Genomic DNA, 144,179 nt, shown 5'->3' with positions numbered 1-144,179 from the left:
CGATTACTTCACCCACCCCAGGCAACTTTTTAGTTTTTATGTTAACTCCTCAAGGTCTGCAAATAAATTGTACATACATGCACTTGCTTGTATGCAAGGAGCGACACACACAGACAGTGTCTGGAAGGCATTTATGTTCACACACTTACAGTTTGGATAATGAGCATGTCGAAAGTACTTTTTGGATGAGAGTATCACAGGACAAGTACAGTCCTGTACTTAATTACGCAGGTAATGTAAATACACCCATGCACAGTGTGTTTGTGTGCTTATAAGAGTGTGCGCAGGCATGTGTGGTAGCGCTTTGAGTGGGAGAAGGTGTGCGATTGATGTGTGCATTGGGCCTGTACAGTGGGGGATTTACACTGGTTGTGTGAAAGGCCATGGAGGTCATGGTGACCTAACTTGATCCTTTTGTAATATGACTTTAATGCAATGTAACGTGTATTAAGTCGTGGCCTTGTGTTTAAATTCCCTGCAGTCAGATGTGGCTTTATGGACGGTTCAGATGAGTGGCTGAATGTTTAATTAGCATGCCATGGAAGATCTGTGGTAACAAGCAACATGCAGCGCTTAAAAACACACACGAACACACACGTGCACACTCACACAATGAAGCTCTCAATATTGTAATCAGTATCCTCTTCTGTACTCTGTTCTGTGACTCATTCAATCACAATACATTTTTTGTGAACATACAGTCTTCTATATTTATTTAGTATGTGTGTTAAATGTAATTTTTAATTTGTGCTGGATCCTGCTGGGACCTCTCAGTTTTTGACTGACTATTTTCCAGTACCTATTTGCGTGGATCCGGTGTCTCAGGGGTATAAAAACCAAAATAATAACATATAATAGAATTTAATTAATTTACAAACCAATTTTTAACCAAGTGTCATTATCTATGAGATGAGTTATTCTCAAAAAGTTGGGAAATCTAAATGTTGGAGCAAGCAAGTCCACTAAGCAAAAAGCTCCCTGGGTAAAGAAAAATTGCCAAAACCTGCTGCAGTCAGAAAACTGAAGCAGAGAGGATCAGAAGTGTGCAGCTACAAGGTAAAAGTGTCAAAGAGACCGTTACATTTGCTATCCTTTTTCAAATGAAAAGTTGCATGATGCTTCTAAATGAGTCGGGATGGTGATGACAACACACAGAGCAGTTGCAGAGGTAATGCTAGCGAGCAGGACCAGCCAGAGGGGAATTGAGGGGAACCACTTTGTTTAAGAACTTGGAGGACCCTATGCCAGATAAAACTGGATATAACAGGTTTATTGAGGAGTTGCACATGCTTTACGCAAAGTACTGACCTGAGGATATGGAGCTTTTTCCCCTATCTTTGCTCAAGAGCGTGTTCTTTGAATTTGAGGGGCATGATTAATTAGTTTTATGTTCTGATTTTTTAAGATTTTCCCTCAAACCCTGCCCTCACACTCAAATGACCCCTGCTTGTGCAACAGTCCTTTCAAAATTCCCCAACCAATAACAGGCCAAGTGTAATGTTGACCAATGAAATGATCCCTGACTCCTTGTGGGTGCGTTCTCTTTACGGACTGTACAGGCAGTTACTCTTACACTGGGTTCATCCACTCCCGCCCTCCAGGGCTTTATTAAATGTACTTCCCTTGCTTTCTTTACGACTTTTGGAATAAAAGGACAGTTAATATATAAACCAGTTCCTGTACTTTTTTACTATAGTAGTTAAATATAATAGTAGCCGTATTGCAGACCAGCCTCCTGGTGGTGTGCTAGAGGAGAAAACGACATCACTTCATGATTCAGGTTTTTGGTGTCTAGTGGAGTCAAGGACCTCAAATAGGTTTTTTATTTTAATTGTTTATATTTGTGTCTCAAGAATATGTCCATTGATAATATGTCTGCCTTTCAAATATTGTATCTGCTTTATTTGTTTTCCGTATGAATTCTGCGAAGACCTGCCCCTACTCTGCGTCTGATTGACAGAGATTTGCTAAGTGGTTGGTTATGCGGGATTTGGAAGTGTAGGCTATATTAATTTGTAATGAACTAATTAACTAGGTAGTTTTAATTACAGGATCATGGATACACATTGATTGGATTGATTTGTTCAGTGTGCAACAAAGAAAACCCCCCACAAGTTTAGTTGCCACATCACATTAACTACAATGAGGTATTTATTTTAGCCATTGTTAAAGAGATTCTTCTAATTGTTTTTCCACTGGTCTATGTGGTTGTGTTCTTTGTTGGAAGGCCACGTAGCCACGCAAAGAGAAAAATAAAAGACCAGCCACGTAAAAATAGAGATGAGTAGTGTGATGGTGTGATGCCCCCGTGGGTGTGTGCAGCTTCCTTTGACAGACGTGTTGCACCGCCTCCATGCTTGGTACATTTACCCTAACCCTAACCACGTCATTCCTCATCTCACTTAACTTCCGTAATCAGCGAAAGCAACAAGTACTAGCCAATCAGAGGCACAGTAGCGTAACTATATAGAACGTTCATTAAATGACACTTATTAACAGTGTATTGCATCTAGGTAGCTCTGTGTATTTTGGCCATCAACATGCACCGTAAAATGTAGAAGGGAGCCAGCTGCTGGTGGCTAGCTGTTTCTTAAAAAAGTACTTTTTGGAGGCCACTTAGCAACTGTTTTCTCCTTACAATTATCACCATACTATCATAGCAATCCATGTACGTTTCGCTTATATAAAATAATCATCCAATCTGGCAATATTTCTTGGGTGTAAAAATGTTCCGCTTTGGCAGCAATCTGTCCTCAGATGATAAGACATTATTTGAATCAGGTCTTGAATCAACTTGCCAAGTTGCGATGTGCAGCAGCAACCAGGTAGCAGCTTTATAAGGAGGGTCTGCAGCTCCTTTTGATAAGTTATCAGTTCAGGTCTGTCATCCTTGATCATTTACAGCTTATGTTTTGACTATTGGATATTAAAGCTCAATGTCATAATGTTTGATAATAATCAACTAAAAGAAGTTAGTGAAACATCATGCAATGAAGTTTTAGAATTTTTTTGGGACAAGTGCTTTTGCTCCATCTTCCACTCAGTGCACTGTTAGATGTTTCTTTTGCCAAAATTCAGTATTGACATCTTCGCCTGCCTGCTGTGTGTGTGTGTGTGTGTGTGTGTGTGTGTGTGTGTATGTGTGTCTGTTTTAACTGCTCCAAGAACATCCAGTTTGAGTGTTTCTCCTCCAATGCTCTTTCCGGTTGAGGAACAGTAGTTTTTCTGTCGATGGGGTTTATGGATTGGCACATTCAGCGTCCCTGCCCCCACTCACTCACCCACACATGCAAACACAGGAACAAACTAGATTCAGACTGTATTGTATTGGTCCGATGACAGGAGAGGGACTTGAGTTAGACCATACATAAGTAATACTATAAAAACTGGACAATGTTGCTGTATCAATCAATGTATAAATCATGTAGTTGTGTTGTTGCTGGTTTGTGCATTGTAGAGATCTAAAGGATAGATAGAGGGCCCTTTCACATTAACCATGAATCATTGCACATCAAGGTCTCACATGTTCTAGGTACTTGTTTGAGTGTTTTTTGTTAACAAGAGACACAACTTAAGGCCTCGCCGATGCTTTACCTTAAACCTTAAACAACAATTCAACAATTCTCCACTATTGTGGACAAGAAGAACTTGCAGTCTCTTCAGAAACCTTGTCAATACTGACACCAAACACTTTCAGTGATACGATAAGAGGAGTTTTTGTGTTTGTACCTTTTGTAGAAATTAGTTTGTGCTCTGAGTTGCACTTTCAGTCATCAATTTATCCTGTGACAGTTACTGAAATTGTGAGGTATTCTTTGCTAAATCCACACATGAATGCACTGTCATAAACTTGATTTACTGGTATTTTATCATTTTGGGATTGTTGTTGATTATTTTAATGTCATCTCACAGTGGTTGAAGGATTAAATGATTTTCTTTGGGTTGAGAAGCATCTACAACATCCATGCCTGTAAAACTGCTTTTTATTATAGTTACATACATTGAATGAAAGAGGAGGCTAAAAATGGGATAAGACACTTAAATTAAATACATCAAATATTTCACTTATAAGTGAAAAATGTAATTCATAAGTAATAAAACACACCCATGATAACTTCAGGGGTTTCCCACTACAGCTTCAAATGGTTTGTACTGAATTTTTGTCAGTAATGTTAGCTAATGTCATCAAACTCTAGATATTGAGTCAGTTTACTGATATATGACTTTTCTCGACTTGTGCCATTGTTACACTATGTTTCAGCATGTTACTTGTGGCCACAGTGGCCACAGTTACATAAGTTTGCTTGATCCTGTTCGTGATTGCAGAGTACTGCCACCTGTTCAAGCTTGCACGGGTGAGAAGCAGAAGCGTTTATCCTGGACAGTAAATAATGCCTAAATTCATGTCATTTCAGAGTTGTCATGATTACCAGTTTTCCTACTTGTGAACCTTCTGACTTGTCAAAACATTGAGTAGATTTATTAAATAGACCGAATAGTTTTGGTCAACCAACCTTCATCAGGCATTTCTCCATAAATGTCTATTTTTGGTTTTGCACCACTGGTTTCTCTTCTATGCACCTGTCGGTTTATAGGTGTGCAAAGACTTCTTTTTCATAAAAGGGACACTTTGTTTTTGCTGAAAGCTATATTTCCAACATGGTGCTTAATAATATGGATTCTTAAAACCTTACAAATATGTATATTGCACATCAAAGTCTGTTCTTAAAGGAAATTAAACCAAATTTAATGGATATTACCAATGCACAGCACTTTTAACCCTAAAAAAAACAACAATGCTGTAATCATTGAACTGTTTTGAATCACCTGATGTCTTGGACACTTGCAAATCGAATGGGAATCTTTCTCATCTCTACCATTCATCCCATATGATGTGAGCACCGCAAGGGTTAACACACATACATAGCTATTTGGACATACACGTTTCCACCTACAGGCAATTATGAGACTCCAGTTTACCTGCTAACTGCATGTCTTCTTACACAATGCTGCTTTCTTATCCCAAGTTGAATACACCTGAGTTATGTAATCCTGGCAATGGGAACACATTTTTAAGGTTCAGGGTTTTTGGGTGGGGGGCTGTCCCACACAGCAGGCTCTAGCCTCACCTCAAGACTCAAGTCTTAATTCTGCAGCAGAGTTAGCTTGTCCGGTTGGATCCTGCCAGGTAAATTAATCTTTTCCTCTCTGTGTCTTTCTTCTTACTCAGTGTCGTCATTCTTGTGTTTGCTGATGGAATCTTCGTTTGGGGTTACCGTGGCAGCAGGAAAAAGCCAGTCATCGGGTCACAATGGTGACCGGACAACTGTCTTAGAGAGTGACGTCACACGCACGTCTTACTTACCAGGGGCTTTACTGTACACACCAGACACATGGTAAGCCGGGGAAACCCTCACATACACACACACACACACACACACACACACACACACACATAGCCACACTCACTAATCCAATTAGAACATTAGTTAGTAGCAGCCTGGCCTCATCGGACACAGGCTGATCCAATTATTAGTGGATGGATGGGCTGGGCAATCCCCAGTGTTTCCCAGTTCTAAGGTGCTTAAGTGGCACTGTGCCACCGCATCAGGAGGACACCTACATACGCACAAAGGATCCCCCTGCTATTTCTGTGTACATACATGCTGCCTGACCGATGAGTCAACAAAGACGAGGAAGAAGCCAAGAGTGACTTCCACTCTGTCAGCAGAGTTGCAGAGAGTGAACCGGAAACCCAGAGCTTAACCAGGGAAAGAGACTTTCCCCTACGCACGGTCCTGTCTACACAAAACTCCTAATCACATGCCAGGAATAGTCACAGACATATACACTCTGGAAATTATTAACAGGAATGCAGAACAATCAATGGATGGAAGACCTTGGGATGCTGCTTTCATCCACCAAACATGCACTTGTTTTCCATGTGCAAAAAACCATTGATACCATTTGTCGAGTGTGTGTGTGTGTTTGTGTGGATGTGTGTATTTCCTGAGAGGCTCTTCATTAAACAACACACCAGAATGAGGCCCACTCCAAACAAGGCCACAAGTCCATACAGAGGCTCTTATCTAACACTCACTGTGTAGTGAAGCTCTGCAGGGCTGTTATATTCTCTTTTATTCCCTTCTACACACACATACACATCCTGCATACCGTATCAACAGTTAGCTCAGGCAGCGTGGCTGACTACAATGGCCTATCCTCTTTTCATATGATGAACTGTGCTGTGTATGTCGAAGTCACACACTCCCATCAGCACAACGCACACACACAAACAAACAGCAAACGCATGCTGCAGGCAGGAAAGAGACAGGTGACAGAGTAAAAGAGAGTTAGTCGTGTCTGTCATGTGTCATGTCAGGCCCTCCCTTATGCTAATGTACCATTCATCTGTGTCATAGAATGATAATGACTCTCAATGCAGAGAGCGGTGCTGAAGCACTCAGACACAGAGTAAAGCTAAACTGTCCACTCCACAGTCAGCCTCTCTGTCTGTACGCCTCCAAGTCTCTATTTGTCTCTTTCCGTTTTCTATTTGTCTGTCTCTGATTCCACACTTCCCTGTCTCTGTCTGTCCTTTTGTATTTGTGCGTCTGCCTCCTTCTTTGCGTGTCCTGTCCTTTTGTCTGTTTCTCTGTTTTTTGTTTCTCATTGTGTGCCACTGTCTCTGGTGTCTGTCTCATCCCCTTTTTCTGTTTCGGTGCTAATATTTTAATTAGCTCTACCAGTTAGATTTTACTGACTTGCAAAGAATTTTTAATTTATACTGTATACACAACAATTTTTTCTGTTACTTTACACCAAACTTTATTGTCATTTCCTTGAAAACTGATAATTATATGCAATTGTGGTTTGATTCGATTAAAATACTCAAAACAGATCTGGGTATTTATCTGCATTTATATTACTTTATTTAAAACTGCGAAGTTGGATTATAAATATCAGTCAGATGATAAAATTCACAAGAGAATTCCTGATTTGTTTGATCATTTATTCTTTTTCTCACTTTCTTAAGGGGAGTCTGGTACATACTCAGCAACTCCTTTGTGTTTTCTTTGCATTTTTCTTTCTCTTTAATTTCCATAACTGGAAGATGTTCAAAGTTGCGCTCGTCGCAAGGGGAAATTGTTTATTGCAAACTGTGGCGATCAGTATCTTCTGGCAGCAGGCAACACAACAACTGGAGGCCATAAAAACTGAGTGATAATGTTTAAACATATTTCATTTCATTGAAAAAGTAACAAACAAAAAGAGAGAGTCTTATGCACACTGTAGTTTGTCTATGGTGAAAGTGTGTGTGTGTGTGTGTGTGTGTGTGTGTGTGTGTGTATGTGTGTGTGTGTGTGTGTGTGTGTGTGTGTGTGTGTGTGTGTGTGTGTGTAGCTTCTCATCTAGACTTGAATGGCTCCCTGTGTATCCCAGGCGAGCAGCATATGCTAGCAGTTGTCCAGTGTGAGCGAACGGCCTGTCTGACATGGAAAGCGAAGGGAGGAGAGAAGCAGAGGTTTCAGCTTGAGGGGACGTGGGGGGATAGCACATAGCCCTGGGGAGGTTTGACGATGTACAATGCAAGTGTGTGTGTGTGTGTGTGTGTGTGTGTGTGTGTGTGTGTGTGTGTGTGTGTGTGTGTGTGTGTGTGTGTGTGTGTGTGTGTGTGCGTCTGCCCGAGGTGAACTAGGGGATATTGACGCTGATGTGTTCTGATGGACTCACACACAGACACAGACTCTGCCTTTGACTCACAGACGAGACGCATGTATCCCCTCTGGGACGGCCCGAGGAACACACACGCACACACACACACACACACACACACACACACACACACACACACACACACACACACACACACACACACACACACACACACACACACACACACACACACACACACACACACACAGGCATACATATGCTTGCCAGGTTAGATATCTTCCTCAGCCACTCATGGATCTTGTTCTAGCAGGAGAGAGGGATTTGAGCGGGGAGGGGAGTGTTGGATTGTCGTGATGTTTGACTGCAGTTCCTCTGAGACTGAAGTTGCTTTTGAAGCATCTCATTGTGTCTGTGTGAATTTTTTTTCCTGCAGCGAGCTTCACTGTGAAATCGGATTGGGGCTTCTTGGGGTTTGTTGCTCACCTCTGGCTCACCCTTCCATTGGCATAAATGTGTGTAAGCACAATGTTCAGTTGTGTTGCTGTCTATAGTGTCAGCCATGAATAGTCCTTATTGAGCAGCTGTTGGAGTCTGAGGGAGTTTTCTGGGTACATGGCTGACTTCTCTCAGGGCATTGACCACAGAAGTTTAGGACAGCGACTGAAGGGTGCAGGGCTTGATAAAGATGGATGATGAGGCTGGATGAGGAGAGCGAGCAGGCTCTCAAGCCTTAGCTCTGAGCCAAATACTTTGCCTCATTCTCTCCCTGACTCACTGCACATAATAAGACATTAAGACTTGAGTGAAACACTTACATTAGCCATCGCTTCGCTGTGGATGAGGACGCTCACACGCATGCATAAACACACAAGTGCGTGCACATTCACAAAGATTGAGACAAAGATGTAGACACACAATGATGCAAGAGCCAACGGGTTAATATGAGCTGTGTGTGACGCCAACCGCATGCTCGTTATAATAGTGCTGGGAGCCTTCAAGTGACAGATATCACACACACACACACACACACACACACACACACACACACACACACACACACACACACACACACACACACACACACTCTCTCTCTCTCTCACTCTCTCTCTCTCACACACACACACGATGGATGATCAGTAGGTCATTTTGAGATCAAAGTATTCATAACAATTGACTGCCCATGTATTAAAAAAAGCAGAAAATGACCTCTATTAGTGTAGTTCTGTCGGTCAGCTTCTCTGCAGACTTGAATGTATTGAGCTCTTTGAGTCTCTGAAGTTAAGTTGTCAGTGCTAAAGAAGGTGGTGTTTAGTGAAATGACGAAGCATCACAGTGTGAACTTCCTCAGTAGAGAGATAGCTGGACAGAATTGGACAGTTTTTTGCTGTGCGCACAGTTTAGTCTCTGGCTGGGTCAAAAATGACCTTGATAGTTGGATGCGGTTTTAAAGTTAAACAGAATGGTTTAGGAGTATCCTTTCACCCTGTTCACAAGTATTGCCAGCTATTCATATGTGAATGCATCTATTGTCCCTCACGGGCCACTGTAGGTGAGCTGTGGGAACTGGTGACGAGAGGGATTCTTTCCAGTGCATTCTGGGTGTGAAACATTTATTGAACAGTGTGTTTCTGAGACAACTGAGTATGCAGCCCGAAGGAGAATAGCAGAATATGTTGGCACCACAAAGCCAGCAGTAGGAGAAAATGGCAAAAAGTGCGTCAAAAACAAAACTATTCTTTTCTGCTGCAAGTTTCCAGTAGTGGGAAACTACTGGATGTGTGTTAAAACAGATCAGAGTGGGACAAATTGACTGCATACTGCACTGACTGTGCATATGTATTGTGTCTTTGTTCAGACTCAGACATTGTACAGATAAATGGTTATGTGTGTGCTCATGTCTGTATATGTATGTGTATTTGAGGTGGAGCAGCCGTCCCTCAGCCACAGCAAGATGAGGAATGCCCACAAGTGCACATCTTGGTTAATCTCCCACGAGCCCTGTGTGTGTTTGAGAGAGAAATGTAAGATATGTGTGTCTAACGTGTCCCACAAGGTGTATCTCTGTTACGTGCTGATTCTGGCATCATTTTAAGTCCCCCACCTGGCTGGTGAACCTGATCCCTGTCCATTGTCTCAGCTGCTTAGATGGACGGATATGCACTGATGAACAGATAATAAAACAGGAGTAAAATTGATTCACACCATGTGTAAAATGTAATTTCTTCTTTGCAATATTTCTTTATGGCCACACACACACACACACACACACACACACACACACACACACACACACACACACACACACACATACATACATCTGTCCAGACACATGTGGAAGCATGCACAATTTAAGTTAGTTTGCCAGTATTCCTGTCTGCTGTAATACAATTGTACTCACCCAAGTCAACAGCTGAGATTGGGGAACAGAATGACATTGCTATAGATGAACATTACATTCATCATCAAATTATTTCATTGTAAACAAACATCATGGGTTACAGACCAATTTCCTGGCTCATATTTTGACTAACCAAACCTGTCATCATAATCTGTGAGTTACATCGGCTAATCTGTTGGGTTGTTTAACTTGTTTTACTGTCTGAATGTCTGACAACTACATTTCTTGCATCATTTAACTTGGATTATTTTGATAATCAAATAGGTACACAAGCACACACCAGGATGATAGAATTGACACTATTTTATTAAGGGATTACATTAAAAAACAAAAGGAGCACTTCTTTTGTTATTAATGTAATCCCTTAATAAAATAGTGTCATTGCCCTGCGTCAGCTGGCACCCAGGAAAAAGATACTGCTGTGCATAGGGTAGCACCAGGTATCCTCAGTTTTTTGATTTTAAGTGATGTTGCCATGTTTGATAATGCTTTTATACTTTTATAATTGATAGAAATTATGACCACAGTTGCAAAAATGAGACAGAAATAGGAGGTTTTAATAAATATGAATCATCCTTTAAAGCAGTTTCCTTTGTTAGCATTTGTCTCTGATGTCAGCGTTCTGTAAATGGATGTTGATCTAATAGCTGTGATGCTACTGAACAGGGATGAAGACAGCCTGTGAGTATTGCTAATGTGTCACTAGTCTGACAAACCCAGCCTCTGTCCCTCTCTAAACTTTTCCTCTGCATTCCTTTCATCTATGAATCTGTTTCTTTTTTCCTCTGCATGACTTCAGTACAATGGCGTATCATAGATTTTTGTTTTATTGCACTCTGGACTTCTATTAGGTAATTGTCTGCAGCACTCATCTATAGCGAGGAGTAAACCTGACCACTTAGGTATCTGAGGAATCTACTGCATGATCACATTCTGGCCTGATAACACTGGAACGGCCTGATTTCTATCACCTGGGATGGAGTAACTGTCTCTGTGGATGTGTGTGTGTGTGTGTGTTTGTGTGAGTGTGTGTGTGTGTTTGTGTCTGTCTGTCTGTGTGTTTTAGGGAGTGTGGGAGTGAGATGTGTTGTGTCCTCATACCATATTAGGCTTCTCCAAATAACTGTCCCATAATTCTAGTCTCGTGAGTAGATGCAGCCGGCTCTGGCCTCAAAAGGAAGCGAGAGAGCGGCATATAGTTGCTGTAACTCTCACTTTCACTCTCTGTTTCAAACACACATACACAGGTTGGACTCTAATTCACCCTCTATGTCAGACAGGAAGGTTTCCGGAAGGAATTCCAAGCATCCCGGGAACTATCTTCCTGATTCCTAAAGGCTTAGTATTATGCTCATCCTGTCTAGATCCTCCGCCAAGAAACACACTAGCACACTCACAATCCAACAAGCCCAGAAATCCACTTGGACAAGCTGAATTTACGCCGTGACTGAGCAGCAGGGAATGCTTCTGTAATCCCGGCCGTGCTGAACAGCAAGTGATGGATTCCAGAGATGATGCTGCGCTGGCACACACACACACACCACACGTGGGAAATACCACAGAGGCAAGAGAATATGCACAATATGTTCATTAGGGATGAGAGGAAGAAAGACAGAAGGAGAGAGAAACAAGGAGAGAAAAGAGAGATAAAGATAGATAAGCTGTTGAAAGATGCCGTCTGACTTAACTCAAATACGTGCTTTGGAGATGAGAGCTGGGCTTTCACCACAGCTCCTCTTACACTCACGCTGCTCTCATGCCGATCCAGGTTGGACCCACAGGCTCTCAGGTTCATTTTTCCACAGTAAGGGTAAAGTGAGGGTCTGCACTCCACCGTGTTTAGACAACACAGAGCAAGCTGGTGAAGACACAAGGAACTCCATAGGTTTTTCTTTCAATAGGGGTGCACAGGTACATATAGCCTAAAGTATGTTGAGCATATACGTTCTAAAAGCACGGGCAGTAATATGCTGCAATAACAGCTTCTGCTTTTCTAGGAAGGCCAGATTTTGGAACCTGGCTGCCACAAGAACATCAAGCCCCATTTACACCTGGTGTTAACATGTGATCATTATATGGATGCATCATCTGGATAATGATGATCATGGATCTTTGCATATACACAGGTGTAATATTAAAATTCATTCCTGTTTTCTCAATTTTGCCCCCATTGTGATCAGATCTCGCTCTTGGCGGAGCTGACAGACTTGTCAAAGACATGGTTAAGGAGACTGCTGCTGTCGCTAATGAGGGGGGTGGGTTGGGTGTGTGTGTGGGTGGGGGTGGGGTGGGGGGATTCTTGCTCCGGTGCCCCAGTCTTGCCTTACCCTTCATTGCTGTATAAATGTAATGCTAATTATTATAATGGTTATTTTTACATTACATTATATTGTATTGTATATAATGATGATAATGATTATCTAATTATACTGTATAATTATCATATTATATTTCTATTATATTATTGTTATAATGATGTTTCATAATTTATTATCGCTATCGTTTTTTTTTCTGTCTGCCACACGTCATACTCTCCACACACCAACCTGTCCATGATCACTAAACATATACATTTGATATGTCACAGCCTCTTATACAAAAATCCAAACATGTACAGACACACTTCTCACATATACCCTACCTAATCTAATCTCTACTCCTTCTCATATCGTCACATTCATTTTTGCAACCACTTTATGTTGTCTGTCTGTCTATTATGTTTATCTTATTTATCTTCTCTTACTCTTTTTTTGTCACACTAAAAAATAAATACATTTTGAGAGCATTTACACTTTGCATTAACATACATTTTTCTTTATCCAGATAATGTATCCAGATACAGATCACATTTTAATGTCAGGTGCTAAATGGGGTATTAGTGAGGTGTCAGGTAGTGAAGAGGCCTGACTTGATTGTGTTCCAGCTTATCTCAAACGTGTTGAATGGTGTTGAGGTCAAGACTCTGCAGGCAGGTCAAGCTCTTCAATAACAAGTGTAGGAAACCTTCCTTGGGCCTCTGCTTTGCGCACTGGTTCATAATCATATTGAAACAGCAAAGGGCTTTCCTCAAATGGTTGCTACAAACCAGGGGTACAGACAATTCTGTATAGGAAAAGGAAAAAAAAAAGTACATTTGCGCACTCATGTCAGAGACTGCTGACTAAAAATAGGAAAAGCCTGACATAGTGAAGAAACATAACTGAAAACAACGCTGCATTACAAGCAATGGGGGGGGGGGGGGGGGGGGGGGGGGGGCATTTAGTATGGGCGTTGGTGAGATGAGTTATAGATCTGGTAGACTAAAGGCTTTTCAGAAATAAACCATTAAGTGATTTAAAATACTATGAGACACGATTACAATTACGATTTCAATTGTGGAAAGCTATTATAGTGACAATCATATCATTGTCTTTCTTACAGATCGCAAGGTAAACATGAGATGTTCATGTCACAAAGTAAGCCATAAGACAAGTGTCTTATATATACTTAATTTAACAATGCTGTGCATTGCCAGATGATATCACATTGAGTTGCAACAAAAGGTTAAACTTATTTGCTAAAGCTTGCTGTACCAATGCAGTGGTCTCATTGAAATAAAGGAGGCGGCTGCATTTTTCAACATTTTTCTTATGTCTGTCTGAACACAGCTTTAGATAGCGCTCTCCATCACCACTATCAAAAAACCTAGAGTTAGAGGACTGTTAGAGATTCTATGCATTGGATCTGTTCTGGAGGTTTGTGGTAGCTAGACACCTTAAGAAGAGACTTTGTTAGTTTTTCCATTAATTTGTTACCCATCTGTAGGTGTATTCTGAGCATTTTTTGGTGTGCTCATCCTGTTGTGGCAGCTAAGTTTTAACATTTTGAATGTGAGCCATCTGAATATAATCCGAAATATTTCACACTCATCGCCAATTTCCACTTGCTCGTTCACTCAAATTAGAGATCTGGCACTCCATAGTGGACGACGGGTGAGTGAGTGCTTTGGAGTGTGTGTGAGTGTGCAGCCGCTGGAGTGCTGTGTCCATGAAAGACTCTTCTTCCACCACTCGTCGGGAAGAGAAGAGTGGTGCTGCCGTGGAATTGAGAACCCTCATCCTCTTCACTACAGTGGGTGAAAGCCACCGGGTCCGCACTAAGTGCTGCTGGGCACTATTACTGTGAAAAGGACTCCTCTCTAGGGTGTCCTTTCAAGTGTCTGCTGAACGGGACACTACTGAGAGCCACGGCCAACTAGTGTGTGTGTTTGCATGTGTGGGCCAGTGTACTCGCTTGTATAATGTGTTGCCGGGAAGGTTTGTGCAGCTGAAACCAGATCAGGTATGTGTGACAGCCACCGCGTGAGTGTGCATTTATAGAGCAGTGCGTGTGTGTGCCAGGTTACAGTATTAATAGACAGCCGTGTGTTTGTACAGGCCACTAATAGCCACATGGCTGATATTAGTGGATCAGTTTCCATCACACTCTGTGGCGTAGAAGCGCCTGATTCAGCAGGTGTCCCCCCTGAATGTCCTCGCTGTTCTCTGGCTCCCTGGAAGGTGTCCGAGTGTCCTGAGGAGGGTTTGCCTTGTGATGTGGCCTGACCACTGACCTGCCTGGGGTCATGCACCCACCTAACATGTCAATATGGCACAGGAGGGGAATAATGGGGTATTAGAGTGAGGTGTCACTAATAGCCTTGAAAATGCTTCTAAAGCAATTTATTAATTGACATTTCTTCTGATTATTATATCAATGTATAGATCAATTAGAAAAGGGATCTAAACAATCAATAAATTGATTAAAATGTGTAATCTGTCAATGTAGAAGTTTTTAAGATGGAATTACATACCTATATTTGCATACTACTTTAAAAAAGGATATTTGCCTGAAAAACAGGAGAAGCCCCCCCAAACTGGGTCAACAAGAAATAAGAACAGAAAATGAAGAAGTAAAAATACATATACACAGATTGTTCTCTCTGTTTTCATTTTTACGCATTGGTTCCCTGTTTAATTCTACATTTGCCACTTCTATTATCATATATGCTGAACTTTAGGGCCTTGTTGTTGCAAACCTTTGCTAATACACTTTGGGATGTAACAAGAGCTCTCACTGGGTATCATCTGTGCTTGTTGGCAGAGCGCACCCTTGAAACCTTCAGGATGGCATTGATTCATTTGTGGCTGGGGTGTTTTTGGAGTAGAAGCTAATGGAGAAGAGAGGGGACTTGGGGTTATTAGACAAAGCTAATGAAGTGTATCTTGAATTATGCGTACAATGTTTATTAATCGGTAAAACACGGCACTTGAATCCCAGTGTGGGCATCCATGCTGAAAATATGAGTAATTGAGGTACTTTAAGAATAATTTGAATGGTTCGGGTAAAAAATTGCCAGAAGGCGAATCAGTGCTGTCGAGTGAAGACCTGCTGTTTATCGCTCAAGTCAAAAGCTTGTCTTTCAACTATTCTAAAGGGAACTTGGGCAGCTTGATGTTTTCTGAAGATGGTTATTTCATCATAATTCTTTACAGCTGAAGGGGGAGAACAACATGTTTTACCTTGTTAGGCCTACATTAGCATCAGTGTGGACCTCTTACTGGTGCATTAGTGCTGCCAGATTTCTATGTGCAGTGGATTTAGACAACAGCCCTGCCTTGTGTTTCAGCTTGATCTTCCTGCATTTTTGTGTTTATCTAATTGGATATGAAAAAAATAAAAGTGTGAAGGACAAGGTCAAAAATTTAAAACAACAAATAAAAACATTCAGGTGCCCAAATGAACACTGAAACATGTTAAGCTTGCTGTAGTCACTCCTCCTGTTCATACTGACGGTTGAAAGATCCCTTCAATAAGTGCTTTCAATGTAAGTGACAAAATCCTCAGTCCTTACTCTGTGAAAAAATGTATTTAGATTTTTGTCTGAAGTTAATATGAAACTTCAGTAGTCTGAATTAGTCAAATCAAGTGAATATCTTCCAGAGTTACAGACTTTAAAGTGTGAATTTTCCTCTTTTTGTTACTATCATCCATTGCAGCTCACCAGGAAAACACTTCATTTGACTTACTCAGACCGATACAATGTCATATTGGCTTCAGATAAACGTTTACATATGTTTTTGCATACCTAGTATGGACAGGTGATATGATTATAGCAGACAAAACCCATTTCAGTTTTCATACATACATATAACGAAATAAACTGTAAATCTATCCTTTAATGTCGTAAAATTTAGAAGCATTTAGTTAAGTTTTGATAAAACAAAAAATGTTATAATGTCACATTAATAAGTTACAAGTTATTATAATCATAATATCGCTGACAGTAATGACATGTTAGTGATTGGAGTTATGGTAAAACTGGAAAATCCTGATCTGGTACTTTCAGACACTGATCCGTGAGTGTTGGGGAGAGTCATAAAGTAACACTGTAAGAACAACGTCTTTGCAACTTATGAGGCGTTATGAAGAGTTGGACGAGTTTAATCTGGGTCCTGTAATTTGCGGAGGATCAAGTTTCTGTGCACAACAGTAAAATGGCAGGTGATCATGTTCGTGTGTGTGCTCATATAGACATGGGTGTTACACAAGCCCATAATTACACTGGCAGGAGGAGACTGAGTGGAATAATACACACATATATTGGAGAACACATACTGTATGCGAACACACACACACACACACACACACACACACACACACACACACACACACACACACACACACACACACACACACACACACACACACACACACACACACACACACACAGACACAGACACACTTTACTTAAACAGCATCATGAGTTGGCAGTGGGCTCCTTTTCCACCTCGGGTCAGGCTTAGTTCATGCACAAAGAGTGAGTGAGGGTGTGCATGTGTGTGTGAGAAAGTATGTGTGTGTACGTGTGTGTGTGTGTGTGTGTGTGTGTGTGTGTGTGGTAACCCTGCTCTCGTTTTATTTTTAAAGTGAGCTCAGACAAAGGACTCCAGTCAGACTGCTCTGAGAACAGGACCTTGGGAACATGACCAGTGGCTGTTGCGTCACGTAGTGTGTGTCTGAGTGTGTATATGTGTGTGCATGTCCGTGTCTGTGTGTGAGAGAAAGAGAGAGAGAGAGGGAGTGTGTGTGTATCTGACTTTTTTCTTGCAAAGAGTCGCTTGTTCAAGCTGAAAAGGAACAAAGAGGAAAAAGCTCTTGAAAATCCTTGCCAGATGTGCAAGAGCACAACCGCACACACACACACAATCACACATACACACACACTTACGCTGCCCTTGAAAGCTGGCTTAGTGGACATTTGAATGTCAGTGGACGTCATTGTGTGATGTCATAGGAACGATTTTATATGCCATAGGAGCAAGTCACACACACACACACGCACGCACGCACGCACGCACACACACACACACACGCACATGCACACACACACGCACATGCACACACACACACACACACACACACACACACACACACACACACACACACACACACACACACACACACACACACACACACACACACACACACACACAAAGTGAGAGAGGAAAAGAAGAGAGGAGAGGAGTAAGAAGATGGGAGATAAAAAGGAGAGGTGAACAGAGAAGATGAGACAAAAGGAGAGGAGAATCACCTCCCTCGCACTACTTCTCCTCTCTTCAATTGTACTTTGGAGGCTTCCCAAACCTGCAGACACTGGAGGACTCGGGGAAGCCTGGCCTCAGTTACATTACATCACTCACACACACACACACACACACACACACACACACACACACACACACACACACACACACACACACACACACACACACACACACACACTCACAACTTGAGCGTAATCTGTCCCATAACTACACCGCTGCCAACCCCCCGTCTTTCCTTTCTTTCTTTCTCCCTTTCTTCCTGTGTTTTTCATTTCTTTTCCTTTCCAGCGCTCATGACGCACTCTGGCATAATGAAACCGTTAAAAGGAGTCCGGCAGAGGCTGGGGCTGAGACCAAGAGGGGGTGTAGGAGGAGGAGGAGGGTGGTGGGGGGGTGGGTTGGTAGGGGTGTAAAGTGACACTACACCAGGGCACTATATTTACAATGCGCCTCTTTAACACACGGCCTATTTATAGCTGCCAGATCTTTTCTCAGCGTCTGCCGCACACTGTTGCACCGTCACAAACACAGGCATCAGATGGCACCGGTGGATTTACACTGCACTGCGCTGCCAAAGGGAACACGCCTTATCCTCTAGCATGTTCCTGTGCAAACCCAGCCTCACCTCCCTCCATCTGCCGTTCACCCTTCATACAAGCACATTCAGGACATTCCCTTCCTCACCTCTCTATGCTTTCCATCTTTTCTTTCATTATCTTCTGTAGCCTAGATCTAAAGTTGAAAGGAGAGAAGAGGCACTTAAATCCTGTTTCTGTCGTGGCTTGACTCTGACAGAATGACAGAAAATACAGGTGAGATAAGTGGAGGTGTTTAAAGGTGATTAAGAATTACACACATTCATGTGCACACATTTTGTACTTGCACATATAAACATGCACACCTCAGGTAGTATGTGGATTAAGTATTCATGTTATTTACTAATATAAAAGTAGAAATGCTATGATATAAAAATACTCTGTTTTAATTGTTGAATTATTAGTGATGCATTAATGTGTAAGGAACATTTTTCTGCCGTAGTTGGTCAAGGTGGAGCTAATTTAAAATACTTCATGTACTATTCGCTAATTCAGTCTATGTTAACGCATCACAACATAATTAGTGGATTAGAAGTAAAAAGTAGTATATCATCCTGTTCCTGTCATGGCTTGATCTTGCTATTAGACAAGACAGGAAAAATATGAGATAAAAGGAAGGGTTTAAATGGAGTTAAGGATTTTTGTACTTGCACACACACACACACAAGAATGCACACCTGACTCTCAGGTTTCTGCTACGAAGGAGGAAATAATTTATAGTATCTTGACTGCCCCCTCTGGACTGTCCCAACATTTTCCTATTTCTGTCTGTTATTGAACTCAGTTGCACAAACATCCCTAACGCACACAGAAGTTCTCCGATTTTTTCAGAACAAACGCAATCACACATCTAATTCTCTCAGGCTCCTGGTAGGATGACGTCCCTGAGCTCTCTGTTTTGATCAGCTGGCAGCCTCAGGGGGAATCTCAAATTTAAGGTTCTTTCACACCACTACATAATCCCATGCCCCCCTTCGTGTGAGGATACTTAACATTTTGTCCTCCAAGTAAAATATATATTTTTCCCTCAATGGGCTGTTTTTCATTACATCCTTTGTTATCTCAATGCCTACGGCTCACGGCAGTTCATTTTTTGTAACTGGAACACCGGCTCTGTTTTGGAGTTTGTTGTGTGTTTGTGTGACTATAAGAGAGAATAAATATGGTGAATATATGCTTTGTATATTGAATGGGATAGATTAGATTATTAAAGGCCCTTTCTCATCTAGAGTGATAAGCATAAAGATAACCAGAGCTGCAACAGAAAGAAAGTCTGTGTTCTTACTTGTCTAGTGATAGCTGTAAGATAGACAAAAAGACCTAAGGATGATTTACATGCTCAGATATTCAAACAGTGTCAATCATTTAAATAGTTGAAGAGTTCGACACATGAACAACATGGCAGAATGGGCAGACTCCCAGTGGAAACTAAAAACCAAGGTTCACTGTATGTCAGTTGTCCTCAAAGCAGCAGTGAAACACAGTTAAATTCTGAATAAAATATCAAATCTTAAAATATTTAGAATTTGGGTCCCACCTCATGCCACCTATTCAGAGCGACCCCATGTTTTAATTTGGCCATGGCTTTCATTGTTTTCTTAACATAATTATATAATTAACATTATAGGCCTTGAATGCGAGAGAAGAAAAATGAGAGGCAGTGATATTTTTTTTCATGTGACCTGTGTCTCTCTGTTTCTTTCCCTGCGGGGCATGACACTGAGCTGTGTTGACAACTGGAGGAAAGTAAACCATAATACAGGTATGTGATGTTGTGTTTAGTGGCTGTATGTGTGGGAGAGCTGTAGTGAAGCAGCCCTGAACCCTGAACTGGCGCTGTTTGTTGGGCCTGTCGCAGTAAAACCAGACGGCTATAGACACGGCTGGGGTGCTTGTAGGCATCTGAGTGTACAGGGGCCGCTCTATGTCACTGCTGTGGTGTGAGTTAAGGTGTGTGTTTACTCAACAGGGTGTTAACGTCAGTCAAGGAAATCGATGTTTATCCTCACATGTGTCAAGAGAGAAGCATGTGTGTACCCCCCTTTGCTTTGCCATCATGTCTCTATTGTCCCCAAACACACACAGACACACACTTACAGAGACTAATGTGTCCTGACTCAGCCTTTATTGAGCCAGTGTTGGAGAATACATACCACCAGCTGGCTAGTACAACCATAGGAGAGCTCTATGGTATTTTTCCATGTGTGTTTGAGGGCAGAAATTGGGGGTGGGAGTATTGGATGCAGTTGCTCAGTAGCTTAGGCTTTCCATTGTAATATCTACGGTGGGCGGTGTAAGAGCATCACCACTGCTTCCTCTGTGTAATACTACACACACACACACACACACACACATACACACACATACAATTATATGGCACAAAATGATTTTAGTGACTATACAACAAAGTGGCAAAGAGAGAGAGGGAACAGCATCACAATACATCTACTAATAACATGCTGCAGCGATGGGCGTCCCATATCTGTCTGTTGGTGAGTCCTCCGGGGCAGCTTTGTGGCCAGTTTCCCAGCGCTCTCCTGGGAGTCATTTCCAGCTGCTGCAGCTCCATGCGGTCCCAAACCTCAACTGGCCACGGCCGCAGCCTGTGTGCTTACATCACTGCCCAGGCGTCCACGCACAGGCGTACGCGCCGCAGCTCAGACCAGAACGTACGCATCTCCTCCTGAGACGTCACAGGCAAGACGACTGACACGCAGATACACTGTCTGTTGTAGAAGTTGTAGTTCCCAGGGTCTTTAAGTTGTAGTTCTCAGGAGTGAGACATTTTAGATGCAGGAATTTAAAAATATTTCTGAGTCGCTATGAAACAGAGCACACAGAGCGACACACAGGAAGAAAAGATATCTCTGGATAAGTCTGCAAACATTTTCATTTTAGAGTGAAAAAGTAGGGCGTGATGTAGTGAGAAGAAAATGTAAACATGTGCACAGAATGTGTCATTAGTAGCATTTTAATTTTCATGTTTTATAGCATGTGTGGCACACATGGTTTGGGCTGATAAGAAATATACATTGATGTACAATACAAGAAAAGAACTGGATGTTCAACTTTTATACTGTACTGGCAGAAATGTGTATATATAGCAGAGAGTCATGCACCATCAAATGCTTGGTCACATTTTTTGCATTTGCTTATTTAAAAAAAAAAAATCTAAATCGGAAAACCAGGAAACTTATCTCATTATTCAGGCATTAAGTATTTTTTTTACTGCTTGTTATTAAAGTCCATGGTCTACCCAAACAGGTGTTTTCACATACTTGCCCTAATTACACCCTCTTCTTAAGACTGTCTGGGCATGCACACACTGCATTTGAGCGACATCTCCCTCCTGTTAATTTTGTGGCACTTTTACCATTCTTAGAAGGCCTTACACAGAAGACATTTTGACATGTGACAATAGGAAAAGCACAGGTGTAAATCATAAAAATCTAAATGGCTGAATTCCATTTAGATGCTTCAGTTTCAGGGTCCTGGCTGGTACTCTACTTTTTGGCACACTGTCATGGCTGACTGGAACCATTGTTAATATTATTAGTAACATCTGTGCTTTTCCTGCTTTGACAAGTCAAAATGTCTGCTGTGAAAAAAAGTCTTGGATTGTAATTCCAGGGTTTGTGTGTGGTCCTGTATATATACAGATTATGGTTGTTGTGCTGTAAAGAGTGCATATTTGATGCACCTGGAGGCATCAAGCAGCATGCATGAATAGTCCCTCCTTTCCTTGCCGCTTCAGCTCCCAGCATACCAGTCATGTTTTTCACATGGAAGAATACAAATGTGTATATTTGCGTATTTGTGTAGGTGTACATGTTGCATGTTAAGAGGTGGTGTGGAAAGAGTTATCAGGATTGACTCATATTCCTATTTTTTTCCCCTTGCATATGAATGACTGTACTCTTTTTTTTTCTTCTTCTCTTGTTGGACATTTCACCTGAATGCATTCTGACTGTTGTTCTGGTACAATTCAAGGACTATAATTAACATCAGCTCTGTTAAAAATCACTTCCCAGTTTTTACCTAGGGAACTATATTTACTCTTGCCATTTTAATCTGTAAATGTTCATTAGGTATAATATTTATGCACTACATACAGTGCAGTAGTCTAATCAAAAAGCATCAGTTTTCAATCATGTTACACCTCATCTGTCAGTGGAGATGCAAAAAGAGGGAAATTAATAGGTGTCCCAAGCCTTGATTTACTGATCACCATGGAGTACTCTGTTAAGTGTTCATTACAAAGGGAATTGTGAATGAGTGACAGAGAGAGAGAGAGAGAGAGAGAGAGAGAGAGAGAGAGAGAGAGAGAGAGAGAGAGAGAGAGAGAGAGAGAGAGAGAGAGAGAGAGAGAGAGAGAAAGAGAGGGAGAGATTTATTTTAGACACAAGGAATTGTGAGAAATGTAGCACAAGTTCACAGCTCCCTGGTCATTTGTTGGGTGTCTGACACCCACCCACCGTTACGCCCCTACATTCTATCACCTTGTTTGCCTCTCATTTCTTACACCTTTTCCCCTTCTCCTCTCCCATTTCTCCTCAGGCTTTACAGCCCTGGCAGTCGAGGTGTACACCTCGCTGTCTCTCACTGGCTGCCATCCCTTGAGGTGAACACTCTCACTTTTCATGTTCACAACTCTCACAACTCAATCTCAGCAGAAAAGAGTAAGTTGAAGGGAAAATAATCTCCTGTGAAATATCACAGAGGAAGAACGGCAATATGGACAGAAAGAGCCTGAGGGTGGCAGGTTGTCCTGCATCAGGCCTGGCTGAATCTAAGCATTGATCTCATGAATAATAGAGCTTCAGTGGCCATTGGATGATATTAAACATGACATGTGACAACAAGCTGGATCCACCATCCCACAGAACCACGCACACACACTTCTGTGTGTAACCTTGTTAATCTGTGACTAATCCAGTCTAAAGTGTGTAACCGTGAAAGCATTTTAATTGAAAGTAATCCGAAAAGGTCATTGTTTTGTTCCCAAAATGTGAAGTTGAATCAAAGTTATTTGTTCAGTTACAAATCAGTGACTCACAAAAGAGTCATTAATATGAAACACCTCATAAAAGAATTACAAGTTGCCTGCTAAACAGACAAGCTCCTGTGTTTCCTTGTATTTCTCAGCTTCTTAATAATACATAGAGAAACAGCTAAAGTCCAATGCTCAAAAGATAAAACACACACACACACGCTCCAACTGTCATATTTACTTGTGTTTACTGTCTGTCCCCGCTCATCAGTCATTCACCGTGACAAATCTCTATGAGAAAAATTTTGCAATTCTGCATTTTTCTCCCCCAGCAGATTATGTCTTTGGGTATGTTTTACCTATTCGTCCTGTCATCCATTTATTCATGGGAGCAACTGGTGAGTGTTTGGAGAGAAATAGGAGCCCAGAGCTGGTGAAGTGAAAAGACAAGGAAGAAGACACCAGTGTGTTACATTTAGTCAAGCACTGCATTCTATGGTGTGTATGTAAAAGTATGATTTTGAGGTCCTTGTTCTGTACTTTACTGAGTTTTTTTTAAGATTTATTTTTGGGCATTTTTGCCTTTATTTGACAGTAGATGGCAGATGGCATAGAGGACGACAGGAAACGGAGAGAGAGAGGGGAATGACTTGCAGCAAAGGTCCCTTGCCAGAATTGAACCAAGGACGCTGCCATTAAGTGGCATGCGCAGTAACCACATGGCTACCAATGCGCTACCAAAGTATTTCTAGTTAATGTTACTTTATAGTTCTTTCATTTACTTCAGAGAGAAATAATTCGAATTTTACTATGTTGTGTTTACTGTATGTGAAAGCTGTAGTTACTGGTTTCTTTTCAGTTAAAGTTTTTATGTGGGGTCTTGGTGGAATATCTGCATGTTTTAAAGTTCAAAAACCTCCTTTATGCAGCCCCTCAGTTCAGCCTCTGTGTGAAGCAGGCCGTTTTAGCTCATCTCTCTTTAAAGCCCCCTCCTGAGGAGCTCACTCTCTTCTGATTAGCCATCTCTTAGAAAGTGTATATAGGCATATACAATGAGCTGACATCAAATAGTCATTGCCTTAAAGCTGTAAATCCAGGATTCAGTGTTTCACAAAAAATGTAGTAGCAGTATTGAGTAGTCATAAAACTGAATACTCATTTGTATTGCAAAACTTTCTTACTGTTCTCAAACTTACTTTTCTTCTCTTCTCTTTTACATTAATCATCTTGTCTGGTGACCCTTACAGTAGGTTGGGAACTATAGACCAAACTACTTAACAACATATAAAATAATTCAAACTAGTTCTTACCAGCTACCAGTGTCAGTAACAATCTAATAATGTCATATATAATACTATATCAGTTACAGGGGCCACATTTCTGCATAAAGAGTACTCTTACTTTTGATACATTTGTACATTTGCTGAAAATACTTCTGAACCTTATATAAGTACAGTTTTGATTTGTGAGTGTTTAACAAATCTGTCAGTACCTGAATACTGAATACAGAAGAAAGGGAGCGAGGAGAGCTATGGAGAAAGCAAGGAGGAAGGGAGAGGGTTAAGATAGGTCAAAATAACACACACAAGCACACGTGCACACACCTCACCCTGAGGCTATCGGAGAATTATGACTTGAGGACTGACCTGTCACTATGTTATTATTCTGTCGCTTTGGGCTTTGACGTGTATGATCACACCCACCCTGACACACATGCACAAATTCACAAGTCCGACAAAAAAAATAATATCCTGATTAACAAACCAGGGGGATTCCCCTTGCTCAGACCTGTAGCAGTTAGGCAGCTGGGAGAGGGAGAGAGAGAGAGAGAGAGAGAGAGAGAGAGAGAGAGAGAGAGAGAGAGAGAGAGAGAGAGAGAGATGGAGGGTGAGAGGGAGGGAGGGAGATGGAGACACCTCCCACGAGGGTAGTGTGCCCATTCATAAGACAAAATGGCACCAATATGCAAATTCTCGTATTCCGTAAGCAGAGAGATGAGCTTACGTAATAATGTTGGAGGGTTTGTAAGGGCAGTGTGTCAGGACTGCAGCTGCTGCATGCCAGGTCACAGCAACACACTGGGTCAGAGGTTAGATGAGCACTCACTAAATGAGAATATATATTAAAGTATGTTTTGAACAAACATTCCTCACATCCACATACATTAGTCTGACCCCAGGCTCACAAAAAAATACATAAATGCACGAAGCACTTGTGGAAGCACATCTATTACATGTAAAAAGATGCAAGCACAGGAGCTATAAAATCAAGAGATTCATCCACAAACAGCTCTGTTGGCTGGAATTGGTATCTTAAGCTGGGGGTATGCCCAATATGTGAAACCATCCCCACTCCTTGAACACTTCCACTCCCTGAACACAAGATTGAGTAATACGCCTTCACTTGGCTCGACTACAAACACATGCAATAACCTGCCCTGGCAGACCTGTTGAGAAGGAATGAACATGCAGAAAGAGCAGATACAATATGCAAATCAGGCAGTCCCTATATGCAAAACAAGTGGGCTGAAAGAAATTAAGGAGGCTTTCTCGTATGTTTCAGTATGTTTGGAATAAGGCCAAAGAAGTTTTTGTGAGTATAATATATGGAATTTATACGTGAGGTACATATGCACAATAAGGATGATTACTGTTGGCATTAGAGAAGAATAAAATGAACCTGACTTGGCCCAACTCTTTTAACTTCAAATCATCTCTTGTCAGTATTATCACTTGATTATATAACTCCTGTCAATTCTTTGAAGATTTAAGGGACTTAAAGCTCAGTGTTATCTTTACTATACTGTTTTGGTTGACTCTCACCGCTCTCATCTGCCTTGTTTTTGGGCTGCAGCAGGCACACTTTGCACGCTTTGCACAACTTGCAAGCATCAAAAAAACCTGATTAAAAAAAACAAATCATACAAAGTAAGCGACTAGCTGGTGAGCATACATAATACATACAGAAGAGGAAATAGACTGTATCCCATAGATGTCACTCACTGGTTTGCATTGGAGCCAGTTTGAGGCCCAGAGTTGCTGTTCATGGTGAGTGCCATCTTCTCGTTTGGACGCCCACATGGAACACGTGGAAATCAAAACCTACAATAAGACAGAGCAATAACTTCCAGAAAGATCTCTGGCACTCTTATTAAAGGCTTGAATTAAGCGTTTGAGACCATAATTACTTTAACAAATTGAAAAAAAAGGTTAACGTTGTATTTTCACAGAGAAGAAGACGCTTTTTGAATGGGAGAAAGTTGCAACCAGAATCTAGCAGCAGTCGGTTGCATTGTATTTTAAGATTTTTTTTGCTGTATGTGTGAAACCTTTGGCAACAACTTGGCTGTATCAGCTTTATAAAGTGATAATATGTCAATGTTGTGTTCCCAACTTGTTTCTGTTGGTCCTGAGTGGCCAAAAAATCAAGTATTTAAATCAAAAGGAAGCTCACTGAGTGTTGAATTACAACCCTCTAGGTAACTTGAATGGTAAGCACAGCAGCTGAGGTAGAAGGTGATAAATCATTTATAACTTTATTCAGTAGTCAACAGTGAGAGATGTTATTAATCAGTTTATTTATTTTTTAAAAGCATCATGTTCTCTGTCTGTCTAGCAGGCATTTGACTGAAGGCTGCGCTCACTGTACTCTATGTGAGGGCCTTCATTCATCAGCACTGCAGCTCTGCAGCTCATCATGTGGAAGGCTTGCGAAATCATAAACCACAAAACCGCCACCTCTGTAGTCTACATGCCGATTGGCCCAGTGCCGAGACACACACACACACACACACACGCACGCACGCACGCACACACACACACACACACACACACACACACACACACACACACATGCGCACACACACACACACACACACACACACACACACACACACACACATGCGCGCGCGCACACACACACACACACACACACACACACACACACACACACACACACACACACACACACACACACACACACACACACACACACACACACACACAGTAGTTCCAGCAGGTAAACTAAACATTTAAACTGAAAGAAAAAATGTTCTCACCACACAGACTATATTCTGCATCTCTTCAGCTATTAAGCTATTATATAGTCAAATCTAAAAATATTTTGGTTTTTTTCTTTCTTTTTTTTCTTTTCTTTTTTACATTTTAGCAGCACCTGAGTTAGACCAGTAATTACAGATAATTTTGCCCTTTGACATCCACAATATTGTTTTATCTGATTTTTCATATAATTCAGGAAGTTGTAGATTTAGGAGTGTGGCACACATGCACAAGTTAATGTAAAACCATTTGTCTTTATATTTAATAAAACCATAAAAAGAGAGACCGTTTATATACGTCATTATTTGGACTGTTAATGCTGTTAATGTGGGCTTAGCTGTACAATATTTTTGACTGAGGAAGAAAGGCCAGCTCTAATGTAGGAATGTAATAAATATTGTACTATTTATTATAATGTGTTATATCATCATATCATGTGCCTTGTAACCTATTTGTAGAGAAGTACATGATGATGTAAACTGAGAGCAAATTCCATTCATATATTTTAATCAGGAACACAATTTAAAAAGAGCCAGGTGATTCCCAGATTCACTGTACAAATCCCCCCTTGCCTCCCTCCCTCCCTCCCTCCCTCCCTCCCTCCCTCCCTCCCTCCCTCCCTCCCTCCCTCCCTCCCTCCCTCCCTCCTTCCTTCCTTCCCTCCGTCTGCCTCACCTCTCCTCTCTGTCACTGCCCTGGAGCGCTGCACAAGGAGTGGAAAATACAGTCACCTAAAAATACACTACACATAAACAACACACACTTACAAACACATGGGCACACACACCCATCCAGGCCAAGTGTCTTTAATATTAGAAAGCACAAGGCTGACACCTGAGACACTCAGCACGGCGGTGTCGCCCTCCTCACCCTCCACCTCCTAAATTAGTCCAGCCGTGGCCAATGTGTCCCTGATGGTCCAGTCTGATCCGCTCTGCTGCAGGCTGGCAGAGGGGGTGGGGCGTGTTAGCTGGTGAAGTGGGGGACACACATGGTTATGACATCACAGCCCAGTTGGCCCTGCATGCCTGCGGCAGTCACACGGGGCATCACCAGGCCTGACGTGGCACTGATGGGAGGGGAGATGTATGTGTGGGAAAAGGTCACAGAGACTAATGTGGCCTCCATACCGGGATTCTCCTTATCGTAGCCCCCCACTCCATCCCCACCACACACACACACACACACACACACACACACACACACACACACACACACACACACACACACACACACACACACACACACACACACACACACACACACACACACACACACACACACACAAACACACACACACACACACACAAAGGTTAGGTTAGACATGCACAGTATATTTTTCTACACATGTGACATATTCTGTTTTTTGTGTTTTTTAACGGATCCTCTGCCCCGTCTTTTAATCAACAAGATAAATCAATCAAGATAAATTGTGCGTCTTTTGTATATCAGTTTCTCTTTCTGCTCCTTTAAGTTTTGTTCAGCTCTCCTTTGTGTCTTTAGTTGAGCCTCCACATTGTTCCATTCTGTTAAAGTCTGCACACGTGTCACTAACAGACCCGTTCAATTTCTTCTGGTTTTCTCCCACCATCGACCGTCTCCACTTGTTTCCATCTTCCTGTAGTTATTCATAGCTTTCTCTCTCCAGTGCCTTCTGTTCTTTTTACTTTCTACTCCTCTCTTTTATTTCCCTTTTGCTCTGAAGTCTTTCAACTCCTCTCATTATGTTTTCTTTTCTTTTGTCTTTTTAAAATAAACCGTTGCAGCCTTACCTTCTTTAATTTCCGTTTCTATTTTTAACAACTCTATCTGTTTTTGGTTTTTTTATACTTTAATCTTTTACTTCCTGTCTGTTTGGATGTTTATTTTTCTTTTACATGGCTAATCTGATCATATCTATTATCAATTTTTGTATCTAGAGCTGGAACAATTAGTTGATTAATAGAATTGAGAACTATTTTGATAATCAATCATTATGGTAATTTTTTAAGCAAATATGCTAAAACTTTTGGGGGTTATAGCTTCTCAGATGTGATGATGATGGTGAATATCTTTGGTTTTGCATTGTTGTACGGACAAAATCCAACATTTGAACAGGAATTTTCAGTAGTTTATATTTTCTTTTCTGAAGATTAATCAATAATGAAAATAGTTAGGCCCTCTTCAGCTGAATATTTTTCTAAAGGATTAGTATTGGAATATATACCAGATGCATACAATAGAGCTAGATGGAAATATACACTCTTACTAACCCTATCATAATAACGGCTCTTTGCAGGGTCAGCAGGGTTCATTCTGCTTGTCTTTCATACATGAAGCATGAGATGAGTGAGTGTCACACAGAGGATTTGAGATACGATGTACGGATTGATGCAGACTTAGCCTTGGCTCTGACTCTGACTCTCTTATTTCTGTCTGAGGGAGAATCCAATCCCAGAAACAGCATGAAGGCTACACACAAACACACATTCACAAATTCCCTGTCTAAGGCCCTCCCACTGGCCCACATAAAGCACACATGACTGGGGCCGTGTTACCTAGATGGCAGAAAATGGAATCGTATTATTTTACAGTGAACAAGCTTTCACCTCTCAGCAGACCCGGCTGTGCAACTGATCACTGGACATTTACAACATAGTGTCACACCAATTGGCTGTTCTTCTACTGAGTAATCACTGCCCGATCACTGGTCTCATGATCACAGCGACCAAAACAACATTCATGGAACACATTAATCATTTAAACATGAATAATAATCAAGGGTGAGGTGGGAAATAAACGTATATCTAAGTAGATTTAATTATAAGTGTACTTTGGCAGATTTTTTTAGTGATGGGTTTAAACAACAATAATAATAATAATATACAAAGATAATTTATAGAGCACTTTTTAAGCAAGTGGTACAAAGTGCTCCAGAGTTAGGAAGCTAAACACAGTGAGCTGACAGTGACAGTGACAGGACTTAAGCAGTTTTACAGGTAAAAGTGCAGTAAAATCAGAGACCTTTTGATTATTACTACATTTATCTGTGAGCTGCAGTCACTTTTATCTTTGCAGGTTAAGATTTTACATGAAAAACATTCAATAAACTCACAAAACACAATTCATGCCCTTATAGATTAAGATTCCCAACAGTATACTGGCCAGTCTCAGTACCACCTCAAACACTGTGATTACTAAAATGCTTCTTGAACCTTAGTGCAGCAGTAACGTGATGCTCTGACTAGGATCATTGAGTACTTCCATTTTGAGACTATTAAAGAAGGTGATGTGTACTTAAATAGGTAAAAGATGTGAATTTGGTTGCTGGATATCGTTAACATTAATGGACCTTTCTGTGTTATGGTAGTGGGATAATTTCTTAAATACCTGAATAATGTTTTTTTCCATCTGTTTGTGGCTATACATGTTAGTAGATTATCAACACAGGTTATCATTATATTTGAAACTTAATAACAGATGTATTTCTAATTCATAACAGATGCATACAATAGAGCTAGATGGAAATGTTAATGCTTTTTTCCCCCCTATCATAATTACGGCTCTTTGCTGGGTCAGCAGACATGAAGCATGAGGTGAGTGAGTGTCACACAGAGGATTTGAGATACGATGTACTGATTGATGCAGACTTAGCCTTGGCTCTGACTCTGACAATCTTATTTCTGTCTGGGGGAGAATCCAAGTCCAGAAACAGCAGGAAGGCTACACACAAACACACAAACACACATTCACAAATTCTTTCTCAGGCCCTCCCATTGGCCCACATAAAACACACATGACTGGGGCCGTGTTACCTAGATGGCAGAAAATGGAATCGTATTATTTTACAGTGAACAAGCTTTCACCTCTCAGCAGACCAGACTGTGCAACCGATCACTGGACATTTACAACATAGTGTCACACCAATTGGCTGTTCTTCTACTGAGTAATCACTACCTGATCCAGGGGCGATTTTAGACCCTTTTTAGGGGGGCTCTAGCACCCCTAAATTTGATCTCAGCACCCCTAAAAATGAATAAATTCCTATTGTATTTTTAAAAATACTTGCAGGGCATTGTATGTCAAATTCTCATTAGGAGCTGAGCCCCCCCTAAAGGTCTGATCCTACAATCGCCCCTGGCCTGATCACTGGTCTCATGATCACAGCGACCAAAACAACATGAGCACACATTCATGGAAAACATAAATCATTTAAACATAAATAATAATGAATATTCTGATACTTAAAGGTGGGAAATAACAGTTAATCTATGTATTTAATTATTTATTTATTTATTATTTATTGGTATAAATAATAATAATATGTTTATTCATAGAGCACTTCTTAAACTGGATTTATGGAACAGCTAAAAAGCCTGACCTGGCAGCCTTTTGTGACAGTAAGGAATTAAAAATTCACCAATATTTTAAAAAGCATTATGTTAATGCTAATTGGTGAAGCCAAAGATCCATTTTTACAATGTTGGTAATAATGTTCCTAACTAACTAACTAACTAATGATCTCTGGTGCTTTGTAGTTATGACTCATACCATTTCACACTGAAGCTCCTGTCACCTGTCCCCACATCAACTCTACCAGCTATCAATTTTTGGGACATCCCTCAAGATTCACTTGGTCAGCGAGCATGAATCGATTTCACCCGCCTGTCCATTTCACGCTTTGCCAACCTTGTGATCTGTTCAAAAATATAAGCGCACATACTTGGCACATGTGCATGAATGACTTGCTGCTCAGCTGGCTTTTGTTGACCATATAAGACATCTATGCAAAAACCTCTTTTCTACCAACTCAAAAACATTTCTAAACAGTCAGAGAAACTTGTCCATGCCTGTGTCTCCTCAATACTGTGCTACTGCCATGCAGCTCTTCACAGGGATCCCTGGCAGGAGGATCCAAAAGCTCCAGTACCTTCCGAACAGCACTGCCAGGATCCTGATGAGAGTGAAAAAACATGTTACACCAATTCTGTTGTCATTACACAGGCTCCCCATCTGCTTCAGGACTAACTACAAAGTCCTGCAACTCACATACAAACCCATCAACGGACGTGCACCTCCCCACTTACAGGAACTGATCATACCGCAAACCTCCACCTGCACCCATTGACCTGCCAGCAGCTTGCTCTTCTGGACCCCCAGTACAAAGCTATGCAACATGGGGGATCGAGTGTTCTGCTCTGCTGCACCACGCTTGTGAAACTGCCTTCATAACCAACTGAGGGCCGCACAGACCCTAGACCCTAGACCCTTTTTACAAAAAGGCTTAAAAGCCTTTCTATTCAGGAAGGCTTTTTCATCTTAACTCAGTGTTATTAATACTGTAGCACTTTGAGTTCAACTATGAATGAAAAGTGTGTTACAAATGAAATATATTATTAAATGTATTTATTATCTAAAGAAGGAATATTCTGCATAGTCTCTGAAAGGAAAGCAGGTGCTTTACTGCACCTGATAGCTGTGTTTACCTGCAAGATGGAACATCTCTGGGCATAAAAATGTGTGTGATGGATGAGTGAGAGAGTGCCATAGCAATAGAAAGAGAGACTTAAACAGTCTCTCCTACCTCCATGTTAAACAGGGCTGCGTGTGTCATATAGAACAGAAAATACATGTGACCTATTTTACAGGTCCCCTCCAGTGTGTGTGTGTGTGTGTGTGTGTGTGTGTGTGTGTGTGTGTGTGTGTGTGTGTGTGTGTGTGTGTGTGTGTGCGTGCTTATCTCTATGTAAGGGGCCATCCCTTGTAAAAGCGTGAGGTTTCTGCACAGGATATGGGTTTCTGATGAAAAAGACACAGAGAGGAAGTGCTCTAAAGAAAGCTTCTCTTCCTTTCTTTCTCTCTCCTCTTATCTTTCTCTCCTCTCTTTCTTTTCCACAAGACACACATTTCCATTTGCATGTTCAGGATTATTTCTGTGCTGTAGGCTTAAGATGCACGCTGATTATATCTCTTTTGAAACAAATATGTATTCAGACACTTATGGCTAATGGCTGTCGTGCAGAGGAAATAAATCACTCTTGTCAATTCAAGTTTAAACAAAGACAAACTGTTCATGAACCAGCTTCAACATCAGGTTGCAGTTTTAATGGATGCACACAGTTAACCTCCTGTGCTTTTTTAATGTCTTATTTGATTTTTTTTTTTTAAATAAGTAATTTAATGTTAGAGATGTTTTAACTATACATGACAGCCATGATTTCTCTGTATCACCTTGTATGACAAATATTAATAGAATGATTGCTTAGGAAATGAAGGAATAAACACACACACTGATGTATTTTAGTGAGGTACTGGCTCACATCAAAGAAACTGCGCTCATAATTCTGATGCAGTCATTTATTACACCTTCTAAAGATCAACTTTTGTGCAATCTGCCTTCTTCAGGATCAAACCTACCAGTCACATGACTAACTTTTAAACTAACTAGAACAGGAGCTCCCAGGACTTAAAGGACTTGGAGTCCCTGAAGAAGCCAATCTTTTCCAAGGTGGGCCTGTAACAAAAACATTTCCATATATCTAAAAACCAACAAATGCAAATTAGAGTATAAATCCAATTTAAAATAATTTTAGTGCTCATACACTGATTGATAGTTAACTGCTCAGAGCACAGTTGATGTGTCTCTCTGTCCAAAACACAAGAACATAGGATATAATAATTCTACCTCATTTTTAGCCGCTGATGAAACATTGAGCTGACTTGTATAGACGGTGTCAAGAAGAGTTTAGAACTACAGGTTGCAGCAGTATGGACGGTCACAGCGCTGCACATGCTGCCTGGGCCTGTTTGAGCTCTGAGCACTGAGGGACAGCTTCGCCACGGCTCCTTCATATTTAATTGTTGTGTTGAATTATTCTGGCTCACTGCCGTGTTGTGCCACCGTGAATTGGGCCGTGAGTGTATCTGAGTGTGAGTGTGTTTGTGTGTGTTTGTGTGTAGGACAGGGACAAGAGGGAAGGGAGAGTGATGTGGCAGTAGTGCCTGAGTTTGCCACGAACACTGGAAGCCTTTGGGAAAGCAGAGCCATAGCAACAGAATGAATTAATGATCAGGACCCAAATGCTGCGTTTATCACAACCAACACACATACACACACGCATGCACACACACATACAAAAGCACAAGCCATGACAGCTGGTGGTTTCATATTCAACACTGATAACCTGGTGATGCAGGTTCGGCCTGAACTACTTTTACAACTACAAAACATGCATCTCACAGCAGCAGTCAACATACTGAACATTATATCATTCGTTCTTCTAAAGTTTCCTGTTTAGCTGAAAATTTCTCAGCATTTACTTTTATCTTAGTTGCTGTCTAAAAAGAAAATGAGTTCAATATCATGAAGTGTCGTTACAAAACACGTGAGTATCAACCAGTTTATCACATGAGATCATTATATGAGAATGATTATATAAACATGTCACACCACATATTAATATAATTACTTAAGTAGGTATAAAAAAAAAAATTAGTCACCACACACCTTCATACCATTCCTCAGTTGAGGATAGGTTCATATCTTAAGATCTTCTGAGCCAGTGATATTCAGAAAATAGTCTGCAGTGCCCCCCTCAGGAGAAGAAAGAAAAAAACCTGGGCAAGATTCACGAGGAACATTTAAGAGTGATGATAAGAGGAAAACCTAAAAATTCATAATATAAATTGTATTATGCAAATTACAATTCATTTTTCTGTCACATTTGACTCTGATTTTAACAAAAACTATTATTGTGCTTTCTTAAAACCTGTTGAAAGTCTGTCAAACACAGGTTCAGTATTGGGGTCATTACCAGACAAAATCATAATACTTTATGATATTGTGTGTTTTTTTACGTCTTTTGGTGTTACTCGGACAATGTTGAGTTACTTTTCAAAAACAGTCTCCTGTGCAGGAGAAAAAAAAGTTTCAGAGATGACAAAACCCTGAGGCACACTGTTGCCTCTGAACCCCTACAAAGGTATGCGTACTGAAAAGCTTTCATCTAGTCAAAGTAGCTGGTATAGATACTGTATGTATAGACAAGTCTGGGCTTTTCTGCACATCCTGGTAAGACACTATTCATGTGTGCGCGCGCTGTGTAATCTTGTTGAGGCCAACATGCAGAGAAATAGCATGACATGATTACATTAGACAGTTGTTGTGGCCAACTATTAGGTGTCATTCCTGGTCCTTGAATACATTTACAAAGCTGAGGATTAATGAGTGATTTATGGCCAAAATCTTCAGATAAGTTGCTAAGAGTTGTCATTTGTTTTTACCCTCATGGACAGCTCAGATATCTTCAGGTGAACTATCAATCACACTGAAACCTCGACCATCAAAAACAAAATTGTCAGGACTAAGATTTATAAATACCTCTCGGTAGTCCTGTAGTGGTTACAGAAGGTTAAAATTGACTATCACTCCACTATTTCACTTTTCACTAAAAAGATATGAGTGAAAAATATGTGAACACTGACTCCAAACTACAAAATCTTAACAGGAAAACGTTCTGATCCTTTTAGACCTGACAAGGATCTGACTACAATCGAAACACATCGAAATTTTGTGGCTTAATAAGTGTGTGGGCGTTACTGCACCTACACAATACGTGGATAATTATTCTCATTCAACTGAGAAAATTTGAACACACAAAAAAGACCGGTTAAACTTGAAATGTATAAAAACAACAGTCATTACTTACTGAGAATGAGGTACATTTCAAAACGCACACACAGTTTGGTTTTTACTCTTTTTATTGTACAATATTACAATTAGATTTTGTACAAATGCCGTTAACAAAAAACAAAAAAAAAGAAATTCAGGCAATAAGGATAAATGTTTGCTGGGGGCCTGAAAACAACAATGTCCTTGAGCACTGCACTGAACCTTCAGGCAGCAGTGAGGTGAACACATGCTGCTTCTGCTTGGAGGGACGGCCACAGATGCGCACACAGACATCGCATCTGAGGTGGGCTAGCAAGACCTCCTCCCTGTTCCCCCTTCACCGCATCAGATCTTAAAAACACAGGATGGGCACAAGCAAGTAGGTGGATAACCAACATCAGTACGGATGAAGATCATGTAAGGAAAAGATCTTTCATAAAAATCCAGTTTGTGTGTTGTAGTGATGTGGGAGGGGGGGAAAATTGGGGGGTAAGGTTGTTCATTTGTTGTTTGGTCCAGGTCCAATATTTTAAGAAGCCGAGGCGCAGGGTCAGAGGTCATCAGGCAGGGCTTAAGAACGAGTGTACTTCCCCCAGATGTGCAGCATGAAGACCGAAGCAATGAAGAGCAAACTCATCACCAGCACTGGCACCGGGCCGCTGTCACAAAAGAGACACTGATTAACATCCAAAAACACACACACAAAATCCCATCATTTGCTGCAACCCCAACCATAGCAAGAGTCTTAGCGGAGTGGCTGATTTTATTGATGAGCTTCGGAAAGAAGGAGGGGCTCTCATCTCTCAAGGAGGGACTGAGTAGGGTGGGTTGGGGTGGAGGGACGCATCTCTAGTAGCAGCATTGCCATGCCAACCATCTCCTCCGCTGCCCCCTCCTCCTCCTCCTGTCAGAAGGCTGTAATTGAGTTGACCTTTCAGAGTGGATCCTTTAATGAAGCTTTGAGGCCGGCATCTAACACAGGAACAAACATGCACTCGATATACAGCACTGTATAGCGAGTCTGCCCTCCTTCGACTGGAGAGACACACTCAATAACCACCACAGCACCATCGATCAACCACGGCCTGCTACGGCCAGGAGACAGGACGCTTTCTCTAATATTAGGGGGGGGAGGTTGTAGCAGAATAGAAGTTTGAGGTTGAAAGTTTTCTAAGCGCGTGGTCACGTAATGTGTGTGTGTGTGCATGCGTGCGCGCAAAGACACACACTCAAATCAAGCAGATATTATTTGTTGGACCACAGAAGCACGTCTGCCTAATTTCCTGCCTTTAAACATTCCTCCCATTTTATCTCATAAACAACACTAATGTGATAAAGTGTCGGAAATCCTGAGAATTAAGTGTTTATTTATGAGAGGATGCGAGTTTAAATGTCAAAGGCTAAATGTGTTTATATTCACCGGTGAGTGTGCATTTTCGAGTGTGTCTGTGTGTGAAAAACAGCTTGACAGGGGCTGCTTTTATAAACTACACTTACACTTTGAGGCCTGGCGAGTCCTCAGTGTAGAAGCGCCACATGCCCCCTGTACCCGCCGATCCTGTGGTCCTGCCACCACTGCGTGTACCGCTGCTGGTGGCTTTCCTGTGCAACACACAAAACACAAGAATATGTAGACCCTGCCGAATAACACTGTTTATACCAACATAATATTTGGATTAAGAAATGTCTCATTATCAATACCTTTCTGTGGCAACTTTTTTTTAGCCTCATACTGTCAAATTCCACTTTATGATATACTTTTTTTTTTTTTTATTTATTTATTAAAGAGCAATTGCTTAAAATATACTTTATGGGGAAAAAAGTTAATGAACCTAAAACAAAGACAATTTAAAGAAGCACACCCCAAATTTGTGAAAAAATATTTTTTTCTCAATTACAAACTGAAGCATTTAAACCCATTTAATAGAAGCTTGAAACCATTTAAGTTACATTTGAGTGAAGCATTTAGAACACATCCCAGTGAAGGAAAAAATAAATCTATCTTATTATATTAACACTGTAACTCCAACTACAGTATCCGGTGATGAAAGAGCAAAATGTTTCATGGCTGCCTCTCATCATGTGATGAGATTAAACAGAGGTTAATGAGGTAATGAAGAGGGTGATAGTAATGGGTAATAATGAGTAATAATGAGCGAGGTAACAGCGAGCCTCTGATTACACACTGATTAAGCCCAGAGCACAACATCTATCTGCCGCTCTAATCTATGGAGGGCACACAAAAATGCAGAGAAGGTTTTATCTGAAAGTCATCAATCACTCTTCACAGTGTGATGACATGAAGAGGGGGGGACAAAATCGTGGGTGTCTGAAATAAATTTAAAAAATATCATATGGAGGTGTGTGCAGGCCAAGGGGGCTGCAGAGAGTTTCTTTCATGTTTAACGTAAAGATTGAATCAATAGCTACCTTTTCATATTAGTGGCAACTATACATATGTGACAAATTGAACAAAGTTTTGGACTGCCACAAGCTGACAGAACAGTTTCTTGGTAAAGAGTCTCTTGACTCTGGTGAGGGATTCTTACAAAATATATCCTCTCATTTAGTTTTTTGATGTTAGTGGTGGAGAGCAACATCTAAACCTGCATTTCTTTGTTTAGGATCCTTTTGTCTTCTTGCCGTTTGTCGATCTTTTCTTATTTTGTGTTAGTTAACTACTTTCTGGTTAGAATATTCAGTATGAATTGTAACTGTTCTATGATTTCTTACTATTTGTTACCTGTATTTGTATTGTTTTGGAGGAGTCTGAGGGGAGAGTTGGTGAGGTTGGTGTTTAGGGGAAAATGTGATACGATTTGGGCTGCACTGTTCTTATTTTCCTTTTACAATTCCTTTTTTTGTCCCATGTCTATTTATGTTTAAAAAAAAACTAAGTGTATGACTGGGTTGGGATCTGTTGAATGCAAAACCCATAAAATGATTTTAATCATTTTCACTCTTATCGAATCATTCAGTGCCCTGTTTGGAAATATCAATTTCTCCGATCTCTTATTCAGTCGTCTCCTTTTCTTTGCCACCAGTCTGTGAGCAGTGTTTACCTGTGGAAAGTTTAGAGAATTTAAAGTTTAGTGGTCAGATTGTGAGTATGTGTACCTCTGTCTGACTGTGGAGCCTGCTGCACGGGGAGCCACTGTCTTGCTGGGGGAACGGCTAGACGCCCCCACATTGGTTGCACTTGCTGCTGGTCCAGGCTGAAAGAAAGAGACCAGATTAAAAGAAATACGTGCACAGTATTCAAATCCGTTACTCCTTTTTTGTCTGTCTGAATGAGACTCTCTCTTACACACACACACACACACACACACACACACACACACACACACACACACACACACACACACACACACACACACACACACACACACACACACAAAAATATGATTACAACTGAAACTAAGTTAACCTATAACACTGAAATAAAGAAGCTTTTATAATTCTTGAACAGCCAACTTACATTTAAAGCTGAACTGTACAGTGTATGTCAGACAGTGAAGGCCTTTATTGTATATTGATTGCTTTTAACTTCCAGTGGTAACTGACACGGAGAGTCTCAACCAAATGTTGCAAGCATGTATATAAGTCGTTACTTGAGTGCTGGAGCAGTTTAAAACATTAATTTTGGAGGATTAGAGCTTTTAAAAAAAACCAGCCACGTCCACATATGACAAGCTAACATTAGCACGCCTGCTAACACATAGCAAAACGATAGCTAGCTCTTTTAATCCAACATGGCTCGTTTCAGCTTTAACATGACACTTTTAGAGGTAGCTAATGAATCTTACCATTTTGTTTTTCTTTGTCCCGATGCAAGGTGAATCCCTGAGCCTCTCTTGTAGCCGGTGTCCACGTCAAATGGGCAACAGCAGACAGTAGGTGTGTGAAGTGGTCAACACTTGAGTAGAGATGACGCTTGTCTAAAAAGGACACGACTGCAAAACGCAGGACCAGCGTAGGAGACCGAGCAGAAGCCTGACCGGCTAATCGCATTCAACATAAAAAGAATGAAATACAAATCACATGTTAGGATAATATTTTCATACTACACCATCAAAACTTATTTTTAAAACAGTATTCTGTAATTCTTGTACTGAATTAGGATATTATTTTGTATTTTATTTCAAAGGCAATTTAAAGATCGTCCTTGACTCGCAAGAAGACGTGTCTGTTCTACTGCGGGGAAACTGGTGCCATTGTGGCTCAAACTACAATGCAAGCTGCCTGATTCACGAGTAGAAGTTGAGCCAACATGGCGTCCCAGTGGTAGAGTTTCATGATAGCATTCAGCCATTGGTGGCAGCTAGACGAGCATAATCACAGGTTTCCAAACTTGGATAAGGTCGACGTCAAAAGGTAAACATAAGTGTAGTTAATTGAATTATACGGTGATGCTGTTGTAGAGTTTAGTCACAGCTGTCCACTAAATTAATCTAAAACGGGTTGTAATTTTTGTAGTAACTATAACATTAGTATCTATCATCCTGTCACTGTAGCTAAATACATTTACCTATACTAAAGCAGACAGGTATCGAGCTAAAATAAGTCTAATTTGTCTTCTAGCTGTCAGTTTGACTTCTTACTCAAAACCCAACACTTTTAGAGTATTTGGGGACACTGACAGCAGTGGTGGTTTTCAGTAGACGTAGGCACATTTTCTGTCAAACAAACATGACATTAAACACCTTAAGAGGAAAAAAATTGATTTAACTATTAAACTACAAACCCCACAAGGACAGATTCTTCACGTTTGTCAACAATGCTGCTCTGAAAAGTTTTTCTTTGTGGCATAAAGCGAATAGATTAATTAGTCTGTGTGAGGATGTTGTGTGTTTCCACCAACACGTTTTCTCTGTGATGTATCTCACACAGGTTAAAGCAATCATTCTTATAAACTTTAACAATGTTGAGAATATAAGTTTATGTGTATTTATTTGTAGAGCACACTTCATATAGTAGTTGTAACTCAAAGTGCTTTACACATATGAAAAAATACTTAAAATACACTCCACATTATAGAACATTAAGATATATAAGAAAGAAATAAGAGAATAAAAAAATGAAAATACATTTTAAAAATACATAAAATAAGCCTTGTATGTTTGATTTTGTGATTATTTACACTGTCAGTTTATTTTATATATTTCTACTAAGACTGCAACTCAAAGTATTTTCATTATTGATTAACCTTTCTCAATCAATCGATCAGCTGTTTGGACAATGAAATGTTGATCATGAATTGACGATTAAATTTAGTAGTTGGCAACTAATCGATTAATCATTGCAGCTTTACATACTACATGATAATGTGTCATGAGTTGTTACTGTTTTTCAGACTGCTGTTCTCTCATTTGGAAATATTTGCAGAGACAGTTTGTACTTATTTCAGCTCTGTTGGGGTGTGTCCAGGATGGCACGGGTGGTGTTTCTCCATCCAGATTTGGGCATAGGTGGAGCCGAGCGCCTGGTGGTCGATGCTGCTGTCGCTCTGAAATCTCGGGGGTGTAGCGTCCAGATATGGACGGCCCATTACGACTCAACACACTGCTTCTCTGAGACCCTGAACCCAGACCTGCCTGTGGTGCGTGAACATACACACATACACTATCCTATATATTGCCCTTCAAAGATACACAAAAAAAAACGGACAACGGGGTATGTAAAATGCAGTTTATTAGGAACACATGCATGATTTGACTTTGCTTTGCTTTTTTACAGATATGTGTGGGTGACTGGCTACCCACCAGTGTGTTTGGCTACCTGCACGCACTATGTGCTTATCTGAGGATGATTTTTGTTGCCCTCTACCTGGTCTTTCTCAGCGGGGTGGAGTATGACGTCGTCTTCTGTGATCAGGTGAATTGTGTCGGGCGGTAACTGTTATTCTATTTGTTTGATCATCTCAGTTGAGTTTGTCTATTTGGTGTGACTGACTCAGAGAATAGCTTCATTGTTAACACTTACCTGTCTTTGTGTCTCTGTTTCCTGCCACACCCTTTTTCTATACCTTGTCGCAAAGCACACACACCTTTCCTTATTTTTTTTTATATCTTTCACACAAATACACACAGATATGACTGTTCTCATTCACACATCACTAATGTGACACTAGAATAAGCCTTACATGCTAAATCACATAACGTTTGTGCAATACTTGTCTTGTTGTGTAAGTGGTGAAGTACATTGTTTAGCATTAACATAGTGTTTGTTTTATATTTAGTGTTTGTTTCTATTGTTGTACTCCGTCGCCATATGCATAAAGGGTGCTCGATATTAATGTGGCATCTTCAAATTTACACTGATTGTTGTATGAGGAGCATTATTTCATATGCCAAAACAAGCTGCCATATTTGTCTCTGATTAGTCAGGAGGGAGGAAAGTCTTTTAGGGAAGACCTGAATACTATTGCCTTTGCTTGCCAGTTGCAGACAGGGTTTTAGTTATTTGTTTGCTTTTTAGTTGTTTTTCTTTCTTTCAGCAGCCTAGGCGTATAGTGTAGAAAAGTTAGCGGGGTACGGGCTGTTTTTTTTTATATTTGTAAAATCCTGGTTGCAGTTCTTAGTTGCGATTTTGTTGCATGCAGAGTCTTTGTTCTTTGTATGAGTGCATTCAATCCCTTTTGTGTTATGTGCCCTGTACCTTTATCAAACTACGTGGGAAGAAACAATTAAAAAAAAAAAAAGTTGGTCACCAAAAATGAATACTATACCTCGCATTCCTCCTCAGGTATCCGTGTGTATCCCGGTGCTGAGATTGTCTCGTTATAGAAAGAAGGTTTTGTTCTACTGTCACTTTCCCGACCAGCTGTTGACACAGAGAAAATCAGCCCTGAAGAAGCTTTACCGCGCTCCCATCGACTTGCTGGAGGAACGCACCACTGGTATGGCTGATATGGTACGTAACCGCTTAGGGTTGTAGGCTCGATTACACATGTTGCGATGATCTGATTACAGAACAAGACTGTGTCAATGGGCTTATTTTATAAAAAAAAACCTTTTATAGCATGGTGGAAAGAATGCTCTTCAATCTGTTAAAAAAACACATAAGTTCAGTACCAAAATGCCAGACATTTATTAAGATCATGTTTAAAATGAACAAAAATAATTGTAAGTATTTTCAAAATATGCTTATGATGCTTATCAGAGTACCTCAGGTGGAGCATGATCAAACATTTTCTGATAGAAAATGTGGAGTGGTCTTAGGCAGAGAGGGAGTAGCCAGAAAGTCTTACCTGAGGATTTCAGGAGAGCAAGTGGCTAAAACTAAAAATGTCTTCCAATATTAACCTGATAATCTAAATTAATAATGTGATTTAGTTCCTCCGTTTGAAAGTTTCTCAATTTTTTCACAGGAGAGTGATTTGTGGCTTAAACAGTAATAATAGTAAACTAGAATATTGAATTTTCTGAAGATGTATACATTGAGAGACGAATAAAAAGTTATCCTCAGTAGGGCCCGACTAATACTGGATTTTTGGGGCCAATGCCGATATCAATATTGGGAATAAAACATTTCTGATATTGACATAACTACCATGTCCTTTTATAAGCAGTTTCTGAAAAGAACAGAAAAACTCAGAAACATTTTTTGTTCGCTTTTTCACTGCCCAGGAGTTGAAACTTTGACATTCTTTATGCAAGTTATGCACGTGGCATCAGATATTCCCCAAATAATGTCTCAGTGTTTTTGTACACCTCCTTTGCATCAATCTGTTCATGGAAACCTGTAATTAATAACCTGTTGTCATCTGAAATTGTTTGCAAACAAATTAGAAATGAATTAAATAGTGCTCCTTTTGAAACAGAGTTGATTTCAGTGTGGCTCTTCAAGACCACCTTGCCACCCAGCCATGGTTTAAAACTGTATTGAAATGGAATAAATCAAAATACAGGGAATATTATTTTGACTTAAACTGCCAAAGTGATTATTTAAAAACCAAAGTGATTATTTAAAATGTGATATGGCATGATCTCTACAGGCAAGCTGTTGTAAAAGCTCAGGGCCCTGATAGAAATGAAATGACATTTGGATTTCAGTCTAGACTTCAGGAAAATCAAGGACCTCAGGCTGCCATCCAACTCATAGAGAATTCCGACGCCTGTGATATATGTGAGATCCTTATGAACTAATCTTTCTGTACTTGCTCTTAGATTCTGGTAAACAGCCAGTTCACCGCGGGCATCTTCAGGGACACCTTTCATAGTCTAAGAGGACTCCAGACAGATGTCCTCTATCCCTCCCTCAACATGCGTAGCTTTGACCAGCCATCTACTGAAGCACAAGGCCTGGAAGGGCTGCTCCCTGAGGGAACCTCCTGCCTGTTTCTCTCTCTGAACCGATATGAGCGAAAGAAGAATCTGGGCCTGGCTCTGGAGGCTCTGGCAGCCCTGAGGAGCAGCCTCCCTCCAGGCCAAAGAGCGGGCATTCACCTGGTGGTGGCGGGGGGCTACGATGACCGCGTAACTGAGAATGTTGAACATTATGCTGAACTGAAAGAGCTAACAGCGCAGCTCCACTTGGACGACTGTGTCACTTTCCTGCGTTCCCCCTCTGATTCACTAAAGGTGGCGCTGCTGCGGGACAGCGCCGCGGTGCTGTACACCCCGAGCAGAGAGCATTTTGGTATAGTTCCCGTAGAGGCCATGTACTGCTGCTGTCCTGTTATCGCGGTGAACTCCGGGGGCCCCCTGGAGAGCGTGGCAGACGGGGAGACGGGGTTTCTATGCGAGCCCACGGCGGAGGCCTTCTCTAAGGCAATGGAGAGGCTTGTCAGGGAACGGCAGCTCCGCAGGGACATGGGGCAAGCTGGGAGGAGGAGGGTACAAGATAAGTTCTCTCTTCAGGCCTTCTCAGACCAGCTGTATGGGTACATTGTCAGGCTGAGCCAATGATGTGAAAACTGGGTAAAAGCAAAAGAAAGCCAGAGGAATAGCAGGAACAACATTTTCTTACCAAACTATGAAACTGATGGTGGATGGGGGTCTGCAGAGTGGAAGTCTTCTATCAGAGAATGTATGTGTATATGTGCAGAGAGGTGGGGGTGGAGGGGGGGACTTAAGAGGACAATTAATCAGCATTCCCCTGGAGGGGTTGCTGAGAGGAAAAACAGGGCGGAATTTCTATACCAATTAAGAAAAGAGTAACGAGTTTACCTACCCTATCTCTGAAAAAATACCACCTCTGCAAGTGTGTATGTGCTTGTGTGTAAGCGTGCGTGTGTAGCGGCACAGCAACCAAGAGCCTAGGAAATGAGCATACCAAAAGGATTGATTGTTAGAATGAAATGTTTTGCACTGTGTATGTTTTTCATGTCCTCTCTACAGTAGTCTTTGTCTTTGTGTGTTTGAGGCTGAAGAAGAAGAATGTAGTTACCACCATGTGCCATCAGGCAGTGCACAGTCCCAGATCGATAAACAGGATGCTTTCCGCTACTTCCTGTCCGCTCAGAGCTTTGTTCCCCTTCTAGCATTCAGAAGACGCTGGCCTGTCCATGACTCTTGCTGCCACGTGGAGGTTATTAGCAGATGATAGAGAGTGTTTGGCTTCATTAGAAGGTCTGGCTGATGGGCAGTGTGCCTGTGTCTGGGTCATTATCAACAAGGAGAATAGCTGAAGGTCAGTGTGTCTGCGTACTGGCCTCCTCAGCCCTCCTACTGTATAGAAATGCTCTTATTGACATTCCTGAAGTCTTAATAAACAAGAGGACACATAGTTTCCTGACTCTTATAGGGTTTGCTTTGTTGTTAAGTTTTTTTGGCCTTTAATAGAGTTTGCTAAGAACTTTGTGTGGGAGCGTAGAGGCACAGAAACATTGTTAATGTTGTTCAGTCTTTTTTTTCTCCTTTACATTGAACAGATGTGATGCGTTGAGATGTTAAATGAAACATTCTCGAGACTCTTCTGCAGTGAAACATTTTTATTTTGCTCATTAACAAAGTTTTTGTGACAGATGTACATAGGAGATACTACAGAAGATCTCAAGTTTCTGTCTCCATCCGTTGCTGTACTGTCATTTGCAGAATTGTGTCCTTGTGGGCTTCATTTTTTTTATTGAAATCTAAAAAAAATAAAGAAATAATAATTGCAATATTAAATTACAAACTGATTGTTTTCAGACCTAATATTTACCACATCACTCAATCAGTCATTCACCCAAATGTTGTTTAACCCACCTGGTTTTACACAGCTTGGCCATATCTAACGAACGTGGCGAAGTGCTCACTGTTGAAGTTCATATACATAGTCGTATTTGCACCCCTGGTGCAGAAAAGTGTCATAGCGATGTCTCATCACCTCCTGTGGAGACAGAACCAGATTGTGCTTGTTGTTGTTGACCCTGAGGCAAGAAATCAGGAAATTAGTCAAACTGCAGCATTAATGAAGATCTTACCTCATGTTGGAAATAACACATAGTTGAGGTTTTCTTAGCTCCAAAATTACTAATCACAAATGTTTATACTTGTACAATTCTTAAAAGTTAAGCCAGTAAACATAAATATGCACAAATCCCACCAGGCAGGTATACTGCTGCATCAAGATAAAACATTTTTCAGAATATTAATAAAAGCTCACCTGTCGGCATATCATCTCGGAGAGACTGCTGTTCCAGTTTCTTAAAAGATCCGTTGTTTCTACGAGCTGAAGTCAACAGATGAACTAAATTGTTATTGGAAATTATTAGGACGCTGGTTATGTAAAAGCTAAGACGCTTTCATTTGTGGCAGATAGCCTTGACTGTAACTGTTTCAAGATGATAGGCAGCCTGATATGTTACTAATTATTAAACTATTATTATTCTAATACATGCTCTATTATTCTACCAAGTTCAGACAGACACTGTGAATCATAGCCTTTTAAAAAATATTTTATTCTGTTTTTTGTTTCATATAGTTTAAAATGTGTGGTCCACCTACTTTGAGTTCTCAATTCCCACACCTCGTATTGATCACATGTCTTCAGAGTCAATTTCAAACGCTGAAACGCAAAGAAACCAACAGCAATACCTCTTGTTTTTCAGAACTGCAAATTATTTGTCCCAGTTGGTCCAATTAGTGCCTGTAGCCTTGGTTTAATTTAAAATAAATATTGAGGTCTAGCATTTGAAATATCACAGCGATATGTCTCAGTCAATTTATGTATGTGATCTTGTGAGTAACATTTTTGTCATTAATGTCAGTCCTGCATATTAAAACATTTGGTTAGAAACTGTTGAAAAATGTTAGAAAATACAAACAGTAATAATGTAATCATTTAATATTCAGAATCGGTCTAGAAAAAATGTCTCAAGAGCTGTAGACATTAAATAAAAGAGATTAATTGTTAACATTCTATCATATATTATATGAGTTTAAAAATGTGATAGTTTATTGCCATTTTAAGGTAATCTATAAGAATTTGCTTTGGTGAGCACATATAAAATCAAACCTGGGGACATAATCCTGTTTAAGACATAAAACACAGTAAAAACCTAAAATTGACATTGTGAAACAGTAAAATACTTGCGGCAAAAACCTATTTTGATGTTATATACAAGGGTAACATTAGTAATTTAGTTGTTATGACCGAGCTCTGAGGTCATACAGTTAATTAAAAACAGCAAAAGCACCAAATTTGGTGTTTCCTTCATGCTTTAATGGGATCCACATTGCCATTGTGTGAAACTGGTAAGGCCAATTTTCGTATTCAAACTTGGTTTTAAAAGTTATTGGATTACATGAGTCTTTATGGTTGAGAAATCCAACTGAGCTTTTGGCGTCGGATTAATTAAAAAATACATGTTGCTCAGATTAAAACAAGCTGTTTCCGATGTACAAAATACACAGAGTATACATTTCTTGAATATAAATAAGGCACACAAAATGTTTATAGACATTTTCAGGGACGCAAAATACTGGTAGAAAACAAGAAGCAAGAATCAAAGAGCAGATGTGTGTTTGTGTGTGTGTCTGTGTTTTCCACATGCAGAGATCTTAAGAGTAGATGATGAGGAGGGTGTTGCAGCAGTGATTTAGGGGCCCTGCTAGGCCAGATGATAAAAAGGCCCCGTGGAGCCTGTAAGGGAGGCAAAGACACATAAACAAAAACATGCAGCAGTAAACACTCATCACGCTCTGCTGTATTGGCTCAGTGTAAAGGTGTCCCACTTTACTCCCTGCACAGAAAGATGATGTCTGAAGTCTCTTTTCTGTCTCTTCCTGTTTAAAAAAACTGTCTTTACCTCAAAGTTGTGAAAGAAGAATCAATGTCCCTTCCCTCCACCTTTGCCTCCCCTCTCCTGTGCCCTGTGGTGGGTTGGTTATTGAGATCACGGTGTGTCTGAGTGGCAGTGATAACCAGTACCCAGGTGCCACTGGCACATGGTGTTTAATTAATTAATGAGACCGCGGGGTTGGTTTTCTAATTCCACCTAGCCAGCACCGGGGTGAGGGGGAGATAGCCGTGAAATGTTTAGGTGTGTGTTTTCAGGCGAGGAAAGGAGAGATGTATGTGGGAGTGTGTGCGGGTTACGGGTGTATATCTATTTTGTTGGCAGTTTGGGAGCTGGTTTCCTTGTTAGTGGAGTATTAAATATGTATGGAATATTTTTACTCCGACTTTTAATCACATGTTACGATTGGGTGTTAATCATGGGCTAAATGAAGCTGATGAGAGAAATACAGTGTTAATACATCAATCTGAACTCTCTCCTCCTGCACACTAACCAGGTCATGGGCTCGTTGCCCTGAAAACCAAGAATCGAGATGTAAACACAATACAAAGACTGGATGGTGTACAGAGCAGCACATGATGTGTGTTATTAAGGTTTACGGATAATGAATGAGTCCTTGTTTTTATTTTTTATATAAACAAAATGGGAACAAAATAATCTCTAATAATTCAATCATGTGCCAAAAATTGGGGCGCAGTTGTAACATCAAAAATAAATAAATATAGTTCTATGATTTAAACAAAAGGTTGCTGTCTTCTCTGATTCTCCATTCAACTTAAAGGTTAAAACAGGAAGTTCAAGAAAATCCCTATGTATAAAAACTGATAACATAGAAATGATAACATTTTACAATAAGAGTCTGTTGTGCAGAAAAATGTATGACATGTGACACTATACCATAAGAGTGTGGGTGTGTTTTGTAGTTTTTATAGTACAATTTACAATTTAAAAAAAAGTATACTCAAACCAACTTAAAGGTTCTATATGTATTCTGTGATGCAATTTACATGTGTGAATCATTTTTTATTGCCAACAAGTGAACTGGTTGTAACGGAACTTAAAAAGTGAGACCTTTCCTGACTTTAGCTGTAACAGCTTGTGGACTAATTTGTAAGTGAACGACCATGGCTAAATTTTCCAGGAAAATCCAAAGGATACAATGTTTTTACGTGCTCCCAAGTGCCTTGCCTTTCTCCCGCTGATGTCGACAAACGACCGGCATAATCACACAATACAACAACACAACAAAAACAGTGCTGTCTGAGCAAAAATATCTGCAGTACAAACCCTGCAGATATTAGCTCTCCAGTTAATGAGTCAGCTAGCTGCCTCCGTTGACCACAACACATTGTAACAAACAAAACACCCCCACAATGACAAGTCGCCCACTGCTGAGCACACAAACTGAAAATAACATTATTTCCTCCACAAAGGAGCAGAAAACAAGCTCCAGAGCAACAGCAGAACATAGTTTACCCCTTTTGTTTCTTCTGCTGGTAGTCCAAAGACGTTGCTCCCCGGCCACAGCCTGTTGAGCTGAGTTTTATAAACACAGTTGGTAAAAAAATAATAAAAAAAGTTGGTGGTTTGTGGGTCGAGTCAAGTTTGGGTGGTTGATTAATGCATTTTTGGGGGTTGACTGATTGGGAGTGAGAGATGCTTTGCTGAAACACGGAAAACATTAGAGATGTCTTTGTAAGTATAAAGTGTAAGTGAGGAAAAAGGCAGAACCCGCAATAGTCTTGCACCGCTACTTGCTGCATGGGGGAGACATATTATTTGTCCTTACTTGAAATATTTTCACTTTCTGTACAATTGACAGGAGGAGTTTTACTGTTAGTGATGGTACAGAGAAAGAGAAAGAGAGAGAGAAAAAAAGAGCGTCTCTGGTCACGAATGTGCTTAAACAATAGAGAATCTGCATTTGTATTCACAGCTCATCTTTAAGAGCCGTTTTACATGGTACATGGTAGCAAATTATGTATTTTACACTTTACTGCTTCCATAAACTATTCAAATATATTAGCTTATACCTCATAAATGTTAACACTGCACAACTCTTACAGTCTTAGAAGCTGATATAACGGAGGAAAAGAATGATTTACTGAAGCTACATAAAACTCTACTCTCTGTGGGAGATCACAATAAAACTTCTATAATCTCTGATAGTGGAATATTATAGATAGCCTCTATAAAAATAGCTTTATGGCTCAGGAAAGAGAAGCATTACGACTTGTTCTACCCTGTGTGTTATGGATTAAGTTACCTTATAGCTTAAAGATAAACTCGTCCATAGATTTCACACACCAGACATCATCTAATTCACTGTAGGTTTATAAATAAAAATGTTGGCAGTCTTGTTTCAGAAGTTATGAGGAAATGTCCACCAACATTGATGGAGTGCAGTCAGATATGAAACAATACAAGATAACAAGATGGAAAAAACAAAAGAAATATAAATATCTAACTCACTGATTAGATTAAATAGTCAATAATGTTTGCAGAGCAAAGATATGCTTCCAATGTTTATTGTAAAAGCTTAATTTAAACTGAGACTGCACACATACAGATTTTTTTATGTTTAAGCCAGATCCCTTGCATACAAAAACACAGTTTTTCATTTAACTTTAAAGGGTAAATAAGAGACTGGAGGGGGGAAACAAGCTATTACTTGGCAAGCACACAGCCAGGAGCAGTGACTTCATGTAGTTGTGTTGTATCAGTGAGGTTGAAATGCTTCACAGAAGTTGTTGCGGTTGATAAATTGAGTTCATTAAGAAATAGTTCAAGCACATAATTCCCCCTAAATCCAGGTTGTCATTTATATATTTCCGTTCATGTATTGATTAAACAAACACAATACAGTGTATTAATTATGAAGCTTTAGAGGTGTTGAACTGCAGAAAGCGCCAAGCTAGCTGTTTTCACCTGCTTCCAGTCGTTATGCTGAGCTAAGCTTAACTAGCACGGCTACAGACCTCAAATCGCTTCTCGAATTTTAGATTTACTCAGATAGGTCTAGTGTTGTGCCAGATAATGTCTGTTTACGCTGGTTGGAGAAACAATCAACTTATCAGAACTTTGTAGGTGAAATTATAAATAATATTACTACATAGAGCAAGCTTCTTGAAAAAAAGAGGCAAGCATGGATGACATTTTACTGCAAGCCACTGCTACTAAAACCTCCATGTCAACTGAAAATGACAGATTTGTCACTCGCTACTGATTAGTTAGACCAAAACAAAACAGAATACCCCACCCAACAAGTAATGGGCTAACATGTGAGACATAATCACAATTCATTCAGACTGTTAGGCTAAAGCTAATTGCCTCCTGCCTCCAATATTCATATTTAACTCTAGGGACGAATGTGAATAAGCTGTTGAACTATTCCTTTTAGACAGGCCAATAGGCTATATGGCATTGAGTTCAATCAACAATGGGACTGTAGTAGTGAACAACGGTACATTTTGGACTCATTTGAATATTCTTTCATTTATGTGCGACTGTATGTTAAGTGTCTTAACACACACATATACCGACATGCATGCACACACAGATATCCTGTCTCCCTGGTTTCTCTTCCTGGAGAAGCAGGATGATGCAGGATGAGGAGGGGGAGAAGAGAGTGAAGAGAAAGGAAGAGGCAACAGGAGAACAGACCTCCCATTGAACTTGGCTTGCTTCCAGCACTCATTCACCCAGTAATCAACTGTGAGTCAGTCAGTCATACTGGCTTTAAACAAACACATTAACATTTGAGAGCACATTACATGAGCACTCACGCACACACGCACAAACACATGCTGTCATCACATGAAACACACACAACCAGGCACAGTTTAGCACCCTGGCTCTTTCTGCTCCCCCCTTTACTGCTGCATTTTTCTGATTCTAATGTTTTTTCCTCTCGTAAGGAGTGTTTGTTTCTTTACAGATGTTGGCCTGAGGGGTGTGTTTGGTGTAGGGGCTGGTGGGGACTGGCTATTGCAACCTCAGGATGGGGTCTATATTGATGAGAGTGGAGGGCTGGGATACACATCATTGCATTTCTGGAACAGAGGAAGGCTGGCTTGGTACACCCTGATCAAGGGGCACCATTGCCCACCTATGGCACAGAAGGAGCTTGCATCCCGCGGGATATGATGCCACAGTGCTGCACTGGAGAAGCTGAGCAGACCCCCACACAGCTAGGGAAGATAACCTCCGGTGATTACACTCACAGGGGTGAATGTCAATCACGCTGTCTGTCTGAATGTGTGTGTGTGTCTGCATGTGTGAGACAATGCCCCTCGATTGTTGATGCAAGTATGCTTTATGTACAACTATGCATTCTTAGTGTGTGTGTGTGTGTGTGTGTGTGTGTGTGTGTGTATATGTGTGTGTATATGTGTGTGCCCCAGTGCCCAGTGATGGCCTGTTAGATTGAGCTGTCAGCCGGCAGGCAGCAGATGAAGATTAATGGAGCGCACAAACAATAAGAGGCTGGCAATGATAATAAATATGCTAATGGCCATTATCAATACACACTCGCTGACATGCATAGGAGTGTGTGTGTGTGTTTGCTTGTATTCATGCAGCAAAGATTTGGGATATGAGGTGATTCAGGTTACTGAGTTGAAATCATTTTTCCTCCCCTCGGGATCCACATTAGAAAGCCATGCACACACACTTACACACATGTTTTTAGACCGGCAGTGTGTCGGCAGGCTGATGGACGGGAGAGACGGGCGTCCATGTGTTATGTTTGGGCTGTGGGCTACAGAGGGAGAGGGGAGGAGGGCTCATTGAGTAGATGACATGATTGGTGTCGCATTAAAATGTGTTTATTTAGTGTTTGTGCGCGTGTGAGAAGGGCAGTGGATAGCGATGATGTCTGTGCCAACCCTCTGATTAAGACTACAGGTTCAGGTAATGACACAATGAGAGGCTGATTAACAGGGGAAGACATGCTGGGGAAAAAACGAGAGCAGGGGGCGATAAAAGGGATAGATAGACAGATCTATTCACTAAACTGATGATGGGGCTCTTTGTTGTCTAATCCCATTCTGTGGTTCTCTGGGGTCCTTCCTGTGTCTGCAGCCTACACTCATATTTTAAATGAAAAACCTCTTTCTTTATCTCTTTCTCTCCCCACACCCTCCTTCCTCTTTCTCTCCCTCGCTGCTCATCTGGGTCACACAGCACAAAAGAGCAGCACAGGAGCCCCGAACTGAAACCTGGTTGTCCACTTCAAAACACATTTCTTAACCTCATTCTACCTACTTTTCACCCTCAGTCGTCTCTTCTCCTACATCCCATTTCCCGCCCACTCCTCTATGCTCTACTAGGGTCTGCAAAGTCTGCTGGGAAATGTTGGGGTCTCACAGGGATTTGTGACCTTCCTTGTCCTTTAAACACACATACACTCTTGCAGTTACAGACACACACACACCATCCGTCCGATGCTGATGGAGAGTGTAATTTGTGTGTGGCACTGTGGCGATGGATGGAGCGTGTAAAGTAGACATAGGGAAGTGGTTATGATTGGGGCTAATGAGCTCACAGGGGACGCTGGATAGAGGAGGCTGGCCAATGGCAGAAGAGACTCTCTGGAGGGTCCCTGCTGAGCTGAGGCCATTCTGTCCTCATGGGAATTTGTTTGTAAATGAGTGTGTGTGTGTGTGTGTGTGTGTGTGTGTGTGTGTGTGTGTGTGTGTGTTTGTGTGTGTGTTTAGATGGTTCCTGTTTGAAAACCCAACAGTCCCTGTGGTCATTATACACTCATTGTGCTGAGCTGGTTCTTACCACACCCCATGGACAGAGGTAGTTAAGCATTTAGATGTCGAATCACATCGGTCATTAAGTCAAGGTCACTGCTAACTGGTAGTACACAGTATCACTCTCTTGTTTTTGGAGAGATATTGAAGCCAGCCTGAGCAAATTCATAGAAACTCAGTGATGATAGTTAACCTTCGTGTCGTCTTTCCGGGTCTAATTGACCCCGCCTGTTTTGACTGTTCCTTCTTTCCTCCATTTCTTCCTTCCTTCCGTATGTCCTTCCTCCTTTCCTTCCTTCCTCCCTCCCTTCCTTCCTTCTTCATCCCTTCCTTCTTCCTTTCCTTCCTTCTTCCTCCCTCCCTCCCTCCCCCCTTCCTTCTTTCCTCCCTCTGTCCTACCCTCTTTCCTTCCTTCTTTCCTCCGTCCTTCATTCCTTCCTTTCCTTCCTCCCTTCCTTCCTTCCTCCTTCCCTCCCTCCCTCCCTCCTTTCCTTCCCTTTCATTCTTCCTCCCTTCCATCCTTCTTCCTCCCTTCCTTCTTTCCTTTCTTCCCTCCTTTCCTTCCTCCCTCCTTTCCTTCCTTCTTCCTCCCTCCCTCCCTTTCCTTCCTTCTTCCTCCCTTCCATCCTTCTTCCTCCCTTCCTTCTTTCCTTTCCTCCCTCCTTTCCTTCCTTCCTTCCTTCCTCCCTCCTTTCCTTCCTTCTTCCTCCCTCCCTTTCCTTCCTTCCTTCTTCCTCACTTCCTTCCTTGACTCGAGGACAACAGGAGGGTTAACACTGCATCAGTGGGAAGTGTGGGTGTGTGCGAACAGGTGTGTGTGTGACAGTGTGTCATTTTGTGTGTTTCTCATTACCATGCATCATGTGTCAGTGTTGTCCAGGAGGCTGAGCCTCCGTGTGGCGCTCCAGGGGAGAGTTATAGATTACTGGCTGGAGCAGGCAGGGGCCAGGGGAGCTGCTGGAGCCCAGACCCAGGAACTGTAAGCTGGGCACGGCTCTTAGCTCATCAGCCTGTCTCTTGAGGCTGCGGAGCTTAACCTGGAGCAAGGCTCTGATTAACCAGACTAATGACGGTGTGGCCCCCAGCTCCCACTGCCCAACACCATAATCACTGCTTAAGGCCCTGGTCAGTCAGAATGTCTATGGAGAGAGAACGGTGTCACAGCTTAATGGATAAGTCTACTGACAACAAGTATTTTAAGTCAGCTGTTAATACAAGCTTTGAGAGTTGCTCACATGGCAGGAGACCAATGTGTGAGAAGCTGGAATGAGATCAAATGCATTCAAAGCTTAAATACATTTTCCTGTGTTTGCCATCTGTATCCGTGCATGCAGTTGAACGCGTGCATGTGAATGACGATGTGTTTGTGTGCATGTGCCTCCACAGTTGAAGGTGTTTAATGAGTGCTGATCGATGTCTCATCTGTGCCTCCTTATCTCTAAAGCAAACATTTCACCAGCACAATGGAACTGTTCAGCCTTTGGTACACAGAGACCAGACAATGGAACTGTTCAGCCTTTGGTACACAGAGACCAGAGTAGAGGAACCGCACAAACCAAACAATGTATGCAAACAAGCAAGAGACAGACATACTTTTGTTCATACATTACTATTACATAGCGCTACCCAATTAGTGTACAGAGGTGTGCGTTTTAAGCGTCTTTGTGGGTGTGAAAGTGGGAGGGGTAGGGTGGGGGCACATTGGCTCTACTGACAGAAGAACATGCCAGTAGAGTTTACTGTCTTCTGTGAGTAAAGTGATTTCTGACAACTCCTAAATGAAGCCCTGAGGGTGGGTAGCCCTGCAGTTAGATCACACACCCACTTAATGACTGTTTGTGTGTGTGTGTGTGTGTGTGTGTGTGTGTGTGTGTGTGTGTGTGTGTGTGTGTGTGTGAGTGTGTGTGAGAGAGAGAGAGAGAGAGAGAGAGAGAGAGAGAGAGAGAGAGAGAGAGAGAGAGAGAGAGAGAGAGAGAGAGAGAGAGAGAGAGAGAGAGAGAGAGAGAGAGTCAGAGACAGAGGTAATAGCTTGGCGTTATAAGCAGAGTGGAGTCGATAAGTGATCTAGCTACTGTCCGATGTAGAATGAGGTGGTAGGTATCCAACACTGATGCCAAAAAAAAGAAAGGAAGACCCCCCCAGGGGTTTACTTCTGCAGCCTGTTGAGGGAATCAAACAATACCAAAAAGTGGTAATAAATAAGGAATGAGAAGAGATGAGATATTTTTAACTGCTAGAGATACAGAGGCAATCAAAAGGCAGACTTGGATTTAAGGAAAAGAATGGCCTTGTTCTATATTTGTCTTATGGTCAATGTAGAAAAACACTAAAATAAACAATATAATTTAATTTAAAAAAAGGAGAAGTTAAATAATGAAATAAAACAGATGGGTACTGTACTTTCAAACAAGCACTACTCAAAAGGTAAGGACTATTTTCAGATGCGGTAACTACATAACTGTTAGCATTTACAGCAGCAAGACAGACTATGTGGAATAGTCCTAGTTTGTGCCTCTCATATATTCAAGCATCAAATTTTCTGACAGATAAATAACTGAGGATCTTTGAACAATAATGACTGCCATTCTAAAGGCATTTTCAGTATCCTCTTATCATCTGGATAAAAACATTGTCTGCTAACTGAAAATAAAATATTTTTAGACTCAATTCCCAGTTACAATTGTGTCTTCTGTCCACGTAGGAGGAAATAGCATTTCTTCTTGTTTTGCACAACACAGCACAACTTTAAAGTTATTATTTTGTGTTAAAATCTTTGAGGATTTTGAGTCTTTGAAGATTGTGGGAAAACCTTCAGAGCAGTGGTAAGATTTGTGAACTGACCTTCTGGGTCTGACTCAAATGTAAAATGTGAAATACATCACCCAGTGCAACAGTGAGGCTCACTGATGTGTTATTAGAAGATTATGGACAATAGTGGAGGTCCGGACAGAGAAATAAGCTGTATCAGACAGTACTTGTTGGTAGGATCGATTCATTGTTGGTTTTGGTCTTTTTCAGTTGGGTTTGTGGACAAAGAGAAAAATATACAATATAGCCAGAGGTATCTTAAAAGGAAAAGAGGCATTGGCAAAGAGTAGATATGAATATGCAGGACTTATGTTCAATTGGCCAGTTTTCACATGTCTACAGGGGCTGTTATTGACTGACAGCCCTGACTAAGCCGTCCACATCACTGCTGATCCTTCATAACATCCAGGGCTTACCTTGTATGTCCAGCCGCACAATTATGTGTGGCTGAGTGTGCACAGGCATGCACTTATGTATTAGTGTGTATGTGTGTGTGCGTTTATGTATTTAGCTCTGCCTTTACAAGTGGCCTGTTGATGGCTAAGCAGAAGACAGGTCCAGGCATGCACTCATAGCAGCTGTGTTTCTGAATGGATCCAGCGGCCATTGTTCTCCTGTCACTAACTCGTCTCTCAGGCCCAGGAGACACACTGCTGACATTTACCAGACCCCCCCCCCCCCCCCCCCACCTCATCCTATCCTCATCGCATCTCTCCCGCTATCCCCTTCCTCTCTCCCGTCTTATTCTCTCTTTCTCTCTCTCTCCTCCTGTTTCCATCAAGCCCCTCGCTAATTCTCTCTTCCTGTCACTCCATCTCTCTCTATGGCATGATGTGCGGGGACAGATGTGTGTGTATATGTGTGTGTGTGTGTGTGTGGGACAGAGTGAGTGTTTGTGCTAATGAGTGGCCCTTTAAGGCTATTAAGATAAGATAGGTACGCCCAGAGTTCCTCATTACCCAGCAAGCATTGCCCCTACACAGAATGGTAATTGGGAAGGAGAGAGAGTGTAAGAGAGCGGGAAGGCTGGGGTAGAAGTGGAAATAATAGGAGGATAAACGAGGGATAATTAGGCGCATCAAGAACAAGAGGAGCGATTGATCAGGTTGATTTGTTTCTGCAGAGTGAAGAGAGGACGGGTTAAGGGTCAAACACTTGTACACACACGTATGTGCAGAGGCATGATACAAAAACATGCATGTTTTTCATGCATGAGTGGTTACTCTCGAAGACCTGGACACAGTCCAACATACGCCTTAAAGAACAGATTCACACACACGTGCACACAGACAATTGCTGGAACATATATGGAAACTCAGGATGTAAATGAGATCAAATGCTACAGGTTTTTGATTTAATAGGTGCTAATATTGAAATATTTTACACATCACTTTTCATGCAGACACCATCAGACTTGGATATGGATGTGTGTTCCAGTGTGTGTGTGCCTCTGTGTGCCTCTGTGTGTTTGTGATTATGGATGTCAGTCATCCTTTAATCTCTCTGACACTTTTTGTTGTCTGTTTACACTTTCACTGGGTTTCACACAGTGTAACACCAGCATCACCTACAGGATACAGACACGAACAGCAAAGTGGCCCTGCTCCCTCACCTGCTATCCATGCTTAAAAAATCATCACTCCCAGGATATTTGACTCAATTCTATATTTTGACCAAATATGCAAAACAATTTAGGTACTCTGCAATAATCTGAATTCAAACAATATAGATTAATTTATTCTCTTAACCAAATTCAGCTTAATTTTGTAGATGGAAGTGTGATACTTCACACTGCTTTTGGAACAGTTTGACACAGAACCAGTAAGATAATATGTATTATATTTTTTTCCAGGAATCTGTGTGTCGTTGCCTTTATGACTTGTATAGAGGATGAGACAGTGATGTTCATTACTTACTTCATTATCTCATTATGCAAATATTTAATGAATGTACCAATAGTTATTCATACAATATTGTTGCAATATCGATATTTAGGTATTTGATCAAAAGTAAGCAAATATAGGCACAACTTTACTCGTCACCAAGTTTAACTTGAAACTAAAAAGGTGATGCATCAAACAACATAATCTTGATGGTCCAATATTTAAGATAATGCATTGTATCAGTTAAAAAGTGGTTGTGTTTTCTGGTATAAAACAAAAAAAAGGTAAAAAGATAGACAGCAGCCTAAGCAGAGCCTCTGCGTGCCAACTGGAGCATAGAGTTCAACAATGTATATATATCACCATCAAGTGGCAGGACTGTGTACAACCACTGAGAAAGAGGGAGGACGGAGTTAGTTGAAATATATCAGAGACGATGTCAGACAATGTTTTTGAGGAGAATAACACTTTTGTTAAATTGAAACAGTTCACATTGATACATTTACAATGTATACATCAGCACACATGCATGAATTTCTTAAACATTTTGGGGATGAGAACCTTCCCATGGTGACATTATGAACCAAATTTACTAAGTTGTATAAAGCAGATTGCATTCAGAGACAATGCTTCACAATCATATAGATATTAATATACCACACCTGGATCTAGACTTGTATTAAAATACACGTATTATGACAGTTATGGGATACATGCTACAGTCTTTTTTTGTTTTGTTTTTTGATAGTGAAGTATTTTTTTTGAAGTAACAAAAACGAGGGATAATTTGAACAAAATGATATGCAGTAATGCAATAAACAGACCTGATTGATTGATTACACCGCGGTGAAGTCCTTTTAGCATTTGTTCTGGGAATTTGGGGCTTTTAGTAACTAACTTCACATTTTAGATTCAGAAATGATCACATGGTGGGTATTTTTAGGTTCACTTCAGTAAGGTATTTTGAGACACAGTATAATTAAATTAGACTACTATTAGGCCAACATTATCAAATAGCCAAATAATTTCTTCACCAGAGTTTTATTTCAGGCAGTGTGGAGAAGTCAGCATTGGACAATATTTAAAGTTGTGAAATTAAATGTATAGAAAATATGAAAATAGTCTAGTTTAGTAATTAAGGAGAGACTTATTTGTATGTCTAGGGGAAGGGGATGGGGATGCTGGTTACTAAAATCCTGCTGTGGCCCTGGCATTGACATTGATTTTATTTCTAGCTAACAGTACTGAAAACTGTTTGGTAGTTTGATAGACTATCATCTTTTTGGGTTAGGATTAGGGTTAGGGTGGCTTTTGAATCAGTTTTCTTTTGTTTTTGTTTGGCTCATCTTCATTGGGCTGTCTTTCTGAGCATTACAGTTAGTGCCTATATGAGGAATAATACCCAATTGATTGATCCCAATAACAGCACGTAGCTGCTCCTCATTGGCTGCTACTGTGACTGATTGAGGAGGAAGAGAGGAGTAAGGCCGGGCGAAACCATTTATCCAGCCAGTACAATCCTTCGACTGGAAATATGTTGAGATTAATGAGCACTGGTGAGCATCTAGATTCGGATTTCAAAAGAGGATTATTGGCGTGTATTTGAATTAGATGGTACGGTTACTAATCTGGGTAATTTTAGGATTAGATTAGCCTCTTAATCACACGGTCAGCGGCTCTGAATCCCCCTATATCCGCCTCATCTCTGAGAATAAACAGCCGGACTGGCGGTCAGGATGCGGAGATGGTTTTGGTGACGCTGAGGATGGAGACCTGCGAATATACCGAAATCCAAACGATAATGAGGATCCGGTTTGATTCAAGGCTAGTTTAGTCGGGGTTTTTTTATCGCTGATTTTTATATAAGTGGCTATGATTTCCCTGCGGATGTTTGTGCAGCTGTTGGTGTTGTCGATCCAAAGCGGATGGTGGGGAGTCGCGTCGAGCCCCACCGATGAAGGAGCACTCCGGGCCGGCCACGGGGAGCACGGAGAGCCGGGACACCAGGAGCCCCACAAAGACTCTTACAGCACATTCGCCTCCGAGTTCCTGGAGTCCAGATATCTGTCCGATGACGGTAAGGGTCTAGTTAGATTTACTACAGGTTTACGGTTGGTTGATTACATCTCGTGCACAATAAACAAACTGTGCATTTATAACAGAAAGACAAATAAACAGAGACTACAAGCAGAAACTGTACATGTGCCTTACATTTAGTCTTGCATTCAACCTTTCTGCACTGCACACGGCCTTTCAGCACCCAGGCCAGCTCCCCCGGTGGTAGCTGCCCACCCCCTCCTCACACACACACACACACACACGCACGCACGCACGCACGCACGCACGCACATACACACACACAGACACACACACACACAAATAGTGCAGAAACACCCCCCCTCCCTTAGTTGGCCCTTTGACCATCTTTTGTTATTAATAGAGTGCTGTTTCTGTATTTTTGCAGGTTATCCATTCCCCACCGCCCCACCAGTGGATCCCTTTGCAAAGATCAAAGTCATCGACTGTGGAGTAACCAAAGGATGCATAAGGTTAGAGAAGGATACATCTTTCCAGAAACAGATTCAGTGCAGATGTACTCCCCCGGGCTCCTTTATCCTAGATGCTGTGTCCTCACTTCAGAAAGCTGGAGCTAAACATGGGAACTCTCCCCACTGTCTAGCCTTTGTGCTCTGAAATCATGAAGGAATTCAGTTGTTATTTTATTGTTAATGTGGTGGATCACGGAGTTTTTCCAACTGTGATCTGTGGTCATTCAACCCTACTGAAAGTGAATCATGTTTCTTGAAAAGGGGCTTGTATTTGTCTCTGTGCAGATATGGGAAGCCAGGGTGTGATGCAGAGACGTGTGACTACTTTCTGAGTTATCGTCGCATTGGGACAGATGTGGAGTATGAAATGAGTGCAGATACTGATGGCTGGGTGGCCGTAGGTTTCTCCTCGGACAAGAAAATGGTGAGCAGCTACACAACCTCTCAGGCTAGACTGCTCAGATATTCCTGTGTCTAGTCTGATCTGGGGCAGTACAACACACTGATAAACTGTATGTGCTTTATGTTTAGGTGGAACCAGTGCTGGGCAGTTTCTCAGTATCTATGATTTATTATGATACTCACATAATAACGCAACTTCAATTTATATAGTTAACCAGTTGTAAGTTAGTACAAAGCAATTAACAGGCTATCCTCCAAGATGTCTTTTGATATTCTCACCAGCTGAAAATGACAGATCGAGTTTGACTTCCAGTTTACATGTAATGTACAATATATGTTAACTAGACCATTAAAAAAAATTAAAATGATAATCTCACACTCAACCTTAAATTATAATCAGGCCTTTTATCAAAAGTTTAGTGAAAGAGCGAAAATATGTCTCAGGTCTCGTGTGTGTGTGACAGTCCTTTACCAAAGAACACTGTGCCAACATCAGTTATAGTATCCATCATTTTTTGACATACTATGACTGAGGTTATATTTTGGAGCTACTGTGTAATTCAATTCAATTCATTTCAATTCAGTTTATTTATATGGCATTAGATCACAACAGAAGTTATCTCAGGGCACGTTTCTCATAGAGCAGGTCTAGATCGTACCTTTTATTTTACAGAGACCCAATATTCCCCCATGAGCAGCACTTGGCAACAGCAGGAAGGAATAACTCCCCTTTATCGGGTAGAAACCTCTAGCAGAACCAGGCTCTAGGTGGGCGGCCATCTGCCTTGACTGGCTGGGTTGAGAGAGAAAGAGGGAGGGTGAGGGCGGAAAGTCACAGAGAAGCAACAATAACAACAATGATAATCACAGCAATAATGATAATACAAATATGACTAGTAATAATAATACCAGGGATATACAGGGTGTCCATAAAGTCTCTTTACAATTTATGTTGTTATGTCATGTTCACTGTAGCATAGCCTCATCAATGGTGGAAATAGCATCAGTGATCTTTTGCTTCAGGTCATTGATGTCCCGTATCTTTGTTCGATACACGATACACAAATGCAATGTGATTAAAAACTTTGATAACCACTGAGCACATAGAACAAATCTGATTAACATATCTCATCAATTGCTTTTGTAATGATTTTTTTAAATCGTAAAGAGACTTTGTGGACACCCTGTACATCAAGCAGGACCACAGCAGCACGAAAATTTATCTTTTCATAACAAATTAATATTTGGCATTTTGGAACACTGATTTTGATTTCTTGTTGTCTCCTGTTTCCTCAGGGAGGCGATGATGTCATGGGCTGTGTGCACGATGATAACGGACGCGTGCGGATTCATCACTTCTACAATGTCGGCCAGTGGGCCAAGGAGATCAAGCGGAACCCAGCCAGAGACGAAGAGGGCATTTTTGAAAACAACCGTGTGACCTGTCGCTTCAAGCGGCCGTTATACGTTCCCAGAGAGGAAACACTTGTGGACTTACACCTGTCATGGTATTACCTGTTTGCATGGGGACCGGCCATACAAGGTGAGTAACAGAGTCATCAAGTCAACAATCTTTTTTTTCTGACATTTTACATCATCTAACTTTTTCCAACTTCTTCCAGGTTCCATCACAAGGCATGACATCGACAATCCACCAGTCAGCGACCATATGATCAGCATCTATAAGTACGAGGACCTCTTCATGCCTTCTACAGCCTACCAGACCTTCAACTCTCCCCTCTGCTTACTGCTCATAGTAGCCCTCACCTTCTACTTACTAATGGGAACGCCGTAATGAAGATCAGCAGAGCACAGTGGGCAAAAAGAAGGAAGAGAAGATGAAGCAGCTATAAAACAAGTTGCCATTTTTATTTGATGCCACATTCAAGTGTGCACTTTGCAAAGAGAGACACTGTATTAGATATATTAAACAAGATAGAGAAAATATATTCATTACTCTAGCAAAGATTTGACAAATTGTTAAACTTACAGTATATTGTAGTGCTGTCATGTACTGGTGTCAGCACAAAACAAGAGGTCTAATAAAAGTATTATAGTTTAAAATAGGCCATTTATTTCCAATATTTATGATAGCTTCTGCACATTTAAAAATATGAGGACTACACATGCCAAAATTAATAAATCTTACAAGTCTCTGGAATACTGCATGCACTGGGAAATCACTGCTGAGAAGAATAAAGGACCTGTAAATGTGAAGCACCCACTGTCGACTGGTGATGAGAAGGCAGCCCCTCATGTTGAACTTGGCTGAAACACACAAAATGTTTCTGAGGACAAAAATAAACCCAGCAGCCCACATGTTTTTGCAAACATTCGTCCTCATATTTTTTGGATATGCCTCTTTGCTAAAAAAAAAAGAAGGTAAAAGACACTTAAGTTACTTTTTTGTTTACATTTTCCAGTTTTAGGATCTGCTCACAGTCTGCATTTACTAAAAGAAAGATTTCATTAACTTTTTGTAATGTTCATGTTTGGCACATTCAAACAAAATTTCCTTTCAAGAGATTTGTTCCCCCTTTCTCAACTTCATTGGCTGTTGGGTTTGTTTATTAGTCCTGTGGCACTATGACTGTGTGTTTACCAGAGAGAGACTGCAACATGAGTTACTATTGCCTAGGCAAGCAATAACACACTGAACAGGAGCCAACTGTGACCCATGGATTTAAGGACATTTTGCTTGAACATGGACTATTTTTCCCCAGGCTGTAATTGTAGCCTTTTGACCTGTATTAAAAATGCCTGGGTATGTTAAACAGTTCACAATGCCTGCATATATTATCAATAAACCGTTTAAGTACATTATAAATTAAGTATTAATTATACAATATTTACAAGAAAATACAGACTCTGCACTCTGTGAACAGACAGCTCTGTTCGTCAAAAACTATAAAGTCATTTAACATGAACTGTTACATTCCTTCAGGGACCTTTATGTGTCATTATTACATAAATAACATAATATACTCTAGGCTACTAGGGCCCAACCGATACTGGATTTTTGGGGCTGATGATGGTACTGATGTTACGGAGTAAAAAAAAAATCAGATATGGATATATAATATGTACAGAATATACACATAAACACACTTCTTTTTTTTGCAATGATTAGTGTACTGAAACAGTAAACTTCACTGGGAATTTAATATCAGACAACATACACGCAGATACCAATATATCTGTGATAGGCAGATAATAACAGCTGACTGATATATTGGTTGGGTACTGTAATGTACAGTATATTATGCTTCACTATTGACATTATTTTAAGGGACCTACTTCCTTTGCTTACATGCAATAACATTTACATTAAAAAAATATACTTTTATAACAATGTGTTTGGTAATGATCAGCTAGTAACTATAACCATGACTCTACTGGTGAATCACTAACCAAATCAGATATTAACACTTCTTATATATAAAAGTTATATGCAGGACTCTTGGCATTTTTTCATTTTTCTCAAGACCATGATCACTTGGTATGGACCTCAAACAGAACATAGGTTCATTTCTCTGTAATTCATTATGCTTTTATTCTTACATTCAAACTAAATATGACATTTGTCTCCCAGATGGTTGTCATTACAAAGGCTGCAGATCCTCTGGTTTCTATTCAGCTCTTTATATCTTCCCGTTGGGAATTTTGATGTTTTGAACTCTAAAGTTACAAATAGCCATTCTGTATTTTGGGTTATCATACAACAGATACTTTCACCATTAAAGCTCTTGTTTAAATTCTACATAAAGACCATAAGCGGCTATCATACTTTTGAGCTCATTTTGTCATAGTTCAACAGTTAATTACTGACACCGAGGCTGCAGAGCCTTCTCAGAAGATAGAGTCATAGTGAACATTTTTTAAGAATATTTTCTGTATTAACATTGTGTTTCGTTACCGTAGAATGAGCCCTTTATATCTAGACAGGGAGCGGGTCCTCTTTACCATGTTGCACCACCACAGTTTCTACAGTAGCCCAGAACGGACAAACCACACACAGGTTCAAGAGAGGGCCTTTTGAATTTTTGAGTTTCACGGCCACTGTAGGTTCTACAGGCTTGGAGGGAGGGCTAGGGTAAGGTTATTCAGGTGGTTGCAGTCTACAACTTCACCACTAGATACCACTAAATCCTTCACACTGCACCCTTAATACTACAGTAAGTAACATGACGCCTAAAAATAATTAAAAAATTTTTTTAAGATGGAATTAAAAAAAAAAAAAAAAAAATCTATAATAAATAGTAATACCAATAAATAAATGAATGGACAAATAAAATGTACATGAAATCAACTAGGCTATATATTATAATAAATAAATAAAAGACTAAAATACTTTGTTTTTTCCCATTTACACTACATTTCCCTTGGTGCCCTTGGGTATTTCGTCAGGGTTACGTCATATGTTTTCCTCCCTCACGCGGTGGCACTCGTCAGACTACCCAAGCGGAATCGGTGAAGATGGCAGACGAGGAGGACTCTGCACCGGAGCCTGCCGCTGTCTCTCCCCCGGGGAGCCCTCACGTTGGGCGGCCTCACTTTGTGTCTTTCTCCGAGAGCGTGCAACCAGCCGTCGGGATGATGAGCCAGCTGCTGACTCAGCCGTCGTCCCTAAAGTTCGACAAGAATATTAAACAGGCCTTTTATAACACCGGGGCGATGATCTTCGTAGCTATCTGCTGCGGGGCGGCTGTCCTGGTCTACTTCATCCTGGAGGCCTTCCTCCGCCCGCTGCTCTGGGCGGTGCTCTGCGGCACCTTCTTACACCCCTTCAAGTACTCTCTAGCCCGGCTCGGCCGCTCGTGGCTCAGCGGCCTGCAGGATACCGGGACGCCCATCGTGGTGGGGACCCTGCTGGTTCCGGTGTGGTGTGTGAACTACGGGGTGGAGGCGATGGGCAGGCTGGTGCTGGAGAGGCTCACCATCCTGCTGGTGATCGGGGCCGGGGTTCCGCTGGTTTACTTCATCTACCTGACTTGGAGCGTCATCGGCATGCAGGTGATGCTCGGACACGTCTGTGGGATCATCGGGGCTGCGCTGGACTGTTTCCACACTGTGTGGGTAAGTGAATGGACAGTGACACCCACCTCGCCCCCCCCAATAGTAATGACAAAAGACTCCCTGTCTGAGTGGGCGAGGTCAGTCCACTGGGTCACTGAACAGTCTGCAGCTCAGGCTGGACCATGTGACTCTATTTAATACCAAAATGTTTATAATTATCAGTAATGTTTCATAATCATCAGTAATCTTCAAATACTGTGTTTAAATATCAATTAATAGATTAGTCAGTAGACAGAAAAGTAACAACAAATTAGATTCTTTTGATTTTTATTAACCAAACATTCCCCAAACTCGGTGATTACAGCCTCTCAAATGTGAATATATGCTGGTTTCTAAAGTCTAATATGGTTGTGAATTATATATATTTTGGTAAAACCATGGGGAATTGTTTGAGACAGACATTCCTCATAATTTTCGGACACTTTATGGATTAATTGAGTAAATAATCTGAAGATTAATTTGAATATGAAAAAGAGGGATTAGTTACAGAATCATTCATTTGAATAGTAGAAGTTGATGAGTGATATAATATGATCATATTATCATAACAATTCCATAAATGGTTAGTAATTAATAAACGAATAACAAGCTTTGCACACTGACTTACAGCTGCAATTTGTTTGTCTTTGATTTGTTCTTTTCTAATAAGTGTTATCCTGTTAACCTCAGCAAAGAAAAAGTGATTTTCTTGGAATATATGCCTAAATTTGTATGTCATCTGATCTAATTTGCTGCAGTTTTAGTGTCTGATCGATCAATATCTTATTAATCCAAAAACAGCTCCAGGGCCCTGAACCCAGCTGCGCTTTTACTAGAGACTGATTTCATTAAATGTATTTTCTCAGACAGTCTGTCCCTTTTCCAAACACAGAGGATGACCGACACAGGGTCCTTGTCTATAAATAGGTTGGAAGACACTGTATTCAATTACATCGAAAGGTGTCTTTGTGTGCTGTGAAACCAGCGAAGACCTTTGTGGTGACCAGTTAATTTCAGACTGGAGCATCGTATTACAGGATTTCACTAACAAACAACAAACGACCGATTGTTTGCTGCAGACTGTTTGCCGAGGTCGGAAAAAGTTCAGCATGACAAATGAGTCTGATTGGTCAAGGCCCTAAAATGTGCAGCAGACACAGGATAAAAAAAAACATCCTGTCATGACAGGCTGTACCTACACAGTCAGAGAAACACGTTTTATATTTATTGTCATAATATGATGCCACTGAAAGTTGATAAACAGTAATATAAAAATTATTGTCCTGCCTCACATTCTCAGTATACACCATAAACAATAATTGAATACTGTAAATGAGACCGAAAGTTCAGGAATACTACAGAAGATGCTGGAGATTTAAAAACAAATGAGTTTTTGTGAAGAAGCACCAACAGATCGGAAGTTGTTATCTTTTTGTCATTGTGGCTTTCCTTGTTTCCTCTCAGGTGTGCACTGTGGTGGTGGGCTACATGTTTGCAGTTTGCTTCAAGTGGAGTCCTCACACCGAGCGCTACCTGAGGGCTCTGGCTCTTCCTGTCTGGGCCATCCTGCTCTTCTACATTGGTGAGTGTGTGTGTGGGGGGGGGGGGGGGACCTGCTGGGACACGTCTCATGCTAAATCCTACTTTTATGCAAACTCTTTTTTTTTGCCCCAGGGAAGATTTTTTTCACATTTTGTCTACTTGAGTGCAGCAGGTTCAGAAAATGAAGCCAAACACCATATTTTCCCCAAAGGCAAAGGTGTAAACTAGTTTTCTAGTTGAGACAAGGAAATGCTTCCACAGGTCTAGAAGTTCATCTGACAGATCACATGCAGTGCTGTATTGTAAGATGAGGAAGTCTACTGTATTTTTAGTAGCTTACAGCGAGCTGAAAAGTGGTGTTGACCTTCAGACGTTAAATGTTAAAGGTGATTTGAAGCTATTAAGCAGAGGTGCTAGTGTGCCATGTTTGGCATGACTCTGTATAAAAATACTGCAGCATGACTGGACGAAATGATTAGAGCCCGACAGATACTGGACTTTTGGGGCCGATATTGATATTAGGGAGTAAAGAAAGTTCCGATACTGACTTCTGAAAAAGATATGTAATGAAGGCAGTTAAACAGTAAACTCTATTGTCCAAAATGACATCAGTGCACTCAAACTGTAAACTGGGGAAAAAACTGGGAATTGAATAATTATAAATAGCTATGAATAAAAAACACAACTAAAAAACAAACAAAACCTTGAATTAAGAAAAAAATAATTCAAATAATTGATCAAAATCTAATATACATAAAATGCTATTTATATAACGTAATATAATAAAATAAAATAAAATATTTCCAGATTTGAGACCACATATATTTTGATACTGATATGTCTGGGATGGGCCAATATAGGCAGTATTTTCTGCTGACCAATGTATCAATATGATTATGTAAATCCCTGACTGTTTTGTTATAAAGTATATTTAGTCCCAATGCACCACACAGTTGACATGTTTTCTTGTGTGTTAAAACAGGTCATTAATTAATAAGTTCAACATAACGTCGACATTTAAGAGAGAGAGACAATACATTGGTTCCCATGAATACAAAAAACAAAGATAGTGATAAAATGATGAAAGTGTTGTTTTGGATATTCTCAGCAGCTGCCACTTACATATCCTTGGACAGATCACTTGATGCAGTCATGTTGTTAATATCTAATGAAATAGATGTAATAGATGATGAAATAGATAGATAATGGTCTCTTTAAAACATGGCATTTTTACTTTCCTTCTTGCTTTCCATGTTCCAAAGTACAGTGTCTGTAGGTCGGCATGTCCTGATGTTATATAGGATAACAGAGTATTCCACACAAGTTTCTGTTTGCAAAGTGTTAGATGAACATTTCTCCACAAGAAATAGAGTTTAAAGTTTTAAAATTGCGCTCTCTGAACATTCCTGGGTCTGCACCTGAGGCCCTGATCGACTTTGTTAGGTCAGTTAAAACAATAAACTAGATTAGAAGTTCACTCAAATCTATATGTGGGCATTTTTCAACACTTCTTCACTCCCATTTCTCCCTTCTTTAGTGTCTCTGGCTGGCTCGTGGAGAGTGCCCATATTTATGGTTGTTGTTATACTGCTCATCGTGGGCTCTCAAGAGAAACCACCTGTCCCTGGCAGAGGTGGGTGTTAATGGACACGAACATACAAACACACGCACACACACACACACACACACACACACACACACACACACACACACACACACACACACACATATTCACTTGAATTTATTCTACAATACACTTATTTTAATGTCGTCTATTGTAATTTGTCTACCATGGTTGTCAAGCTCAACCACCACTTAGATTACATCATATCTAGTCTAGAAGTGTGTTGCTTTTTCTCCGCAGCTACGTTGGCTCTGTGTGTGACTGTTATTTTCTGTCCTTCTTCGTCTCCCCAGGAGAGCTGTCAGGACAGGTGTTGTCATTTGCTGCTAACACTTTTTACATGGCGATTTCCTGTAGCAACATCCAGCCTAAAACGGAGCCCGGTGAAAACTCAGGTGAGGTCACAGGAACTTTATTACAGGTTACATGGGAAGAAAATGTGAGAAAACCATATACTAAAATGAGAAAAAAGTACTGTTAATAGAGAAGTTTGAATTTTGTAACTTTCATTTAATATAAGATTTTAGTTTTTTAAACTTTTTTTAGAGGAATTGCAACTCAAGACACTTTTGGTTTCACTTGGTTCAACTAATCCTGGTCTTTCTTCCTCTTTCTAACATGTGTGTTTCCCTCATCTCCTCAAAGATGGCGTAGACTCTGTGGGTTCTGGATCCATCCCCGCCACACCTGGCTTCCCTCGAGGCTCTCGTACATTACCGGCCGGCCTCTTCTCGAGAGAGAGGAGCTCCCAAAGAGCCAGTGATATCTACTTTATTCTGCTGGTCTGGGCCATAGTCCTGGTTCAGATCTGGCTCAACCTGTGGATCCTACAGCTGCTTCCTATCCCAGTGGCTGGTAATACACATATGAATGCACACTCCCTGTCACATGCTACTTCTCAGATCTGCTGCACTCACACGAACATTGCATTGATACTTTAGTGTGGGTGCTGAAGAAGCTGGTGGTCCACTTTGGGATGAAGAGCTTTATTAAGCAGACTCTCACCGCATGGTGGGCGGTGCTGGAGAAGTTTGGACGTGAGCGAGAGGAGGCCCTGCTGCCCGGACCAATCAAAGGCCTAACTCAGTTCCTGCTGCGTACTGACACTAAGGTAACACCAGCGGCTACTGTCCTTATTCCTTCTGTCTTTGATTTTAAACACTTAGGGCCCCATCTTGCGGTCGGCGCACAGCGGATGGCGGGCACGAAGCATGTGTCTTTGTTAGTTTCAGACCGACGGAGTTGTCATTTTCTCGCCCTGCGCCCACGTTGTCTAAATAGCAAATGTACTTTTCTCCTGTCCGTGCTCCCGTGGGCCTGTTGATCTCAAAATAAGGTTTTTAAGGCGATTGCGCAAAAAAAAACCCGGTCTGAAGTCACTGCCATATATTTCACTGTTATTTTAAGGGCGCATTATCAAGATTTGAATAGGCGGGCGCACAATGAATATATACTCTGCCTGTTACACACACAGGGATAGGCAGCGGCACAGAAACATACAAACAAATAGAAATAAAAGTATTACATCAACATATATAAGAAAATACATGTTATACATTGGATATACAATACATTGGTTAGTCATAATATTTATCAGATTTAATTAATTGTAAAAATAACAGATTAAATGAGAATGAGCCTTCCACTACTGTGTATGTTTGTTAGTGGGGGGGTCAGCACCTTGGAGAGTGCTGCTGCGGACAGTCCTAACAACTGTATGAAAGGTTAACATGATTAAAACAGGTTTTGAACAATATTTAACACATATTCTTGAGATGACACTGATCAGGTTTAGATACTTTCAACAATTAAAACCCTGCTGAGTTTACCTGTTATTCCATGATTGAACAAAACCATTTAAAAGAGAACTAAAACTGTAATTAAAAGATAAACAAATAAAAACAAAGCGCCACGATGTCTGTGTGGTGTGCAGCTGCATGCACGGCGACAAGACGGGAGGAGACTCGAAAATATGCAGCACAAAGTGAGTTGTTGGTGTTTTTGTGGAAAATGGGTCTCAGAACCACGCCTGCTTCTGGAGGAAAGAGCTCCGCTTCCACTTAGTGATTTTACCAACAAGAAAAGTATCTGAACATCTGTGGTTAAAACATCTGTATTGATCTGTCAATGAATGTGGGAGAATATCTGTTATCCACAGTTGTTTATACTGTAGGACTGATGTGTTAATAAGTCTGCAGCCTCTGAGATGCTGGACAGAGCGCAGTGCCATTACGCACAGCCACTCACTGTTTATTAAATCAGCTGATGAAACCAGGCTGCTGCAGTGTAACCACACACACCTCTACACTCATCACGCTGGTCAGTTATAACTTTCTTTTCAGCAAAAAGTAAGTTATGTTTTATTCTTGAAACGCATTGCTTGGCAAATGCGCCGTTATAATAGCAATCCGCCAAAGTGACAGTGCTCCTGGCTTTTATATAGGGAATGGGAGATGACACTCTGATTGGTTTACCGCATGTTACGCCCAAAACACACCTATGATTAATGAGGGGATTTAAGTCCAACCCTTTTGGACCATGCGCCTGGCGCATTGACCATTTTTCCGCCGTTAAAATAGCAAAGGTGGATTTGGACTCGCCCTAAAGGTACTTGCGCCACGTGCTTTACGGCATTTGCTATAGATCGTTAAAATGGGGCCCTTAGTCACCACACACACATATTTACTCCATCACTGGTGTATGTTTTTAGTGTTCACGGTGTTCACTGTCCTCATTCAAGGCCCTCAGTGACTATTAGGTTCTGTCTGTTTGATTTACACTGATCATTAAGGATTCTGTAAAAGTACTAAAATAATTTAGCAAAATTATTCCTTGAATTGAATGCAAACACGTCTGTTTTTAGTGCTGTGAAATACATGAGCTTCTATTAAAATATGATGAGGATCATACTGGGACTGTTAAACGCTATTAAATGGAACAGTATCGAAAGACAAACAGACATTACTTATTGGATCAGTTTCAGATACTGTGCAGGATCTTTTCTCTATTGGACATCCTGTATGTGTCTCACGTATGATTTAAAAAATGTATTTGCGCTCATGTTTTCAGATTTTGAAAACTACTGCTCTCCAAGAAACGGTGAGAAAGGAAGTTTTTATACATTTTAGGATCATAACCACATAACCAGTAAGATTTTGGTAGAATTTCTTTTCACTACAAAATCACAATAAGAAGGCCTCAAAAATAAATAAGTACATTTTTGTTGATGCCAGTGTTGTGTACTGAAGTACATCTGAACATCTATAATGTGAAGATGTAACATGGTTATGTGTAGAATTATATACAAGCATTATAGCCAGTTACCCCAGGCTGAACGTAGAAAAGACACAAAAACAGCTATAAAGTTGTGTTTTTGTTGTGTTTGCATTTATTAAAACCCCTTTTCACACCTGATTTGACATCGTTTTCATTCAGCTTAAACTCCTGAGTCTAGAAAATACTGAGGTGGATCTTAGAGTGATGAATCTGGTGCCATATAAAATTAGTTTTTTCAGTTTAAGGTCATGTAGCTGATGAACCCTCCATAATGTTTAATATTTTTCCAGTTGTATGACGCTAATGGCCTTATTGCTGACACCTTTTACATGAAAAGGTTTTGAGATGTAGTTATGTTGAGTGTTTGTAATCACAATGATTTGCACCTCACTGCACTGTATAGTTAGTCCACACTCCCTGTATGTGGTCCCTTAAAACCTGCCTGCCACTCTCCTCTTCCTGATCCCCCCTTACTGTCTGCAACCAAACACAAGCTGTGTTCACGGGTATGTGTGATGACTGCTGCGTACATCTTTCCAGTAATAATCTTCCCAATGTCTCTTTGTCTCCTCCCCAAGCTCTGGCATTGGCTTAACAAGCAGGTAATGATCTGGAGGAACAGAGTGCTGAGAGACCGAGAGACTGACAGAAAGTGTGTGTTTGTGAGAGAGAGAGAGAAGAAAAAAGGGAAATAACCTGTGTAGTTATGTGTGAAGGTGTGAGCACACCTTGCAGTAGCTTGGATTGGCGCTTTACCCATCCATTTTATCACTGTCTCATGTTGTCTAAATGTTTGTCCTCTCACTGCTGCTTCCCTGCTTCCTGCTTTTAAGCTACTTTCGGGGAAGGGGGGGCTCCTGTCGGACCCTCAGCCCCGTCTGTATCTTCCCTGCTGCGATGTAACCGGCAGATTTGGCTTGAGAGTGTGTGAGGTGCATGGAGAGATGGGTGATGTAGACAGAGCAGTGCAGAGTGGGAGGAGAGGGGCAGTGTTTCTATAATTTCCTGAAAAATAAGCTTGTTAAGTTTTTAATGAAGATTGTGGAGAAACGCTGCCCATGGTCTCCCAGAAAGAACCTGCAGAGAGATGTGATTATGCTTCAGGAGCTTTTATGGGTGGGAATGAGGCTGGACACAGACAAAACAATGGAAACACCAAACAGATTGTGAACATCTACTAAAAAAAAGAGCCAACTTTTATCTATTCAAAAACTTCACAGTCTGAACTGTATGTAGTAGGATAGTCTGAAGATACTTGAGTGATACTAAAGTGACCATTTTGTTTAGCTTTGCTTTAACTTTGCTTAAATATTCAACTAAGTCTAGATCTTGAACTCAGAGTCATGGTGAACCATTTAGACATAATCACGAGATGATCATGCTGGTACAAGTTCACCACTGTGTTGAAACAGTCAGCCGCAGGGTTGCATTGAAGGTGTCATCTGGCTTCCTTAAAGTATGAACTGATCTGGGTGCCAAAAAAAAAAGGTGACACTTTTTGTCTGAGGTTTGTGCTTCTTACACTAGTTTGTTTATATTTGTGGACTGACTTTGGAGACGTGAATACCAATTTATGAAACTTAGAGTTGTCTGTGTGTAATGCTAATTATGTATTCATAATTTTTCAAGACTTTCCCTGCGCCGCATTAAGAAAATATACATTTTGTAATTAATGTACTGACCGTGTTTGCCATATAAAACTTAATTAGTAGTTTCATGTTGAATTAAGTGGTGGTGGTTGACCTCTTAAAAGCTGATATTTGTTGCTAATTCGTACTCAATACACTAAGTTGCCAGTTTAATTGCCTGAATTGCTTCATTCAAAATTTAAATCTCTTCTTTATGTGGTGTTTCCATTTTTTTGTTTACCAATGGTTTTTTTCTGTACTGGATTTAATCCACATCAGTCAGCTTGTAATTTATAATCTTTATATCTTTCTGTAAGGCAGGTTTAATCTTATAGGTTTTTTATTCTTATAGAGGGTAAGAAACTGAATATAGAAAGGCATTCACTAAGAAGATTACGCATATTTTTTGTTGGATGTTTTCTGTAGTGTCATGTCACCATTAATATATTGACAAACCATCAGGTCATGGCTTCATAGGAAAGAGGCATCCACTCTTCCAGTAACTTGTGGCATCTGTGACATTAACATGTGGGCACATACACATGTAGACTAAAGCTGTTATAAGTTTGCTGTTGATGCAGATTTGGAGCATTGAGAAACCTGAGTTTGACTTAGGAAGACAGTTGGACACCGTTACGACACATTTAAGCTTGGATAAGTCACTTGTACAGCAGCACACAGCCTAAATTTTTCCATGCTGAAGTGCAATGATATGTGTGCGTGTATGTGTGTAGGACGTCCTCGCTGTTGGTTCATTAAGTCAACAATTGTCCTGAGGGCTCAAACTGGCAGCTTCTTGACAGGAAGGACGCAGGTTTCTCCATGTGCCTGATCACTGTATGTTTTTTACTCGTTCCCAACAGCATTGACTTTCTGTCTGCTTCTCACTCTTCTGGTCCTCCCTTTCCTCTCTCTTCCTTGTTGTCTGTATCTTCCTTCTCTCTCTCAGATGATCGTGTGGTTGGAGCGCTCTCTGGATAAAATCATCAGCATCTTCATCATCATCCTGCTGGTCACAGGGACACTGCTCATGGCCCTGTTGCTCACTGCCATGGTACTTTTAGTGACTTCACATCATTATGGAAACACTGATGGTGTCCAGGATAATACATTCAAATAATTCATCTTTCTAGGTTCATCATGAAAGTGTTCACATTATTAATGTAACCAGTAACCTCATCAACGAGACTGTCTCCAACCACCCAGAATGGGCAAGGTACTTTTTTACTAAAATTTTTTCTCTTTTGCATTTGAGGTCATGATCTCTCTTCCTCTAACCACCTGAATGTCCTTTTCTTTTCTTTTCTTTTCTTACTCTGCTCTCATATAGTTGGCTCCCAGAGGCTTGTGTGGTCCAGAAGGCCCTGAATTCAGCTGCGACAAATGTCTATCAGCACGGGAGAGAATGGATAACACACCGGGTAAGAATAACAGAATTCTATGTTTCTTAATGATTTATGTGACTTTGAATATGGAGGAATGAAAAAAGTGACCACTTGCCTCTTATGCAGTGAATCTTTGTTCTTTTTCTTTGTGTGCAGCTTCATAAGATTTTAGGAGACCGGGCAAACCACACAGCCGTGATTGAAAAGCAGGTTTTAGAGCTTTGGGACAGACTCTACCAATCCTGGTTTGTGAAGGTAGCATTAGAGGGACGACATTTACAATCTCCTGAAATCTTATACTCAGTATACAATTGTACAGTTTTACATAAAATACTATCCACATATGTCCAGAACGTCACACACACCGGACGGCATCGTGGTCAGAAGATACTGGGGAGGCAGAACAGCTGGTTAGTGGACATCCTGGACTGGAAGGACATTGCCTCCTTTCTGCAGGAGAATATTGAGACTCTCCTGTCTGTAAGTATGGGTGTGTTTGTTTCAACACTATCTGCTTTATGAGGTGAGGTGAGGAGAATTTGCATGTATTTTGATTTCATGTATCTGTCAGTCTATTATCACATGTAATATTTCTGTCGCTTCATTTGAAAAAACGTTGCCTAAAAAGCCAGCAGGTGCTACATCATTTGTTTGTCTGAGTGTTAAGTCATATTTCAGTGAGAGTTTACTCTGTATTTGTTGTTTCGTAGATCCTGGAGTCTCTGTGGGTGGTAATGAGTAGGAATGTCGGCCTCCTCATCTCCACGACGACCACTCTTTTCACTGTCTTGTTCCACAGTGGCACGGCTCTGCTCAACTTTGCCCTCAGTCTGGTATGAAACATGACATGACCTGATATAAACTTGAGATAGAGAAAACATGTTGATTAGGTCTGTAACAAAATAACCAATCTATTGGTTATTAGGAAATTAGGATGTTGTTCATATTGCAATTGAATGACAATTAGTTTAAAAAAAAAAGGTAATTAATCAATAAGCCTAGTCTACTTAACCTTGCAAGGTAGTTGGATTCGCAACATCAAGAAATCAGGCCTCAAGTTATGCACTTATGTCAGAACCACAGTGGATCGGACCAATCAGTGTTGCGAATCCAGCTGCCTTGCCAGGGACGATAAGATGAACGATAACAGACTGATGGTTCATCCAATCACCTGGAAAGGATTATGGTTTTTTTGGAAGTGCCCTTTTCCAAACAGTTTCCAGGGACTGCTCAGATGGTTCTGTGTAACAAGCCATCTGGTGCGTCAGCCAGGTTACAATTTACTCTCTTAGCAGATTGGGTTTTTTCTAGTTTGTGTGTATATGTTTGGTTTTATTATATCTGTGTAAAACTCAATGAAATATTAATAACCTATGTAAATAAATAAACACAAACTTAAAAACTCAAACCAGGTCGCTCAAATTGACGTGAGATCATAGCGTCACAGATTTCCATCATGTGTTTGTATCTTACATTTGTTCCATCATGTATGTGTTTGCATGCAGGTGATCTTCCTGACTACTCTCTTCTACCTGCTGAGCTCCAGCGGAGAATACTACAAACCTGTCAAATGGGTGATCAGCCTGACTCCCCTCTCCCAGCCGGGACCTTCCTCTAATATCATAGGCCAGTCTGTAGAGGAGGCTATCAGGTAGTCACACACATACACACACACACACAAACATAACATGTGCATAGGTGATAGCCAAAGAGTCTAAAAATATATCTCATGGACATTATTTTTGACCTTGTGTGTTTGTTGCACAGAGGAGTGTTTGACGCCTCTCTGAAAATGGCCGGCTTCTATGGCCTCTACACTTGGCTCACACACACAATCTTTGGCATCAACATTGTTTTCATTCCTTCTGGTGAGTCTGCATGTTCACAGCAGATCATGCTGTCACTATACCTGCGCCTGCCAAGCCGCAGTCGCTATTTTCTCACTTTTTGAATCCTTCTCCCCTGCCTCTGAAGCTCTGGCTGCCATCCTGGGTGCGGTGCCCTTCCTGGGGACCTACTGGGCCGCAGTGCCGGCTGTGTGTGACTTGTGGCTGGCTCAGGGCGAAGGCGTCAAGGCCGTGCTGCTGCTCATCTTCCATCTACTTCCAACATATTTTGTAGACACTGCCATCTACTCTGACATCTCTGGGTATGTTTGTTCAGCACCGTTCTTACAAGCTTGTCTTGTGTTTACCTTGACCAACAAGTTTCAACACACAACCCGTGACTGTGTAATGCTCACAAGCTCACAATAATATGGCTTTGAGAGGAAACCAAGCAGTTGGGGAAGTCTATAAACAGTGTGTTCATTTGCCTCAGTCAGTTTCATAAACGGTCAGCTGTTTGAGATAAAGCTGATAAAAACATCACCAGACAGCAGGCAAGATAGTGATCTATCTCAGCTGCTGAAGTCTGTTGAAAAAATGTTTCTCATAGCGCTGGCCTGCATGGTTGGTGTTAGACCAGTGTTAGTTTAATGCAACACCAAACCAATGTTTTGGTTAGGTGTTGCAAAAGTGACTGTTAGACTGACAGTAAGAGGAAATCTTTCATTGGAGATACAGACTTCAACACACCAGCTTTATATAGTGAAGGTGGTGTACTGTTCAAAACAAAATACACACATTTTGTAAAAATGTTCATATTTATCTGGAAGTTTTAGCCAAACTATTTTCAAAAGCATACATTACATTTTATGGATTGACTTCATTTCAGCAAACATTTAGTTGGAGAATAACAATAATGTACTTTTGACAAGACTGATAATCTAGGTAAACATGTAAAAAACAGTGTGGTCTGTCTTTGTTTGTCTCAGGGGTGGACACCCTTATCTGACAGGCCTGGCAGTGGCCGGAGGAGCATACTATCTGGGTCTGGAGGGAGCCATCATCGGGCCCATCCTCCTCTGTATCCTGGTGGTTGCAGCCAATATCTACAGCGCCATGCTGATGAGTCCCAGCTCTGCACTGCCCACACCGGTGCAGAGCAGCCGGCCTCTGCACCCCCTCAGGTAACACAACACAAAGGAGGCTGGAAATAACTTCTGCAAAATGCAAACAAAACGCCATCATTTTGCTCTTGTTTGTCTCCTTCAGGACATTCACAGAATCCACCCCGTCTGTCCCGAAGAAGACCAGTGAGTGAGAGCAAGAGGGTGTGTCCTTGTCTGGCTTCCTATTGGCTGATTCCGCAGGGGTAAGGCTCCCCTCCCTATCCTGCCCTGCTCCACAGGGTCGGCCCCCTGACCAAGAAGAGATGACGGCGTAATGACTGGCTACCCACGATGCCGTATGCTCACCAGAGCTGTTACTCTGAGCAATATGGCACCCGCTGCTCTCATTTAACCTAAAATCACAAATGTGAGCGTACATCCTAAACCTAAACTTGGACCAATGACATGACATTGGGCTTAACGATTAACGTGTAAACATGGGAGACATTGATGCTAATCACATCATCTCTCAGAACTCAGTGCCTAAATTAATTTTATAATGTTGACAAATGCCTATAAATTATTGTGTAATTTGTGGCAAATTGTGAGATAATGTATTTTATCTACGAAGCCCCTGATTTCCACTCTGCACACCCTGGCTGTTTGGAAGCTGCAGTATCTGGTCGTGCAGCATTTGTACTCCCTACCTCTCTCCTCACGGAGGCTTACATAGAGTTTGTAGTGACGATAAAGATGAACTGAGCACTTCTTGCCATAAAAGTTCTCATGTCTGGCTCAATAGAAGGAGTAAATAACTGTTTTTAGTTTCAATGTTATTCACGTTCTCACTCTCCTGGACCAGGCTTTGATCCAGGATCACTCTACTGCTTTTTCACTTTTTTAAAGAATCTGCGCGGTTGTTATTTTTAATGGATACATGCCTCTAACATGGCAGGGTCAGGTTTGGATTGATAAGAGCTACTTTAATGGATCAGATTGGTCTTGAGTCTAACACTAGACTATTACTGAGAATTCTTTTACATTTAATTTATCTCAAACTTAACTTTATTCCTTAAAACACTGTGAGTGCATATACACACATCAGCGCAACCTCACCTTTTTTAGTTTTTACATGCTTATTCTGCACATCTCTCAGTATTGATGTACGTTTACACTCAGAATATCTTGATATTGACAAGGCTGACTGAGTATTTTTTTGAGTACTCTCAAGTTTGATAACTGTGACTCTGCGTCGTCTCTGTCACGACTAATTGTTACTCCAAATACATTAGAAATGTCTTTATTTTTTCTACTCAGCTCATCCGTTCTTGCACTTGCATACTCCACACTTTTCAATACAGAAAGCACTTTTCTGAAAGCAGAGTAGTTTATGTCACTTGAAGCTTTAATAAACAAGCTGTTCAGATGAATTGTGTTTGTAAAGCGACACATTGATCATACATGGCTACTGTGTTAGCTGACTGAGGGTGGGAGGGTTGGATGTGGTCTGGGTCGGGTTTGAACAAGTGTGTAGTTTCACTGTTTAACCAAACGATTGTAGTTTTTATTTGATACTGTGCTGGTTTTCTTTTCTTTTTTTTTTAGTACTGGTTATGCACTGACCCAATAAACATTACCATTTAAACAGCAGTGGCTTTGTTGGTCTGCCTTTGTGTGGAAGTAGGATTGCAGTTAATCATTATTGTCATTGCTGATTAATCTTAGGGTTGATAATCATTGTTGATTTTATTTAATTTCTTTGATGAATATAGGACTATAAAATATCAGAAAATAGTGAAAATGCACATCACATTTTCCAGAGGCCAAGATTCAAATAATTTGCTTTGGTTCACCAACCATTTCAAACTTAAATATATTAAATCTTCCCCAAAAATGTTGTGACTAAACTTTTTTTATTGATCTTGCGATTTATGAGGGTTTATGATTTTAACTGCAACAGTTAAAATTGACAAAGCAAATATTAACAGAAAAATGAATTGACTAAAACTGACATATCGTTGACATTTTTTATAAAGCTAAAGTTTAGATTGTTTTTGTTCCATATAACAGAAAAATGAACACTTTTGAAAAAATGTTGCTTTGGAAATAATCTATTTTGTTAATTAAGATTTCAGTCAATTAATTTTCTGTCAAATATTTGTCCATTTTCATTGTTGCAGTCAAAAATCATGTCCATATGAAGACTGAAGGAGATTTGCACAATGTGTTTGTTCAATAATATGGAAATAAAATAATGAGAAATTAATGACAAATAACTAAGACACACAAGAAAACATCTACAGCTAAACTACTAATATACTTGCAAACATACACTCAGTAGACAGACAACATGGGATAGAGAGGGGGGTGTGACATGCAGCAAAGGACCTCTGGCTGGGATTTGAACTGGGGTCAGCTACGTATGAGCCATGCACTCTAACCACTCGACCACCTGCGCGGGCTGTGGGCTGTGGTAGAGGACTGAGACTGCCAGGTAGCTCCCAGGATAGATTTTGTAGAATTGTACAAATATACAGCAGGTCATAAATAAGGAAATAAAAACACCCAACATCTAATTTTCCCCTGGATAAAAAGAAGTAAAAGCTTCCCTCTGTGTTTGGGTGAGTCAGACTGTGTCATCTGGTCTGTGAAGACTTTACAGATTGTCAATGTGTCAGCGAGGCTCTGGACAGATGGACAGAATAAATATCAAATCCTTGGAAAGCTGAAGTGTGGTTGCTGGTAATTTAAGTCTAATGTAAACTGAGGCATAAACACAGACACCACAGCATGACATTCAACTACCGAACCTAAACTCAAATAACTGTTGTGAAGTCACTAAAAAATCTGAGCTTCATAAATGTTTTTATAAGAAATGGCTGAGGAGGAAGAAGTGCTCAGTAAACTGGCATTAAAGTATTTAGGTACTTTTTACACAACAGTGTGTTTAGGCAGTTTAGGCTTGATGACACTGCAGTTTTAGGTCTTTTGGGAACAGGAGGATTCTCTGTAATTTTCAGATGGTGGTCGCAGTCAGACAAAGTATAAATCTCATGTAATGAAGTCTTTGTGTTGTGTTGTGAGTTCTGAAAACCTGCAAATCATAGTAATCTTCCCACCTGAGAGCTGACACAAGATCATTAACTTCCAGGTGACTTCACACACTGACAATCTGCAAAAACAGCAACAGATATTTTATTGTTAGAAAGACCTCAAAGCGACATAAGAGACTGTATTCAATCCAGTGAATGGATGAAGAATACAGAGGAAATGGACCAGAAAATAAAACATTTTATTACCCTCAGTTGAAGCTCCACATGGACTATTTTTGAATGAGCACTGTGGCTTGTAAAAGTTGGTAGTTTAAAATCTGATGGTTAAAAACACCTTTGAAACATGATAAAATCTCTCTATTCATTAAAAAAAAGTCATTAATTCAGTCAAAGCCATAAATTCCAAGATAATTAATAAACAATTGAGGTTGTCAACAACTGCTGGCTGTTGTGATCAGTTATTACAATATCTGTAACAATAATAAAAAGAAACGACAGGTGTCAGGTGATGATTGGAGTCTAAGTGTGTTACATCATCTTTTCAGTCCAAAACTGCAACAAACCCTGCACCAGTTTCACTAAACCAGTAATGATGTGGAGTCTAAATTAATGAGACTTAGTGTCTTAGTAATACAATATGAAGCTGATTTCACAAACAAGGATCAATAATACTCTCAAAACAAATTAATTAGACAGAGTTCATAAATTCACTCTGTTCTCCTGAAAATGCTTAAATATTCTGTCTTTTCTTGGAGTTTCCCCTCTGGGCTACGGTCCAATTCGTCTTTGATCCATTTCTCCAGATCAAAGACTCCACACAGTTCTTGTGAAGCCGGCAGTGAATTTAAACAAGTCTTCCTGAACTCACCCCAACTCTAAAACTCCTTAACGGCAGAATCATTCATCTCAGTCGCACAGAACAGAGCGACAGTGTCTCCTTGAAGAGGACTTTTCTTGGATGTACACGGTAGATTCATTTTCACAGAGGACCAGAAGGGAGCAGAGGAACAGATTCAGGTTCTGCACATTTACTTTCACATCTGAGGTTCTCTGCTTTTCTAAAATGTTAAAAGCATGAAACGTGAGTCTGATGCATACATATTTAGCCCTATTGGGGACAAAGTTTCAACTGAAATGAGAAGCTGTTGCATTAAAATATCAAACCTCATTTTATTTTTGAGTATATTTTGTGTCTTACAGGAGATGCAGTCTGAACAAAAAATGCAGAGAATCAACATGTAATATAAAAGGTGTGTATGCAAAACACTGCTGTCTAAACAATATATCTTCCTGGTGGCTCTCGGTGGGCCTAATCCTGACAAATGAATAATTCAGCAGATCAAGTCGAGCACTGAATAATCTACTCTCCCCAAAACATGCATTAAGTCCGCTGCCCGACTCGATTATCTTCACACTGCACCGCCGTGTTTATTAAGAGGAACAGAGAACAGTCTCACTCCCAAACAGGACTTACCTCGTTTCTGCACAGACTCACCTCTGCTGCAGCACTGTACGTCTCCTCTCACTGTGTGGATATAACAGATTATCATCTTTTAGCATTTAGGGGTGCCTCATGCATGCCATCCCCATGACCATGTGGTTCAAACTCTGCCCTACTCTTTCTCTTTCTGCTAAAACTGATGTAAGCAGTTGGGCAACATTTAAATGACATATTACTAATTCATTACTTTAGATTATCAGCACATATGTCAGCTGATAAGTAGCAAGACACTGCAGGAAAGAAATGCCAAAGATATGTTTGAGGTACTTAAAAAACTGCCTCCATTACATCGTCTCTCCTCCACAGAGAACTATAAAATGTGAAGGTAAAAAAACAACTTGTAAAATGTCCACAGCACATATCTTGGGTTATACAAATTTTACCATTGACCAAACAATTTCTACTTTGACCATATTGCATGAGACAAAATAGCCCTTGAGTAGATTGCTTGATGACAGTGTAATATGATTGAAAGCTCCAGGACAAGCATGTAAGAAGACCTTGAGTGCAGATTAAAGAACCAACTGTGAAGCTCCTACTTAATTCTTGTTTATTAAAAAAAAAAAAAAAAAAAAAAAAAAAAAAAAGCATATCGACAGATAAATTATCTAATATTTCAAACTCATCTGTATCAGCCTTGAATACATATATTTATAAATGAGTCGATTTAATTAATCACCAGGCAAAAACATCTCATTTAAACCTTTGACTGCTATTCGTGTGCAAATGAAATAGCGTTGATGTCAGTCACCTGCTGTTAGTGTTTGTGAGGAGAGAAAGGTGTGTGTGTGTGTGTGTGTGTGTGTGTGGGTGTGTGTGTTAGCAGACAAAAGGAGGCAGAAATCAACATTCTCCTTGTCATGTTCTGTAAACTTTTTCACCTTTATTTGTCTACATTTGGATCAGCTCAGTGTGGAACCCTGGACATGTCAATTAACTTCAAACCCCACCCCTGCCCACCCCCCAAAAAAATCTGAACAATCGATACACTCCCTCTATGTCACAGTCAAAACACTCGCATCTTCACCACACAGTCACTCACGCTCAGACATGAAATCAGTTGACGGCCTCCTCTCGCTACTGTGTCCACAACAAAAATGAATCAATGACGTGTCCTATGTGTAAACCCTTCCTCCACTGGAGGAAGCCCAAATAGTTAAATCCATTATGAAATCACCTCTCCTGCCCTGGCTTGCAGTGGCAGGAGTGATACATAAAAAAAGGAAGAAAAAAAGCATGATGATTGAAATGAGAATGAGGCATTGATGTTACTGTGGAGCCGTCTGGCTCGCTCAGATATGATTAAACCATTGTGAAATACTGCAGGTGAGCTTGCAGAGTGAGATATGTAGTCATGGATTAAGATATGTCTGCTGCTGCTGCTTGCTGTGCTATTTGTAATCCACAGTACGACCCTTTTCGCTCCTTATTCTGTCCCTGATTAAGTCTCCAAACACACCTCAGTGACATTTGCTATTCTAACAGCTGCAGTCTCTTTCCTACTGTATACATGTCCTCAGGAGAGTGCAGGGACTTGGCTCTTGTTAGGAAATAAAAGCAGCTTTTTGCTCTTTTGTACAATGGAAGCAGGGATACGCTGATCTGCCGTCAGTCTACACTACGGGCTCTGGCTGTCCAACAGCGAGGAATCGGAGAGCTGTTTGTTTCTACGTACACAGGGAGGTTGATGGGACTGGGATTAGTATTGAAGACACATGCTCACATCCACATCCACACTGACGCACCCGCACACTCCACTGGAGGAAAGAAGCCCTTGGAGTGTATTTTTTTAAGAGGTCGTTGAGAAGAAGATATGACAAAATGGATTAAATTATCAGGCTAGCACAGCCTTTTTTCCTATATGTATACAGGAGGTGTGTGTGTGTGTGTGTGTGTGTGTGTGTGTGTGTGTGTGTGTGTGTGTGTGTGTGTGTGTGTGTGTGTGTGTGTGTGTGTGTGTGTGTGTGTGTGAGAGTGAGAGATTGTGTAGTGTATTATGGGAGAACTCCCTATGGTTTAACACTACATTAGGCAGTGAGCATCAATTACATATGCAGAGTTCTCTGTGTGTGTGTGTGCATGTGTGTATGTGTTAGCTCTATGTTAAACATCTTTAAAGACAACATAGACGGACAGACTACTGCTCTGTGGCACTCTCACAGGACTGTAGAAACACACAAAGCCATGTAAAAACTGGACATAGAAATCTCAAGATATCACAAACATCATATTTCTCTATCTCTAGATCTCTGCTGATGCAGACGTTGTGTTCAGTCCTCTCACTTTTTTTATGTGTCCCTTGGAATTCCTCGGCGAGGAGGCTTCAGTCTGTAGGATGAAATGTTGAGGAGTAACACCAGAGGGAGACATACACTGCTGCAAGACTGTAGGAGGAGCTCTGACACAGGCACACAGGATAGACTCTCTCACACACACACACACACACACACACACACACACACACACACACACACACACACACACACACACACACACACACACACACACACACACACACACACACACACACACACACACACACACACACACACACACTTCTTCATAGGAGTTCACCAGAGTTCATTTTTAAAATCCATTACAAAAAATTAAATAAAAAAAAAAGAAATCAACAAAGAATTCAGCCCCCTTCTCAAAGCATACATTCATCTCCATCCATTCAAACACAAATAAGTGCACACACACTCTCTTAACAGGCAGACAGTAAACGTTAAATGATGAGTTGAAGGGTGGACTGCTTTGTCCAGGGAAGCTGTGAGTGCAGGACCTCGCCTCTGTCAGTCTCATATTCACGCACACGAGGAGTCTTTAAAAAAAACAACAAAAAAACAAATGTAAAACAACAGCCATCGGCTCCTAGAGGGAGTCTTTCCTGTCTTCTCGCTCTGAGGAGGGTCAAACACACTCCTCCCTCTGATCTCCGGCAGAGGTAGTACCGTCCGATCTGTCCTCCTCCCTTCCCGAGTCCCCTCGTGGGAAGTCTTTCCTTTCTCGGTGCCCAATTTTAACAAACACGTCCTTTCCCCTGATTGCTTACTCTGGGCCGCTGTGTGTGTGAGTGTGTGTGTTTGTGAGTGTGCGGAGTGTGGTCAGAAGACCTCTGGTAGTGTGACGTTGCGGAGCAGCCACTGTTGGGAGCGTGTGTGTGTGCAGTCTCTGACGCTGGGCACCTGGCTGTCCTCCTCGCTGGCCTTGTCCAGACACTGGTTACTGTTTACGTGGATCAGGGTCAGCTTCTGCAAAGCAGGGACACAGAGAGAGAGAGAGCGTGTGTGACAGGATGCAAATCAGGTTTTTTACTGATTCACTGAAAATTCATATGATCATGAAAATAAATCTTGAAAATGTGTGTCTGTGTACTGGGTTATTAATAGTTTCAGTTTCAAAGCCACATTTTGTAGACTTTAATTTTGAAGTGAGGTATGTAGTACCACACTTAAAGTGAAGACAACAAATATCTTACTAACTCAAATGACAGCTTTTCTGAAATGAGTGTATCTGTATAAGAAATACATTACTGAAATCAGGATGAAGAAAATATTTTAGTTTAAACCTTTATAAATACTTATTCAAAGGGAGTCTGGTGTTGAATCAACTTCTCATTTTTTACTAAATTTTCATTACAAGATACATTTTCAGCACTCAGAAATGTTTGGATGAATCCTGGTGAAAATTAGTTTAAACCAATCTGCAAACTGAAACAGTTTTTTTGCACTTATGTTTCCATCATTGTTTTCATCTAATTTGTGGTTAGTTTGTTGTTAGTTTCTACAAATTGAAAATGCCACACTTTTCTGGTGTAACAAGACAATTTCTTCTGTTTTTATTGCTTTCTCACGTGAACATTCCCATCATGTCCACCACACACAGCTGCACTCACCACAGGGTCGTACTCCCACAGCTGGTTGCCTTTGAGGTGATGGCACTTTAGCATCATGACGGGTCCATTTAGCTTGGACACATCTAGACACAAGTCGTCCGTCCTGATCTCCTTATTAGCCGTGTAGGAGAAAACCTGAAAGTCACGCAAACAGACGCAATTTTAAAACAAATCTTTGTTCTTTTCCTTTTCACGTTTATGGTAGAACTTCTGTCTTTGATGATTTTTGTACGACTGGAATATCACAGTATCAACTTAATGAAGAGGGTCCTCAGAAAGAAAAATTTACATCTGAGGTCAACTTTGTTTGTTTCTTGCTTTTTTTAGTATTGATTTCTTTCTTTTATTTTTTCTTGGTTTTGAGTTACCTGGTTGCCCCCCATGCCGTGGCAGTTGAAAATGCCGACCTTCTCGTTCTCTTTGCGAGCCATGTTGTCCAGGCACTGGTTGGTCTCCACATTACGGATCTGAGCAGAATACATACAGATGTCAGTGTGAGCAGCAGTCTATTACCTGATCTTTACTTACCTGATCTTACAGTGAATGACTGTCAAAAATGTAGTGAGCCAGATAATAGTTTGTGTGCATGCGCGTGTGTGTGTACGTGAGTAAACAAGCGCACCTCTCCCAGCGAATAATAGTGCCTGGGGATCTGGGAGTCAGGGTAGACGCTCTCCAAGTACCAGCTGAAGGGTTTACATTGAAGCTTTTGCCTTAGAGCCGAGCGAGACGTGATGTCACCATAGTCCACTTTGGTCACACCTGGACAGACAGGCAGGCAGGCACACACACACACACACACACACACACACACACACACACACACACACACACACACACACACACACACACACACACACACACACACACACACACACACACACACACACACACACACACACACACACACACACACACACACAACATCAAAGTCAGTAACTGGTGAAGTAGAATGAGTGCACACAGTGTTATTGAAGCAAATCAGAACCCATATCATTGAATTGCAGAGCTCACTTGTCTGATGGTGAAGTACCTGAAAAAGCCAATGTTGAAGAACTACTCTAACAAACCTCTTTAGGTGGCTTTAAATAAAGGTGGTGCCTTCTCCTCCACAGAGGGCAGCAGCTGGCCTGAATTCATGACAGTTACAAAAGATTTCAATTGAGACTCAGTTTCAGGAGGAAAAGTCCATAAAAATGTTTCAGACCAATCCTGTAGGAATCTCAGTTTATCGGCAGCGAGCACATGTGCTGGTTTTTTCCAGTCTTGAGTACTAGCTACTCATGCTCCACTGAACTGCTCGCTCACTGAGTGGCAGTGAGGGAGTTCACTCCAATTTTTAAAACAAAGTGTAGGGGCAGACCAGTCACAGAGTGAATTAAAACATAACATTTCTCCTAACTAACTGAAGAGCATGTATCCTGGTTTTAGACCTTTGAATCACTGCTATTTCCTCCCACAATTTAAACATGTCTGGTGGTGTGCTCATTGGTGGCACAAAACCAGACATACATTTCCTGGAAAGACAACTTGATGCAACAGATCTTAGCAGGCAGAAGTGGAGATGTCATCTTCCTGTGCCAGAGCTAGAAAAATTGTGACAAATGTGAATGAGATTGCTGCAATTTTATAGGTTGCTGTGATTTGATTTACAATAATTATAAGTATAAGCATATTTTCTTCTATCAACAAGATTAACTGCTGCTATGAACCACATCTGTATTATGTAGATGGGACATTATGTATATGTCAGTCTGACTGGTTGGGCAACACCTGCTCCATTGAGAGAAGATGGTATGCTCAAAATGAACTATTTTGTACATCGTGCGCCACATTAAAAAAGTGCAGGGAACAGCTTGCTGTCATAGAGAGGAGAGACGTGCAATTATTATTTAAATATGGACATAAAGACACATTCAGACAGTATCTACTGCAGGATGTTCGTAGTCTAGCACTCCTTTATACACACAAAAACTGATGGAAGCAGTTGTGCAAAGAGAAGCTTGAGAGTACTTCAAACCCTGCTTACTTTCTCACCTCCACCCACCTGGCCAATCTCTGTGTGAAGTGGACATACTAGCTGTTAAGATGGTTTTGAAAAGTTACAGTATTGGTCAAATGCAGTCCCGACATCCAACAAGTTTAGAGGGGTGGGGGTTACCAGGCATTGTTATACAATCCGATAAACTCTTCATTTAGAGCATACTGATGGCTTAGCATGAACGTCAAGTTAGACTGAATAATGATGGATAAAAATCGAGCCTCAGCATCAAACTACATGTTGTAACACTGCATGCAGGTGGCAGGGTGTTAAAATCACAGCAGCGATTCCTTTGGTTGTCTGTAGGTGTTGACATCTGCAGGTTGCAACTGTTGCTGCTGTTACTTTCCTTCCCTGTAGGGGGCTTGTGTTCAGCATGCGTGAAACAGGTCGACAATCACAAAGCAGCTAAATCACACCAACTGCAGCCCGCTAAATGAAAGTGAGTTTGTGCGGGAGTTCAGTTCAATTCCATGAAGGGCTTCACATCTAAAAATATTCTTTATTTTGAAAGTTTTGCTTAACTTGTGGTCGTCTCTCCTTTGCAAGCTTGTGCAAGTGTGTGCGTGCTTGTGTGAGTTAAAAGATGCTCTGTTGCGTGAAATTACTCGTCGCCCACAGTCCCGCACTGTTGGGTCAACACTGCAATATCACACTTTCACAGGGTTAATGGATAGATCACACCTGCCACAGAGATTAACCTCCACACATGAGCACATACATGCACACTTCCACAAACGGACACACACACACACACAAATCTCAAACTCACCAGGTGAAATGATATAGAAGAAGTTTTTAAATTCATCCATCCAGACTTCTGCCAGCCTCCGGTTGTTTTTATTGATGATCTGTCCCGTTCCTCCGGGAAAGGTGTAGGGCGTCGCCTTTCTGAACACGTGACCCACGTGAGAGCATGTAACAATCTCTAGAGTTCCCCCGCACTGCCAGATCTGTGAAAAACAAATCTCATCAGCAGGCACACACACACAGCACTGTCTACTGTGTAAGGTGGGATCGCTGAATTATCAAAAGCTGACCAATGAACTCAGCTGGGAGATGGATGACGCAGATTGGTCCTGTCTGTGTTGTGACGGTCTGAATAAGTTTGAATGAGAGCCAATCAGAATGACGCCTTTACTAAATATTAGTCAAATCAACATTTTAGTGAAACTCACAGGTGTAATAGCTTGTGTTTGTGTGTTTCTAAACCCGAGTAGACACTCCTGAATGCCTGCCAGTGCATGGAAGAATATGGTCATGTTAACTGACTGTGGGTGTGAGTTCACTCACTCTGAAAGAGATTTCCAGGTTCTCTCCACCCCAGATGTCCATGCCGGCGTCATACGTGCCGATCTCCTGGAAATAATCTCTGTCTATGGAGAACAAGCCGCCTGCCATGGTGGGAGTCCTGGGAAGAGTCAGGAGAGCAGGGTGAATTAACTCAATTCTTTCAAGTCTCAGTTTCTAAAGGTCACACGGTATCTACAGATCCAGAGTGTTTTATATTTCACTGCACTTACCCCCCCTGTTCTTTGCTGTTTTCCTGTTATTTTTTTCATTCTCTGTTTTTCTGCTCACTTCTCTATTGCTGTGACGGTCGTGTCAAGCCTCTCCTATTTTCCCCCCTCACGGAGAGGTTTCCTCCTTTATAGATCGGCTTATTTTCCTTACTGCCTATTTTTGCTTTCGTTTAACTTCTAGGCTCGCTTACGAAAACACAATACCTTGCATACAAACGGACAAACACGGATGAAACATATCCTGAGAACACTGGGGGGGTAATGGCTTGTTTGCAGAGTGCAGCATTTGGCTGAAAAGTGGGAAATAATAAACGATGCAGATGTAGAGAAAAACAAATACTCTCTTGTTAAACAACACACACAGACATTGTTTAACAATCACAGATAACCATGGGACATGGGAAGAGTGGTGAAGTCTGATGGCAACATTAATTATAGATGATATTGTGCTTCTCTTTTTACTGTAAACATACGAACACTCTGTAAACTCTCCAGCTAACAATGAAATCCATTCTTTTTAGTCATCAAGCATCACAGCAAAGCAAACAAAACATACTGATTGTGGTAAATATTTGAATAAAGCCAATATCGTTTAGCAATGAATGTTTATCACTGAAAAAAGTGTTTTATTGCCTAAAATCCACTGTGGCAATAAAATAAATAAACGGTAGCCTAAAGGTTAGAGAAGCAAGCTTGTAACCATAAGGTGGTTGGGCTCTGTGTGGCAAGATAAATCTGGGTAAGGGATGTGAAAAAGCAGCACTACCCCCACCACTGAGGTGCCCTTGAGCAATGCCCTTAATCTCAACTGCTCCAGCGAAGCAGCTAGGTGGCCAGCAGGTCAGACTGTGGTTGTACTGGGCGGCTTCCAGGTGTGAATGTGTGTAACTATGTGAATGTCATCAGGGCGTTCCTGAAAAAGAAGAGGCTTCTTCTCAGTGAAACTTCCCAGAATAAATAATTGTTAAAACAAAACAAAACAAAACTGTAAATAAAGTGAAGTATTTGTACTCAGATTGTAAAACTGAAGTATTTATCTGTGGGGACTGTCAAGGATTAAGAGCATCTAATTGAAAAAGGCATTTAATATGTTCAGAGGATCTCCCCTAAGTCTGCTTTAGACGTTGACTGCTTGTTGTGTTTTCTCTGTCCAGTAACTATACAGAGACTCTTTCCAAGTGACCTAAGACGCTCTGTAAATTACAAGGTAGATGTACCCATAACAACCACGTTAGCTGTTGAGGTTTCCTGCTGTACTGTCATTCTGTGAGGCTCCTCAAAGTGTAACAGTAACACGTCTGCAGGCTCAAAGGGTAAAAGGCCTGTAGCATGCTGTGCAGTGGCTGATAAAAGGCAGCGCCCAAGGCCATCTATAAGCAGACATTTATCACCTGATACACATGTGGGATGTTAAAGTCACATTAATATAATACCTTATGATTCAGATCTTTACTTTACTACTGACTCACACTGGCAAAGTTTCTACTATGTGAACTTTATCAACGCTCAACTGAAAATCAACACACAGGCTTCATTCTGATAGCTGCTGTCTATGTGCAATAGCTTTTAAGTGGTCTGAATAATGCAGAACTGCTTCGTGACAAAACAGGCCTTATGTAAATCATGCTATTAGTGTGAAAGTACTTCTTAATTTCCTACTCTAACACTACAACCTATTTTTTTTGTTTTTTAGGGCACTTACAAGACACCCTTAGGAAAAATTTGTCACGCAGAACTCAGAAAACCCAACAACAACTGAAAACAGGGGCACAGTGTGTTACATAAGATATAATATGTGTGTGTGTGTGTGACCTTGAATAAACGTGTCAAGTCTGCTTAGAAACAAGAGCAGGAAGAAGAGATGATGGACAGGCAGAAAATACAGAAAGCTCTTGGTTTTATTTCCAAGCCTGGGCCATGAGAAATAAAACAGGCAACAACATTGCAGACTCTTACATAAACATCTTTTCTTCTACTACAGAGGAAGCTTCACTGTATTCTTTCAGTATTCCTGCCCTGAGAACATTTTATGATTATTGACTGTGGTAAATTAAATGGTGAAATATGATTACCCTGCACACATCAATTTTGAATGCCTATCAGCAACGCTAAAGCTCAAAGGATATAAGTTATTTTAACCAGCTGACTGACAGTGTACTGAGAGCGTACTGTGTTTATTATCATGTATGGCTTATCATGTATACTATTATTAATAATTTTCTCCTGCAGGGAAATTCTTTTCTTGCTTGCCCCAACAGGTCCTCTCTGGTCAGGGTCAGCTGCACAACAGCAGCCCTAGAGCTGGTAAGACTGAATATAACTGAAGGACACTTAAACAAGGCGAGTCAAACTCAAATCATTCAGCTGAAGGCTCATCCTGCTGTATCACCAACCTGACAGGCAGTGTGCGGTCTCCTTTGCGGCGGTCCATCTCTCTCTGGGGCACAGGGTACCAGCGGAAGTTGAGCTTCCAGTTGAAGCCTCCGTATGTCATGTCAGATCCTGCCATGTACTCGAAAGTATCATCACTGATCACGTCAATGATGGGGCATACCACTGTTCTCCTACAGCAAATGCACAGACAGACACAGATCAATAAACATAGAAAACAAACACCACCTCTAACACATACATCAGCCTGCTGTTTGTAACCTTGAGCGGGCATCAATCACAAGTAAGTGCTCATCTGCAAGGTGTGGCACCTCCAGAATTAAATGCATTTAAACAATGGACCATGCTGTGATTTCCCATCAGCCATCATTCATCACACATTATACAATTGTGAACCTTTTGTGTGTTTGTGTGAATATATGTTGGTGCCTGCTTGCAGGAAGCAGTAAACAGAGATTAGTAATTAAGCATCAAATAAACACAAGGGCAAGCCCCCTGCAGGTTCAACAATAGTTTATTGATTTTTTTTTAAATGCTTGCCAATGGTGTGTGTGCCTTTCAGTGTGCGTGTGGGTGTGCATGTCTTACTTGTCTTGCTTGATGCGGGCCAGCAGAGGCTCGAGCCACCCTGTCGTGCATTCACAATGAGCATCCAGAAAGGTTATGACCTAGAAACATGGAGAGAAAACATATGACAAACCACCACAGTGCATAACGCCATATGCAGAGCAGCTGACTATGTGCTGGATGTCATGTGTAAGCGTATGTGCGTACACACACCTGGCCAGTGGAGAAGGACGCTCCCTTGAGGCGAGCTCGGATGAGACCGGACCTCTGCTCCATCCTCACCACTTTGACAGGGACTTCCAGTCTCTTAACATACTGCTCTAATGGTCGCTTTAGGAAATCTAACACACGCAAAGAAACACATATATGCATTAAAGTATATGCAGTACAAAAACATAAACCCACTCAAAGACAGAGAGAGAGAGAGAGAGAGAGAGAGAGAGAGAGAGAGAGAGAGAGAGAGAGACACACACCCACACACTAGAAGCTGGGTCATAGGTTCCTACTTCCTTTTGCAGCGGCATACATCAAAAGGCAAACGTCTGCTTGTGTGCATGTGCCTTAGCATGCCTGCTGACACCAGTCATACCTGCAGAGAGCACCCCTCCCTTCACACACACACACACACACACACACACACACACACACACACACACACACACACACACACACACACACACACACACACACACACACACACACACACACACACACACACACACACACATCTAACCTGAGGTCCCATAGGGTGAAATGGTGCTGTGTGGTGGCGGCAGGGGGGGATTGAGGGTAATAACAGAGTGTAATCCCTGCGGCTGGCGAATTAAAGACCTAATCTCCCCCAAACAGGGATTAACAGTATTGCACAGGGTGGAGTGGCACACACAGAGCATATATGCTGACTGGCTGTAGGGCATCAGTGCAAACACACTCCTACACACACTCATGCACAAACACAGCTACACACACAAACCGAGTAAAATCATACAGTAGCTCTTTAAAAAAATAGGCTAAGCCTCAAACAAGAGGGACAAACATTGAAGGAATTATCTGTGTGTGTTGGTATTTGTGTATCTGTGTGTGTGTGTGTGTGTGTGTGTATACCTCTCTCACTGGCATCGTCCACCAGGACAATCTCCTCCAGCAGTGTGTGTGGAGAGCGGTCAATAACGGAGTGGACGGTTCGCAGCAGCGTGCTCCATGCCTCGTTGTGAAATACAATCACCACGCTGGTACGAGGAAGGTTATCAGGGTATAACTTGTTCTTGCACCTGTAGAGAGAAAACAAAACAATCAGAATATCATATTTAATTACACAAATGGTCTTTCAATGTTGTACTGTATTATAGAAAGATACTTAATGCAAGTACACATCGGGGTACAAAGCAAACATTAAATCATTCCAGCAATGAACAGACAAACAAAAAATACATCACACAGTACAACAAGCTGAGGTGTGTGACTGGCATCAAACACCACGTGTGGTTTAAGTGAAGTTGTACGCTCTACACACAAACAAAACTGAGCTGACGGAGACGGATCAAGAAAAGAAAACAACACTTTAGTCGAGGCATCACAAGCCAGCCTCTGTTTGATTGTAAGAGACTGTTGCTCAAGTGAGTCCACACAAGAGAGAGGTCTAAACAAGAGGGATCTGAGGGGACTGAAACATCAACTAAACCACATTAGTTAGTCATGGAATCACTGCAATAATCAGATCATCTTTTATGACCTCAAGAATAATCATATTTTTATCGAGTTCAAAGTTTCTCCTAAACAAATAAAAATAAGGGTGAATAATAAGTGAGCAAAAAAACGTAAATCCCTACATTAAGACAGTGAGAGACAGAAACACATGGAAATTGTGGGCCAGCATGATGACAGTTGATTAGTGATGCTAATTAGAAAGTGAGTCATTATCATAGCAGTGTGGAGCACATACATCAAACTCCCTTGCTGGAGACAGAGAAGGATGTAAAAGTCTGACAGAGGAGAGAGCGGGCATGAGCGGAGACAAGAGAAGATGGATATTAATGTAGTGGCGACTGGGTCACTGACTTATTAAAATAGTTCTCCAAAGTATTCCCTGAGAAATGCTGTCTGTTTACATGACATCACACTGTACTACTGGGTTTGAATATTTTATGGTACTAAGTACAAAGTTTGTGGCTTTTCTTGGTGTATTCAGACTTCGAGGCATGCTCTGGTTGTCCCCTCTGTTTATATTATCTATAAATGGTTCTGTTTTTTATGATTATATATTGCTTTCATGATATATCATATACAGTGAAAGCAGACCCTCCCTGGTTTGCAGCTTGTAAACACTTTTATTAGCTTGGTAAACAGAATGAGGCTGGAAAAAATATTTCCATCTGTGGTCCGTACAAAAGAAGCACTGATGACACTTTTATTCCAGTGTAGATGCTACATAGAATAACACACAAAACAAAAATAAATCAAATCAAACGTCTCACAAAGTACACTGCTGTTTTGCTTTATAGATGAAGTTGGTCACATCATATCCATCTTTAATTAAGACACATAAAGTATTTTTTAATCATCTCACCAATCAAAATGAACAATTATATTACTAGGAAACAGTTTTCAAAGCATGCTCTAATCATTGGGAATAAAACACATATTACAGATGGATTGATTTGTACAACAGATGGCAGAAAATATGGGCTCATCCAATTCCATGTTCATGTTAAATGTTTCTCTGCAATAAATAGAGAAAAAAAACATTTAAGCACACATAATTTTCACTGGACACACCAGGTAGAGTTACAGAGACAGACAGAGGGAGGAGCACATGTGGCTCACATCTAGGTCAAGAACCTAAGTAAAGCCTACATGCAGGCACTGAGATATTATCTTTATATTATAAAGATAAGTCTGCCAATTTTTTACATTTTTGTTATTGTCAACAAATCCCCAAACACCAGCAGTGCATTAGTTCATCTTTCCAACGTCCTCAGCCTGTCTGTGGCCCAGTCCCAAGAAATGTATTCTTAATGAAGATGTACATCTTTAAAAATAATTAATTTAAATAAAACGTTGATACTACAGTAGCTGCCTTTAAAAAACAAAAGGAGGTTTATAGCATACAGGAATAACCGACATCAGGTTATTGCTACACAGGCCGTACGGTGTTAAGGAGAAATACATCACCACACTTATCCTTTAAACTCTCTCATAGTCACTTTCACAAGTGTTATCTTGTTAAGGATCTCAGCAAGCAGCAACTGTATCTATTGATGAAAATGCCAAAACCAGCCTGACTTCCTTCCTCTGAAAGATTCAACTCTCATAAAAGGCAAATGGAATATGATCTCTCTTCCTCATCTTGTCCTGACTCCCTCCCTCCTCCTGATCAGCCAGAGTGGTGGAACATTTCCTCGCTCCTCACCTCCTCAGCTGCTTCTGACAGAGGGAATGTAACAGCGACGGAGGAGAGAAGAAGGTCAAGAGTATACTCCATCCTGCAGCAGCCTCTTGAGCATGCTAAGTAACACACACAATTCTCAGTCTGCGGTGTGCAAGTGTGCATGCACATACACTCTGTGAGGAGGCGATGTCTATGAGCATGCAAGATGATTCACTGTAAAAACAGAGACACCCTTGGAGTCTTTCAGATGTTTTACACGTCAATTCATTATTTCTCTCTCTCCTGGTTCCCACACCCAACACAAACAGAACAACTAAGACTTTCCGCTCTCCAGGCATCATGTTTACTATGTAAGTGATGGAAAAACAAGACATCTGTGTCTCCACCAAACCAACATGTGTGACACATACACATACACACATGACAGTGTCACATGATGTGGATTTTAAAAACTGGTGGTGAATGTTGTGTACTCAAACTGTCAGGGTGGTGGAGCAACATTTGGCAGCAGCAAAGCAGCGTAATGAGTTACAGGGCTGTTTCTCCAGCCAGTGGATTGTGGGGATAGTCAGGATGGGCGGGCAGACTGGTTCTAATTAAACAGCGTCACTCTTGCATCATTACACAAACCGACGCACACACACATTTATATATGCATTCTCATAAAACTGCTGCTGTCAGAACCTAAAAAAAGGAGTAAATGTCAAGTTTTCTGAAAGGTGTGGTCATGGAAAGTATTTTCATTTACTGCAGATCCACCCAATCACATATAAGCCACATATAAACACACACAGACTTGACTGTAATTTCAAAAGGACCTGTCCTCACATGTTTTTTTCACACCCGGAGACTGCACTGCTGACAGTAATGAAAATAAATCAGTGAGTTTCCGCTCCACAATTTCAGCTAATGACGACCTGCTTGGCTATGATGAATTCATTTACAGTTTCCATAAAACCCGTCGATCCAAACACACAAAAATAAAACACAAATGTAAGCATACCTACACACACAGGTACACATTCCCTTGCTCGATATTGACTTGTCTTATCTCCTAATTGGAAAAGCAGATAGACGGAGAGAAGCCTGAGTGAAAACACACCTAGTAATCAACTCTCGCTCAAAGACTAAAACCCATTTCACGGATCAATGTCCTCTTTCTTTCCTGCCTGACTGCTGTGCATGTGACCCTGCCTGTCAGTCTTGCATCTGTCAGTCAGTCTTTCTGTTTGTCCCACTGAAAACCTTCATTACGGATCCATGCATGGTCCCCAACTGAAGCAAAAAGAATGGGGAAAGGGGATAGCAGAACGAGTTGGTTTCCACCTGCTTTAAACTAACCTTGACATATCTTCCAAGCTGCTGACTGTACAATCTGGCACTGACGCACACTTAAATAATACTAAATTCCTCATTATGTAGAGGAAGGACTTGTGAATTGCACATATAACCTAGTATTATTTAAGCAAAATAGAAATGGGGCAGTAAAAATCACGATGCAATGAGCTCATGGCATGGTTCACCAGGGGCCAATGAGCTTTTAGCGTCAAGGTCTCACAGAAGTGTGTCATTACTTCCTTAATGTGATGTACTTCCTGTTATAAGAGGACTGTGGGGGATCAGTGTTTAGGGTGAACCAATGGACTATTAGCTATGGAGAGAAATGCGATTTGATTTAGCTGAACAGGCTTCATTGGTTGCACTTTTTAGTCACACCCACAAGTGCATCATAAGGTCACCACTGATACAGCAGGGTTTTCTCCAATTCAATACTAAGTGTAAGCAGGTTTTAAGTCTGCAGTGGGTTTGCATTGGAAAAGTGACAAAATAAACATAATTAAAACGGACATGCATACTACAGTGACAGCACTGTGAACAGGCCAAAAAAAAAAAAAAAACTTAAATAATTGGAAAACATTTTGTGGTCTATTTAATGAAGTTTAATTTGCAGTGGTAATCTGAGGTCGCAGTTGATTGACATTCATTGGCGCACACATTGTATAATATCCCAGTAATATAAAACAATAACATGTGTTTGCGTAGACTAAAAGCAAAATAGAGAGGACAAAGACAAGTAGTATTTAGCACATAATGTGTACGATCAGTATGTAGTATGGAACACAGACCAGGAGGTTCAAAAGTATGTTTCACTGGTTCTTTCAGGCCATTACAATCACAGTGTCTTATTCACTGGATAATTCATCCCATGCTAAATATTTTGTGGATCAGGTTATCCACCATGATTTACTTTATGTATGCGTACATCTGTATCCTTCCATGTAGTTATTACTAAGTAATCTTTGCTGACCAACAGTTAAGAGGCCACTTTACACTGCCAGAGGTGCTTGTTGGATGGTTGATTAGCTTTGCAAAGCCCCTCCCACCTACACCTTTCTACATTGACACCCACTTCACGCTGTCACTGACCAGCTGTGTGGAGCTGAGAAATGAGCCAGTGTTAGAGCATCTCTCTCTGGCTCTTTTTCCCCATCCTTGACACAACTATATCTGCCACTTTTCATGTGAACAACCTTGTTCAATAGTATAAATATCTGCGCAGGAGACTGCCAAAAATATGGACTGCTATCTCTGTATTTGAATAATATCATGCTTCCCTCTCCACGACAACTAGCGTTTCACTCTGCCTTCAAGTATAGCTCTTTGGAACAAATATAAACACGCTGATTTCTGATGGTTGGATGGATAGGTTCTGACAATAATATGACCCTTACTGTGTGTCTCTGCAGTTTTAAGGCCAGACATCTGGCTTGTGGTTTAAATTAGATAGCCGGTACGGACTCTCCCAACAATGGATGTCACTGACAGCCATTTTAAGGACATAGTTATGAGTTGAGTAAGTGACAGGACAGCTGATTAGCTGCAGGGAGGACGCTCACCCTTCCAGGCGGACGTCTGGCAGCGTACGATTGAGAGCAATCATCTCAGAGGCCATGAGGTTGAACTGGTTGATCTTAAACATCTCCTTCATCTTCTCCTGGTTCTCCTTAGGGATCACCACAGGCTTCCCCCCCTCACCGGGCCCGTCCCGCGGCCTGGTCAGGGTGTCTGTAGTAGATACACACATACAGAGATGTTAAGTAGTGGTGTCTCTGTGATCATGTGAGAGTGTGTATGTGTGCTTAAATGTACACTCACCGTCTCTACCGGGCAGTCCTCTCTCCTTCTTGTCGTCACACTTGTTGCACTCGCTGAAGTAGAGCAGAATGAACATGTCCAGCATGACCCAAACCAGAGAGGTGGCCAACACCACCTTACAGTAGGCGAACCTCCGCATCCTGGAAATGTGACGTGAGACAGAGAGAAACAGAGAGAAGATGAAGGAGACATATTAAAGATCTGGCTGAGGTGAGGAGTGATTGTGAGCTTTGAGCTGCAGACACAATCACAGGATTTTTCAAAGCTCCACCGAGGTGATCACTCTCTATTTCTTCTCATGTCTCCCTGCCTTTCTCCTCACTCCTCTCAACCTCCAACCCCCCTCCGCAGTACTACACCTGAGTATTTTCTCAGCACCTCCATTTGTCCTTCCGCCTGACTCTCTGTCTGTCTGTCCGACTCTCGGCTGTTATCAGCCAGCTGGTTATCAGTGCTCTCCAAATGGTCACAGGTCTGCACACTCAGTAAGAGCCTCACAATGAGCACAGTGCATTGTTGCCTTTCTGTCTTACGTCACTGCAGAAGAAAAAATGAAAATGTATGATGACATTTGTAAATGTTAATGGTTAGGTTAGTGTTTGGCGCTGTTATTAGCACGCTGAACACTGACATTTGTGTCATGAAGTGAATGTTTTATGGTATCTAAGCAATGCTTTGGCTGCTTTTAAGTGTCAGGCAAAGTAACTCGGAAACAGACATCTACTGTATCAGATTTCCTAAATACCCTGCAGTGTACAAGTCGATCTACTCTTTGTACATGTAACATACCAAATCCCTGTGTGCTGAAGTGCAGATACACACGCACCCACAGATAAGCACACACACACAGAGCAGAGAGAGAGGAGCTGTGATAGTAATTGCTTTTCTTTAGCAGGCAGCGAGAGACAGACACAGCCACATTAAAATTCTTCTGCTCTCCTTTCCTTCTCTCCTCCAGCACCTCCTCTCCCTCTTCGGCTGATTCTCTGCCTCAATGATCCCTCAGGTTGCAGCAGTACAAGCAGGAGGGAGAAAATTAATTTGGCCACGGTGATTTCTCTCATGCCCCTGGGAGAAAAAAAAGGTGTTTGTGCATAGTTAGCTTAGCTTGGCTTAGTATAGCTTTGCTTAGTAGCCATGGAGGATGGAGAACTGCACAGCAGCATTTCTAAATTCCACCTGATAGGATTCAAAGTGTCACAAAGTGCCGCACACAGCAGAAAACAAGAGTGAAGATCTTTCTGTTCTCAGAGTTGCCTGTGGAGCCAAAGAGTTCTAATGACGTACCTGTGGTCCGACCACTTTTACAAGGTTAAAGCTCTGTGCTGTATGTATTCATGTTTGTATCTACAGTAATGTTCTCCACAGCAGCAGAGTATTAAATACACACTATAATATCTGTTCATACAGGGCAGAGATGTCAGACATCCGTAAAAAAAGAAAAAAAGAAAAGGGGGTTCAGAAACATAATCTTACAAAACATAACAATGTTTGGGGCCTACAACTAAGATCAATTGCAATAAATAGTCAATATTAAGGAGAATAAACTGCCAAACTACTGCTCTCAGGTGCAAGAATAACCCTGATTGGACACTTTCAAATGTCACAGCTCTTATCATGTGCTTCAGAGTTTTGTAATCTTGCAAGATTTTCTCGCTCAGGTTGAACAAAGACAAACTGATGCAGACAAACCACCAGTAGATTAATGTAATGCAATGCTCTGTTTTCTATTCAGCAGAGAGGAAACAACCTTGACAACAGGGTTTTGATAAGGTTAATGAAGTCCACTATGCTACAGTGGATACATTAAAGTCCTAACACTGGCACTGTCAGCTATAAATTTAAATTCGAAACTCCGTTTGTAAGTATTTTAAAAGGCCTGACATCTACATGCAGAACCAATTATTTCAGATAATTTGACACCAACCTTCATTTAAATTTTACAAGCATTTAGCTTTCCTGCCCCAACCTCTTCAACTACCTCCTAGACCATCAGAGTCACTCTGAAACTTGAGACTGTTTACTTAAGAAGATTTTTTGCTTTTCTCTTTATTCAACTGCATATCTTTGGGTTTTGGACTGTTGGACAGGCAAACAAGTCATCTGAACTTTTCATCTTCTGGTTTCAAAAACTGTGATGTGCAATTTTCACTATTCGGACAAACAAAACCATTAATGAATTAATTCAGCAATAAAATAATTTGGTAGTTCCAGTCATACTGTTTATTACATATACTATTTAAACAAAAGTGGATTTTTGAGACTGGTTTAATGATTTATATCGGCCGATAGTATTTTTTTAAAACACAAGCACATAACATAATCTACAGTCTTGATACAAATCTCCTACAATTGTTTTTGACAGATAAAATCAATAGATGTTCAAACGGCTGTTTGAGGGTTTGGAATTGGGTTTAGGTTCAGGTCAGGGTTACATATTTCATTGTGATGGTTATGTTTAGGGACTGGGTTAGGGTTAGGAAATGCATAATGTCAGTGGGGGTCCTTGTGTGTATAGAAAGACAAATGTGAGTGTAGAGGACAGGAAAACGGCTCGCTAGGTTCAGTAGTGCCATCGCAGTATGTTCACACCATTGACTGTAGTTATGTTTCACACACACGCGCGCAGGTGTTACTCTCAGTGCAACGAGTATAAAGTGAGCACATGGGTGACAGCTGAGCGCTATAACAAGTTGTCATGCTATATGATAAGCTGCTGAATCTCTTCGTAGCTCTCACCCTGACTGTTTTATACGTTTATTTATTAATACCTACTTTCTTTGATATATTTCCTCGGTGTAAGCCACAATAAAGCATCTAGGTTTTCTCCATTTTTCAGGGTTCTCACCACATCCCTGATACACCTCAAAGACAGTTTAGTTTTACGCTACAGCCAGGACTATAGTGGGGAAAATAACCACAATAATCACATGACAGAAGTTTTAAAAACCCATATTGGTGTATTCCTGTAAAGTAACTGTTTCCCAAATTCTCCACGATATCCTGAAAGAATTGATCAAATTGCTTGTCTCCCTGTTTAGATTACTCCTCTGAAAATTCCTCAAATTCCTGCACCAGTGGGAAGCCTGAGGTTCATTCCTCACTCTCTGGTCTCCCTCTGACCGCCCCTCTCTGCTTCTCTGACTGCTGCTGGATCGTGCAGACCTCATTTAACCTCAAAGAAGTTACATGAAACAACCTGATAACACAGTAGAAATTCAGAAGACAACACCAGACACATAACAGTGCTCTCAGGCAGACGCAGACGGCTCAGCGGCTCCGTCATAGAGACACACACACATATTCTTCTCACATAGTTGTGTCAAAATGCTGTCAAGCGGTTTTGCTAAATACCATTTGATCACAGTAAATTGAAGAGAAATAGACAGAAACGCTCCGAACATCAGCAGAGAAGGATTTATATGCATGTACATTGACTAAAAACATGCACGCACACTTTCCAGTGCTGTCTCTCAGCCATGCCTCCCCACTCACTGCATTTCTAATCAGGCATGGCAGAGGACACCTCAGGTCTCCTCTGCACTCATGGCAGCCCTGGGGCCTGCTTCTGTGTGTGTGTGTGTGTGTGTGTGTGTGTGTGTGTGTGTGTGTGTGTGTGTGTGTGTGTGTGTGTGTGTGTGTGTGTGTGTGTGTGTGTGTGTGTGTGTGTGTGAGAGAGTGTGTGAGTGTCGGTTTGATTATGTTGGGCGCTAGTCTCTTTGAAGTCTCTTTTAAACAGCCTGGCTCTCTATGACATTAAACAGACGCACAATTCTCCATCCATCCACCTCCGCTCTTTCTCTCTTTAATCCATTAACATCACGTTCCCTCCATATTTCTTTTATACTTCCATCCTGGGTGTCTTGCTCTTTCTCTCTCTGCTGCTCTCTCAGCCACCCCAACCCCCACTCCCCTGTTCGTCTCTTAGTGATGTCGTCTCCTTTCAAGAGCGGTTGCCATCACTACTTCCCTACAAGAACACAATTTCCCCCTTCACATCCTTCTCTGTGTCTCTCTTCATATCCCCTCCTCTTCTCCACAGGCTTAATCCCCCTTTAGAGATTGCACAACTAGTGTTTGTCACAACCACTTGGAAAAACTCTTGAGCAAGAAGATCCAGGACTCGCCTCGCAATTTACAACTGGGATAGATGAGTCTCCCTTGTGGGGATTTTATGTTTTTAAGTGTAAATGAAAATTAAGAGGGAGGGAGATAGTATTTAAATGAGTGAGTGCTGATGAGAGATTGTGCCAGTGTGTGTTACTAATTAGCACAAAGTTTGTGCTGCTAATTCATATAATAAACTACTGACATAGTTTATTTGTTTGTTCTCTGTACAGTCTGTTTCATGTCTCTTTTTTTTAACCACTTGCTCAGTCATAAACAAGTGCGTTAAACTGCATGTTGCTCTTTGAAGTGCCTTCAATGAGAAAACCAGAGATGGTGCTACTATTCAAGTCTGCAAGCTGTCCTAAGATCATGTGAGCCAGATAAACTAAACGGTTCCTACGACAACAGTGATGGGAGTAGTGATTGAACAGCTGTAACGCCTCAACTGGAGCAGAACAAGGCACAGGCTAATATTAGGGACGTGAAACAGAACAAGGTGGCCTAACGCCCTGAGTCCATTGCTCTCTGTGGAGTAGCTGAAGTACACAGACACTCAGGGCAAAAGAAAATGGCTTGGGTCACTTCATTTCCAGGTCATAACCTTGACTGCAGAACACAGAGAAGTCCTAAAGAGGAAGGAGAGCGAGATCAGGACCAGGACAGCGAGAGGAAGAGAGAGAGAGTGCTATCATTAACACTGACCGAGAGAGGGAGAGAGACAGTATATAATAATACAGCATTGTGTGTGCTGTAAATCTACAATTTGTTAGTATATTCTTAAGGTGGATCCATTTCGCCTAAAACAGACTCAGCTAACAACATCACAAAAATGTCCACAATTTAACAAAAAAAAAAAAAAAACCTTAAGTGAAAAAGAGCAGATGCACTATTTAGCTGAGCAAGCAGGTATTTATTTAATGAGGATCTGTGTGCCTTAACAGCTTGGCCCTACATTTTAGGGGGACACTGATTTGTTACATTTTGGTGAAACCATAGGTTTCATCTTTTTATTTGACATTGTAATATATTGTGGATAAAATAGATTGTGTCAGATATTTTAACTTTCCTTTTTAGCCCCTAACCATTTCCCTCAATAGGCTTTGTCTTTTGCCAGGCTACCATTGTAAAAACTAATTTGTTCTTAATTCCCTGGTTAAATAAAGGTTAAAAAAGATATAGATGACACTGTGTACTGACATAATTTAACAGTTTTGCTTTATAGATGTTTTTAGACCTAATAATAACACGGCTCTAGGGATGAAAATGTCTGTATGTTGCTGGTCCGCCACTTTGATCCAGACTAAAATATCTGTACAACTATCTGACAGATTGCTGTGGAATGAAAAACATTTGTGGTCCCCAGACGATCAATCCTACAGACTTTGGCTCTGTATTTCAGGCCGACATTAGTCTTTCATTTGAATGGGGGAAGTGCTTTGACGCAGTGAGGGTACTGGCGCAGAGAGCTTCGTAAAACAATGCAGGGCAGTCCAGCAAAAGAAATGTTGCGACAAAAGACAAAAAAGTTGCTCTTGTCTGTACATATTACAACCCACTGCCTTGAAATGCATTCATCTGTAGCTCTAACTGGACTTCCTGGATCGTGTTTCATTTCCTCACCTCTGGCTTGAACAACACAGACCCACCAACGCCGCCCCTTGCATTGATTTAACACAGGGTTACACAGATAACAAGGTTTTTGACTGAATACAGCCTTATTAAGCAAAATATCTCAACATCTATGTGCTGGATTGGCACCATATTTTACAGATATGAATGTAAAATATTGAATTAAATAATAAAACCGAGGTCAGGACTGTGTTTATAGTCTTGATGTCTATTCAGTTTTATCACCTGCATTTTTTTTTTTTATATATATATTTGACTTACATATACTTTTTATTAATTGCTGCCACAACTCTCTCTATACATTTAAGGGATCCTCATCAAAAGTGCAGAGTGTTTACATAAAAAATGAATACTGGTCGATATATCTCCATCGTATCTTTTAACACTAGAATACTAAAATACTGATATTGGTAACAGCCTCATAAATCGAGTATTGTTCATGCTCTTAAACACTAGCACTCTCTTTTGCTGGCTGATACAATACTTTGTTAGAAAGAGAGAGAGAGACAGAGAGAGGGAGAGAGGGACAAAAAAGTTTAAAGACACGGTGCAAAAAAACAGAGAGTGAAAGAAAGAGAAGTGCCCACAGCAGCCTAAAAGTCCCAGCTGAAATTGATTACCAATTCAAAGCTTGGCAAAGGCGCATAGTGGAATTAAACACTTCAATCTCCAATCACTCGGGCATTTTCGGCCAAAATCAATACATATTACAGTCACAGGGGGAGGTCCCCTGATGGATGGAGAGAGCACAGCTGCCTGGCTAAACCCGTAAATTCAAACAGGACCACAGCACATAGAAATACATAAACAACAACAGACGTACGAACACACAGCATCATGCCTCTTGTTCTGTATGACGCCTGTGTACTGTAATTGCTCTTTTAACAACTCATAAACCCACGTTAATCACTGTAGAAGAAAAAAAAGCGCATTACAACAATTAACCCAATAAGCACAGCGTCACATACTGTTAATTGGTGTCATCACTTAAACACAGTGCCCCCACAGCAAGTTTGTGTCAGTGTGTCTGGCCTCTGCTGTAAGTCAGCTGCTCCCAGCACTGCTGCTCAGACTCCTACTCCCACTACTCACGCCAACCCGGCAGGATTTACAAGGCTCTGGCATTACAGCAGGGCTTTCCTGCCTACGAACTCCTTACACTGTACTCAGATTTTATTCCACATCATCAAAATGTGAAAAATGTGAAATGAATAGACCGTGCGGTTACTTTCTAAACAGAAATTGGCTCCAGTGTAACCACACAGTTTTGTGGCTGTTAATTATACATATCTTCTTAGAGTATCCTGAGCAAATATAAGTAATGTTCACACATAAGAATCTAGGATCTGTAAAATCACAAATAATGATATTTGCAATGGTTTTTTCCCATATCGCAGGCAGCTATTTTTTGATTCCCCCAGAGTAAAGAAACTTGTTTGAACTTATTAATCTTTTACAGTAAATATATCATGTTAGCTTTTGCAGGACGCTCAAACACTTGAATCCCATGAGACACACAATAAGCAAACATGGACATTGTTAGGAGGTTAACGTTGTGTTAACAGACTTTTAAAAAAAGTATTGTTCAGCAGTCAAGTACCTTTGTTACTCTGATCATCAAACTATAATATTTCACTACAGAACAATGAGTTAATGATTTGATATCCCACCCACACACACCCCTGTCAGATTGAAGCTAAATCAGTTTCCATGCAAATATACCAGAGTAAACAGCAGTATGGGGGTCACCTAACCCTTTTCCTACCGATGAACCACACAAAACCTCTTCCTCTTGAACATGTCATCTCCTCATCTGCGCTTTCTAAACAATGAGACCATACGGTCTGATTCTTGTATGTGGAGAGAAGATTCATCCCCATGTATCCCTGTACATAACCATGTCACTAACTACTGTAAGAAGTAACAACAACTACAAGAAGATTACCCAAAAGTTTATTTGTTGTACTGTGCTAATCTTTAACCCTGTACTGCACAGAGAAGCTGATGCAATCCGGAGATCACATGAAGTGTTTGAATAGACAGTTTATTTCTGTTTTAGCAACAAAGCAAAGTGAGAACAATGCTTTCAGCTGGGAGTGTAAGTTTCAGGCCATTGTGTCAGCAAACATCTGACGTGTGTCCGAGACCCACAGAAAAAAAATTACATTTCTAAATATGTCCAGAAGTGTTGGTTTGTTTATCATATCTTAACCTTTTAAATATAACCAGTATATCAAGAGTACGTCCCATGCACCTAACATTGGGAAATAAAAGAACGTGAAATGTAAAATACAAAATACAAAATACATGTAATTTACAGTAAAAACAACCCAGAGCTACGTCAGACACGGAAACCAGATAGATCATTTAGAAAAACCTCTGCACTCTTGGTAGCAGCATTATAAACACATGTGAACCTCCACTAGGGCTGCAACAACGAATCGATAAAATCGACAAAAATCGATTATTAAAAGTGTTGGCAACGAATTTCATTATCGATTCGTTGTGTCGCGCGATTAATGCATTACTTTTTTTTGTTTTTGTTTGATTAATGCATTACTCGCCAAGTCGTGGGGCAGTTCAGACGGAGCTGAGCAGAGCCGGTATCAGCAGGAGTGGAGAAAATTATCCTAAAGTGTAGGAGCAGTTCACACTACATACAACTAGAAAGTGTGTGCAGCATCCTGCCGAGGTCGGCACGAAGCGCACAAAAAACGATCGGTTTTGCACGTCATGTCAATGATATAATGTCACTGTGTGGATCAATTAAATTTGTTGCAGTGTGCACCCTCATTCTAGTTAGTGAACTAACAACTTCTACCTGCTGAGATCAGAGTCAGCAGTAGGAGAAGAGGAGAGCAGCAGGGGAATCTAGCGCACATAGTTTGCATGGTAGCCTAATGATGGAAAAAGTATAACTGGTCACTACAAAATAAACCACATTTCATACCGTTTATATGTAGTTTCACAGACACATTGTTGTATTTTTTCTGGGTTGTGTGTGAAAATCATTAAGAATAATATAAAACCAGTCTGTACACCACCAAAATGAACTGGTTTAGACTTTATTCTTGGTTGACACTGCTGAAAGGTAATATTGATTATATTATATATATTATATATATTATATTATTATAAGTGGGCTCTATTTGTGTGAAACAGGTTTTTTATTACCAATGTTATAGTTCCCGATATATAATATAACTCTTTTTTAATTTTTAATTTAATTTTTTATTATTTATCTTTTATTTATTGTTCCAACAGCTCAGGTCGATTGAACAACAGAAAATACCTCTTTTTGTATAGCATACATGTGTATGTTTTTTTGTTAAAGCTATCAGACATCAACATTTAGTTGTTTTGTTTAAAGTATTATTTATAATTTCATATTACTTTAACAGCTCAGGGACGTCCAAGCAGCATCCTGTTGTTTGAGCACTTTTTTGTATTGTCAATTTGAAATTATGTTTTGTTTTTGAATGATGGGGTGGAAATAAATAAAAAATTTAAAAATATGATTCATCGATTAATCGACAAAATAATCGACAGATTAATCGATTATCAATGTAATCGTTAGTTGCAGCCCTAACGTCCACAGTGTATAATTCAGAGGTCCCATATGTATGAACATTAGCAAACTAATTCATAAATGAGCAGCTGATGCCGAAGCAAGAGAGAGACAACCAAAAGCTGATCAACTGATGCAACCACGACCACAGCGCTCTGCCTGAACTGACATAATGCTCATACCTGTCTGAGTGACTAAAGGGGTCTCTGGTCAGATGTGCAGGGTGCTCCACCAGCAGAGAGGGCGGAGCGTCAGAGATCCCACTTCCTCCTTTGCCCGTCACTCAAACATGCTCCTTAAAAGAGACAAGAGAAAAACAGATTAATTAGTTGTTTGCATGTGAAGCAGTCGCACTGATATGTTAAACTCTTGTCATCTCGAAACTGAAAGTCTAAGTCAGGAAACACTCTGTGTCTCCCGCTCCATTTTTCCCTTAAACATTTCAGTGGAATTGAGTGGAGCGGGAACTGTGTTTTTTCCAAAAGGCATGGAAAAGAGTCAAGAGAGCGGTACATTCACACCTCAGGGACGCAAACCCGCAAAGCAACCACAGGAAGAGAAGAGAGAAGATGTCACTCAAAGGCCTAAAACACACTTCCTGGCCATGCTCACATAATAATAAAATTCATCTCTCTCACATAATCAGACAGTCAGAGGCACAGTGTCACCAGGCCTGCTTCCAGTTGTACCAATACTTCCTGGCATTTGTGGAAATGCATCATCATTCAGTGAATCATGTCTGAAAGAGGACATTAGAAACTTTAGAGTTGTCAGTGATTTACAAATGGTCAGTGTAGCTCTTTATCTCTCTGTGTTGTGCTATAAATCAATCATCCTCCCTCATTCCACACCCATCCAAACGTCAAACATAACCAAAGACTCTCTGTGGCTGCCTTGGAGCGGGATAAAAGGAGCGGGAGGGAGGAAACAGAGGGATGAGGCAGTAGAGGGATATAGGGATGGACAACTGACAAACTCTCAGAACTGCTCATTTCACGGGATTAATCTGCTATTTTTGTAAAATCCGCAGAGAGAATGAAGATGAGAGTGAATATGACTCAGTGTGCACATATGTGTGTATGTATGTGTGTGTGTGTGTGTGTGTGTGTGTGTGTGTGTATGTCCTTCAATCTGGTCCTTGGCCTACTTTAAAGCCAAGTCATCATTCTCATCTACTGGGACTTCATATTGCCTGCCAGTGTATGTGTGCGTATTAGAGTTTGTATTACAAGAAAAGCCATACCATAAATCTCTCCCTGCCAACCCACACACTCCTGCGTTAGTGAGTGTGAGGGGGCTGAACTGCAGTGCAGGTATGCCTCAGTATGTGAAGGGTCCTGGCCACCAAAAGTGTCTGTGCCCTTCTCCTCCTGGGTGACTCATCATTCCTCGTCTCCTCCCTACCTTTCTCTCACACACACGTTGCAAATTGTCTCTCCTTGTATCTCTTTTCTCTCCCTTTATCTTACACTAACGCTGCCCCGAAGTTTGAGTGGAATGTAATCCATCTGCAAATTGGAAGCAGGACAAGCAAGAGCTTCTATAAATACCCACCAGATTCCCCTGACAATCACAAAATAAACCTACACACACACACACACACACACACACACACACACACACACACACACACACACACACACACACACACACACACACACACACACACACACACACACACACACACACACACACACACACACACACACACACACACACACACACAAACACTGCAGTGCAAATAGCCACACATATCTGTTTGTACAAACCTCCTCTTCTATTCTTTCTGGTTTAGTTGCTGCATAAATACTATCTGTTCAGGGGGTAAAGACAGATCAACCGCAAAGAGGAAGAGCAATAGACAATAAAAAGATCTCAAGGGAGACATAGAAAACCAAAGAGTTAACACTGACACACGATAAGGCAATAATGTACTAAATAACTGTCATGCTAATAAACCAAATTTGAATTTTGAACATCTGAATGAAAGCGAAACTCCATATCTGTGGGGTTCGTTGGGCTCGTCTCCAGCAGTGCAGTAAAGTCAGGAGGTCTTCCAACATATACAGCTACATCAGCTTTTCCTCAACCTGAGTATTAATTGTTCTCTTATTAAATGTAAACCTTGACCACAGACTTTTACAAACACTACAGGGAGCTGTAATACACTGCTGCTGTAAGACAGACCTGATTTTACACAGTCACAAAATATGCTGGATTTCAACACAAAGAGGCAGTAGTAGTAATAATATTACACCTCACACATCAAAATGTGCTGCCTCACTGGTTAGGTTAACAGATGGAAACTTGTGTAAAACAGAACACAAGAGCAGAGATGGACCTGTGCAAACAGAGAGCTGTGTCATTGCAACATGAGTATTTAGGCCAACGCTGCACTGACACAAGAATCCAGTGTTGCAGCCACATCTTAACTTAAATACTGGTAAAGGAAAGTTGGATTGTTGTCTATTTCTCTTTTTGCAGTCTTCACCATCCCTCTTGTTTTTCCACCTCCTTACTTCTCTTCGCTCCAGCTGTGACCAGCTGTGAACCAACGCAGAGAATGCAGTGCTGCAGCCAAAAGTCTGTCCTCACCATCCCACCCTACTGCTGCCTCTATCTCTCCGTCCCTACAGTACACTCCCTGTTATTAATCCACAAAGTCTGACTCCTCTCCCACACAGGCCTCTTTCCATTCAGCCCGGGTCGACGTAATTCTTGTCGGAAATCCAAAAGACCAGTGACTGAGGCAGACTAACAAATGCAGAGGTGAGGATGAGTCATGGCTGGATATGTGAAGAACTCTCCTTGCAAGCATAAGTCTTCTTTCAGCGAGCAGAAATCACGTAACAGCACATCATGTGGTTTGTGCAAGTCTGAACCCACATAGCACCTTGCAAGCAAAAGTTGGCATGCTAACGTGTGAGGGCTCAAAGCAGGAACTGAGCCAAACAAGGTTGAGAAGCTCTAAAAAAAACCTTTGTTCTGGACAATTTGGAGGGTAGTGTGGGCTGAGCTAAAACTAACAGACAGTCAAATCAGTCCTTCCCAATTCCCCGAGCTCAGCGTGAGCACACTGTGACCAGCCAGCCATGGCCGAGCATTAAACCTAACTGTTCCGCTTTCTCTCAAAAGACAGAGGCAGACACAGAGGAGAGAGGAGAGGCTGGGTTAGGCAGGGAGAAAGGTCTCTCTTCTTAAGACCGTGTGATAGCTAGCTATCAGCATGACGCGTTAGCGTGTGTATGTGTGTTTGTGTGTGTGTGATTATGTGCTTGGTTCCCAGCCAGAGTTTCTGTACGTGTTATGTGACTCTGTTTGTAGCGTATGCTCTAACAGAGGGAGTCCAGCGATGACATCTTTGGTCTTAGCAACAACAAACAGTGCCAATCTTGTGCCAACTGCGCCTCCCTTCCACCTACTTCCAGCCGTCCCTTGAACCTCCTTTTCTGTCAAACACCTCGTGTCTCCAGTCCTGTGGGAAAGGAAGACCATGAGGGGCCTACGGCACCTCAAACATGCACAAACACCCAATCCTTGCATGCTAAATAGGGACAAGAGGAAAGGCAACAAAAGATGACAACAACAGTATCTCAGGCGACTGTAGCCGTAGCTCACCATTTCTGACAGCTTTCCAGGGGAAGCCAAGGGAGGAAAAACAGGAATGCCAGGAATAGAGCAAGGAGAATATAGGTAAGAAGCAGCTGGTCCAACTTCCCAGGGACATACCACTTACAAAACGGCTCACACAACAGCCTGTTTTGCTTTCCATAATAAGGACGAGCAATGGGAGCTGGGAAGCTGTCACTTTCTAGATATACTGCATGTACTCACCAAGGCAGGCAGGGTAAGAAGAGGAAGAACGGAGGGACAAAAGGACAGACAGAAAAGGACAGATGAAAGGGGAGAGTTACAGAGTGAAAGAGAGATATCTGCTTCCTGTTTACGGAGAGTAGAGAGCGCAGGAAACGGAGTAGCAGGCCACTAGACCACTAAGAGGAATGACAGTGATGACAATACACACACACACACACACACACACACACACACACACACACACACACACACACACACACACACAAACACACAAACACACACACACACACACACACACACACACACACACACACACACACACACACACACACACACTACCTTCCCTCCTCTGTGTCCTGTCCTCCTGCTTACACAGAACAGATTTAGCCCAAATTCCCACCTACAGTATGTGTCTGTCTTTGTGACATCTGGAGACTTGAGATTTGTTCTTAGTCCAGTATCTCCTTGCTGTCCCTGCTTTTGTCTGCCGCCATGTTAACAGGATCAAGTTTAAGTGTGTTCATGCCCCCAGCTGTGCACTCAAATGCTCCCGGCAACATTCCCAATCCAGAACAGACTTCTGAGCAATTCAATGCAGCATGCAATCTGCTTGTCTTGTAGCGCAGTGTGAATTGAACACATTTTCTGTACTACAGAGGGTGTTTTTAACGGCATAAACTGCATTAAAATTAATGATCCTAAACTACATTTTCTATGTAGTGCTTCTCTAAGAGCGGAGTATCTAAAAGGCTTTAAAACTTACACAGAACAAAGGAAAGTAACACATATATAATATGGAGATTAGTTCTTGAAAACGTCTTGACAAGTCATTTAAAAAAGAAATGTACGTAAATATAACAAACATCTTAAAGTTGTGAATTCGAAACACTTCCATAAATTGAAGTTCACTGCACACTGGGGATTATACTTGTTCCCACTCTTTGCAAGAGATCCTTCTCCAAAACATTTTCAGTGACATATGGCTGGTATGACAGACGTCGCCTACACCCAAGAAAAACAAGTTGCTCTCATTGCAATTTTTTTTTTAAAGCCCTGCAAGGAATAACACCGCCAGTTTTTATTTTTTCTTCAATACATAAATACAACTGTCACATGGAAATTCAAAATATCTGTTCAAAAAATCTTTTAACAGCCATTTAAATCTTGTGTGCTCCTTTATCAGTTAAAACAGGATTGTATATTGTTTTAATTGTCATAACTGTGGCTAGATTTGAATAAAAATACAGCTGCCTTCCTGAGATATTGTGAAGAAATAAGTGTAGCATTTGTTTTGTTTTTGCAAATACAAATTGTGGAGAATATAACTTTGGTAGAATTAGTTGCAGAGAAAGGTAATACAACTGCAAGGAAGCTGCTATGGATTGATTTGGTTTAACCGTGGATTGTAACAATGCCCTCTGAATTACATTATTGTATACAGAAAAAAGGGAGAGGTCATTCACTGAACATCTTTGACTAACACTGCAGAGAACTGACATCCTCAGATCTCACAATAGTCTTTGGCTGTCAGTGGTGTTGAAATATTCAACTGCAAGTGAACACGTTGTATAAAGTGAATAATGGGTATATGCAAACACAATATTGAATAGTGTAATTTTATTTAAATGTATGTTTGAATTTTGAACTGAATCTCTTTCCTACAGTACCCATACACACACACAACCCACTTCCTAAATATATTTGATACTCGCCTATTTTCAAGTACTAACAAGAAGGTCATCATTATGTTGGTGGTTAGCAAAGGAAATACACAGCTGGTCAGTGATGCAATAGAAAACTGAAGAGTACTGTTAAAGGGTACAAATTATGCACATTTCCAGGTCTATATTTATAATCTGAGGTTTTACTGGAATATTTGTTGCATGATTTACAGTTATTTGTCCTCTACTGACCTTTTATGTTGCCCCTCAGTTCAGCCTCTGTCTAAAACAGGCAGTTTTAGGTGCTGTCTCTTAAAACCCCCCTCCTGTTCAGCTCACTCTGTTCTGATTGGTTAGCTGCTGCGGTGGTAACACAACTTCAGTGCAGCAGACATCTGAAAAAACCCTATAATATAACTGGGTAGCTGCGTGTGCTGAGTCACTGCAAGTGTGTATAATATCTGCCTCAGCCTCCAACAAAAAGCCAATCTGTTCTTTGATGGGAGAGAATGGCATCTTTCATCTCACTGTTCAAACAGTGCCATTAAAAGCCACTCATCAACAAATAAATCCCTCCTTCCATTAGCTTCTGTCCGTAACTGGCAGTCAGCAGGATCATGTAACCTACCTGTCTGTTTGCATGCTCGGCCTTCATTAATCCTGCCATTTAACACCACTGAGCTAGTTCAAGTGGTTTGATCTGTGAGACCATATTTCAAAAAACAGACACTCAATAGCCTATTCGCTGCTGCAAAATGCACAATCAATCACTGGGCAAGGATCTAAATATATACACATTCAACTCCCCATACACACACACATTTCCTAACCAAGCTAGTGCTATCAATATTTCATTTAAGCAGCTCCGTCATAAGGTCAATAGCTCCAACACACACACACATACACTCCTGGTCACACTACATAACCTCCAATAAGCCTTCATTGTGAGTCCTAAATGTTCAGCAATAACTTTGGCTTAATGACTGCAGGTGAAATCCAGTATGAGACCGAGGCATGACTAATCTGGCCATCCTCTTTCCAATCTAGATTTATTAAGAAGTCACACAGATTTACATCTCTATTTCCTATTACTATGCATCAGTGGGCCCTATTACAATATACACAAAGTTTCTGCTACTCTATTTAAACAAAAATGACTAAAACGACCAAAGCATCGTGTTCTGCACAGCAAAATAAAAAAAAAACATTCACATCCAAAAGTGAAAGTATGTTCGCTATTTGACTGCATGAAAGATTTTCTTAGCCAGGCTATCTCCCCCCCCGCAGAAGTAAAGAGGCAGTATCCTCCTCTGCAGCCACACTGACCCACATCTCAGCCTCGGGCAGATTACACTGCAACACATATGACACACAAACAAACACACACACACACTCCCTAGATACATGAGCGCATCGCGACTGATATTTGTGGCTTGTACAAATGCAATTTCTGATGGCTTATACACGCCCATGCACACACACACTCAGAAAAACAATGGGCCTGTTGTTCTGTGGTCCATCAGCCAGGAGTAACTGTTGATATGACTATCAGTGTGACCGGGCTACAACAACTCCACTCAAAGAGTCCTTAGACACACAAGCACACAGACCCACACACACACATGGAAAGACACTCAAAAGACACAACAGATAAGAGCTAGAGATGGATGGGTGTGTGTATGCGGGCCCAGAGGGGTGTGCTGTACCTTGGTCAGGGTGAGCTCGGGGCAGATAGCTCGCTCTGTCACACACAGAGCACAGAGCTGCCACAGCAGGAGTCCCCTCTGCCCCCTCTCCTCTACATCTCATCTTCCTCTCTATCTAAGAGCCTTTTCAAACCTCAAATTCACAACCAAGGTTCATGTTTTAGCTACATTATTTACATTTGATTGACTGGTTAGTTTTGGTTTCATATTACAATTATGGGAGCGCATTTAAAAACTTTACATGACAAACCCACTTCCTGTCATCATCACCTACATGAGCTACGTCTCGCTGTATTTGACATTGATTGGTTTGTAGTGTGCGTCTGTTGTTGGCGTGCTGTCATTTCAGCGGCTAGCCTTCTACTGCTGTTTGAATGAATGGAGAAAAATAAATGAACAGATTCTCAGAGCTCTCATCTCATCCTCTCAGAAAATACGTGGAAAGTGTCTGTATTTTCATGAGTTTTTTCCAGTTGACTTTTTATAATATTGTCTGACCATATTTCAATTAAAAACTGGATCTCCTCCTCTCCCCACACACTACCATGGCTCATTTTTCCCTTTTTCCAGTCCTGACGATAGCCTGTCAGAACTTCCGTAATTGGTGTGACAGTAGGGATTAAAGCAAGAAAAGATATGTGAGTCTAAAAAGCTGTCCAGGAAGAAATGTGCACAATGTACTGAATTAAGTATTATATGAATTTAAAACTGCTCTATGCCTGAAATCAGGCATGGTATCTGAGAACTTTAAGTGCTGCAAGAGTCTGAAACATCCAAAAAATGTTTTCACCAGGGAATTGAACCAGACCATGGTTCAGATTGATCTGGACTGACACCAGCTCTTTTTGGTCAAAAAGAAAAGTCTGAAAGTCCGCACCAAATGAGGTAGGTGAGAAAGGGCCCTAAAACTTGCAGAGTGCAGACTTTTGAAAGTCTGCATGTAACCTATTTAGGAAACAAATCTTGCCGTTAGCCTTCTTTGCTACATTTGATGATCTAAACACTTTAGAAAGTGTAGTCACACTTCTGATTACTTTCCTTTGTGGAGATTTTACACAATTTAATTTGTTTCTGGGTTTGTTTGGGTGCCTAATTAGAAGCAATCTCTAACAAGTAAACAAAATGTTCATTTGGCACTTTTTACCTTAACTGGTGTCGAGAGCACTTGAACAAAGAGCTGAACATGAACATGACTTGACTTTGTTCATAGTTTTTTGCACCCGACTGATTCTGCTTGTAGTTAATTTGGTTGAATATAGAAAACAAAAGCCCTGAGTGAGCTGTATCAGTGACAATCAGCTGTGGCTATGAGTGACTCAAACCACAGGGTTTCATTCTTTGTTGAAATAAATAGCAAAAACAACATCTTAACTCTTTGATTTGCAGCTCATTTGAAACAAGTCAACTGAGCTGACCCAAGCTTTTATGTACATGTTAATCTGTTGTTTTCCACAGTGGAAAGTCTTAATTAAGTAATGTACTGTTCACCAATCATTTGAATAGGAATCTGATGACAGTTGGTCGGTTTTTTGGTAACTGTCAATCAGATATGATAAAACCACACCCACACAGTCCTGATGACGCATAAGCTAAGAGTTTGTGACTGATAAACCTTTAATTAATAACACCTAAATATGTTGTTTTTTACTTTACTGAAGCCACATCTGAGGAAACTCTTGTGTTAAATAAAACAGCTTAGCTACTAAAAAAAAGGCATGACCAAAAGGTAGTGTATATAGAGTATACCTGCAAGTTTTTAATATGAAGAGCTAAAATTACAGGTGTGAAGATAATTAGGTGTCAACAATGATGGCTGGGGGAGGAGAATAAAATAAAATCCTCTATAGTCATACATACATAATTCCTTATTGTGATATTGATAAAGTTTTTTTTCTGAAGATCAAATGAGAAACAGTTTGATTGAGTTGATAAAATAACCACACATTTTTTGGCTAAAGTAAGGACATAGGACGTTTTACTGTATGACCCTCAAAGTACTTTTACTTCTTCTCTAACCCAGACTGAGTACAAAAGTATGAAATCACTGTGAACAAAGACCGATTAAGAGCCGTCATCCAGGTAGAAACAGTGTTCTCTTTTTGGATGAAAGCAGTGAGAACTGAGTCATAAATCTCAGTAAATCCTCTCTGGGTTTTTCTTGATTTAGCAGCTCTGTTCATATGGTGACACAGTTGCTAAATGTTTAGTAGTGTCGCCTCACAGCAAGCAGGTCCTGAGTTCCACATGCAAGCTATAGTACGTAGTACTCCTGCTATTGCCAGAGTTAATCCCTGTGCACTGCAGTGTTTCAAATCCTAATGACTTTCAAGTACTACAAAACAAACAGGCCTACGAGCTAGCTGCAGAAGCCAACATAGTATCACAAACACACAGTCTAAACACTCAAACAGTGTGAATCACATAAAGAAAACACAATTATTCCAGAGTGAGGAGACACATGTGTGTGAATCGGTGTCGCACAATAGTTTCTCAATGAGTCAGCAGAAATTGGACATATTCCACTTCCTCCTATGGCGGGTGTAGGGGGGGATGGGCAAGGAGCAGGGGCTGTCGCCATGGAAACTATGTCTTTTCCTGTTGGGTCATATCTCAGGCTGGAACAGATGCTGTGAGCAACATAAAGACACACATGAACAGCACAGGGACTCTTACAAAGAAGGCAATTGTTGGAGCTAAGCTGAAGACTGTGAGTATAGTCACTTAATACTAGCAGGTTGAGTCGTTCAACATATATATTATTTAACCCTCTTCAAATGTTCATGGTTTCAGTGCGACATACTATCCAATGCACAGTATCCTCTATGAAGTCAACCGTGTCATTGAATGGTTTGAAGTACTCAGTACAAAGTCAGACGGATGTGCAACAACAAGTCAATTGCAATTTCAGATGCAATCAGATTCTGTTCAAGCAAACAAAGTTGCATTGACATGTCCAGGTTTATGCGGGAATGAGGAAAAACAGGATTTGATTATTTTCCTGATAAGATAAGACAAGTTCCAATGAGGTTGAATGCTAACACGCGTCTCCTGTATTTACACACTGGAATCTGAATTATTTTGATGTTCATTTCCCTCATGCTAATAATATTCATGTCTCTAAAACTGAGACGCCTTTTTAACACCCCCTTTTTAAACTTTCATTTCTGTGTGCGTTGTGGTTGAAGCACTTAACTTTAATTTTAGGGATGCTCTAATGATCAGGCAAAGAGCCGGGGATAACAGGCACGCTCCAATCAGGCTTTTTCAGGCCACCAATTAATCACATCAAGATTGGAGATTACAATCCACAACGCATCACATATTTGGTTTTATTTTCAAACAAAGCTCCTTTATAACAGACTCTGGATATGCCACCACTTTGCCTCATGTCTGTTACCCATTATTTACTTTTGTTTGTACCCTGTTTTCAATGACAAAAAGAAACATGTAATCTTGTGAACAGCTCATCAGTCACTTGCTGGAATGCTTACGACTTGCAATTTGAGACCCTTCACTTTAAAATATTTATATATATATATCCTGCTGTCATGCTTCACAGGTTTGAGTCCTGTCCTGAAGCTGAAGTTTCTAGGCATCTGGGAATTTTAAAAAAAAGAAAAGAAATGAGTATTTGTAGTAAAATGTTTCTTAATTAAAATGCCCAGACTCCCCATTTAGATGAACTCCTGTAAGGTGAACCAGCTATTTCAATTTTAGTGACAATCTCAGCCGCTCCTCTCCCCCCGGGCCTAATAACTTTTCTGGCAGAAACCCTGCTGAAGCTTTTCACTGTGAGTGCTTCAGCAGTCAATACTGTGGAATAGACTCTAAATAATAAACAGAACATAAGTTGCTGCTGACCATTAAACACCCTAGCTGTTTTCACACTACAGCAGAAACAGTTGCAGCAGAAAGTGGGTCCAGGCTAAACCCAGTGCCAGAAGTGTGTTCTGGCCCCCCAGTCTTACTATCAGGAACACTATCCAACAACCGGAGGTAAATCTGATTTGAAGCAGCAGCTTTTATTTGTATTGTCTTAAGTCTTAAACTGTGCTGACATCTCTATCTACTTATTAGTTCATGATATCATCTCAATTCAACAATGCAGAGACACAGGCATAGCCAAGCAAACAGAGGCAGAAATAGACCATTATTTTCTTGTCAGAGGAGAACCAATGCAGAAAACAAGAGACTGCAACAGGGAGATGAAATAAACCTCTGCTGAATACTGGGCTAAATCCTATTTCTTTATCATTAAGCCAGCAGAAACACTGTGTCCATCCAGCTGAGACACTCTGAGGGAATCACTTGCAGAGACCCTATATACATACTGTGCCATAGCTTAGGCTCGCTGCTCTCTTTGCCTTCACAGCTTTTTCCCTTTCCAGTAAAAGTGTTTAGGAGAAGTCAAAGTACAGTGAACAAACATGGACATATTTAGTTAATGAATGATCAGATCACACTCTTCCTATGAATCTAAGCATTCAGGTAGTAAATACATTTCTCATTTTCTGACCACAAATGAACACTGAGGCTTCGTATATATTTGTGTTGGCCTTTAGTTGGTTCCAGCCTGAGCGTGAGCAGGGAGCTGGCAAGACTCCCTGGTGGCACTGGCTGACCCACTTCCATGCAACTGTATCCCTAATGTGACCCGCTGGAGAGCCAGAGGATACACACGCATAAGCAAACACGCAAGCACACCCACACACACACACACACACACACAAACACACAAACACACAAACACACACACAACTGAAATTGACTGACTTCAAACTGAGAGGAAAAAAAACTGCTAAATGCTGCTGATGGCTATCTCTCACTCTCTCTCATCTGGTTTCTGTTTTTCTCACTTTGTATGAGGATCAAGCATTTACAGTAAGTCTTGGCTATCTGTTGTAGCAAAACTTGCTAATAACATCCGGAGTGAGTTTCTGTAAAGACTATACCGAATCGCCAGTTTACAGTAGAAGAGGAAATCTAGTAACAACAAAAGGTGGGATAAAGAATATTAATATCAAATTTCACTTTTTCAATTATAAGGTGACCAATGGTGCATCCTGATAGCAAAGGTGACCATGTCATCTTCTTTTCAAAAACATGCCCAGAAAATACTCATAAAGATGTTTATTCTACTCCTCTAGGGACTACGGATGCAAATTAGCAGCTTTGCTATAATCCGGCATGTTTACAGAGATGTTTAAATATCGATGTTCATTAATGTGCACTGTCCCTATCCAAAAATAAAGCATTTATTATTATTACTAAACAAACAAACACAATCAGATTCATGTTAACTTGTCTCTTCATTGTTAAACAAGGTTATTACAATGTGAAAGGGAGGGATCATTGCAATAGGAGGTGCAGTGAGAAGCAAACCAGCTTTTTTTCTGCGCTGCCACGTCGCTAAAACCAATTGATGCAAAGTGTGGAGATACGTCTGTCAGGCGTGTAGGTGATCAGACAACATTATTAAAAACAAAGGCCACCTCAGAGAAGGAGCTGGCTAGAAAGTAGTCAGTAATCACATGTCTGACTGAAAGTTGATGTTTGGGTTGTTTTCTTGTGAGAGGAAGATTTGATTAAAAAGACGACTTAGAAGTAAACAAAGTCAACCTGACGTTTTGCCAGCTTGAACAGTGAAAGTTTATGCAAAGCTTGCTCTATCGTCTCTCTATGACAACATTAAGCCACATCAGTGAGCTCCAACTGAATATTAAGATCACGCTTTGTGAAGTTTGGCTACAAGTAAGTATTATTTTCATTATTAATCATTTTCATGAGTGATAGCTTAGTTGCTTGGTCTAGAAAATGTCAAAATAGTGGAAATGGCCCTTTACAGTTTTTCCTATTGAAATAGCTCGATTTGTCTCACCAACAGCACAAAAATGATTGGTATTCATTTAAAAACGAACAAAAAAGGGCTGAACACTTTGGAGAAACTGAAAGCAGATGTTTGGCATGTTTTACTTCTCTACTACTGCTGCTTTACTGTCGATATCAATCAACTTATTGATTAACTGACCAGTTGATTCATTTTCAACCACTTCTCTCGCTCTCTTCACAAGCCTGCCAGCCTGTCTTTATCAGGTTGCAGCTAATCAGCCGGACGAGTTAAAGTACAGAACAAGTACTGCAATGAGTTCAGCTCTCAGTTATTTATTGTGTTTTGAGGCCACTCAGACAAACATGTTGCTCCTCTGCTAATATGAGGTTCCAGTGGATGAGCAAGCCTGATGTTTCACTTTCTATTTATATCGGCCATGACAACACAACAAAGGGTGACCTAAGTTTTTGGGGACGGGCAGGTTGGTATGAGCTCCTCTTGCATACTATGAAGTAAGTGTGTGTACATGCATGAGTCTGTTTATGTGCATGTGTGTATTTGCATGTGTCTGATCCGGCCATAGTCTGGAAGAAGGAACAATGGCATTCCTGTGCTCTGAGCTCCAGGTGGCTGTGGAAACCCAATCCTAAACCAAGCCTTGCTGGCACACAGAGTGCCGGGAACGCCGAATGCTGCTGCCTCCCTCCGGAGACATGAGCCAGAATAGAGCTATTGTTCCAGACCGGCTCAGAGCAATAAATGCGCCAAAGCCACCCTCTATGAAGAACACATACACACACAAACAAAGTAGATATCAGAGATTTACACCTCACATCACTTTTGATTTCATACTGTATACTGACTGGCAAAATGAAAGGGGGAAAAAATTATGCTAATTTCTTAAAATTATTTTAAAACACTGGAAGGATGAAACATCTTGGTTGCATTTTTGCATATGCTTTATAATTAGGAGATGTGTAAAGGTTAGACTAATTAAATTCCAAAGCACGCTATTATTATGATTATTACCACCTGTATTACTATTTCACAGCGGAGACACATACAACCTATTACTTACACATAGCCTCATTGCTAAAATCACAGTGACGCAACTACCTACGCACACATTTTGAATTTTATACATGTTAAGGCTGTCACTGGTGTCATTCACTTCTTAGACGCAGAACCCAATTTAATCCTAATCCGGATACTAATCTTACAACAAAATCCATGTCCCAAAGACTGTCTGAAACACTCCCGCTTTGCCAAAAATCCCACATCAGCCTTCACAAACATGGAAGCAGCAGTGAGACACAAACCCACAGGCAGGCACATCTGCTGAGGCCTGAACACACAGTCAACACACACTCACACACACAGTGCAGGAAACGCATCATGTCGACTCGACAGCCTTGAAATGAGGAACATGATTAATTTCCTCCCAATGCTGGACAGTCATGCCTTAACACAGGGTTGACTTCAGATATACAGCTTTGAGGCAAGGTCCTGAACATGACACACATACAACGCACGTCAGGAAAAACTCAAGTGCTGAGAGCTAGAAAGTCATATGATCCATATTTGTTTCAAAGCAACAACAGTCACAATTTACGATATTGACCTAAATGATCAGCTGTACCAGACACGCAGATATTCCTTTTCAAAACACGATCAAAGCTATTTAAACTCATGTTCTGGCACCATGGGACTCGTGCTACATGTCACATAGAAAGACACAGCGACTCCCCTCCAGAAACACAGCATATTCTCCTACTGCACACCTCCAGACAACTCCACACACACACACTGAAGATTAATAATACATGCTCCTCTTCTCCTTCCCTTTAAGGAACATGACAGATTAATTTGACTGGCTCTCCGTCGCTCCCACATCTTCATCTGCTCTGCTCCACAACTACCGACTCTTACAGTGACTCTTGATAAGTGGATCCATTTTCTTATCTCTGGAGATAATGAAAGCATTGTTAATAAGCGCTCACATGAGCATGCTCACTCTCTCGTTCACTCTTCATCTCTCTCTTTCTCTCTTGAACATACACAGGTAAGGCCCCACAAGCTTTAACCAAACCTTATAAAAGGTCTCTTTAGGGATTGAGTTACAAGAAATGTAATTAACCCCTGTTCCAGTGAGAGATAAAGCTCAATGAGGAAGGAAAGGAGTTCAGTCTGACCACTATTTATTTCCCCATCTCTTCTGCAGCAAACTGGAGTTCAATCCTCTGACCTCTATCAGGACACAAGAGACACAAACGAGCACCAAGCAGGGGTTAAATTCTGGGTGTACAGCTCATCTCTGTGGGTTGTGATGTAACACTGGAGCTTTTAAAATGTTCAGAAATAAATGAGGAAACGTTCACTGAGAAAACTACATCCAAGGTCTACTATTATAGTCCGCTTTTAACACGCACTGCTTACAGACAGGCAGCTATCTGAGAACTGTGCCATAGCTCATTTGAATAGACACGTTAGGACAACTCACTGCGGTCAAATGCGGCAAGTGTTAACCTGGCAGTGGCCCATTCACGACAAGTCGACAGGGCTGAGTAAATGCTAGCGTTAACGTTAGATTACTTTTTTTTTTTTTTTAAAGTACTCATGACCCTCATAATACACAAAAACTGCAATTCCTTCATTAAACACGTCCCAGGCTGGTTGTGGCCGGCTGATTATCTGAGAAGTGAACTGACAATATGTGTGTTTGGCGGTCGCTGAGTCGCATCACATCCCCGTTGCTTGGCTGCTTCTGTCAACAAGAGCCCCGCTCTGCCATAGCGGCAGTCTCCTGCTCCTCCTGCTGCTGCTACACATAACGTTACTGCTCCTTAGTTGTGACAATGTGGCTGGGGGAAAAACGACAATAATACAGTGTTTTCCTCCATGTATTGTTCGCTTACCTAGAGTGGCGGGGCTCCTCAGACCGCAGGCTAGCTACGAGGCAGAAAACTGACACCGACACGGTCCAAAGTATCACAGCTAGCGTAAGTTAGCGGGCTAGGTAGCTTAGCGAGCTAACGATGAGAGGGTGGAGGGGGGGGAGTGTGGTCCTCTCTCTCTCGCTCTCTCCCTCTCTCGCTCTGTCGTCGAGACAAACCAGTTACCTCAAAAGCAAGCCGGGTAGGAGGTTTTTGAGCGTTGAACGCATCTACAAGCGTCCAGTGTCAAAGGTTGTTATCAGAGGAGACATCCATTTGAGGAGAGAGCGTGGATATGAGTGTCGGTGCAGACGGCGGCAGTAACGCTATGCGGTGTGATCGGGCTCTGCGGGCGGACGTGCTGCCTCTGCCTGGGTCTCCCTGTGTGTGTGTGTGTGTGTGTGAGAGAGAGAGAGAGAGAGAGAGAGAGAGAGAGAGAGAGAGAGAGAGAGAGAGAGAGAGAGAGACAGGGGAGCTGGAGCTGCTGATGTGCAGAGCAAACAGACAGCATCAGTGCTCATCACTCCCTTCACTTCCTCAACCCGGAAGAAATCCGTCCACATACCCCCCACATAACTTCATCCAAATGTGTCTACAGCCATGCACCAATATGATATAGGCTTTGTTGACATGGTCATGTATGGAAACATTGTGGTTCAAAGATAATCTAGGAGCCACAGCAACAAATACATTCATTTGTTCTACTCAGTGTGTAATTCATAAAAGAAATCTTTAAAAAATAAAGTCACAATGATGAGAAGGCTGTTAATGTATGAATTCAACAAAAATCATACCAATGATGAAGCCAAAAATCCCCAAACAAAAATAAAGCCGTCCATCTATTTACATGACTCAGGCAGTGTTTGTATTAGGCCTATGAATCACATATTACAAATCACGAGTGGATAAACCTTGCAATTAATCCCGTTTGAAGCAAAGAGAAAAACTCTTAAACTGCAACCACAGGAAGCTGCCGCAAACACATTTGAAAAAGACAGGAATCTCATACATTCAGGCATTGCCTATTAAATTGGTTGTGTTACATGCCGACAATGAAAGTAAATCATGATACACGCTACAAAATAAATATGTAGGTTTCTTAAAGAATAAACTAAACCACATGGGTAGCCTGTAAGATAAGTACTTATGTGAGTCATATCTTCATGAAAAATGAAAAATCTGTTTTCTTATGCATCAGAGAGTCTTTGTAAAGTGTTCTATAGCATTGCATGGCTCAATACGTACAGTTAATCCTGTTTAAAACAAATTAAAACTACAATGTGTTGACCCTCCAGGCAGCTGCTGATTTTCATGCACAAAAAAGGGGATTTTGTGTGCATATTCCAAAGTGATAACTTTGTTTTATAAGAAGAAAGGGAAAAAAATATTTAGGCCTAACACCTTCAAGAGGTGCCTTCTAACCTTGTAGTGGCCTTCATCATCAAGCAGTAGGATAACAAAGTGTGGAAAAACAAACACCTTCTCGTCTTGATGTGTTGAAGTATGTATTTGATATTTGTTTTAAAAGCAGATAACAGAGAACCAAATAAAAGCCTTTTTTTTTTTTTTTTTTTTTTTTACAGTACTAAAGAGTGTTGCAACTCTTATCTTTTGTTTTTCCTTCTTTAGAATATTTTTCGAAATATTTCGCCTACCTGCAAAAACAAAGGTTATTAAATGTGGCACCCGTGCCCTACTGTACATCCTTGCCATATTTGTATCTGTTCTTTCTTATCCATTTGTGTATCTCCTGAGCTTGTCATTGTGTGTAAATCAAATCTGCTTTCCTGTTACTAAATTCTCATCACTTCATCAGATTAGTCTTGATAGTACAGGAAAATTCGATGTTTGAGTTACCTAGGAAACTTTAAACACTGATTTTTTTAAAGTAATAATTTTGCAGTTATTTGTTCAACAGCAAGATTCAAGTGTGGTCCTATTATCCCACCTTTTTGTTTCAGTTTCTATTAAATATATCTCAGTGTTGAATTATGTACACATTAACTAGAAAGTAGAATTAACTGGAAGCTCTAACAGGTCAGTACAACAGAGGGCCATAACTTCTCTTATCTGTTTTTATGAGTCAGTATTTACAAACATTGCCATCAATCCAATAAGACCTGAGAAGGAGCTAAGGAGTCATATACTGAGTTTATAAAATGGACTGAAGATAAAGAAACTGAAGAAAAAAGGAGCAGAGAAGAATATTGGTTCCTCATTTCCACCACAAGAAAAGGAAGAAGTGTTAATAGCAAATAGGATACTTTAAGTTACAAGCAGCTATAAATAAGATGTCAACAGTATTGCTCACTATTACCTGTGTCTATTAGGGGAGGGGGCTTAAATGACTTGACTGCAGGCGTTACCTTTTTATGTCACAATTTATTACCAGGAAAAGAGAAAGACATGAGAGAGCTCATATTGTTGCCAGTGACAAGCAGAGCTAGCAGCCTGACTCAGTCTGTGAGTTCATTTTCTTCAGTTGATACCAATTTATTGACCTCTTATTCACAGATATGGTAAATCTTGCCTCTGATTGGCAATACAGTCCCAGGTGTAATTCAGAGGAAAATTCACTGTGGCCAATACATGATACGTGATTTGTGAGATATGGTGACAGTCCACTTTCTCAGAGTTACACATGCAAATTGGTTTGTGTCAGCATCACTGCCAAACTCCTGTTGCACATAATGAAGTCAGCGAGGAGTCGTGTCTCATTTTTATGACTCAACGTTCTACCTGCATGGACAGACAAAACTCTGCCTTGACTTGATGAGATGTAAATAGCAATACAGCTACACTTCTAGGTCAGGTCATACAGAATGTATTCAGGAAGTGAGATTCAGCACAGTGAATGATTAAATATGAGATACACACAGCCTATTTGCATTCTCCCCTGACAAGTTTACTGTCTTGTATTAGTCATTATACATCTGGAAAAGGCATTACACAACCTTGTGGGGTTTTGTTGTTTATAATTATATCTTTCATTTGGAAGAGAAAACCTACTGTCCGTTGCTTTTTGCTTGTGCAATATCCACTTTAAAGCTACAAAGGCTATAATTTTATAAAGAAGTTCAATTTCTGTTTTGTTATAGACATCAATATTGTCCATATCTGATGTACAGTATATGTACAGGTTAAAGAAACAAGTTTGTGATAATCCTTGTTTTAAACATGAAACCAGTCAGTGAAAAAGAAGAAAAGACCTTTGAGCAAGTAACCAAACATCCCATAATTTATTGGAAATGTATCTCTCATATATCATTGAACTGTGATGAAAGGCTAAATTGAAAGACAGCAGGCTTGCTTTGTTGTCTTAATAATTGTGTAAAAGGTGAGAATATACAGTTTGCATGTGCTTTCAATATCGCAGACATTTTGAGGCTTTGTGCAGCTGAAATACTGAGAGAACTTTGACCTATACCTCCACCCTGCCCTTGCATGCATGCACACATGTGTGAGCTACCCATTCATATTACAAACATTGACACGATTGTCACAATCCAGCACCAGTCAATGCCCTGCTGACACAGATCAATATGTTGTGCTCCAGGCTGTGGCTTATATGTTTGACTCACATACCACCCAGAGTCACTGGCACAGAAAACTCCACCAACCAGTTTACATAATCTGCTTTCAAATTACACCCCTTGCAGCGGGTATGCACGTGTGTCAATTTGAAAATCAGCATCATAATGAAAATGCTTTTCGTTATGGCTTTTTGGCAGCAGTCAACAGACAGGACAGTTTCATGGGCGTGGCAGACAGTTGGTAACAACACAAAACAGCTTTCCTGGTTTGACAGAAAAAGCTCTGTGTGGCACCTGGGTATGTTTAGACTGTGGATTTCGATAAAATTGGTTCCAGTATACTGTTCCAGCCTGCTTTCTGCCTGACACAGAAGGTGATGTGTTTATCAGAAAAGGGCTGTGTAGGTCCAATGCCCCACAGTCAAAGCTTATAGTTTAACTTCACCCATAAAACATTCATATCTGTTTGCAATTGAGCTCGAGCTGAGTCTCTAGATATACTTTATTCATGTGGCTGGCAGCAGCAGTGTGCCAGTGCTGAAAAATGAATGAGACGTTTGCAAAGACCTTCTTCTGAATCAGCATTTCCCCTGCGAGTGTGGTCGTCTAGTTAACGTTAAGACAGGAAAAGGACAGCAAAGTAGCAGTAAGACTGTGTTTCTCTCTCTTCCACACAAATACACCTCCACACAATTTACACCAGCATCCCTCAGTTCATTAAGATCCCCTGTAGTAGCTCAGAGGGAACTGTGTTGAATTTGGATGTGGTAGATCTGACAGGTCCCTCCCTGGTGGGCCAGTGCAGACTAATGGATATGCTAGAGGCATTTTACCCTCAAAGCTGTTTGTGTGAAATACTGTGATTGAACAACAAGAGAATAATCATGTACCTCCTAAAGCATGGCATCCTACTCTAATAGACCAGCGGATTACCAGAGGCCCCGTCAGCCTACAGAGTGACAGGTAGACTTGTTTAATTTTACCTGTACATCCAGTCACCTAAACACTAAGGGGAAACATTTTATAGATTGCTGTGAGAGAATGTTTGTCACACTTTTCACTCTTTCAGAGGTCAGGTCAAACCTATAAAAGCTGTTGAAGAAGATATTCATAATTCAGAACTATTTGGACAGGCTTACACATAGGCCAGTGCTTTATAGGTAGGTAGTGCTTTAGCACAGTGGTTCCCAAAGTGAAGGCCAGAACTCCTGAGGAAAATAATTTTGCTACTCAAATTATATCTTTTCTTATATTCCTCTATGTCTTTTCCTTTTTTTGAAATACTGGATAGATGTACTTTTTAGATCTCCCACATGTATTTGGATGAAATTATTTATATTTAGAGGGGAAAATCCTTCTTTGGTTAAACAGCTCACAACACATGTGAAAAGGGGTCACAAGCTGCTTCACTGAAAGGGTCAACAGTCAAAAAGGTTGGAGACCAGCAAAAGTACAAGAAAATTATATTAAGAGGAGGAAAGACTATCCAGAATTATTGCAGTACTCACTATCTTCACTATCTTTTGATGGTATCATTGTAAAGTCTGATGGCTACAGGTACAAAGGACCGCCTGAACCGCTCTGTCTTACAGCGCAGTGAGATGAGCCTCCCACTGTCATAGTGTCATAATGCAAGTAATCTGACTAGACTGCACCATTTCTTAAAGTAATAAGTGAACAGTCAACAGCTTCCAGCACTTCTGTCAGGAGCATTCATAATGTGTTTGTTCATCTGACTAAGTTAAATTGGCAATAAAGACACAAACAGGAAGTGGGATGTATCTCGGAAACAAAAGAGTAGTAGAGAACAGTAGATCATTGTACTTGTGTGTAATGTGTTTTGTTTAAGGGCTGTTTTATTTGTTTTTATTTTATGTCGAATTTATGTTACTTTTCTCTTGTGATTTAAACAAGCAAGGACACCAGATTACATGTTTGCATTTATTTAACTTTCTGACCTGAAGTCTTTTGCAAAAAAAGAAAAAAGGGAAAGAAAAGTGTATTTCTGAGAGTGTGATTGACTCTCGTGTGTATGGCTGTGGTTAATTATAGGTGCTTTTTAAAAATATATATTATTCTGTTGATGAAATATACAGGGTGTCCACAAAGTCTCTTTACAATTTAAATAATTCATTACAAAAGCAATTGATGAGATATGTTAATAAGATTTGTTCTATGTACTCAGTTGTTATCAAAGTTTTTAATCACATTGCATTTGTGTATCGTTTATCGAACAAAGATACGGAACATGAAGCAAAAGATCACTGATGCCTTTTCCACCATTGATGAGGCTATGCTACAGCGAACATGGCAAGACATCGAGTACTGTCTTGATGTGCTTCATGCAACTAATGGTGTCCATATAGAGGTGTATTAAATGATTACATTTCCACAGATTTGTCTATTCATTTTCTTTTGTAATAAATTTGTTAAACTGTAAAGAGACTTTATGGATACCCTGTACATCAGATCAGACAGTAAAATGCAGTCCGGTCACTGAGTACCACATTATTGAGAGCCATTATAAGAGTTAACAGGTTTATGGTTTGGACTTGTTGAGGAGGAAAATAGGTAACTGTCTTTACAGTAAATCGTTATCCATTATCTATTCCTCACACTTCCTTCAAACTGTCTGTCGCAGCTCGATTGCCTCCAAATATCTCTGTGCAGGACCTCCCATTAAACACAAGGTGGCAGCAACACTCCACTGACAGCAGCGTTGTGTCCACACTACCGCTGATTTAATATCAACATTAGTAGTCTATTATTGGTTTAAATCATACTAACTCTGTTGTTATCGTTTATTTCATTTATTCCCTTTTCCATTTTAATTGTTTTTGTTCTTAATTGTGTTTCAAAGATGTACAAAAACAAGTTTTCATTAAAAAAAATATTGGACCAGTCAAACTAAATGACGCAGTACCGTGAACGAAGTTATGTTGAACTCAAACAGGTATTGGCGAACGTGTATGCGTGCGTGCGTGTGTATGTGTGTGTTTGTGTGTGCACGCGCATTCTATAGTCATTATGACGCATTAAGACGTTCGAACGCAACAATTCTGAGAATTGTCTGAGAATTATCATTTTATTCCCTGAACACAGAGTGAATACAACTCAACACGAGTAAAGACAACTTTCCACTTTAGGACGATATTTTTCTCATCAGTGAAGGTACGTTATTGTTTGTATCACAGATCTGCAGGAAACACTGAGAGATAGCTGTTAAACAGTGTCTAATATGTATGTCCAATGTATGTAAATGGGGCTGGATAAAATATTAGAAATACATTTGAAGAAAATGCAGTCCAGTTATGCCTATGAACTCTTGTTTGTACATTGCCTGCAAAACAATAGTTTCCAATACAATTCATAATAATATTTTCATAAGAACCCTATGATTTTGTGGGATAATAGAAAAATTGACAGCAATACCTGTTGCAACACAGTGTTTTGTTGAATAATTTTGGCTATTACATACACAAGTTGAGAGTTACTATAAGTAGCCTATATTTGTGTGCATTTTTCGCTGCTTGGTTAAATATTCGTGTACTTTTAATTTTAGGCAGTTAAATACATAGTAGGTTGAATTATACTTAATCAACTCTGGTCAGAATCAAAAACTGGTGCTGAGAGGGGTGAAAATATTGAATTAAGATCATTTTTAGATTTGATTCATGGCATACTGATCAGGAAAATACAAATCCTTGATATTGTAGAGCATGTTATTTGTTGTATTATTTTCAATACTAGTTTATATTCCAGAAAAAAAGATTAACAGTCATGCGACGAAGAAGCGCTCGCCTAGTATCCATGGGACATTACGATTGTGCAGGACAACCGGTAATTTCCTATAAGGAGACCCTGTACAGGTAAGCTGGAGTGTCTGTATCTGTGAGTTGCAGGCAGCCATCTGGTATGTGCACACATGGTGTGTATGTGTTTTATTCAGTTGTCTTTCTCTCTTTTTTCTTTTTCATTACATACAGAGTTTTCATACGGCGTAGGATTCGGCCCAATTCTCCCATTACAACAGAGACTATCATCATCACCAACAGCGACAGTGACGGCATCAGCATCAGCATCACCAACAGCACCATCAACAAAAACAACAACAAAAGCAGGGTCTGCATCATGTCTGGTCCAAAAATGTTTGGCTATCTCATCCTCATATCCCTGTATTTTGGTGAGTGACTCCTAATCTCTCCTTTCACTATCATCTCTAATATACCAGTCTTTAAAGCATCTTGACCTGTCAAGGCTGTCAATTTTGTAGCATGCTGTACCTGTCTTTTAAATAAAACACCCCTGACCTGTTTATCCCATGCTTTGTTTCCTTCCATCTGTCAGGATTTCTCAGCAGCACCTTTCTGGATTCAAGACTGTCAGAATCACCTTGCACATCTATGTTCGAGGACCCGGTATGACCAATGAGAAGCGACTTGACTTTTTCTTTTAAACAGAAATCTTTTTTTATTCTTCCTGTACACCTAAGTTCTAAATATTTTCTCATTGACATGCAAAATATACATCCTTCTCCTGGTCATGAGCACACAATAATATTATGTTAAATGAATCATCTCGCTCACAGGACTTTACGGTAGGATTTGAAGAGTTGGTGAAGCAAACGAAGGAGCTACAGGACAAGCTACGGAGGATAAGAATGGAACTAAACCAACTAATAGAGGACAGTTTGCCCAACTTCGCTTTGGACTCACTAGGTAAGTCATCTAAATCCCCTTTATCAGATTGTAATTCACACCTGCTGACTTTGTTGTTGACTTGTGTTTTTGTGTTTGCAGGAGCCAGAGTTTTATCTCATCTTTCTTCAGAAACGTACCAGGTACAAGAAGCAGGCCTTTCATTTTTCGGAATACCTATCTGGCGTCCACCTGAAAACCCAAGGACTGTTATCAAAGTAGGAACTACACACACACACACACACACACACACACACACACACACACACACACACACACACACACACACACACACACACACACACACACACACACACACACACACACACACACACACACACACACACACACACTTGAAATGTATTAATCATACAGAAAACAACAGACACAAGTACAAAAACAACCCTCCACCTAAACTCTCTTCTCTTCCTTGCTCTTTCTCTCCTCAGGGAGACTCACATCTAGTCCCAGGAAGATGCTGGGCCTTTTCAGGCAGACATGGACATTTAGTCATTGCCTTGTCCCACCCAGCCACGCTTAGCTATGTGACACTGGGTCACATTTCCAAGAGCCAGAGCCCCACTGGCTCCATCACCAGCGCCCCGAAGGAGTTTTCTGTCTATGTAAGTCACAAATTTAACCCTGTTACATCCTGCACTCTTTCAGTTTAATAACTGCCAAACACACAGAGAACAACAAGATCTTCAACAGGATTTGTCACTCTTTCGCGCTCTCAGGGAATGGAGACTTTGAATGATGAAGGAATGCTACTAGGAACCTTTTTTTATGATCAGGATGGGGAACAACTACAGACCTTCAGACTATTGGTGAGTAGTACACTCATTTTGCCCATAAGTTGCAGTTTTTGTTCCTATTATATTTTTTCTTGTTACTCTCTTTTGAGCACCAAACTAACTGTCTCTGCTCATTTATCTCTTTTATCAGGAACATGAAATATGTGTCTACAAATTTGTGAAGCTGCATGTCCAGAGCAACTGGGACCATCCTGAATACTCTTGCCTATACAGCTTTAGGGTCCATGGGATGCTTGCTTAGGGGAAAACAGGTGTGGGGTGGGGGTGGGGGTGGGGGGGTGGGGGGAGGGTGTTTATGGGGAGAGGTTAGTATCTGTGAAGGCTAATCAGACTCTGAGTATACATGTAACTGCTTGTACTGGGGGTGGGGGGTGGCAGGTGGGTTGTGTGGGGTGGGTGTGGTGGTAGGTTAGGGTGTGTGGAGTGGGGGTGGGGGTGTAGGGGTGGTGGTGGTAGGGGTAGGGGTAAGGGTGGGCCATTTGCTGTTTGTTTTGCCTTGTTTTTTTTCCTGTCACTCAAAATTTCACAATGCAATGTTCAGTCTGATTCATCTTCACTCCCAGGGCAGCATGGTGGCACAGTAGTTAGCGCTGTGGCCGCACATCGGGGAGGACTGGTGTCATCTCTCCAGCACCGGTTCTCTCTGTCTGTGTAGAGTTTGCATGTTCTCTCCATGTCTGTGTGGGTTTACACCGGGTGCTCCGGTTTCCTCCCACACTCCAAAGACCTGCATGTTAGGTTAATTGGCCACTCTAAATTGCCCTGAGGGGAATCTGGGATTTTGGGATAGATTAATATACATATAAATGTAAATATTTAATATAAATATAAATGTAAATATAACTGTTAATATAAATGTATATAATGTAAATATAGCTGTAAATATAAATGTATATACAATTTAAATATAACTGTAAACATAAATGCATGTAAAGTGTAAATATAACTGTAAATATATATGTAAATTTAAATATGTAAATATCAATGTAAATATAAAAATGTAAATATAAAAAAATAAATTCTCTACTATTTTGAATTTTCTATACTTGTGTTATTATTTATAGTAAAATTGATTCTATTTGACAAAATGAGTCATAAATCATAATACAAATAAATAAATAAATAAAACAGAATATAATAATACATGCATACAAGTCAAGCTCATTGTAAATCATAGATAAACTTTGAATTCAGAGCCCTTCCCTTTTATTCATTGGTCACACGCATTCAACCTTTGAGTCAGCTGTAATAAGTCCAGTGTTCTACATATCAAACTACAACATACACTTTATTCACAAATATGGTGAGATTTTATCATGATTTTTTTTTCCTTTTTCATTATTCACACATATCAGAAATATCAGTCATACTAACAAATTTGGAAAAACATTTCATTCAGAAGAAGAGCCATAGCTATTTAAACTACCAAACTGCAAAAACAGCTGATTTCCTAAAATTATGCTTTTGTGATGTTTTTATGATGTTTTATTTTATAGAATGTTTATGTGCTGTTGTGTATGATTATTGATGTTTTTTATGTTCTTTTGTGCTCTTTGTGAACAATAAATTCAGCAAATATAATACAAATAAAATAAATGTTATTACAAAAAAAAAAAAAAAAAGGCTACAGTCATGGGTTTGATGAGTGCTTACTGACACCGGAAGTGAAATAATACCATATCCGGGTGAAGCTATGTTTACAATCCAGTCGGAAACATCAATGGATGGAGGGCTGCTAATGCTAACTGTCCAGTGAAAAGACTGCATTAACATCATATTATAAGACCATTTTGCTGCGGAATAACGACCGATGGCATCTCAGATCCCCATAACCGTGAAGAGCCAGCCGGCAGCTGGCAACTCTGCAGCTCAGAGAGGGAAGAAACGTCCCGGGAGTCCGGCGGTATCTGCCGCTCCGCAGACAGTCGTCAACAGCAAGAAGAAGAAAGGACAGCCGACAGCGACACCGGCCACACAGACACAGGTATGTATACAGATACAGTGACACATGAAAGGTAACACCAACATCAAGTGTATTAGTAAGGTGTTGGGCGACTACATGCAGCCAGAACAGCTTCAATGAGCCTTGGCTTTGATTATACAGGCTGTGAACTCTACCGGAGGGATGAACATTATTCTTCCAAAAGATACTCCCTCATTTGGCGTTTTGACAATGGTTGGGAGGATGGTGGAGAGTGCTGTCTAACACATCGGTCTAAAATCTTCCATACGGGTTTAACTGGGTTAAGATATGGTGATTGTGAAGACCATAGCATATGATTCACATTATTTTCATACTCATTAAACCATTCAGTGACCCCTTGTGCCCTATGGATGGGGCATGGGGGTATTGTCATCCTGGAAGAGACCACTCCCATCAGGATAGAAATGTTTCATCCGAGGATAAAGATCAGATCACTCAGAACAACTTTGTATGGATTTGCAGTGTCCATCAGTGTCCATGATGATGGGTCATGGATGTCGTGGGATTAATGCATTTTTAATAAAGTGTCATCACATTAAAAAAAGAGTGATACAACAGTAACTATGCTTTATGTTGTGTTTTCAAACATATAAAAACAGAACAAATAAGCATTAATATAAAAATTACTATATTGAAACTGTTTAAAATGCAGGTAGTTGAAGCTGACATGACAGCCCACTGTTGTGGGTTGTCATAGTAACCCAACATGTTTTCCAACTCAGGAGTTTTGCTGGAGCTCAGCAGTCAGAAAAAGTGAGCCTCAGAGCAGCAATGAAAAGATTTGACACACACACACACACACACACACACACACACACACACACACACACACACACACACACACACACACACACACACACACACACACACAGACATAGAAAGAAACAGCTCAAAGACATGCTGAGCTGAAGCATTTCAACAAGGAGTTGACTGAATCTTAGCCGACCGACACAACTACTTTTGGCTGTCTGTGGAAGACTGATCTTGTTCGCATGCATTCACTGTGGTGTTCCCGAATTCATATTTGTGTTATGTGGCTCCCTCATTTCTGGTAAACTATGAAAACAAGACAATACACATCCTGTCAGATTCAGACCAACTTGTTCTTGTTCTCTTTCTCCATTTAAACAGCAGCTCACATGTGCCATTAAAATGACCCAAACCTTTTTTTGGGGGTTTGTTTGTTTATTTTGAAGTTGATAGAAATAGATTACACATATGAACATATTTTATTGTATTCATTTATTCGTTAATATAATCTAGCCTAATGTAATAGGCTATAGACATGATAATACCCTGTGAATGCAGGCTGCCATGGTGTAAAAATAGCTTGGGATTTTTAGGTTACACTGTGTGCAGTAGACTTTGATTTAAAACATACATTTCTTGGCTGAAAAGTGATTACTCTATGTCTGAAGCAGTTTTGTCTTTCTTGCATCATCAGATAACAGCAGTTGACACTGTGGATGAAGTGAAGGCAGTGGGATCAACAGATAGTGCTCCAACCACCACCACCACCACCACCAGCATCACCACCACCACAGAGTCGACTGCAAAGCCTCCACCCTTCAAAGACCCTGCATTTATGGTGAGTGTCTACGTTCACCTGCTTTAAAGTTTATACGCCTTTGTGTGCTTCTCCCTTCATTTCTGCCTCCTTTTGTTCCCCTCTCGCAAACTTGGCAGCATTCTGGGATTGGTGGAGCAGCCGCAGGTAAGAAGAACAGGACCTGGAAGAATCTCAAACAGATTCTGGCATTGGAACGTACTTTACCCTGGAAGCTTAATGACCCAAACTGTGAGTTTGTGTCTCTTATTTTTACCTAGTACACGTTGTACATATGTTAGCTCTAAACAATAAGGTCCGATTTCTACAGGTGAGACACATAATTGATGATGTTGTCTTCAAACACAGAAACACGATGAAAAAAGTAGTGCATCAAACCTTATAAACTATATTAAAGTGATTTAACTCTACTGATATCCAACTTAAAATATATATCTTATGAATACCAGGTTGCATCAAGTAACTAAGGCATTTACGGTGATGTAAAGTTTTAGGAAAATAGAGGTTTTCATAGTCTTGCTCTGTGCTGTTCATTATAACGCATTGCATATAGTGATACGTTGGTATCATTTATTGAAGGAATGATCATAATAAAGTGATTCTGATCATTGGTTTAGTGAATAACTTCTCTGTGTTTACAGACTATAGTATTGATGCTCCTCCCTCCTTGAAGCCAGCTAAAAAGTACTCTGACATCTCGGGGCTCCCTGTGAGTATTCATTTTGCCAAAGAATGTCATTGAACAATAATCAGCACACAGTAGAAAGCACACACTGAGTAATCCCATTCGTCCTTTCCCAGGCAAACTACACAGACCCTCAGACGAAACTACGCTTCACCTCCTCAGAGGAGTTCTCCTACATCCGCCTCCTCCCCACTGATGTTGTTACAGGCTATCTGGCCCTCCGAAAGGCAACTTGCATTGTGCCCTGACAGCTCACCAAGGGTTGAAACCTGAAACTGAACTCATGGCAGTGCTGGAAACTGTCTGGGCTGCCAGGAGACTGTGAGAGCACAGACTGAATTTGTAAAAACAACTGCTGGGGCCACTGAGAGATATTTGCACTGCTGTTTTTACGAGGGTGATTTGAGTCCAAATGAGACTATGATAAATTAAATGTGACATTTATCTCTTTTTGATCAAGAGGAAAACTTTGTGAATGACATTTACATAATTCCTCAAGGGGACATAAAGTGTTATCACTGAGTTCATTCAAAAGTCAGGAACAGGATATTCTCTTTTTTATTTGTTAAAATCATCTTCTCAGAATCTTTTTCTGTACTGAATACAGGAATTACCAGCTAGGATGCTGAATACCTCTTTGTGGTAGAACAGCTGTTTTCAGTGGTTTAAGAGCACATAAATCACTATCAATGGCGATTCCATCAGTAGGGTAGAGAAAGGATTCACGCAAGCTTTTGGAAGGACTTTGTTTATTTAAGGTAAACTGTCAGTTTCTATTCTTCTATTCTAATCTTATTAAAGCAAACATCAATTTGGTGTTAACGTTTGATTTCAGTGTGTTTCTTTCTCACCTGACAAGGCAACGCCATGACAAAGGTCAAATGTTTCTTTGTATAAATATGTTTTCTCGGTTAGAAAAACAACTGAACTTCTCAGTTTTGCTTATTTGACAACCTGTAATTTGACCGTATATAAAACACTTTTGATAACGAGTCCCTTAATTGAAAAACATCAGCACCTGCTTTGATTATGAAGCTGTGTCTTGAATCCTCTTTTATATCAAGTGGCTTATATGCATGTAAGTTATGCAAATGTAGCTTGGACAAGTCTTCCAGTGAGCGGGCCTAATTTTGCATGTGTCATATGTAAATGCAGAATTGGTTCCACATGGTTCTAATTCCATGGCTGCATTTGATGTATGATTTGCACTCTCATTGGTAGACTGAGGATGTCTCATTAATCACACATGGCAGGCGTCCAGGATAATTTCCATGGTATATTTTATGCTATTTTCACAAACTTGATGAATGAGGTCTAATGCATGAGAGATCTCTGTTATGCAAATACTAAGGATTAAAGCACCAGTACAGTCAGTGTGGTTCAGGAGAAAAGCTGAGTCTACTGCTCAAACCATTGAGCTATGAGTCCTGACCTGTTGAGTTGGTGAGGCTATTAGAAGTATAATTGCAGTGGATGCAAGTGATTTTATTTAGGCTGATTAACAAGAGAAGGATGTGCCAAAGTGAAAACAAATCTGCACAAGTCACCAAATGAGCAAGCTAATTGCAATAGTATTCATCACCCCCTAAGTGATTATTATGTATATTCAATTTTTAACTAAAGCATTTAAAGCCTTGAATCTATAGTATATGGATAGGTTTGTATCAGCTTTAAATATTTGCACGCTGAAATTATTCCTCATTATTATTTGCAAAGCAATCAAGCTGAGTCTAGCTGTATGAGTACACTGAATCTTGCCACAAACTCTTGATTGGATCTGGATTCAGATTTGGCAACTCAAACAATTAAAAGTGTTCTTTTAAAGCTCCTGTAGCTTTGGCTTTATGTTTAGGGTTGTCTCTGTGTTTTTGAGAAATAAATTCCTCACTATGCACAAACCAGCAACTGGTTTCATGTCCAGTTTAGCACTGTATTTCTGCAGGTGACTAGTACTACTTGAGCCCTGAGTGTTACTTCTCCCAACTCCAACACTTCAGTGAAGCTGATGAAGGCAATATAGTATATCTGTGAGAGTCAGACCAGCATTTCCATTCCTGCTGTGGCATCAAAACCTCAACATCATGATTAATGAACAGTGCTGGGGCTTTCTGCTACACAAGCACACAACCCAATAGAGTGTGTCTCTGTGTGTGTGCGTGTGCTTCCACATTTTGGGGGCATTTCTGCTGTTTTTCTTCCCAATAAAGTACGTTGTAGTAGCATTAATTTATCTGTTTAAATTTGGGGCTGTGTTTAAAATCACAATTAGGGTTAAGGGTTTAAGGAATACATGCAATCATTAAATTTGCAAAAGTGAAATACACATTTATGAGTCTATATATTAGGTATATATCTGCCAAACTGAGTTTACCTACTCCAAAATAAATGGAAATATATAATATAATCCTGCAATGCCTGTTTTAGCAGTAACACTGCATCGCCACCTGGGTGCGCCAGAGATATGCTCATCCTCCCATTCAGTAATGACAGATAAATGTGTCCAATTTTGATTTGACTTGCACTCAAGCAGAACAATTTGTATAAATTCAATCACAGTTCTGACCATCTTCCATGCAGCAGCAGGTGGTTCATAAAAAACAACTAATAAAATGCCTTCATAAATCAAGAGAATTGGCTAAATAAAAATATAACTGACATCATAATTAAAATAAATGCTACTGTTAAATTGACAAATACACTGTCATAAAATGGCTGTGTATTGACAGTCCATATAGTTTCAATAAAAAACTATAATAAAAACATGAGGGCATGTAAGCACACTGATTTAAACAGGCTGATGACAATCATTAGTCATTTTAGTATGGGCCCGGAAATGGATCTAAGCAATTTAGGACTACAGCTCAATCATATAATAACCATCATTAAGAAATTGATTGTCGTGTGCATAAAACGCCTCATCTTCCTTTGATGGAGGATTTGGCACCTGCTGTACTGCACAGGAAGTTTGTTTTCAGAGAGCAGACACACACACACACACACACACACACACACACACACACACACACACACACACACACACACACACACACACACACACACACACACACACACACACACACACACACCAACTTGTCACCTGAAATCAACGAGTGGCTTCTCTGTTGATTTTGTTTTCTGTTGACTTTGCCGAACTTCTGCAGGCAAGTTTCTGTGACACTTGGGAGACAGAATATCAACTGATGCCATCTTGGTGTTCATTTATGTCCTGCCTGCCCTCAGGTTTTTGTCACTGTCACATTTCAGTGATGATAGAGAAAGTGTGTCTGTGCTGCATAATGTCGACAGACGATAATTAAATATTGTCTTTTACTTCCACTGCATGCACTTTTCCCTCCGACTGCTTCTCACAGGTGTCATTGGATTAAATGTATACTGTAGCAATAAGGGCATGTGGTTTTGCTGTCATTGCTGAATGAGCAGGTCAGATGCATGACTTGTCCAGTCCAGTATAGCTCAGTGTGAAATCATACTCTGGGAAAAAGCTGTCACAACTGACAATCCATTGGTAACCTATACTTTCTCACCCTAGTTTTATAAAGACATTAACCAAAACATTACAACTACACTTAGACCTACAATATGGAAACAGGTCTGGACCACATGACAGGCTGGTGGAAGGTGTCTAAGAAAGAGTGCATGCTGCATTTCTGAGACAACTGACAACTCTTACTTCTTAAAAAATATGTGAAAAAAATCATGAGAACTACCCTCAAATGTCAGGTCAGAGAAACACACTGCACTAGCAGCTCTGGTAAGCTGATCGATAAACCAACTCCAGTGCATGCTGAGCCAGCAGGGGAACCTTCATATTTATGTTTCTGACCTATTGGAACAGCAGAAGTAGTGTAGGGAACTTCTTTATTCCCTGTTAACAAAGACACAACAGTCAGTATGTGAATTATGTTGCTACAGCAGTTGAGACACAATGCTTATGGTGGAAGCTATTGGGATGTTGAGTACTGGTAACACTGATACACTGAATTGTTTAAATTTTACACACACTGTTATTCACATTAATATACATAGACCTTGACCTTTGGACTTCTTTAAACAGTAGTTCTGCAGTTACTTGACACCCAGCCAAAGACAAGAGTTCACTTTAGCTGACTCACTTTACACTATGACCAGATTTTAACTTTATTTGACAATAATCTGCTCCATGTCAATAATGGAGGGACTGAGCACAAAGTATCTAACCTCTTTGCACAGATTTGCTCTCAGAAAAATAAAAAAAGAGAACTAAGCTGAAGTGTTGTTAGGACAGCTGAAAAATGAAAAAAGGTTCCTTACAATATTTGGATGTTCACATTAGTCACGTGTTTTCTGCAGCTATTGGCAATGTGCAGGTAGATGTGGAAAAAGTCCATAATCCTCACCTGACATAACCTTTGTGTTGGTTATGAAGGAGAGCCAGTGTACTTTCAGAGAAGAGATGGGAGGATTATAGTCAGTACATATCTGCTTTATTTATTTATTTAGATTCATAGATGCAGCTTATATTCAAAACACACCAGGAAATATGACATGCAATGAACTACCTGTTGATGCATTATTTCAATTTCTGCTGTCTGTCTGAACTTTCCACCTTGTAATTTATGTGCAGGTCCATGTGTAGCCCGTGAGAAAATGTCTCCCCAGGGAAAATTTTCAAGTTAAAGTTCAAGTTTACAATCTAACCCAAATGTATAATGTTCAGTGGATATACATTTCCACAATTTTGTGGTCTTACAGTTGTTTAATGATGGGCTCTGCAAATATAGCTTGGAGAAACTGTTTTCTTCTTGCTTTAAAGAAACAGTTTGTCAATTGGAAAGTATGCTTACTTCTTGTATTCACTGTGAGGTTGCCAGGCAACCAGTGGGGGCTCTCGGAAGTTACTGCACCCGGCCCCAGAAATAGTCTGGTACGTAACCCTGTGTCACACCCTTGTCGTGATTTACTCATCTGTTTTTGTACAGATTAACTGGCTGCTGGTTCTATAGCTTTATATTGCAGACATGAGAATGGTATTGATCTTCTGATCTAATTCTGATATAATAAGGA

The 144,179-nt window shown here is 40.7% G+C and overlaps 6 protein-coding genes across 10 annotated transcripts; 4 read left to right on the top strand and 2 right to left on the bottom strand.

Annotated features, from left to right (window-relative positions):
- Positions 1-36,441: 36,441 nt before the first annotated feature.
- On the bottom strand, positions 36,442-39,909 carry sec61b (SEC61 translocon subunit beta). The gene is made up of 4 exons (XM_062422161.1): positions 39,801-39,909; positions 39,112-39,209; positions 37,492-37,596; positions 36,442-36,653 (listed from the first exon to the last, which is right to left on the bottom strand). The coding sequence occupies exons 1-4, from the start codon at positions 39,801-39,803 to the stop codon at positions 36,566-36,568; spliced, it is 294 nt and encodes a 97-aa protein (XP_062278145.1). The 5' UTR covers positions 39,804-39,909; the 3' UTR covers positions 36,442-36,565.
- Positions 39,910-40,297: 388 nt separating this feature from the next.
- alg2 (ALG2 alpha-1,3/1,6-mannosyltransferase) lies at positions 40,298-49,043 on the top strand. 3 transcript variants are annotated; one of them, XM_062422156.1, is made up of 5 exons: positions 40,298-40,368; positions 41,422-41,593; positions 41,731-41,868; positions 42,739-42,906; positions 44,163-49,043. In XM_062422156.1, the coding sequence occupies exons 2-5, from the start codon at positions 41,423-41,425 to the stop codon at positions 44,901-44,903; spliced, it is 1,218 nt and encodes a 405-aa protein (XP_062278140.1). In that variant the 5' UTR covers positions 40,298-40,368; position 41,422; the 3' UTR covers positions 44,904-49,043. The 3 variants fall into 3 exon arrangements, with proteins under 3 accessions (XP_062278140.1, XP_062278139.1, XP_062278138.1); XM_062422155.1 differs by having other exon boundaries at positions 40,311-40,368; positions 41,402-41,593; XM_062422154.1 differs by having other exon boundaries at positions 40,331-40,368; positions 41,380-41,593.
- A 9,805-nt stretch (positions 49,044-58,848) lies between these two features.
- LOC133983177 (DOMON domain-containing protein FRRS1L) lies at positions 58,849-65,024 on the top strand. The gene is made up of 5 exons (XM_062422160.1): positions 58,849-60,747; positions 61,135-61,219; positions 61,505-61,643; positions 62,918-63,164; positions 63,244-65,024. Exons 1-5 carry the CDS (start codon positions 60,543-60,545, stop codon positions 63,414-63,416), a joined length of 849 nt encoding a protein of 282 aa, XP_062278144.1. The 5' UTR covers positions 58,849-60,542; the 3' UTR covers positions 63,417-65,024.
- Positions 65,025-66,019: 995 nt separating this feature from the next.
- On the top strand, positions 66,020-80,702 carry tmem245 (transmembrane protein 245). The gene is made up of 17 exons (XM_062422149.1): positions 66,020-66,697; positions 68,141-68,258; positions 69,756-69,851; positions 70,136-70,237; positions 70,488-70,697; positions 70,784-70,953; positions 75,696-75,800; positions 75,880-75,962; positions 76,077-76,167; positions 76,288-76,386; positions 76,483-76,611; positions 76,842-76,964; positions 77,637-77,782; positions 77,899-77,999; positions 78,106-78,280; positions 78,947-79,141; positions 79,227-80,702. The coding sequence occupies exons 1-17, from the start codon at positions 66,098-66,100 to the stop codon at positions 79,273-79,275; spliced, it is 2,592 nt and encodes an 863-aa protein (XP_062278133.1). The 5' UTR covers positions 66,020-66,097; the 3' UTR covers positions 79,276-80,702.
- A 3,556-nt stretch (positions 80,703-84,258) lies between these two features.
- Positions 84,259-126,220, bottom strand: galnt1 (UDP-N-acetyl-alpha-D-galactosamine:polypeptide N-acetylgalactosaminyltransferase 1). 3 transcript variants are annotated; one of them, XM_062422134.1, is made up of 14 exons: positions 125,817-126,220; positions 110,071-110,183; positions 100,582-100,721; positions 100,323-100,491; positions 95,142-95,308; positions 94,251-94,378; positions 94,059-94,138; positions 93,473-93,643; positions 90,850-90,967; positions 90,329-90,509; positions 88,138-88,277; positions 87,884-87,982; positions 87,516-87,650; positions 84,259-86,871 (listed from the first exon to the last, which is right to left on the bottom strand). In XM_062422134.1, exons 3-14 carry the CDS (start codon positions 100,718-100,720, stop codon positions 86,725-86,727), a joined length of 1,674 nt encoding a protein of 557 aa, XP_062278118.1. In that variant the 5' UTR covers position 100,721; positions 110,071-110,183; positions 125,817-126,220; the 3' UTR covers positions 84,259-86,724. The 3 variants fall into 3 exon arrangements, with proteins under 3 accessions (XP_062278118.1, XP_062278120.1, XP_062278121.1); XM_062422136.1 differs by lacking the exons at positions 110,071-110,183; positions 125,817-126,220 and adding an exon at positions 100,941-100,970; XM_062422137.1 differs by lacking the exons at positions 95,142-95,308; positions 100,323-100,491; positions 100,582-100,721; positions 110,071-110,183; positions 125,817-126,220 and adding an exon at positions 94,511-95,121.
- A 10,355-nt stretch (positions 126,221-136,575) lies between these two features.
- Positions 136,576-139,982, top strand: ino80c (INO80 complex subunit C). The gene is made up of 5 exons (XM_062422834.1): positions 136,576-136,863; positions 138,308-138,451; positions 138,550-138,661; positions 139,072-139,139; positions 139,232-139,982. Exons 1-5 carry the CDS (start codon positions 136,690-136,692, stop codon positions 139,361-139,363), a joined length of 630 nt encoding a protein of 209 aa, XP_062278818.1. The 5' UTR covers positions 136,576-136,689; the 3' UTR covers positions 139,364-139,982.
- Positions 139,983-144,179: the final 4,197 nt, after the last annotated feature.

Source organism: Scomber scombrus, chromosome 7 (genome assembly GCF_963691925.1).
Source record: "Scomber scombrus chromosome 7, fScoSco1.1, whole genome shotgun sequence".
Taxonomy (NCBI): Eukaryota; Metazoa; Chordata; class Actinopteri; order Scombriformes; family Scombridae; genus Scomber; species Scomber scombrus.
This window is presented reverse-complemented; position numbering and strand designations above follow the sequence as displayed.

Coding starts and splice junctions, on each gene's coding strand:
- sec61b (XM_062422161.1), bottom strand. Junction 37,597..39,111: donor GGCTCCACAGTCAGACAGAG/GTACACATACTC, acceptor TGTGTTGCACAG/GAAAGCCACCAGCAGCGGTA. Junction 36,654..37,491: donor GACTCGCCAGGCCTCAAAGT/GTAAGTGTAGTT, acceptor CTTTTGTGACAG/CGGCCCGGTGCCAGTGCTGG.
- alg2 (XM_062422156.1), top strand. CDS start 41,423: ATGGCACGGGTGGTGTTTCTCCATCCAGATTTGGGCATAGGTGGAGCC. Junction 41,594..41,730: donor TGAACCCAGACCTGCCTGTG/GTGCGTGAACAT, acceptor GCTTTTTTACAG/ATATGTGTGGGTGACTGGCT. Junction 41,869..42,738: donor ACGTCGTCTTCTGTGATCAG/GTGAATTGTGTC, acceptor ATTCCTCCTCAG/GTATCCGTGTGTATCCCGGT.
- LOC133983177 (XM_062422160.1), top strand. CDS start 60,543: ATGATTTCCCTGCGGATGTTTGTGCAGCTGTTGGTGTTGTCGATCCAA. Junction 61,220..61,504: donor GTAACCAAAGGATGCATAAG/GTTAGAGAAGGA, acceptor GTCTCTGTGCAG/ATATGGGAAGCCAGGGTGTG. Junction 61,644..62,917: donor TCTCCTCGGACAAGAAAATG/GTGAGCAGCTAC, acceptor CTGTTTCCTCAG/GGAGGCGATGATGTCATGGG.
- tmem245 (XM_062422149.1), top strand. CDS start 66,098: ATGGCAGACGAGGAGGACTCTGCACCGGAGCCTGCCGCTGTCTCTCCC. Junction 78,281..78,946: donor ATCTACTCTGACATCTCTGG/GTATGTTTGTTC, acceptor TGTTTGTCTCAG/GGGTGGACACCCTTATCTGA. Junction 79,142..79,226: donor CGGCCTCTGCACCCCCTCAG/GTAACACAACAC, acceptor TGTCTCCTTCAG/GACATTCACAGAATCCACCC.
- galnt1 (XM_062422134.1), bottom strand. CDS start 100,720: ATGCGGAGGTTCGCCTACTGTAAGGTGGTGTTGGCCACCTCTCTGGTT. Junction 88,278..90,328: donor CTTCTATATCATTTCACCTG/GTGAGTTTGAGA, acceptor CTGTCTGTCCAG/GTGTGACCAAAGTGGACTAT. Junction 86,872..87,515: donor TGTGGGAGTACGACCCTGTG/GTGAGTGCAGCT, acceptor CCTGCTTTGCAG/AAGCTGACCCTGATCCACGT.
- ino80c (XM_062422834.1), top strand. CDS start 136,690: ATGGCATCTCAGATCCCCATAACCGTGAAGAGCCAGCCGGCAGCTGGC. Junction 136,864..138,307: donor CACCGGCCACACAGACACAG/GTATGTATACAG, acceptor TTGCATCATCAG/ATAACAGCAGTTGACACTGT. Junction 138,662..139,071: donor GAAGCTTAATGACCCAAACT/GTGAGTTTGTGT, acceptor CTGTGTTTACAG/ACTATAGTATTGATGCTCCT.